Source organism: Diorhabda carinulata, chromosome X (genome assembly GCF_026250575.1).
Source record: "Diorhabda carinulata isolate Delta chromosome X, icDioCari1.1, whole genome shotgun sequence".
NCBI classification, from domain to species: Eukaryota; Metazoa; Arthropoda; class Insecta; order Coleoptera; family Chrysomelidae; genus Diorhabda; species Diorhabda carinulata.
The window spans coordinates 8,201,639-8,345,817 of NC_079472.1; the positions used below are offsets into that span (position 1 = coordinate 8,201,639).

The 144,179-nt window shown below is 31.9% G+C and overlaps 2 protein-coding genes across 3 annotated transcripts; both read left to right on the forward strand.

Moving 5' to 3' along the window:
• Positions 1-28,105: 28,105 nt before the first annotated feature.
• On the forward strand, positions 28,106-104,341 carry LOC130902774 (amphoterin-induced protein 2-like). Of its 2 annotated transcripts, XM_057815060.1 has the most exons (7): positions 28,106-28,269; positions 57,396-57,613; positions 74,950-76,320; positions 80,526-80,691; positions 82,731-82,857; positions 83,411-83,647; positions 97,484-104,341. In XM_057815060.1, exons 3-7 carry the CDS (start codon positions 75,007-75,009, stop codon positions 97,887-97,889), a joined length of 2,250 nt encoding a protein of 749 aa, XP_057671043.1. In that variant the 5' UTR covers positions 28,106-28,269; positions 57,396-57,613; positions 74,950-75,006; the 3' UTR covers positions 97,890-104,341. The 2 variants fall into 2 exon arrangements, with proteins under 2 accessions (XP_057671043.1, XP_057671042.1); XM_057815059.1 differs by lacking the exon at positions 57,396-57,613.
• A 31,218-nt stretch (positions 104,342-135,559) lies between these two features.
• On the forward strand, positions 135,560-136,522 carry LOC130902166 (uncharacterized). Its single transcript, XM_057814057.1, has 2 exons — positions 135,560-135,727; positions 136,235-136,522. The coding sequence occupies exons 1-2, from the start codon at positions 135,560-135,562 to the stop codon at positions 136,520-136,522; spliced, it is 456 nt and encodes a 151-aa protein (XP_057670040.1).
• Positions 136,523-144,179: the final 7,657 nt, after the last annotated feature.

Here is a 144,179-nt window from a genome sequence, read left to right on the forward strand (position 1 = left end):
TTGGTAACAATAACAATTCTATTTTATTTCTAAAAATATAACTCTTATTAACATTTCCACGATAAAGTTATTTTCTTGACGTAATTTGAATTACAAAACTGCTTTAAAGAATGAAATTGTCACTTTACTGCATTTATGAGCGGATCGACTCTCGTTTAGTCTCTTATACTTACGTTGCCAAATTCCCTGAAGCGAGTTTTCTAATTCGAATGCAATTTTTACAATAATGTTCATTCAGTGTATTGTGGCCTGGAACTAAGCTGGAAAGAAAATGTAATTTAGCTTTCACGTAGACATGCATGGTTGTGTACGCTCCTCGGGAGACTGGATATCCATTGGTCACGCCGATCCTTGGACATAGAGGGCGCACTTCATAGCGCCAGATTGGCCTTCGTTATACCTGAGGGAGAATTGTATATTCCCATTTTTCCTACTGCAACATTCAGCTGATCCTACTCTTTTTCCAAGGGACTGATAATACAATGAATTAAATATGTTTATAAGAGGTAGGTTTCGGAATTTTGGAATGAGTTTTTCTCACAGTTATATACTCGTAAATAGATTGATCTTCAACAGCAAATACAATACATATTTAGACAAATAAGTGTGAAATTTATATAATATGTGATGTACCGATTTTATTGAGCGTAAGTGTTATATAAAGAGAATTGGAGCTTGAAATATAAACATTTGAAGCAAAATCCTAAAATAAAATTAGTTTTAGGTGTATAAAATTATAATAATTTTGAAAATAGAATCAGTGAGATGCAACCATATATATAAAAATTGTTTTGACAAAGAAGTTGGCTTAGAAAAAGAATCCTTTCTCTGGAGGTTGAAATTTCAATACGACTGAATGAAATCCTCAATTGAGTGATCAAAGATTATTAATAATCACTTGTAAGAATGAATCAATCTTATGTTACATGTGGTTGAAGATCAACTTTTCGCTGACTATAAAAGAAGAAGACTTGATAGACTAATATTCCATACGAATGAGGCCACTTTTAATGGTAGAGGAGTAATCAAATGGAGGGATAGTGAAATACTGAGAATGTTCATTACCAATATTATTTTGGAAAACATATCTAGTGCCGAATTTTCATGAACATGTTGGTCCTCACAAAATTCGGATAGTCACTCTCATTTGAAGTTTTCTCCTAAGAAAAACTGTTAAAATTATTGATAAGTGAATTCATTTTTTCTTATGTACTTTACATTGGACCTCACAATGTATATTATGCTATCACTTCACTTTATCAGTTCACTTTAATTGATCAATCCCCTATTTTGCCCACTCATGTTTGTGCCTCTGTTTCTTTTATTTTCCCACGATAATTGCATTCTAACCATGGCTTGATTCAAGCTGCGAAGTCGTGTTGTATCATTTAAACTAAATAAATCTAAAAGCTCTTCACAAACGTTGAAATTCTTATCAATACTACGGACAAATATAAGACACTATGCGGTATTTGACAAATCATTACTCTTATCGAGGGCAAAGCGGAACAAAACAAATTTATACCCTAACCTCATGAAGAAAATAATCGTGAGCTGCAGGAAGCTATGGACATACACACGACTCTGTATTTGTCACTATTTGGAAGAGTTTAGTCTTATATATAAACTAAGAAATCAGTATCCATGACTATATCTTAATGAGAACTGTTATCTCTGATATTACAATATACATTCCTTAAAACTTTGCTCATATCGTTGTATGACTTGTTTACTAGCTACATACTATAACACAACAAGAACTCATTATACAGATATAAATTCAAGTTTCACCTTTAAAGCAAATACATTTCGCCAATCAATGGTAATTTTCAATGTACACTAAGAAATGAGTATCCATAACTATGCCTCAATGAAAACTGTTGTCTCGGATATAACAGTATACATTCCATGAAACATTGCTCATAACTTGGCATGCCTTATTGACTAGCTGAATGCCGTATGACCGAATGGCACAACAAGAAATTTCCTTTGTTTTATGAGTTATATATATAGAACATTGATATCCGTCCGAAAATTTTTTGTTGTTTGTAACTAAAGTTAAATCAAAGTAAAGCTCTACCAGCGAACTCATAGATAGTATTTTCCAACTTTTGAGGATATCATTTATTCACAGAAAATAGCAAATATATCTTAACACTGCACCCTGTGGTGTTTCAGATTCTATATGTTCCTTGAAATCCGGAACTAGTAACTCTACATTATATTACTATATTAAGTCAGTAAATTATATAGTACTTTTTTGAAAAAATCCAATAAAATTAAATCTGTTATTTTTTATTGAGTTTTCTCGATCAACAAGCTTTTTCAAAGTCAATCTGTATATTACAAGAATTAGACATTCAATTACCAAAATTCTCCTTAGTTTACATGTTAATTTGTCTCTTAACGTCAGAATATTTCACGAATCAGGGATAACAACAACACGAAGTTGAGAGCACGAGGCAGACGGAAAACTACGTCAAATCAAGGATAGTTCATGAATATTCAATACAAAGTTGTTTGTGACAAATACAAATCATTTCAAGGAGTAGGAAATCTTAAGTGATATGGTTATGTAGTTGTAACTTGTTTAGGTTCATTAAAATACAGTACGAAGATTTATAATTCATAATAAAGAAATAGTGAATAATACGTTATCAAACACATATCAAATACAAATTATATTCTCTGATTATATGAATAATTATTAATTGGAATTAGAGCTTCGTGGTCCCCTTTTTTCAGCACATGTTTAACATGTGTGTTAATTAGAGATTTATGTTCGTTGTACAGATTTGGCTTGATTGTATTAGTGAAATAAATTTGAGTTTGTCGTTTGCAATCCAAAAAAAGCACATGTGGTGTGTAAGAGATTGATCGAACAATATTGTATTATTTAAAGTGATTTATTCCCATTCTTAATATCTTTTTACACATTCACAAGTACTACCATAAACCTATCTTCACAAAATGATTGGTTGCAAATCTTATCATTCGTTGAATATACAATGTACAACAACAATAACTTGGACAGAGTAGGACAGTGTTTTTTCCAAAACATTTTTCAACATTAGATATGAATATTATCTATCGAACCTTTCAGAATATTTTGATCATATATTTAGGTATGAGCTTCATAATCTGTGATCAATGTCTTTAAAAAACACTGAAGATATTAGTGACCCTTGATTGCAGTTCACAATCACAGCATTTAGCGTTTATTCTGGAAGCCGTAATTTCCATTTGAAATCAGAAGAAGTTGGGATTTATTCTCATTATTCGGGTGTCCCAGGAATAATCGGGAAAAAATTCGGAAGTACATAGTTTTCATATTATAAGTCTCCAAAGTTCGAGGTCTAATTTTGTACTATCGATGATTTTCTCATACCTAAAGCTTGAGCATTTTGCTGATATTTACCTTTACTCAATTCCCTCCATACAAATTCTTGCAAAAATACAAGTTGAAATATTTAGTTGGCAATAATCTCTTACATAGAAAAAAAACTAACATTGTTCTAATAAATATTTACTATGAGATCCTCTCAGTTTCGCGCACTTTCTTAGTCTATGAAAGCTGTTTCTTCGCAGTTGTAAGAGCAATGCTCTGCTTAGGAAATATTCAGTATGACGTCTTTTGGTCTCTATACAGTTTTAAAATGCCAATCCATACATTTATTGTAGGCACGAGTACAATTTCTGTGGTGCCAGGTTTTCTATACTATTTTGGAAATCGACCCAAAATGAGTCGAAAATGAAAAATAAAATTTTTCTATACCTTGTTTCGTTTCCGAATCTTATATTCAGCATATCATCATCATAATCATCATATGCAACATATTCCTACGATTTTTCGTGGTTTTCTCCCTTACATGTTTATGTATTGGTTCTCCATTGAAGGCCATTGATGTCTGTCATTGGTTAGTCGGGCCCAAGTTGTTCCTACTAGCATTTTTGTATATTTGGTTAGGTCTTCTCCTGGGTCTCTTAAGGTCTCGTGGTTATTATGTTGTAATTTTTGTGGTTCCATTTATTATCAGTCCTTCTTACCAAGTGTCCTCAACTTTGCCATTTGAGGGATTTGATCCTGTGTATGACATCTATTACGTGGGTCTTTTGCCTTATCCATTATATTTTTTTATACTTAGCATGTATTCATCGTATGAAGTGTAAGATTTATCACGGAGTGATAAAAGTCGTTTATACATAACCAACCAATTTGCTCCAGCAATCTGTTCAGTATATAATTGAAATATTAGGGAAAATTATGTGAGACTTGAATAAAAAACGTTTTGTTCGTTAAATTATAAGATTCGTACTGAGCTTGAAGCTATGAAATATTTATTCTAGACGAAGTTTTAAATGCCATCTATTCTATAAAACCAGTCTCGAAGTGGTTGTGACTTTAAGTAACGATATTTCGAAAATGTAGGGAGGTATCGAAAAATTTTATTCGTGGTTTTCACTCCATTTTGGCCTGCTTAAGTTAAATACATTGTCAAATTACGGCGCCACGGTAATTTCCCCTTCAATATATAGCCGTACACACAACATTGTAACCTTCAACTAAGATGTTCACTGATTATTTATAAGTATAACAGTTATTCAACACAATGATTATTAACTAATCCTATGGTTACATGACTTACAAACAATTTTAAAAACCTGCAATAGATAAATTGTTGAAATTTTCCTTTGCGATTGCTGCTAAGTTATTGATTTTTATTACAGTATACTAATTTATGTAATCGTTTCATGTAGAATATCCTCATGAATATGTTAGCTTAAAGTGTGATTAAGTTATTTTCGATAATTTTATAAAGTGTGTATCAATCCTTCATGAACTAGAATCAATCACCATTACGAATAGTGTCCATCCTTCGCTTCAAGGCAATATGAATGGTTTAATCGTATCAAACTAGAAATACGCATATATACATTACGAACATTTTGAAAAGTTCATGCAGATCAAGTGCAATGAATGATAATATGAAATTTAAATCAATTCTTCGGAGACATATAATTCGAAAACGATATCCTGTATTGATGTATTGGAAAAATTTGTATGGACTTTTTTTATTCTTTTAAATGGAATTTAATTGAATATATCATATAAAGAGAAACTTAAATTTCATTTCAATCAAATTCTTCAAATACGATACTATATTATGCATCATAATTATACAGGCCTGCACGATATTTGTGATGAAGTGAGTTTAGATGGTTGAGTATAGTTTTTATATGGAAATAAATAATTAAATCACCATTTGTCTCTCTTAACCACATATATTGTTTTCAAGAAATAACGAAAATATACAAGATACAAGAATATTCCAAGAACAAATCCAAAAAAGATTTTCGCGCTCGAAGCAAATGTTCACCTGTTTTTTCGGAATAACATACATGTCACTACTGTTCCATTAGAGCAGCCTAAAACGATCAATTTTGAATTATACATCAGCAGAAAAACCAATTGAAGAAGAAAAATCATTATCCACTACAACAATGCGAGTTCTCATACAACAGTTTAAACAAAAACGTTTTTGAACAGTGAAAATATCGAATTGGTGAATCATTCATTTGGCACCCAATTATTTATTCTTATTACTGCATATCAAAATAAATTGCGATGTCAACGAATTTCTAAACGTGAAGGAGCAGTTGATGTGTTCAAATCACATGTTGACCATGAAGCCATATCTAATCAGAAATATCTGTTTTTTTTTCTTCATCTTGAAACTAAAGTAACCACCCTCGTACATAAATTGAACGTAACGTACTGACCAAGTGGTTACTGCATGGAGTATAAAATCGTAATTTTAGCAGCTGGTTCAGAAAGTTGTTTCCGTTAGCTACTGATAACAGTAGCAAATTTGAAATTTCTGAACATTATGGAAAGTTGCGGGAATTTCAGCTTCAGTAATACGGTTCGTCAACTCTGGCTTCTCTGAATTTTCGGTAAGCTGTACATTATTCTCAGCGGTTTTCTATTTTATCGACTACTCAGCACGAGGTATTAAAAAGAGGTTTGTGGCTTCATTAATTCGGTTTGTTGGAAGCATCATAGTGGAAATATTTGATACGAATCACGATATCCAACTAGAACATTGATTTCTAAAGTATTTTGGGACTCCTCTCATAAAATGAACTGATACCACAGATATCCGTTGGAAAAATTTCATCTCTCCAATCAAAATAAACAGAATAAATAGATCTTAAGTTTATTGAATATCAAGTTCATTTAACGATTATTAATAAAAATCTTGTACAAGCCCCGAAGGACTCAGAGATTAGGAACAAAAAGATGTACAATTTAGTGTGATCGCTGAGACTGATAACTTTGTATGATTCCAACTAAAGTTTATTTACTATTGTTAAGTTGTAGTTTGCAATTTATTAGTTAGACTAGATATGTTAATGAGGACTTGATAAAGGGGTTTTCTGCTATGTTCCACAATGCATAATACTGTGCTTCAATTCAGAACTTCTGATTACCTTAGTCGAAGTCGCCTATCTGCTTCAACTTTTCGTCTGGGCTGATGATGATCTATTGATGTTCCATTATTGTATTATCTCCTTCCATTGCTACGACATTGTAGAGATTCTATTTTGAAATGAAGAATTTATTGATTCTACAAATTCTCGAAATACTTTTGTGCAAATTTATTTGGTAATTTTAGCAAAAATGTGTAGCAAAACAATTTAGAAACTTACTAAGCAAAATAATTCAATTCGCTTTGAGAGAATCATAAACCATTTCATAAAATTTACTGTGATAATAAAAAATTTATTATATAGTTTTGTAATTCTATTCACAGATTCATCATCAAGATAATTTTTGTGAATACTTAAAAGTTGTTATTGAAAGATCGTAAAATTATACAAAATATGAGAAAATTACTTTAATTGTACAATACTTTGAATTCGTACACACTATTAATAATTCTAGCGATCATATGCTCAACAAAACTCTGGTAATACCATCGTTTCAATGCATAAATTTTGGCAAACGTCAAAGCTGCATTTTGCCTAAATTTGGTTTATAAAATGTGAATTTGCTTACAAATACAAATAATATTGACTTTCTTCAAGTTAACTATTTATATTGAACATATCAAAGTAATATCTAATAGGCTAGTATCTCTTATAATTGATCTTATTGATAACAACTGTCTCCGTGTTCAAACTTTCTAAGTAGCCAGGGAAATTGTTTTTAATAAATCGTCATACTTTTCATGTTTTTCCATTTCTTAAAAGCTCCTTAACAACCTTTTTAAATGACTTCCAAGCGACTTTTCCATGGACAGATAGTAGAATAGAGGAACTTCTAAGACTTCATGTCAAAAATATAGTTGGAACAAATACCGGTGTTATTACGTTTCTTGTTTAGCGCCTTGACAATTTTTTATAAAGTTCCAATTCAAGGTGTAACGGTGGTAGAATAATATTTTCCAATCTATCAACGACTTATATTGATATTCATTCTACTTTGAGTATACTCGTGCTGCTTTAGATGTTGTAAATTGTAAATCTCCACTGATTGATCAAGTTTGACCTATTTTCTTGGAGAGATAAATAGAAGCAATCACTAGAAACTTGTCCAGTGTCATCCTATTCGATATATATTTTATAAAATTACTGGAACAAACTGGATATGGAATAAATTTCGAATGTAAAATTAGCTTAGCAATAGACGTCGGAATATAAAATACACGTACTATTTTCTGTATTATATCCGACTGTTTTCATAGCATGAAAGTAAAACAGTCATTTTTATAATTCTCAGATTCTCTCCATGATATTGGTTAAGAAATTGGGAGAATTGCATCATCTTCTGCTGACTATTTTAATAAAACAATTCTGCAGCTTCCACAAAACATGTGGTACCCACTGATTCGCTTCGAAAATTCAAATTATACATATATACACTTTTTGAAAAATCTCTTTAAAAATATGAACGGTCCAAGAACTAACAAAGGTGATAGAACTTCATATGCACTTTCTACTCGCCATTTCAATTAAATTTGGAACAAAATATTAGAGATTCACATATTATTGATGACGATTGAATTTCAATCACCATGTAGGGTAGTTAAAAGAGGAGATTTGATTGAAGGAAAAAATATTGCATAGTGGAATATTTCTGTATTTTTTTATTTAAAAAGATATATCGAGATATTTATAAACGTTTGTACTAGAGTACATGAAAAACGTTGAAGCGTGAACTCGTATATTTTTTGTTTATGTTTACTCCTCAGAAAACCATTTCGACTTCAAGGATTTGATATATGTTAATAATTTGGAGATACCATTTGCATCCTATAATGTCTCGCATCTCATAATCTACAGTTCCTAATAACTTAGATTATGTGTTTAAAAGGAAGGGACCTAGTTTTAAACATTGGACCTTTATTGGAGTTTAAAACTTAGACGATCTTAATTTGGATTTAACGTCAAACTTTGCCTCGTGGAACTACCTAGTCCGGGACGATTGACTTCTTTGGTTAATGACCACATTCCACGGATTTGGTCCTGTTTGTATTCTCCTGATAAGTAGGGAGTCTAATGTGTTGTCAAAGGTCAGATCAACTCTTATTAGTTTTTTTGTAAAATTTAGTTCATTATTTGTAAACTGTAAACTAAAACTCATGAGTTTTGCGGGTAACTTTTTTCAACCTGTTTTTATTATAATTTCAAATATAAATCATTGTGTTTTATTTTCAACAAGTAGTTTTATTCCTAAAGATACCTCAACCTATTTCTATACTTTTCTTAGTTTAGGTTAAGAAACTGAGTGGGGTCCCATTTGGAACTTGAAAGCATATCAAATTTCTGTACATATTGAACACAGCAATATCTTGCAACGAACCCTGACAACACACATTAACATGATGAGCTTAGTCGGAGCCCAAAATGTGACTTTTTAGTTACAGTTGATTACATTAAATATACCATCCTGTATTTTATCACATTTTCCGATATATTTTTTTCAGCCCATTCGCATGGTATAGATATTCCTTATTCCTATATCCAACCATTTTGGAGATATTGTTTTATTTGATTTGAAACATAACAATACTCAATTATTTTAGCATTAGTATAGGGTAAGCCACGATTTCCATTATTTGAATATGATATGAATACTGAAAAACAATCAAATGCATAGAAGGATTATTAATTTTGGTTCTCATTGGAAACATTGATTGGGTACTTTGAATATATTAAACTTTGAAACAAAACCAGCTAAATGTATTATTAACAAACAAAATTTCATAATAACTGTTGAAAATTAGCACCATCAATTAACTTCTAAATATCAATGATTCTTTTTCACTGAGTAGCGATTTGTACTTCTGGATATATTAAAGAGATTAAAAGCGAGTGAGACTATCTGCATGATATTTTCATTTCATTTGTCGTAATAGATTCTGAGAATACTAGATTTTCAATGTAACAATCAAAACAAAATTCAAAATCTACAGGAGTTAGAGCTGGCCAACAAAACAGACCCAATCACGAAACATATCGTAAAGATACTTCAACTTGCTGATATCAAGCTAAAACGCCTCTACATTTCTTGAAATATCTAACACTATTCGCATGGTTTCTTTTAAAGGTAATATCTTTCCCCATCCAAATTTTCATAATAAAATTTTATCGCTGAAATTTTGTCGTCTTTTACGGCACAAAAAACATTGAAACTCGAATTATCCGTTATCTTCTAGCATATGGATTTTTAAAAGACCAAGCATAATATTTTGTTTATTATATATAATATACCTTATGCGCATAACACCTATTCCATTGAGTCTTCGTTTTCAAAAATCATCCACAGAATGCTACCTTATGAAAAACCATATAACCATATAACAAATCAACTATCAAGTCTTGGACAGTTATAGTGTACTTTATACAAATATTTAAATGATTGTTCTAACTAACATAATGAATTATTTCATGAGTGATTAGATTTAGATATGAAAATTGTCAAACGTATTGAAAAAAATACAGTGGAAAATTTGATAAAACACAGGATATTCTATTCAAAATAAGTAGGTAGAATAAATCACATGAATGATTCAAATTGTGCTTCGTTACTCATTGTAAAAAGAAATAAAATTACTTTAGTTTTGGTACATTATTTATTTTAGTTTTATGGAGAATTTGAAAGTGAATTAAAAAAATGTAGTTTTTGTTTAAAACCACAGAGTTGACGTCTACCTCCGGTATACCCAATGTTTCACATTCATGACATTATATTTGAACTCAACGTCATCCAGAACGTACGACGTCGTAACTCCAGATTATCAACATAAATATATCCTCTATTACTTCTAATAAAAATTTATCCCGCCACACTCTGTATAGAAGATGTTAATCCTATCCAATTTTCACGAATTATCCAACTTAATATATTATGTAAATACTTCAGTAATCTTATACAGTTTACCTTGCATCAAATGGGTTTTTATATTGTGTTTATATATCCTCAAAAAACGGATCACTGTTAACGAACGAAAAAATCACTTTATTCTATTTTGATGATGATTTTGATTTTGAAATTTTTAAAGACGTTAGCCTCACAAAGTAATACTAGGCCCATTGCCTCTTACATTTCGCAAATCAAGTTTTTGGCGATACAAAACACAAACAAAATATACAATAACATATAAGTGATGTATCATAATAAAATATTTCATAAAGAAATCAGAGAACTATGCTCAACATATTCCTAAGCACCCTAGTCCAGAGAATGCAGAATTTGCAGATTTTCTGATACCATCCGATGAAGTGTGAAATTTAAATTGAAAAAGCTTATATTTGCACATTAATTAGTTTGCATAATAACGAATAGTACCTCGTTAAATTGCTGTGATCAAAAATTAATTCACAAATGAAATCACAAGAGACAATAGTAATTTTACTGTTGTTCAAGATGTAGTAATCTCAGATGAATTACCTTCAAAAAATCAAGAATTAGCTAAATTGTTATATAGCTCTATATGTTATAAAATTGATATGTTATAAAATTATGATATATTATAAAATGTTATAAAATCAGTCTTGTGTGTTTTTTGCTTTAAAGGTGATCATACCTGCATTGATTGTGATTTGTTTGTTCATGCAATCATTGGTTCGCCAAAAAGCATTTATAGAAAATTTATAGAAACAAAAACACAACGTCAAAAAGCCAAGTAAGATTTAGAAAAATAAGTCAATGAAATATTATCCGTTACCATTCCTAATTATCCTATACCTGAAGAAGGAAATAAAGTCAGAATTTCGAAATATCCTTACGTCAAACTGCAAATCTAAATGTGCAATTGATAGGTGTTTGTGTCATTAATTAATTTTTTGTGTGATTTGATATGTCAGCAGCAATCACTAGATTGCACTTATAAGTAATTCTATGACGTGGAGTTTTGCAATTTCCTGCCAACTTCAGACTGAGAGAAACAGTCAAAAGAACGTTATATATTCGGTTGCACATTCCAGTAACCGCTGAATCAAGAGCTCTTTGACTCATTTATTGTGGTGAGTCAATCCACGTTCTACCCATTTTCTTTTTTTAAACTAAAGATCATTGTATGTTTTGGCTTTTTCAGCTATATTACCCCACTTTTTCATACACGGACTCTAATTTTGTTCAGATCACAGACTTTCCCATTGGGTTTTTGGTTTTCGTTTGGGCCGAATTAAAAATTAGGTGTATTATTTAACTTGACTAAGTTGTTTATTGTATCATTTTGGATCATTATTATGCATTGTCGTCCCTGACCCTCCGTTATGTTATTAATAAGTAACACAATATATGAATATAAAAAATATTTTCAACATCCTTTCCATGATTAATGAAATAACGTGGTTTTGTTATACTAAATTAATTTTTCGGGCTGCCTACGAATTATTTTTTTATTTCATAGTTTCAACGGCTTGTTTAATTCGACTCGCTTTATCGTGATAAAAATTCAAATTCGACAACTGCAATTAATAAAAGAGTGTTTGGAACACATGCAATGACATTACTTTTTATTAAAGCTTTTATTGGTGTACGATGGAACAAGTAATCCAAGGATACAAATTCTAGACCCTGGTCATTGAGGGGGAAAAATTATTCAAACGATAGAAGTAGCTTACACGCTTTCCATACAACTGAGCTTAACGTTAATTTTTTGTTCATTTAGGGTTGAACAAAATCAATAATAATAATAAGAATCTGTCATGTCTGATTCAAAAAAAATATTCAATCACATCACTGAATTAGGTGATTTTGATATTAACACGAATAACTAGAGAATAAATAAAATTTGAAATTGGACAGCAATGAAACAAAAGCACTAAACTAATAATTCAAGTAATAACTGATAACATTAGAAAGATAGCCGCTCTCTCCGTTAATACACATAAATACTTCCTCTCTACGATCTCCATAAAATTTCTTGAGGTATTTACTTCGAATCTTATATTGAACGAGGTTTACAGAGATGAAGTTCAAATATTAATTCATACTTTAAAATGGTAATTAACGCGACGCGACTCTACATGATCAAAAAACATTTCTCCAACGACATTAATAGATGCATTACTCGTGAAGACTATGGATCTTTTCTGTTGAAACTCTATTTCTGCAGTGTTGACACCAAGGGTTTCCAAGTTATAGCTGCAAAAATACGCGTAGAACATGAACACTTCTCAATAGTTCTGAGTAAATTTTGCTATAGTTCTTCTCAGAATGGGCGTTTACGTATGCAATAACATCTTCACCTGATAAAAATCTTTCTTCTTCAAACTAAATTTCGAGATGAGGAAACAAGAGAAAGTCGCTGAGGGTCAAATTTGGTAATCACAGTGGGTGATCAAAGAATTTTCCAGCCAATAAAACCGTCTTTGCCATTTTTAGTTAGCTTCTCACAATCGACAGCCTCAACTGTCTTCGTTTCAGGAACATAGTGGAGGATCCAGGTTTCATCTATATTTATTAGTGGATGTAAAAACCCAACTCATTCTGCTCTAGCCCCGTCCAGAGAGCTAGCAAATCATTCATTCGAAGAGGCTTTTACTCCAAAGTGAACAAACGTGGCCCCAACGCTCGAATAACCTATTCTTACATAATTTTCAAGTCATTATATAGCAAATGCGTATGCTGATAACCTCTTCCATCCCTTCAACATAAATCCGACTGCTATCCAGTAATATTCACCGAACTTTTTCGCTAGTTGTCGCAGTTTCCGAACACATGTCCTGGTGTAGAGTCTTCGTGCGCAAGATACACCTCATCTTCCATTAGCGTATGCTTATTAAGATTCAGAAACAAAAATTTCATAATAGCTCGAGGAAGGAAAATGGAGAAGGTGTCTATAAAATTGGAGATACGTCAATAGATTCTAAATGTAGAATCATTGTAACTATATTAACTATAGCTTTGAGAGTTAGATTCAGAGGTTTCAAAAATGAATGACACCAAACTAACACTTGATGAAACTAATTATTTATTGGTATCAAATCCAATAGATGTAATATAAGCAAGGCTTTCATGGTTCAATTCCACCATATTTTTATTATGTCTAATTTACTCAAATTACTTATTTACTTTTCTTATTCTCGTTAGAATCAAATCTCATAATTGTTATTGAATTGGACACAAAAAATAATGGGTGATGAACAGATACGGTCATATAGATTATAAATAATAATCAATAACATCAATAAAAAATGCTTAAATATGTTTCCCAGCTCATATTCAGTAGTTCTGACATCTTCAGATACAGATAGAAATGTAACGATTCACCAAACTCAAGTGTCAAACCCGATCTTTCACATCAAAATTTGTGAAATCAAATACCTAAGGTAAGTTTGAAATAGTACCAAATATCTTCTCCATTGTTGGCACTAACCGAAGATTTAGGACTGTGGATGGCTTTTGATGAAATTCTTGTGGGTTGATAATTTACCAAAAGCGGCTGCTTTTACACAGAATCAAGTGGAAGTGAGTTTCATCAACCATCACAAAAATAGAATTGTCGTAAGCAAAGGAATCAAGCACACTTTTAAATCGTTCTGAACCACCATAATCTTAAGGATAGAATGTATATTCATATACTCGTATGAAGATGTGTCAATGTCATGTATGATAAATTGCTAATTCCTCTTATGGGATCGAACAACTAGATAACCTAATTTACTAGAAGATTTGAAGGCATATTGCTTTGAAGGTTACAGCAATCCTGTATTTTATCAACCGCGAGTAGTGCCTCTCTAAAGACGATCTGTTACTTATTAATAATATAGTAAAGGAGAATTAATGTAGAATTATTTCAGTTGATTAGCAAAATCATAAGTCTGGGTTTGACGCTAATAGGCTTACTTCCAGGCTTAAGAGTTTCTATAAATACGCGGATGTTAAATCAATTAAATTTCTTAAACTTATTGTTCGTTTAAAAACTTATTGGAATTGAATTAGTTAGTAATTATTTCTATGCTATGATTCTTTCACATAATTTTTTCTTTCTGTTGAAAATATTTCAAGAAAGTAATGAATACGAGTACACTAATTACACTAGTACTACACCCAAATTCGCTTACGCCAGGCTAACGTGAATGATTGGTTGCCCAATAGGCTCGGATTCTAAAGATGATTGTAATCCAAAAATCCTGGAGGCGCGAGGAGATCTCTAGGAAAAGTTTTCTGTAGGAGTCTGACAGCTATTGCCTGAAGTACAAAAGGAAAGTCGATATATATGATAAAAGGAAGACGTGATATTCTATAAAAGAGCATAGCTATGTCAACTTTTCTCTTGGTCTGATATATTTTGAAAAATGAGCTTGGTTAGAACGGGAATGTTTGTCCTCGGAAACCATGCTAAACAATTCAATTTAACTGTTATTTCTTCCTTTGTACACGAGTAGGTTACATGGTGAAGTAAGCATAAGTATGTAGTGGATGATTATAATACTAGGAGAGAAAATGAATAATTGGCTATGTGTATTTCAAACTAGTTGAGTGAAAGGTTTTTTTTTGTATTCGAGTAGATGTTTCATGCATTTAAAGGATTAATTTCAACATTATAATAATTATTGGTGCTCGAAGAGGATTTAAACTGACCTGAATCTTTTTTGTCTTTGCGAGGAGTATTGTCTGTTATATAAGATGAGTGCCACCTCCAAGGAAAACAATCATGACCATTGTCCTGATTATAGGATCAGAAATGGTGAATTTTGGACCACCTTTACGGGAACTTCTGATGAGCTGAAATCTAAAACAATATCCTGACAAGGATTATTTACTTTGTACATATTGGTCACTTTTATTAGAGGTACTTTGGAGGATATCGAACGCAAGAACTGGTTGAAAAAGAAATTTTTTATACCAAGTGGTTATGTAATGGTAGATACCGTTTCCTCAAAGTAAAATAGATATCAGAGAGAAAATTCAACATTATTGGAGAAAATGCATTATCAGAGTTATCTTTAGGAAAATATAGTGCGCAACAACGCTTACATGATGTTCAAAGATCTTTGTTGAGTTATAGAAATTAACATTGATCACGTCAGATCACATAGTTCGTCAGACTAACCTAACCTAATCTATCGTGATTTTCCTAGAGCGCTACTTGTTCACAGTAAATCGAATAACTGTTAATAACAGTGGACGCGAAAATCCTATATAAATACCCGATATCACAAGCTATTTGTTTTCATTTAAAATTTTTATAGCGTTGGTCATCAACCTCTAGGGATTGAAGGGACAATGAATAAGTTTATTTAGGAAATCTGCATTCATTTATAAAAAATTTTATATTTCAGAATTTTTCATGCACGTTTTATAACGTCGAGAATGAATTTATCCATTACTCCGGTACATCAGTGTATGTTTCCTATTGCACTATAAAATTCACACATCACCGCTTTTAACAAATGCCTGAGGCGATTTTACCTGTAGTAACCGTTAGAGTTAAAATTAGTTCAGTAAAAAAATATTTTCCAGGTCTATAAAAAGCGAGAATCCGAGTGGCGGTATTGTTCTGTCGAAATATGCATAAAATTTATGATATAAAAAAATTGTTACCGATAAATATTTATATATATTATATTTATATGAAACACCAAGCTTCTTCAGTAAACTCGTAATATGATATATCCTTCGATATTTTCTCTACATATTCCCTCAGGTATTCCGCTTTTCTTTATATAGAGGTCGTCGTTTTGGATTTCTAGGTAATTACAGAAACTTAAGCCATAAAGTTTATATACAGTGTAATGCAGCTATATGAACAGTAAAAAGGATGATACGGGATCAGTAAACTTTGAGTAAAGACTTCGGCAATGATTTTATTTTGTGTAATGATACACATACTTTTAATTTCAGATTTTACTTGTCGTATTCATTCATTTGTGTCACATTGGTGAAACGTGAACTAACAATTATGCGTACAAGTTTATCATTTTCATCATAAATCGTACTCACCATTCATCTTTAGTAAATTGACGTATTATTCTTGTTGGTAGTGTTTCATCAAGTTGTCTATTGTTAAATTTTGATAGATATGCTGAATGTTATAACAGTTCAGTTGAATAATTTCAGTTTTTTGTTTTATTATCAAGATGATACAATATTATTTAGAAAAAAACCAATTCTTCCAACCAACGACGAATTCCGGACAAAAATCATTTTCACGTTAAGAGTATATGCACAAAACATATTGAACTGACCATTTGCAAAAAATAAGCTTTGAAGCAGTTACAATCATATAAGGTTATGAATTTTTGGACGTTGATTCAAACATATCAGTGTACTCGGCCGAGTAAAATGCACGCGCATCAGTAGCCAGAGTTGTGGTATTCACACTTGCTAGTACACTGGCATGCTTTTTCGCATTCAGGTTCAATTGGGGTGAGCTGTGGTTCTTTGAATAAAGTATATTTTTTCTTATCGGTAGGACCATCTGTACGTTTGCATGTAGTGTGTCGTACAACTTAATATTTAGTTTATAAACGTCGTCTGCTCCAAATCAAGTACATACCCTAATTTTTTTTCATATCCTGATCTAATATTCTTGATTTCATTCTTCTCTTGTTTGTGAAGTTTGGGTACTGAATTTTGGCCGAATCTCTCAATCTGCAATATGCAGCTTCTTGAATATGTTATTTTTTTTAATCATCACATTTTACATTTACAATCATTCTTCATTTATGTGATGTTCGTTAAAATGAATAGTTTCCTCATAATTTCACTTGTGTTGCTGTCGACAAATTTTTATTTCAACACAGCTCGCAAAACAAACGGAAGAAACATGCTAGTAGATGTTTAGATGTATTGGTGCTTTTGGACCCCCACTCTTTACTAGCACGAAGAAGAGCTGGGTCCGAGTATACTGGCATGTCCGAATGATCCTTTAATTATACGGCTATGACTTTTATAATTAAATAGGCTTCTCTTCAGGAGGTTTTTCCATACTTTCGACCGTTGAAATCTGTGAATATAAATTCATTGTTTTTTACGCTGTGCCAAAAACAAACTAAAGGAAATGTATTGTAAACGGTGAAAATATTCTCCACCATCACTATCCTCTTCAACATTTCCATCTAGCAAAATGTCTAATGGAAGCCACCATATTATTTTTTCACTCGAGAATGTTCTATCTACTACCTGATATCAACTAGCATAATTATCTGTTGGTATTGATTGACTGCTCACAATTCATATAATTCGACAAAGTTTCAATGAATAAATAATATTTTGTAAATGTTGTGAATCTCTAGCTTTTTTGATGTGACTTTTTTGAAAAGTAGAAAAATAGATCACATTTACCAAATTTTGGATAAGAATTGGTCAAATTACTTGTTCATAGAGTCTGTCTACTTCTATCTACTTTTTATTTCAACGAAAGTGATCTGCATTTCTGTCCTAAACTATAACCATATATAACTCTCAAACCTTTCATCTGTATGTGTACGTATAATTAACAAAAAACCGGCTTAAAATTTGTGCTACCTAATGAACTTCCACCTTGTTAGTGCTTCGAATTGGAAATAACATTTCGTTGGAAGTATCTTCAATGACTCGGAAAATGTCGGCACATATTATTGGCTCTCTCGCTTTACTTGACATTGTGTGAGAAGTCAACCAAACTTTGCGGTCACAGTTATTTTTTAGATGGAAAGGATCGAATTATCGATAGTTTCGATTGGACTTATTATGTTCTTCTCATTAAAAGATCTGATTATAAAGAATATGAAAAAGCTTTAAAAAAACATATAAAGAACCACCTGGTTCTGGAATAAAGACAATATTTTGAATACTATTATTTCCATGCTGAGATCACGATTATTAACATATAATGATGATATACAAGGTGTACGAATTAACAAACAAGAGTACATTGTCCATTTTGTTAAGTGACAACAATGTCTTTGTTATTTTAACGGCTATCAAGCGGAGAGAAGATGAAAATAACAGTTTTACATGTTTCAGAGAACACGATCTTAGGAAAACTGCTGTTTGTACGTAATAACGTTCAATAAAGATCTTCTCTCTGCTCCTTATATAGTCTTAGGCATATCGGGTACAAATGTTTCCATTATTTTCTGTATTCTGCTTAACTTCATGTACCATCTATTGTTTCCAATTCCAATTAAAATGATTGCTTCTTATTACTGGTTTTTGTTCTATTATTTGCTTGTCTCCTCTTCCCTACATTTGTTTTCCCAGCTATCCTTCTCATGTATTTAATATCAAATGTGTTAATCCTCTCGAACTACATCCAAATTTCCAGTCTTTCTACTCTGCTGTGTTGAATCCATAAATATTTTTATCTGATAGATTCTTAATGATTATTATAAATCTATTGTCATAACTTGTATATCTGGTTTGAATGCTACATGTTCTTTTTCTAATTTATATTCTCCGGACTCTCTTACTCTCTTTTACAAGATTCTGGTGTGAAGTTCATAGTCCTATGGTAATTAACTTTCAATTATCACATCACATCTTGTCTTCATCTTATAAGTCCTACGAAACAAAATATTTTCTAAGTCTTCAGTTGGCTCATCTTTGGTTTAGTACCAACAACGGATCTCTTGTGGATCCCCTACTTTGTACTTGCATATATTACCTACTCAATAAAACAATTTATTTAAGCTTTTGAGATTTCTGTGGTCCTGATTATCTCTGGCGCCATCAATGACACTCTAGGTTAGCTTAGGTTAAGATGGGTTAGGTAACGTTGGATTAGTTTATGGCGCTTCATAAAATAGAACAAACGAGAATTCTTATACTGAGGAAGACGGTAATGGCTAATATATTTTCAATGCAAAAAGTCGTAGTTTTCACACTAAATAAAAATCAGAGCAAGACAAATATAGAGATCGGTTACACGAGATGCTGCATCGATAAGGAAATAGACATAAACAGATGACTTCCGAACATTATCTGAAGCAGTCAAGTACTGCAATAGAAATGACAAACAGCTTCAACTGTGGTAAGGGAGGACAACTTACTTACTCATACTATGTAACAACAAGAAGCACACCACATGAAATGCAAAGAATTTTGGACCACTCTGACAAAGAGTCGAAGATTAATGAGGTCAATGAATCCAAACAAATGCAAAGAAGCTCACCACTAGCACAGGAAAGAATTTTGTCTATTATTATTATTATTTTTAGAATAGAAGTCGTTTACAGAGTAAAAGGCACTTTCCAGTAAATATGCTCTCAAATTAATGCGGAATGCGAGAAAAGATGATATCGATTTGATTTCAACTGGCAAGTAATTGTGCATTTTTCAACTTCAACCCAATGATCAACAATTCTCCATGGTCAGATAAACTGGATGGGAAGCAATGGAAGCAAACCATTGAAAACACCAACTAATTGAGATATGGCGCTCAAACATGAATATCAAAAAAGATTGTACCAATTTGGTGAAAAAAGGTTGATAATTCGATTTCACTCGCGAATTAAATGCACCATGCAATTCGAATTCGATCAGACCATGCATAGTACGTAGTCCTTCCTAAACCAAGCATTATGGGCCAACATTTTATTCAAATAATTCTATAAAAGTAGTTATAACCCTCGATTAAAGTTGAAATAGAAGTTTTAAGTGTTGATGATATTCATACTAAACAGATTGTACACACAACCACTATACGAACACTCATAATTACACTGTCTGACGCGCACTTCGAAAACACATGTTATCGTCTTCAGAGACTGAAAATGGACTTCTTCAGTGTTCAGAGTGTTCAATATCTCAACTGTAGTGTCACAAGTCGACGGCTGCATTGCATTTGATGGCGTCGGTCATAATTTAATGTAATAGAATTTCTAAAATATAGTGGGTGGCTCCATCTATTATTGGGTAAGCGACTGTTGAATTATTTATTCTCCAAATTTTTCACTGTAATCGATCAGAATATTCTAAAGAAAAGTTGTTACTTATTAAATAGTCAGTTCGACAATGCTCTAGAGCTATTGCAAGAACACATATAAGGCAGAAGCATCCAGCAAAAAAAATATAGATTACTAGATGGAATATATATTCTTGAAGTATGAACTCAATTCATTTCGCGTATTTTTATATATCTTTTGATTGAAAATAATTGTTGATACTCGTATATATGAATGCCGCTTATGTCAACCTCATGCAATACATATTTCACAATCCTCAACTGATATTTGGAATGAATTAATATTATAACCCATGCCCGATACGCCTATAAATAGTAAAACGTAAATTTTGAATATTGTAAATTGTAATAGGTCTATTGGTTTGAAATGCTACACTCAGAAAAAAACAATTCATCAAACTTCACTTTTCGTGATGTGAAAGAAATAGGCAATGATATCTAAAAATGTGCAAAGAATTTAATTAACATGTATTAAGAGACGACACTGTAGCTTAATATACTCCTATTTTATCATTTTACGCATTAGTACTGAGGGTTATTCAAATTTTATTTTGTTTGTGTTTGATTTTATCGATTCTTCACCCATTTGATGAGAAAATATAGTGATTTTTTGGAAAATAGTATTCTTGGCAAACTTCTCAAAAGTATTCATTCTTAATGCTTCTTATTTTGATTCCTGAATGTTAAATTTTCCTTTTTATTGTTGTTCAAGGTGTTTCAATGATAGAGGTCCTCAACTTTTAATATTCCTTGATATATTATTCTAGCCAAATAAATAATAAATATAATATGAATAATAAATAAAAAATAATAAATAGAATTTTATTGGACAGCAAATAATATTTTAAATATCATAAATGATTAAATATTAGAAAGAGGTTATAAAAACTCATTTCATTATAAGAAAACTATACCTAAAAAATCTTCATTAATCTGGGTAATCTATGGCAGCCTCAGAGGAATCTACGTTTTTATAAAAGTGGTGAAAACAAAGCCAGTATGTATTCATACTGGTAGTTCTGTAGGCCTCACTTGGTTGGACTCTTTCCTCCGCCGATTAGGTCCTAGGTCCACAATTCAATATTCTTCTTGGAAGTTGGTTTTATAGAAAAGCTTGTTTGGTTCAGGTGATCTAAGTTGCAGTTCTACTGCTTCACTTATTAAAAACTTCTCTTTGTTGGTGTTAGATTTGTTATTTTTAAGAGGTGCTTTGTTTTGTTCATAAAGTGACTTGAAGTTTTCAAAGTCTTTTAGGGTCATGTCATATACCTATATCAAATCTTTGAATCGGCACTGGCGAATAAACTGTTGCCAGTCCCATGGCACCATCATTTGTGTTAGACCAACCAGCTTTTTAGCCTCCTCAATCAAGGAATGAACTCCATCGACTTCCATAAGGGTATGCCCTTTTATTAAATATTTGTGAGTAATCAATTTTAACGTATGCATTGCTCTCAAAATACACATGTAAGCTGACACTACCATAAAATTTTGATTTTGACCTTTGCAATTATCTGACTAAACTGTCAGCTCCATAACTGTCGCAAATAAAATGTCAAGTATGGTGTTGGCGAACATTATTGCAGATAGATCATGATCGTAAACTCCTTCGGTCCAGTATGTTTTGATGTTCCTTTATCATGCTTTCTTAGCTCATATCTTGATTTAGCTTCATTAAGCTGATTCTCATACGCTTGCTGAATTTGCACCTTTTGCTCTTCATCATCTTCACTTCTAAGGTGCAGAAAAAATGCATTGCAAGTGTCAGAGATGTCATTGGAAGACTACTTGTGGAAAATAAGTTGAATTCATAATCAAAAATATGGAAATAAACCCACTCCTTTGCTATTAGTTTTGCATCAAGGGTTTGACTCTTGCAGTACTCAATTCACAATGACTACATTTTCGCCTTTTTTATATCAGAGTCTATCAATTAATTGAGTACATTGTGGCTTTTAATGCAAGGGTTAAAATCATTTAAGTCTTTTCACTCATTTTGAAAACAATAAATGTTAGCTGTTGAGTTATAAATATCAATAAAATCATAAATAAAGGATTAAGTAATGGAGTGTGATTATTAATATTTGAAACTATTTGTAAAACAAAACAGAAACACTATCAAACACGTAAACAAGAAAAGTAGTAGAAATACCTCCTATAACTGTTACCTTCTGGACACATGTCAGCTTTTGACAGAGTTACCTTTTTTCTCAGGGGGTAAACTGTCTCAACATACTTGAATCTCCTTCATAATTCCTACTTAATAGTGGTATAGAGTTGTGAACCAAGTTACTTGAGCTTACCTCTATCATATCATGACATATACATTAAATTTACATTGGCTATGGCGTCATTCATTAGCTGTGCAGATACGACAACTATTCACTTAACAATATACACCTTGATAAAGCAGTTACACAAAATCGAAAATTTTGTGGTTACGAAGTTTACCTTTCAGGTATAGAATTAAGCGAAATTCGTAGAAGGCAAAATACGTGACGATGGTGATAAATTCTATCCTCATTTTACACCTAAAAGATAGTCAGTACGATACGCAAACCGATGACATAAAATTTGAAGTTTTAAAGTTGGCAATAACAACCTATCACTGTTCAGTGTCAAAAAAAATTGAAACTTTCTTTTTGATTATCTCGTCAATTAGTTAAAGTCATCTCCAAACTTATCAAAAAAATTATAATTTTCACAGAAAAAGTACTAGATAGTAGAGACAACTGGCAACGGGTCATCGACCAACGAAAGCTTTGAATATAACCTCAAGACTTGTGATTTTGTATTTTTTCCTTGCGTGGTAGATTAATTATTGTGAATTTGGAACGAGTATCGTAAATAAATGTTGTTATATAGTGTCTATTCAAATGAGTAACTCGAAGAAACGAAGAACAAAAAACTACTACATCTAATATATTAATTGTGAATCGTACAGTGGATGCTTTGATGGGAACATTTGCTGTATCTTAAAATCACAGTTATATTTGATTGATTTTCAGTTGCCGCAAAGTTTTTTTCCAACGTATTTGGAAGCTTCAATTCTGTAGGATGATGATTTTTTTGTATCATGTACATCAGGTGAGATTCGGTATATTAATCAGCAGATAAAGTTAACCGAAATGGGTGTATATATAATAAATATGTATAATAATGATAATTACATTTGCCTCAATACCACAGGTACACACATACGATACAAACAGAAAACAGCTATAGGCTTACCAAAAACATCAGTATAAGAAATGGGAGAAGAATACGAAGAATTGAGAATGGAAAAAATACTAAAAATAATGGAGAACGATTATACGGAGTATACAAAACCGTGAATAAAATCTCAAGAGAAAACCCCACTAAACAAAGAAGGCGATTTACCATCCAGCTTCACCAAAGAAGGCGGAAAAACTTCTATCTGACCTATCGAAAGCATACTCATATTTTGACGATAAAATGAACAATCGTGAAGACAAAGAAGTTTCACCAGTTTAGGCGCCTTCATGCCGTCTCACAACACAGATAGAAATTACGACCACAGTTTTCCATTAATACTTAAGAGAGTGGAACTGTATATTGAGTGGATTGTTTTATTTATAAAATCTAGCAGTAGTTCTACTCAGACTTAGTTCAAATCAATACTTATATCCACTGCTCCAGAATTGCCTAGGGAATGAGCAAAACAAAAAATGTATCGTTCGAACAGTATTATGATGAATCATTTTGGAAAATATAAACTTTTGTTGTACTTTTCTATTTTCCAGCGGAATACTATGCAACTTTATGGAATAAAACTTATACAATATTTGTGTTTTCGATGTTGTTTTATACAATAGCTCATACAAGTATTATACTCGTGTATACAAAGTTGACTCCTCTGTTAATTAAATTACATTTTGTAGTAAAACATTGAAAATAATTGTGGAAACGAACTGACTGTTATAAACAGAACCCTCTCTTTCAGACACGTTAATTGGTGAACTTTCCATCAATGAGTGCTTTCCATCAATAAAAAACCTTTTAACTAGATTTATTTTTGAGAATATTTAAAGTAACAAATAAATTATTTAGCATGATCGAGTTTTGTGATTTGAAGATATTTCATAGCCCAAAAGTTTTACCTTAAAAAAAATTGTTTTCAATTGTTTTTTTAATGCTTTCAAAAGAAATGAATTTGAGTAATACTTGATAAGCAAATCTATTTAATATCTCAAAAATTTACTGAAGCATCTGTTGAGATGTCTTAACAAAGATTAATGCTAGAAGGGACGCAGTATGGAGTGTCGTGAAGATTGCGTGCAACTGGAATTTAGCGAAGAATCCGCCCGCTTGAACGAGAGTGGGACAAGACTTGATCCTTGAGGCAGCGGAGAGACGAAAAGGCTACACCACCAAGAACCACACCCAGTTGTTAATAAGGAGCAGTGGACTTAAGCAATGAAGAAGGTTTTTACTGATTATATAGAACTCGCTGAGTAAATTAAGTGAAGTAACTGTTTTTCAATAGTTTTTTTAATGCTGTCAAAAGAAAATGTTGTGTAATTAGTAATAACCAAATTAGTGAGTTATTTCAAAACCTATTTGATATTTCACAAATTCACAAGTGGCTTTAGAGGTAGAAATTCCTGTAGAGCCAACGTGTTCTCTTTAAAGCAGTTGATGAAGAACAGAACATTAAGGAATATACCAGTACACCTGATGTTTATATATTCACGAAATGCCTACAATAACATACCAATATCAAAATTATAGAAAGCTCTTGAGAATACCAACATTAATTATTTTCTAACAAAGGCCATAAAAAGCTGTAACAACTGTTTATACATCCTCAAATTTGCAAATGATCAGGTAGTATGTGCACTACACCAACATTCACAATTACACTGACTGACGTGCGTTTCGATAACCAAGTTATCGTCTTTGGAGACTGAAGGTGAACTAAAACCTAATAACTTGACTTCAATTTCATACTGAATTTTCACACAGTTGGAATGTGACTGTTGAATAATGAGGGTTGGAATTTAACTTGATAATATCATATTTCGTTATAGATTTTAGTCTGAGTTGTAGCTCAGTACTGGTATTAAGGTCAAATACTGATATTCATTTATTGACTGGAACAATTTCTATTATTTATAACGTATACGAGTTCGTTGATATACTGCTAAGGAAGACAACCCAGTTTTGAATCTGGACAACATAGTACCACCCGCAATCTATCGTACTGTCTAGTACTTATCCATATAAACGTTCAAAAAAAGTCCTTTATTGAGATTGAGTATTGAGACAAATTGAATGAAATATTTATAATTGGATATGGCTTCATTATTTTTCCGTTGAAGTACTTCCAATACATGTGATTTGAATATATCAAGCGCTTTTTCAGGTGTAGAAAAACGTTGTTACAGTTCATGATATGCGGTGATAAGAAGGAATAATCATTACATGCTAAAAAAGGATTGTGCATAGATCCATGATTCGTCGCCTATTACGATCTTATAGACGTCTATTGAAGCACCATGCAGTTTTTATAGAGAAAGATTATGTTTTCATATACCTAATAGAGACTTATGCAATACCCCCTCCTTTCCTCAATCAGAGTGGAGAAAATGCTTCGACAATTGGTTCAAACCCAAGCAGAAATCTGTTGATTTCAATGGAGAATATTTTGTAAAACAATAAAGCCATATCTAATAACAAAATATTTTTCTATTCCAAAACTTAAGTAGCACCCTCGTATTTATAAAGATTTGGGTATGAATATTTCATATCACCGATTCCTATCATTCAAATCTCTTCTCATTGATTTTCAAATGATCCTGTCCTGATGTCCAATGACCAACAAATCTCATAATAATGAGCATAATACTTAATGATCCATTATTATCCATTTACAAAAAACATCAGTATATTACAAAAATTTTTATATAAATTCTCTGGAATATAAAAGTCTCTCAATGTGTTTTTCAGGAATTTCAACAAAAAATATATTTTATTCAGTTCATAATTGAAGTTTTACAACTATAAAAATATATCTTTTAAAATAATTGCATGTGATTTTTATAAATCAAACTAATGAAATTGTGTTATAAATTGCCTAGACTGAATAGAAAATAAATTGTATTATTATAAACTGTTCAATTGAAAATTGTAAGAAAAATACGTCGCATATCTTGTTGCGATGTAAAATACCGCTAAAATTGTCTTAACACATTTAAATTGTAATTTTTATTGAAATAATTGAATCAATTTTCAATAGTTTATTGAAGAGTTTCGACCCTTTTCTGATTAAATAAAACAAATGATCCTAAGATAAAGGAAAAAATAGAATAAAATAGGAATTGTATGGAAAAAGTACCTGAATTGCAGTCGTTCAGTCAGTTAGTCACTATCGCTTGTTACTTCGCTCGATATTTTTCTTCGCCACTTCTCTGGGCCACTGGACACACTCGATTGTTGTTAAATTCCAGATAGTTTTTACACTGTTTAGATATTTTTTCTATCTTATATTTATCTGGATCGAAGACCAAAATGTTTATTATTCTTTGCTGGTTCAAATAAACTAATTGTTGATGTGTGGACTGTATTATTTATTAATAATATTGAAACATGTGTTAGTTGGGTTTTAAATGGCGATATAACAACAACACATTTCTAGTTAATACAAAAAAATAGAAAAAACTTTATGTTGGGCGGCGTTGCCACGTTTTCGACTTATTTTAACATAATAAAAAATTATTTTAAAGATTAATTTTAACAGAATATATCAAGCGCTTTTTCAGGTGTAGAAAAACGTTGTTAAAGTTCATGATATGCGGTGATAAGAAGGAATAATCATTACATGCTAAAAAAGGATTGTGCATAGATCCATGATTCGTCGCCTATTACGATCTTATAGACGTCTATTGAAGCACCATGCAGTTTTTATAGAGAAAGATTATGTTTTCATATACCTAATAGAGACTTATGCAATACCTCCTCCTTTCCTCAATCAGAGTGGAGAAAATGCTTCGACAATTGGTTCAAACCCAAGCAAAAGTCTGTTGATTTCAATGGAGAATATTTTGTAAAACAATAAAGCCATATCTAATAACAAAATATTTTTCTATTCCAAAACTTAAGTAGCACCCTCGTATTTATAAAGATTTGGGTATGAATATTTCATATCACCGATTCCTATCATTCAAATCTCTTCTCATTGATTTTCAAATGATCCTGTCCTGATGTCCAATGACCAACAAATCTCATAATAATGAGCATAATACTTAATGATTCATTATTATCCATTTACAAAAAACATCAGTATATTACAAAAATTTTTATATAAATTCTCTGGAATATAAAAGTCTCTCAATGTGTTTTTCAGGAATTTCAACAAAAAATATATTTTATTCAGTTCATAATTGAAGTTTTACAACTATAAAAATATAAGCGTGATGTCAGGCATACAACTTGATAATTATAGATTCAAACTAATCAAAATCAAAATGCGGAATAATGGAGACAAGCTAAGTGTTTTGTATTCTCAATTATGATATAGTTAGCCTACACCAAATCTTCAAATATTGTGGTAGGAGTTTGCCGAGATTATCCATGTGTCACCAAAAATTCAGAAATCTAGAGATGTTAAAAGAATTCCCTGCTCTAACTGGGCCGGCGCCGAGGCGCTCAGGGAGCGTCGTTTTGAAATCGAAGTTAGTCTGAACGAAGCGTCCGTCGGCGGCGTCGGGATAAATACATAAAAATATATTCGTAAATATTGGAATACATGTCCTTTTTTTGTATGTTGTGATTTGGTTTTCGTTGCCAAGAGATAAATGGGACTTAATTTGTGATTCTTGGATTTTATCATTTATTTTTGGTGAGTTTGTGGATAGTGAATAATTTTTTTAATACGATATGAAATATATATCCAATTCCACATTTTTTTTATCAATTTTGATCGGATGAAAAATATGGATGAAAAATACAATCACAATCTGAATTTTTAATATGGTGAAATATATTATTTAGCAATTAATAATCAGACTTGCGAATACTGAGTAGATTGTGGTTAATTGGTGAAAGTACTCATTCGAAATATTTGTCCCTTATCCTATATATTATAAAGATGGAATTTATTCATGTGCAAACTGGTCAAAGGATTCGGTTTCAATTAATTTAAATCTATCACTAACTTCAAACTTGGTGTGAGTAGATATATCATCTTCTTTCGCGTTAACTATGGTGGGACGTGTTTTGAAGCTCTCGCGGAAACATAACATTTTTCTGGAATGCACTTGATGATATATAAATGTGGAATTTATATATTTCTGACCCAGTCACATAAAAAATGTTTAACGATGATTTGGATGAAGTGTGCACGCCGATTATTTATTACTTGGTCGTTTTTATCCTGGGAAAAAATATGTTTTGGAATATAATATTAAACAATCTACAAAATTGGATCATCCGTTATATTCCGTCTAAAAAGTATGTGCTGTTAGTGGCAGATGTGGTAATAACCGTGGTTCGTGATAAATCTAATAGATGCCGTTATGGATGATGTTTCTATAACGCGTTGTTGAGTAAGTCACTAAATAAGTTGAATTGAGGAACTTGGGAGTTTATGGAGATATATTGAAGAATTACTTGTGTTGAACAAAGCAAAACAATCTTTTTTTGTTGCGCAATGACGTGTGAAGCTAATACCTATTACATATTGCTTGCTTTCTAGTGTTTAGAATTAAAGTAGTATTGAAAAATGTGTAGTTTAATAGTTATAAAATTGGTATAAATGTAAATTTTAATATATTTCAAATAAGGAACCACAATAAATAAATACTTTTCTTGATATATTTCTAATGCTACAGAATAGCTACTTCCTACACATTCGTGGGTCAACATGTAGTGTATGTTGGCATTTTGAAGACTAAAAATTAAACAACAACCATCAAAAATACACATTATTCTAGAATCATTTTTATTATGAGAACGATCGATTTTATGCATGGGAGTACATACATTCATAACATCTCCAATGAAACTCTAGCGACAATACTATGTGTCAAGTGAAATTATGGATGCAGACATAATAATTCTATGATGGGTGATCATTTCTCACCCGAAGTTCGAGCCCATGAAACTAAGGCTTAAGGAAGAGCTGAAGAAAACCAGGAAATTCCATTGGAAGTACTTGAAGCATTCACTGTTATATGTTCTAGAATGAAATAAATATCAAGAAATTGACTAAGAATGATCTCAACAGATTGAGAAATTGGTTCATTCACATCTACAACCATAGAATAGAGATGTCAGATGCGCTGCCAAGAATAAACAGAAAAAATATGTGAAGTTAATATGTGAAGCTAAATATAAAACTTCTCTGCAGCTCTAGAAACGTTCTCACGAAAGCATTAAGGAGAAATTACGAAGTAGACGTCTTAGGTTAGGTATTGGGATGGCTGAAAACGATGACTTGAGTTTTCTGAGAATAGAGTCAAGGAATTTAGATATCAGACGTTATCTGGGGCAGAAACAATTAGTGCAGTATACTCTGCAGATAACGCAGGTCTGCAAGTAGAAAACTGTATAGGTTTTCCATACATTTTCTCATGGATTTTGATGTCCTGAGGTCAAAATAAATATTCAAAAAATTTCATCTCATCAATTTTTTACAATAGTAAATTTTTTTTCTGTGTGAAAGTCTTAGTAAGTTCTAATTTTACATTCCATTTCTTAAGCGTCTAATTAGATTGAATTTATTTCTTTTTCTTACCCTAATTTTAATAATATACGTATCTGGTAATTAAGAAAAAGATAATGGACGTAAATAATTACATCCAGATAAATATAACGATAATTTATTGAGAGGGAGGGATGAAGAATTTCTAGTGTTAAGCAGACGGTTGCAATTATTGTCGTGTCTAAGCAGGTTAAGTAAGATTGAGCATATATCTAGCTGACTCAGTTTTGCTATACTCGGTTGACATCTAGCATTCAAACGCTACTGTGCTCTTAATCGTAAATAAGGTTTATTTTGCTTACTTCTAATTAATAGGTACTCAATGATCAAGACAAAGTATGCTACTCATAAAATGTGCAGAAGATATGAGGAAGATCTGCGATTGGTGTCTAAGCGTGAAAAAACTGCTTTTCGGCATTTTTATGATATAGCGTGAACAAGTGAATCAGAAACGATTGAATACGAAAAATAATGAGAAAAAATCTTACACTAACCTTGATTCAGCTAGTCATCTAGTGTCCTATAGCTCCTAGCCAGATCCGGACCCACCTCCTCATTTATATGAGTAATGCAGAGGACTTAGAAACGTTTGCTCCCTAGAACAAATTTAGCTCAGATGTTTTAGTTGACGAGGAACTTTTTTTTTCAAATTGAGCTCAATGATCTAGTCAAAAACTTGCTTACTCGCCATGCTTACTAATCAAACAGACTGGGAAAATGGTGCAAGAATTTTGCAGGAATTCGATTGGAATATGGCTAACTTTAAAGAGCTACTTGATTTTTTGGCGGCTGTAAATTTCTACTATGGTTCTTTTTGTAGAATCTGACTTTCCTGGTCAAACAGGTGGCCCCTGATTTATCAAGTATCAAATAATTTGTACAATACAAAAAAATCTGTCAGAAAAATAACAATCTGCATTTGTAACAAAAAAGCTTGGAAAAGAATCTTCACCCTTTCAATTCCACCAAAATAGTTCTGTTCGAAGAAGCAATAGAATTAAAAAAAATCGAAAATACTATACATTATTGTTCACTAAAGAGCTAAAAAGTACTCGATGGAGTGTCTGTACTTAAAATTAGACGAAATTTGGAATTGCAAGTTCAGTAGTGATTTTGATAAATATACATATTATTTTAGAACAAGTTTCTATTTTCACGAAGAAAACTGATAAATATCATAAACTAATAGGGGTCCAACTAGAAATTTCTTTATTCACTTCAAGATACAAATAAAGTACCTTTCATTATTTATATTGTTGGCTACTCTCTAATTTTTATTGTTATACAGAGCTCTATATCTTTAAATACTTGAAATTAAATTCTAAAAAGGCTTTTTAAAGATTTATTTATTCTATATAAAATATTGCGACGGAAAATACCCATTTCATGTTTATAACATCTACTAAGAATGATTAACATTAATTTCAAATGATTCGAGAATAAGAGCCAATAAGATGTTTACTAAGTAATCTACGAAACCGTTTCTAACATAAGAGCTTCAGTAGAATAGTGCAAGTAGAAATAGAGTAAGACTTTCATGTAATGACAGAAGGCTATTCATTGGTTATTGGGAAAATTCGGAACTGGGTTAATGTTTATTCATGAGACTATTGTTTCAAGAGAGAAGTCTTGTACTAATTTTGTAACTACTTGTAACAATTAGTTACAAAAGGTGCCCTTAATTTCGAAATACGAAACTGGACGTAATTTGAATACTGTGTCTTGGTCTTGGTGGACAAACTATTTGGATTGCTAATTTTGTGAGAGAAATAGCATCACCAGCAAGTTTCAATCTAGGGAAATTCACAAGTGCAGATTGAACTTTTCCTCACTGATGTTAATATGTTGTGGTTATTGGTGATTCTACTCAGAACTTGTTGCCATACGAGTTATATTTGAGTTGTCTATAAATACTTAAAACATTTATTTGGATCAAAAAATGACTTTTGGCGTGGATTGAGACAACAACAGTACGCAGATCAACTCGCTTAATGGTGTTGAAGCACCATCTCGAACTACTGTGTTTCTCTGGTTATTATATTTATCGGTGAGATAAGTCTTAACTACCAATTATTATTGAAAATTGGGTTTATCAATAACAAAATAATTTTTATCTGATGGTTGAATCGTGAGATTGTTATCTCTTACTTTCAACTATAAGATAAGACAGTTATCTGGAAGATATTTCATAGAACAGTAATTTGAGAGGTTTCTTGTGAGAGAAATTTATTTTCAAAAAATGCAAAATACTAATGCTAAGGTGCCAGTTAGCACTTTCACTCTCAAATAGAGAAATTTAATGTTAAGACTAGCTAAAAAACAGAATAATCTAATGGAAAGTAGGAGAACTTATCGAATCTAGTACGAGAATCATGCTAATCCAATTTCTTGAAATTATGCACTCTTTGCCCCACTATATAAGACCTTCTTCTGTGTTGAAGGAATTCCACAAGATCAATATCCTTATCACTATCCAATGAGTAATCAACATTTATAATATCAAAATTGAGTAATGATATCGCTCATTGATTAATAAACCAGAGTTTAAATGGAATTTGATAGAATACAATATGTTTATTGATCTATGGAGAAAATACACAGCCAATCAAGTCTGTTATATTTATTTATCACGATTGCCATCATTCCTTATCCTCCTTGTGGAGAAAATATAGGACAAGAACCTAAATGGAACTTTATCTACAGAATAAATGTTGCAATTGCTAAACCGGCCCTCAATTATGGTCGCACACTATAGGATGAATTTCGTAAAGGTCGTTTGTGTCAGAAAACATTGATGCTATGCGTAAATTGATATTTCAAGATCGTTATGTGATACATCGTGATGTTGAGGTATATTTTGGCATTAGTTCTATTGTTATAAAATTCATAAAGTTTGATCATTGGTAATAACTCTCGGTATACTGAACGCAGATGGTTACATTGTGTATAGGTTCATGGATCTCGTTATGCTTCAGCAAACAAAAGTTAAGCTGTCGTCCTGTCATGGCATATTCTGATGGCCAACAATTTATTGCCTATTGAATACGGAATGTTATCATGTTTTGCTTATCAATTTTTCCAAATTTTTCATCTTATGGGAATTTCTATAAGATTGTTCACAAAATTCTTCGCTAAAATTTTGTTTCCCATTACTAGAAACATTTTAATCTCGTCAAATATTTTGGAATTTTTTATTACGGAACATGCAATGAAAACAAAGTTCTCATATTTTTTCAAAATCAATAATCTCAGATGACTCGTACGTTTCAAGTGGATAATTTAAAGCGGAAAAGAAAATTTTGTATTTCTATTTGTGATAGAAACATCAAATATTTTCTCAAACCGTAGAAAAAATATGTAAATATACCATCATTTATTCGGAGTAGAGAGAATTTTTTTAGGAAAAATAAATAATACGAGGGGCGATAGTTGATGAGGTTTTTCTTGAGATTTGACTAAAAAATCGATTTGTGTCTTATTTGTATTTTTATTTGCAATGTCAATTCGTTTCTCGTTATTTGTGACATTATTTTATTAGGTATATAGTTTTACTGCTTTTATTCACAGAATGGGAAAACTCACTGCGAAAATAATGATTTCTTAGTAATAAGTAGAAAATGAGAGCCTAATGATTCCAAAATAATAAATATTCTGATTCACTCCAGAAATTGTCAGTCAGAAAAATTGTTTTGAGAATCAACTGTACTTTGTTTTTTTTTTCTATAACTCTTCATGTCCTTTATGAGAACATAATATTGAGGTTTCAGTTTTTACTCACCTTCAATCCGTTTTTCCTGGTCCTTCCCTTCTTTTTCGGTTTGTTCAATCCTTTCTTTGTCCACTATGTTATTAGTATAATATAATTTTTTTATGCCTTTTTGATTGTGCAACTGTTTTTTTATGCTCTGTGGTAATCTTCTCTAACATGTGTCTATAGCAGTTCAAATTTCTTTCTTCCCTACTGATTTTTGTGTTAGATTCAATAATATTACCTCAATTTTTATCCTTTCCATCATTGTTCTCCTAGATATTTTTCACAGTTGCTCCATCTCTGCCGCTGTTATTCTACTCTGTATCTTTCTTTTCTTCACCCAGGTATTACTTTTATATATTAAGGTGAGGCTAATGTTATCGAGTTGTATACCTTCATTTCCATGTCTTCACCTAATGCTTTTTTATTTAATAATGTCTCACTCAGATCATAGTATCTTTTATTGACTTTTTCCCCTCTTTTCGAATTTTCTACGTATAACTATTTCTCAATCGTCTCTCAAAATGTGATCAATTCATCTATATTTCATCCTTACATCATAAGATCTTTCTCATGTTCTCTTATTCAGTTCATTGCCAATCTTTCATATTTTCATAAATTAACCTCTATTCTGAGGCCTTTGATTGTCTTCATACATGTGTCGCATCTTCCTTAATCTATTAATTTATCGTCTGCATATACTAATCCTTTCACATGATTTAGATTTCTGTAGCCAATTATTATTTCAAATTAACGGTTCTTATCTTTTATTGTTTCTATTTTCAAATCCATGACTAGTTTAAACGAACGTGAAATAAAATCATTTTCTTGCTTTACTCTCATCTTTATCCTAATATTATATCCTATTCGAGATATGTTATTCTTTCTTCTGTTATATTTCTTTTCTATCATCAATAAGTTGTTTATATATTTAAAAATATGCACTTTTCTAATTTTTCTCCTCTTATCAAGCTTCCTTCTTTGTGACTGAACTTTCTTTCAAATAACTCCTTTCATGTCTTCAATCTGTCCTCCGTGTTTATTTCAGTATCGTTTCCTCAAACTTTTATTTTTCCCATTTCCTTCCGTTCGATTTCGATCCAAAAGCTTTCATTATCGATCTATTATAGTTATTATGTTTGCCAATTCTCCTGTTTCTTGACTTAGTTTCTCATTGTTTTGTATGCCTCTTTGTTGTCTCTACTTCCATTTTTGATATAATTTTATTATGATCCTTTATTCTGTTCAACTACTTTTCTTATTTGTTTTGTCCACTATCCAGTTGTGTATTCCTTCCTCATATTATCATAGGAAACTTAGACCACTTCTACGAAGGCGGTTTGTCAAAAGCTTCACAGTTCAGTTAAAAATTCACAGATTAACGTGAAAATTTCACAAATTATGCCAGAATTGTGGCGTTAACAAACAATATATTCACAATAACGAAAATGTTGTCATCTTCTGACTTACTATTCTGCCCTCGTAAGCAGTGTAAAACAAATTTTCAAATTTATTATCATATTTTGAACAAAACATCTCACTTAACATGTCGTAATATGTTTATTTCATGTTCACTTCATAGTTTCGAAAAAGCCGTGATAAAATTTCTTCTTTCCAAAGGTATCATTATCGAAATAAATCAAGATGTTTTTACGAGCCTAATCTTATATTGCCGGAGAGAAATGTAATAAATCATATCTCCTAAATTCAGGAGGATTTCTCATGAAGCATTAACTCACCTATGGAATAGAAATTTCTGGAGTCAACTTGATATCTCATCAGAAAAACTCTATCATTTATCTCGTGAATCTGATCGCAGCTATATCAGTTATATAAGTATTTTTATGAAAGTAGGGCAAACAATTCGAAGGAAAAAAGGCAACAACTTAATTCGATGTCGGAGCGCAGTTGGGAAAAATTATATATCTTGCGGCAATAAAATAGCAAAGTGAACATTTATTCAATACATATATGTCAACCTTCCCAATAACTATGTATTCGTCTTTGGGCATTTAATTAATTAATTGATGATTGTCGTATGCAATTTTGTGGGGGAATATTGAAATCTGTTTATTCAAAAAACAAAATGATACTAGATATAAATATTGAGATTGTTATGTATGATGTAACATTTTCATGGAGTTTGTTCTTTCAAAACCTTGCATGTCGTCACTAGTGAGTTAATAAATGAATCTGTCAGTGACATTGAACATTTCTGTTCACTAAAAACGTACACACTTACATTTTACGTGCATGAATCAGAGTTTCTACCTTATGTCACTGTCATTGTGAGTGACAGATCATTCAATCGTCAATGTGAGTTCAGATGAAGTAAAAAAGTGATTGATGCCTCGTAAGTGAACTGAAATTAAGAAAGCTGCCATTTTTGCGAAATTTGAGGTTGGTCGGTCTATCAGAAGCCTGGCAACTCATCTAGGTCTTAATGTTATTATCGTAGCCAGAGTGAAGAAGCCATCTGAACAAGACCTTGCGGCGAAAGGAACAAAAATTCTAAATGAAGTTACATTGATCAATTTTTTGAGAACACATCCCTTGAAATCGGCTGCTAGTGCTGCATATGCATCAAATTTGCAAGGATCCCATCCTATGGACTATAGACGAATTAAAGCTTCGGATTTCAAAAACTGCGAGTGCCAAAGAAGAATTGCTATCAATTGACTGCCAGTAATCCATAATTGTATTTGCATTTAATTATATGTATCGTGATCTGCACTTTTGGTAACGAATTTCTAGCGGATGTAAAAATATTCAAGTCGTCAAGGTCAATTATAACAATATTAAAATTGAGTGATTTGTATTTAGAAATCAACAAAATATAACAGGCTCAATATTGAATTAGATATCTTGATGAAGAGATCTTGCGCCGAAATGAACGAAAATTCCAAATGATGCACAAATGCACAAGATGTTGCATTGATCAATAAATTTTTTGAGAATAAATAAATATAATAAGCGGTTTCTTATTGGGAACGTGGCAAAGGAACACTAAAGTGAACTAACTTTAATATATTTTCCGAACTTTCGAATACTTATATATTCATCGTCTGGGAAATAATTAATTAGGATTGTAGGTGGTTTTGGATAGTATTAATGCTTGTAAAAATTTTCAAACTCATAGGATTCAAAATTCAAACGGAGTCTTTGCCAGCTATATTTCAATTAATCAATATTTCTATCAACGTCACTTTGAATAATGAATTTTGTGAAACCTTTGAATTTAAAATTTTCACAAGATATCAAAATATTTTGACAGAGGCTTGAAGAAAAGTCGAAACGTCAAATAATTATAAAAACTAATATTAAAATTTTAAAACAGAAGAGACCTAAAATCAAGAACATTTAGATGCATTAATATATCAAAGAAATTTATATATATATATATATACATATATATATATATATATATATATATATATATATATATATATATATATATATATATATATATATATATATATATAAGCGGTTTTTGATTGGGAACGTGGCAAGGAAACACCAAAGTGAGCTCTAATATATTCTCATTTTCCGAGCTTTCGAATAATTATATTTTCATCGTCTGAGACTGAAATTATGGTCAAATACAATATAAGAAATATGTATGAATGTATAACAATAATAAAATTTTACTTACAATAATTAATTGAGATTTTCGGTGATTTTTGATATTGTTAACGCTTGTAAAAATTTTAAACTCACAGTTCAAAATTCAATATTCAAATTGACGTTGATAGAAATTTTGATTAATTGAAATATTGATTCTGGTTACTCTAGGAATTTTCATTGATTTTTTAATGGTTTCACTAATTCATGTGGTTTGCATCTTCAGTTTCTTGCCACTTCATCTGATTGTCTGACTTGGCTTAATGAATTGTCGGAACTCAAGAAATGATCGGTATTTCTGACAACGGCCTAATAGCACAACAAACATTGAAACTATGAACGACGGACAAGAAAGCTTTTCAGTTATTTTCCAAATTTCTCATATTTGTATACATAGTTCTCATATCACATTTTCAATCATTATCCAACTTTCTTCGAATATCTTCATTGATCCATGATTGACGGTCATTGATCATAATTTTGGTTGAGATGTATGTGTCAATCGTACTATGGATTCATTCTATTGTTTTGTCACTGCTTTCTAGCCTTATCGATGCTAGAAACCTAAACCTAAATCTTGTTCAGATTATCCTGAGCCGCTGTGACCTAGGGTTGTTAATTTAGCGCTGTTAGGTCTAGTTGGAATTTTGTTCACCACAGCAGGGGTCATCTGGGTTTATTTGAGAATGCCGATTTTCACCTCTCGTTTTTTCTACGACCTATTTATGAATCGATGTGATGTTTTACCAAAAGCGCCTTCCATTCAATGGAAGCTGCTGAAGCAATTTCTATCTTCAACTAGCCAATGTAGCGTACTTGTTGTTGACTGTTTCGTGTGAGTAGCCTTCTTGCGAGAACCGTGCTTCTGGCGTACCGCTCTACGTCTTCCATCAAAGTTTATACAAAAGAAAATGGTTCGAAGCCTTTGCACTCCGATTCAATTGGAAGGTGTCCGAGTTTAAAATGAATTTTGTGGTACTACGAAATGTTTTTCATATGATAACAGAAACTTGTTCAACTAATATTGTAACTGAAAAAGCAACTCACCTTGTATAAAATAAAAATATATACTAGGGACTAGATGCAAAAAATCCGATAGTGGGTAGTTAACGTGGAAACAATGTTGCGACATGAGAAATATTTTCTCGTTTCTAGTCCGCCAAAGTTGCGAAATCAGAACTCATATTTAGATTTATTTTCTAAATTATTTGAATATAAGTTCTGATTTCGCAACTTTTAATGCCTATAACTCAGAAACAGAAGGTCGTATGAGAATTTTTTTAAATAACAACATTATTTCCACGTCATCTACTTACTCCTGAATTTTTTGCACCAATCAAAGAATCTGTGATTGACATAAAATTCCATATTCAATACAAAAATAGAAACCTACAATAAAGCAGAAGTCGATATTACAAGAAATAACAAACTTCTCTTTATAACACAACTATCTGGAATAGATTCAAGGTATTTGTATTCACTCGATTCTCTTAGCGATGTTCTAGTTTGATTTCCGTTCGTTCCTATTATTCTTTCTACATGACGAGATGTATATTCGAGGATCGTTTCAATAAGCAGAAATTATTGTTTCTTCTGTTCGAACTCTGTGGTAGTTGAATATCATTCCTTTTTTGTTTTAACAAAGACAACTGGAAAACAATATACAGGAATGAACATATCGAGAAGCGTGAAAGTTAAGTTGGGGGTTGAATGAGAAAAAAGTTTCGCATTCACCTTCACGAACCCGAACAATTGATAATTGAATTAAAATATTTGAACTTTGTGAAATATTTTTTTAGTTAGATTAATTTGTTCTATTTTAATCATAGGAAAACTAAGTAGTTTGAACTGGATTCCAAAAGTTTTATGCAGAAAAAAGGAATAACTACCTTGATTACGCTAAAAAAGTTGATAGTGGAAGAAACCCCATATGAAGATTTGTTTTGCAGTTATAAGCATATAAATCTGTGTGAATAAATACAGAAAGTTTATCATTGATAAGTATGAATGTTTGAAAAAAAATACCTCAAACCTAATATATTAAGTTCCGAACTAAACATTATCAGGATTTGTCGATTATTTTACGTGAATATCATCCGTGCCAATTTAGGCAAAATTTTGCGAGATATTTATATATCAGGTGTAATTAACTCTAGTACGAATGTTTCATTGCAGCATTTATCTCTCATCACTAGATTGTATTTGATAAATTATTAAAACAATTTGCTATTTAGACTTTGATATCGATAAATACACTTTATTCATGATTTTTGTATAATGTATACATTATACCTCTACTTCCTCGACCTCAATAATACCCATTAATCACGGTAGTGATTAATGAATCACTGTTACGGATAACTTTTACAAAATATGCAAGACATATATAAGTTTCTGACCAAGTCATGTAACCAGTAACACATTTTTTTGAACGACTAAAATGATGAATAAACGACTCGGAGAATAAAAAATGTGAGAGGATATCGTTGCTTTCCTGAAATGACCGAATCCAGAACAATATTACGGGCAAAGTTCCCGCAAAACTGCAACAATACTGGTTGATGCAGGCGGAGGTATTACTATCCTTAAAAGACCCGGTGGATGAGAGTCTACCGCCGTTGCAGAAGGCTACATAGATGACTTCATCAAAAATAAAACCAATACAGTTAACAAAATATTATCTTCTATTCAACTAAAAATAAACGAATGTACATATTATTCAAATATTTCGACAAGTCAAGATAACATTAGTTTTAATATAAATTCTATCGTTTCCATTAACTTGACCAATTGTTCCATAACTATGAATGAACATCACCACCTTTTAGGAATAGATACATAATATTTTTAAGTTGAATACATAGATTTTCGTATTGATTATTATGATCTATTGTATGAAATATTTATTAGAATAGGATAATAGTTATTCTAATAATGTAACAAAACTTTACAACAAAAAAACTTCAACAAAAGTATTTAGTAATCGTGGTTATAGTATAGTGCTCTATTTTTTAAATAATGAGTTATTCAATCGGTGATTTATTCCACTTTCTACCTCTCGTGGCAGTGATCTTCGTGATTAATAACCTTCATTAGACACTCGTGAATAATTACAATTTTAAGGATAAATCCAATGCAATGTAACTAATCATCAGCCTTATGTGAAATTTACATAAGCTCAAACCAGGGGGATTTACAGGAGGGGCAAAAGCTATCTCAGTGCATAATATATGGAAGAATGTTGAGGAAACTCCAATTATTATATTTCTTTTACTACTCTTCTATGCTCTTATCTGCTTTTCGTCTTGCTTTGGAATGCTCATATTTGATTGAACTTAAATTATGTTAAACTTGTACAAAATCCATACAAAAAACCTATAATATTAAGAAATTCACTAAAAGGTTCTCATTATATATGTTCCCCACTACTATGTTATAATATTCATTCCTATGCATTCCTATTAGATATTGAATTTAAGCATGATATCAATTCTCTATTCCGTAGCCTGCCGGCCAATCGGATAGCAACGGCTAAATAATTCACAATTAGAAACTTTGAATATTAATTGCTGATATCTCGCATTATACGTTTTTATAATTTCCTTTTAAAATGAATTCAGGTGGCAGTGAAAGTAATTATAATGGTGAAATATCTACCCGACATTGTGGGAATTACAGAAGAATCAATTTATCACCTAAAAAATCAAAGAAACACTATATCAAACGTAAACGGCTTTCACGGAATGTAGCAATATCAATGAAGTACCTTCTTTTTCTGAAAACGTTCAATTGGCGTCTTTTACTAAACTTTCCAAAAATATAAATCTCTGTCCTTGTGGGAGATACAATCAATGTTAAGGGATATAGAAGAATATTCGAAACTCTATGCGATTTTCAAAGGAGAATCAGAAGACTATCAACCAAATAAATCCAGAACATTCACTCCACAATAAAAGAATTTATCACATAAGTTGTATACTTCGCAACCAAGGCAATAAATACGTATTTTGTAAAAGTTATTCATTTTTGCGCTACATTGAACAATTTTTTTGAGTTGCATCGCTCATGGACTTTGGGTCCTTGCACTCTATTCAATGAGAAGACTTCCAAGACCTCAATCTATCCTGATAAACATATCCTACACTAAAACAAAAACTATTGGAAAATTTACTGTGACTGGTTTAAGAAATATATGAGACAACAACTGTTTGAATTATGAACACTGCGAGTGCACCATCTAGAAAATTGGTATTAATGAATTTGGATGTATGGGAAAACAAATAGCTACCTGTTGAATGCAATTATATACACCGGACATGGCTTCCGTAGGTTGGATACAAGTGAGATATTACTACTCCTAAGCGACACGAGGGCTAGAAGAGTACGTCGGTAAAGAATAATCCAAGAAGTCTTTCGAATATTTAACAAACATCATCAAATACTCATACTTCAAATGCAGTCTATTTTGATCAAGAGTCAGATCACTAACGCTCAGATTAATTTGATTAATAAGTGAATTTAGACAGAAGTATAAGGCAGAACATAATATCCATCGCTAAAAAGAAAGCTGTTCTCTTTAGAAATATATAACTGTAGAGAAGCAGTTGACTGTTAGTTCATACTTCCTTTCTTGTCCAAAGAAACAAAAATCTTTATTGTTATAAGTATGAATTAGTGTTATGAATAACAAATTTTGTTTTATAATGATACATTTGATTTTGAACACTAAAAAAAAAGGATTGAAAAATCAATACATTGTGAATAACCTATCTCTTGAACATTTATTATCTTCTTTCTTCTTGTGTTTTTCATCTTTTTTGACAGTGTGCTCATTTTAAATCCAAAAAACATCACACTCATCCTTTTTTTTGTTATCAATCTATATTTGTAATACACACTTTCTTTTTTATAATATCTATGTCTTTTAGCCTAGTGGTTTTCAGCTTGGGGTGTGCGTCCCTCTGAGTGGGGGTATTGAGAATTCCAGGAGAGGCGTCAACCAAGCGAAGCTTAGAGGCTTGACCTTCTCTATGTCATGGGTTGTGGCAACAGCCCGAAAGACTCTTCATTGATGACTGTATTAAATACGGCTTTACATTTATTGAGAAAAACGGTAGTCATTTAACTCATTGAGTAATTTGTCATGTAGTTAAAAATAATGATGCAATGTGATCAAGACAAAACTTCCAGTGAATGTAATCGAATGGAAAATGAAAAGACCGTTGAGGCCTCTTATTAAATTGCCATGTTGATAGCTAAAATAAGAAATCCCACACGGTGAATCAATCATAAAAATCTTCCATCTGCAAGTTGGCAGAAGACCTACGGAAGCTATATCTGGTGTATTGATTTGCGTTTTGTAATTTTAAGTTGGCTATTTGTTTTCTCATAAATCCAAATTGATGTGTAGTTGCCGTGTTGATAATTCATGGAAAGTAGAGTAGTTGTTACATTAGCTGGACGGAGGTCAGCATACTTCTAGCATATTTTGTGAAAATACCAGTCACAGTAGATTTTCTGACAATTTGTGGTTTAATGTTAGGTTTATTCATTAGAAAGGCTTATTCAGGGTCTTGAATGTATTTACATCTCATCTACATATATACGACATTACGCTCATTATGAATGCAACCTTAAAAACCTGTACAATGCAGTACGATATTCAATAATTCGTAACTTTTTTATAAGATTATAATAATAATAATAATTTGAAAACCTCTGCGATGAATTTATTTCTTTTAGAGTGAATATTTCGGATTTTTTCCGTTGATAGGTGCCTCATTTTTGTTTGAGAAAAACACGCATCTTCGAATATTCTTCTATATTTATATCATTATTTGATTTAAGCATGCTCCTTAACATGGAGTATATCTTCCACAAGAACTTATAGTTTCCAGTATAGTTTTATATTATAGAACAATGTTTTGAGGAACAAAAGTTTCTAGATGTTCTTGATTTAAGGTCTCTTCAATAATTTTGAAAATATAGATAAAAATTGACATTTCGACTTTTCTTCAAGTCTTTATCAAAATATGATATTGACACTGACAATTTGCGAATTTTGATAAAGACTTGAAAAAAGTCGAAACGTCAATTTTATCTATTTTCTTATTAAAAAAGCTAATTTAAAACAGAAGAGACCTAAAATCAAGAACATTTAGAAACATAAACATATAAAAAGGTCTAAGAAATAAAAGAAATTCAATTCCAATTCCTAGCTTCCAGTTTTTGTATTAAATTGTTGGCTCTCAATTTTGAATAACGAAAAATAGGTTAGTACGGATGTCAGTCTATATTTTGGATATAGAGATTTTCATGTTCAATATCGAGGGGTTATTTCAAATAAGATTCAGTTCTTAAGCAGAGAACATGAAAATCAGTTAGAATATTAAAACCGAAGGAAGTTAACCAAAAACTGAAAGTTGCAATGTAGCCGAAGAGGTTATTTGACAAATAGTGTATGACTTTTATGAAGTCATTTAAGTGCAACCGTTGAATTTAATTTAAAATAAAATACGTACATATTCTGCATGATTATACTATAAAGGTTTAGAGACACTTCGGTGTGTCTTAATAAAGTGTGGTGTTGAACGTGACAAACAGCATGGATTCTATTTAATCATGTTTTAACGTTGTAACGTTTTCCATAAGAATATTTAATAAAGTATTAAGACATACCGAGGCTCAAATAGAAATACGCAATATTTGGAAAAAACCTGATTTGATATACCCAACAAAATTGAGTATGGCAGCGTTGATAATTCCGATGACTGTCTCAAATACTACTTGTGATTGCTCTTCATATTGACAGTCAAAATAGTTTTGTAAACAATCATGCGCCGATTACCACGATGTTATGACTGCTTATTTGATCAAAGACTACTGGAAGTGGAGATGAGTTTTGATTTCTTCGCTATCGATTTGTAGGAACTCAAAATATTTGCCCTGTGCGTTTGAAGTTCAATAAAATGTTTTTGAAACATCAGTAGAAGTCGTAAAAATAGTAGGAATATTTCCAGCAATCAATTAAACTAATACATCAAGTCTATAAGAAAAACTGAAGGTCCACAAATGATTGTGAGAACCGTAGTTATATTTTAGTATTGAATATCAATTGGAACCATGAAATTATACATTGCCAGCAACCACACGAAACATAATTTCATGGAACAACTGAGATAAATAGATTCTCCAGTCCTATAGTAAAATATATTATTATCTATCATAAACAAAAGCAAAACTGGCAAGTTTTCAAAATTGGATATCAATGCCAAGTCAACAATTTTATCTAGTCTGCTAGAACGACCGGTTACCCGGTTAAAAAGAATTCAAGCTTGCAGTTTTGTTTTGCGTTATGAGCATAAAATTCAGCATTTTCATTTGATATTGAGGTGGGTGTTTTGGAATTAGATTATCGGAATTTATCGTGCGACTAATGTAACAGATTAGTAGGTTGCCAAAACAATGAGTTTAAAACGAATTAATTATTTTTTTTACAGACAAAACTTTCCACGTCTAAAAATTATGTTTTCTGTAAATCAATTCGTATAGAGATGGGCTTAGTTTCCATAAAGCAAATTAATAGCAATGTAACTTAAATGTACTGTGGTCGTTAGTTCAACATGTGTCAATTTATATTCCATATTTGACACACTCGAATCATATATTCAGCAAATGTGGAAACACAATAAAGATATCAAAGTGACGTTACTTTTTGTGCAGTTTGTGAAAGCTATTTGAATAAATTTATTATCATAGTTTCCGTACATATTTATGAAAAATCTGGAACATGTCAAATTTTATGCATTGATTGACATTATTCAACGTGAAAATGCCACCTGTACTTTTAGAATAACAGGTACAACTCCCAATTTTTTCATAGAGAAATACAGATGTTCAGTATGTAGTCATTAAAAATACTTTTAAGAGTTGAATAAGAGCAACGTTAATTAGTTTAAATTCCATTTGTTTTGTGAGTCGGATCATTATAATAATTTAATTTTTAACTTGATAAACTTCTGAAAATTGGTTAGCTTGAGCCGAGCACAATTGTGAAAAACTGATATACCACTTAAAGGAACAATTAGTGAAATAGAAAAGCAGTTTCACAAGTTTCGTCATGTGAAGTTCATTCACTACATTTAATATTAGCCATACAGCAATAATAAACATATCAAAAAATATTGAAATGCATCACTATAAAATGATATATACTGATAAGCTCATCGAAGACGATTTTGATAGGAGCATCTATTTTTATCATGAATGGTGGATGTTTTATAATAATATCATTCAATTAGGAGACGTTATCTTTTCCTATAAGTACACTTTTTCACTTTTGTTATGTTATTCGGAAAAATGTCCACCACTTCTCACCGAATAATCCTTACCTTGTTAAGATACATCAAAAGGTTAATATTTGGACAGAAATTGCTTAAAACCACATCATTAGTTTCTTTTTTATTGAGGGTAATTTGGAACTACTTCAAAATGATGTCATTCTGATTCTAACAAATTCATATTCTGATCCAGGAAATCTTCAAAATCAAACCCATTATCCAAGTATTATTTCCCAGACTGTCAATAGGAAGGCGAGGATAGATAGAATGGAAAGCATTATCACCTGATCTTACATTGTTAGATACGTTTCTATGGCAATATGTACAGAGCATTGCTTACAAAACTAAATCTCATTGAAATTTATAGTTTTTTCCAGTATTTCACTTACTATCCTATTTTGCGCCTCAAGTTTATTTTTCATTGTATGCAATCGGAGAGGTTTAATGATAGGGATCGCATTTTCACGTCAAAGTATATCAATTTATAATTTAAATTTGAAATATTTCGAAATTTCTCATAAATTTGATCATTTAATCAAAAACCCAAATAATCAATTTATTCCATTATTCTTTTTCACATTGTATGGAGCTGCACGTTAATGAGTGTGAATGTAGGATATTGAGGTTATATTGAAAGCCATGGAGATAGGATGATACTCTTGAGGAAAGGGGACTCGAAACCAAAGACAGGAATCAGGTTTTTATTGAATAGCGAAATCACTGGGTGATAAAACCAAATATCGATTGAAGGATCAATTCCCAAGAAGACTAAGATCCCTACAGTATCCTTTAGTGAATTGAATTATACATAGAAAAAGATTTTAAATACACTACTCAACAAATATAATAGATAGTGAGTACTAAGAATACTTTATATTTTCTTATGATACTCATTTTGTATGTCCAATGAAGTATATATTGGATAACTAATAACCTAAATAATCAAGAAACTGAAAAAAAATGATGTATCTATAAAATGGAGGGAGCCAAGAAATGATTGCTGTCATTGCTGCTTTTACAGTATAGTTTGATATTACTGGTCATTTTCGAATCCAATCTCACACCAAAGCCTTAATGTGGATCATAAGTCAATAATCTCAGGATTCCACGAAATTTACTTGTAGAAAACAAGTTCATTCTTTGTACTAAAACTACTAGATATGATGATAACTTCTAAACGAAGTAAAGTAGTGAGAAAAGATTTTGATACCATACAAAACAGTCAGAATAGTTAGGGTTACAATGAGTTTGCATCTCCTGAGAATATATAATGTTTTGATTTGATTTTAATCTGTTGCATATATATAAATTGCGTTCCAAAATTGATAAGAAGCTCCGAAAATTGTCTGAGGAGCAGACTATACAGTGTAAGCCAATTGCGTCTGGAAATACATGCTTAGCTTCGAAACTTATCAGAAAACAGACCCTATACGAACAGGCAGTTTCCAAATTATTGCTTCTATTCCCTCCCCATTCGAAAAAGCGTTTAATTGTTAAGTTCCTAGTTCAATGTGCTGATCCTGATACAATAATAATATCTGCTAATACATACAACACGGAAGCCACAATTCAATTTAACAAACTCTTCGTTACTATCCATAGTAATGCTTTGTTATAGAACACAAATGTGTTTTCTTCAGCATTAGTTTACTGGGTTTCTGAAATACAGTAATCCGACGTTTTACAAATCTAGAAAGTGGAGCTTCCACCAAATATAGAACAATGGGTAGAGTTTTGTTCTAAGCTATATAGACAAGCAAAGGTTGATCCCACCCTAGAAATCAAAGTAAATGAGTAGAGTAAAATAAATATCATGAAAGAATAAATTACAAAAAATAACTCTTGCGATAAGTTTCCTGAGAAAATGCAAAGCAAAAGGTAATGACGGTAATCGAGCAGAACTAATACAGGCGCATACACAAAAAATATAGAATTTGTTTCACATATACTGGGTAAGACCTGGCCACAACGGTACCGTGTTGATAGTTATTCCAGCTTGTCAAAATAAAATATTACGTAGTATAGTTAACTCTCACGGTGTTATGATTATTATCTTCACAACCTCAACTGCTAGTCAAACATCACGTTGAAAGGAAATTAAAATGAAATAAATCATCAGACATTGTGTTCATCAGATTTTTTCGTTCAATAATTTTAGTTTTACATGGTTCGAATAGAGCTGATGGACATATAAACATCCGACGTAAATTGTAATGAAATTACGTTTTAACACTATTCGATAAATCTGTACCTGAAAGTTGGAGAAACGTAAATTACAAATAACCAACTTAACAGGAAATTTCCAAACTTTTCACAACACAAAAATACAAGAATGGTCTATTGTAATAGCTTGATTCAAATTCTATTCATTTACCACAACTGGAAAAATTTTTAAGTTTGCATATTTTGTATTGAATATATCCAAATACCTGTACCATAACTTAGAAAATACTGATTTATTTGCTTTTCAAAATGACTCATGAACCGTTTTTAGCCATAAACGGTGATAGGCAGTAATCCATTACTGTTCCTTCGTCTTGCTTGTGGAATTCGTTGTTGTACTGGAAATTATTTTGTTCCATACATATTTATGTTAACTCTAAATATTCTTCTATTACATCAGCTCGCAAATTATTTTATCTCAGTAAGCTCTCAAGGTACTTCTAGGTCTGCGGGATCGACAAGTTGGAAAATAATGACCTTGCATCAAAGAAGATCAAAATTTTCCCATCTTCAATGTCTGTAGTAAAAACTTTGTTGATAAACACGGTTCTTACAATTTTTAAGTAATTCTTCCACATTTATGATCATTCGGATTCCTGGAGATGTTGGTGTATCGTCCAGTTCCGATTAAGCTGTCCATTCTCTCGAGATAGACCTTATTGTCCATTGTTGTCCTTGTTCCATTTATCTGCTTCTAAGTAAAAACAATCTTTCCTCCTCAAACTCCTGACATTATTCAAATCTTCCTTGTTGACTGATTGATTTCTATTCTTAGTAGACATATTTTACAATATCACATGTAGGAGCCCCCAGGCTTGAATAACGGGACTTAGCTTGGGCCAACGCTGGGAAACCAACTATTAATAGTCCAAGCCTGGCTGAACTCTATGTAACCTTACCCCGGCCATCCCATATTCGCCTGACTGAACTCTGGGTAGCCCGACCATCTTATAGTCAACCAGGCTTGGTAGAACTTGAATAACTTTATAAAGTTTTGTTCTAACATCCTATTCATAAAAGATATTTTAACATGAAAAGTAATATTTTTTATGAATAAAAGACAATGAAAGATAGAATGATAAAAAATTTCTAATATATATAATAATTTCTTCATATGTGTAATTATTGAACGAAATTTTTCATTAATTGGTACAGTGCATTAATTGAAATTTGCCATAAAACTATGATTCTATTAACAATATATTAAAAATTCATTTTTAGAAGCAACCAGCCTGGTTGCAGACCAGGGTTTATCCAGGCAACCAGGCCTGGTCCAGGCTTGCAAACCAAGCAAGGGAAATTCTTTTCATCCCAGAGTCACACCAAGTCTGGGCCAATAATGACTTCCAAGCTAGGGCCAGAGTTGTACATACTTGACCCAAGTGTGAGCATACACTGGGCCCATCGTAAAATCCTATATGGGATTTAACTTTTGCACGCCTCCTGGACGAAGCTCTTAGCTTCATGAAGAAAATACTGAATGGAACTTTCAAAATATCCATTCAATTCGTCAATATCGCCATTGCCTGTGATAGTAAACCCCAAATCCTCATTCAACAACTCCATCTCTTTTCTCTCTCTATTTGTATTAATTTTTCATGAGTTCTCCGAAATAGACAATGTGCTATTTACATTTTCGGTGATTGAGCCAAGTGGAGTTACATTTTTGGACTTGAGCTTTTATAATCACAGCTTCATTGTATTAATCAATCATAACATAATTATGGCTCGATAGATTTTGAATTAATGGAAACAAAGATTGGTCGCTCCTGTAGCCCTGAGGTAATAAGGGATAGCTCTATTAGATTCAGTGTATTGGTTTTCTCAAAGTGGTATTACGTCTTTAAGAAAACGTGTTGATGCAGATCAGTGAACTCATTTTTATATTCTCAATTAGAATGCGACACAGCAAGTTTTTAGGAAAAAGAAACTTGAATTATCAAAAGTGGATAAGAGCTTTTCACATCAAATAGGAAGATTCTAAAGATGGGCTGTTGCTTAGTTAAAAAATAGTGTCACAAATGTGGAAGAACGTGAAGAACGTCCAATAAGTGCATCAGCAACACGAAACATAGCAAATATATAAGATATAATAATAGAATATCCTATATTTCAAAAGAGATTTAGTAGAGGCACTGGTCGTCATATTTAAATATGACAGAAATATTTTGGCTTAAGTCATGAGTTATAAGAATATCCTTTTAAAATTGGTGTCGCATTCTTCACTAGAGGAACAGAACATACTCGTTTATTGAATTCAAAGCAATTGAAGAATCCGTATAAGTTTTATCAGCTTTTATATTATTCTTCTTATAATAATGCTTCCTGATGTTAGAAATCTCTTGATCAAACTTCAAGTGGTACTGTTATTTAAATAAAGTGATTATTTTAAAAAATAAGATGAAACGTGACATACATTGATACGATTGAAAATATATGTTTCCTTGAAATGAAATTTCATATTCTGTATCGTTTTTATACGTTATTTTTTTTCTTTCAAACATAAACAGTTTCAGGATTATGGAATAAACCAATTTTTTCTTTATTTTTCACAAGAATAAGTAAACAAGAAAAGAATAAAACAAACATTTGAGAGGAAACTTTTCCATACGAAATTTAGGTGAGTATATTCTCCGAGAATTTCCACAACTAGTGGTTTCCTTAAAATGAATACGTTGGATTTTCCATAGAATTCGCGAAATGTCAAAAATCAATAATGTGTCTGGTGATTTGGTACAACACTTTTCACGTCTAAAAATCGATAGGAACTAGAATTTTGCATATCTTGAAATTTCTACTTCGTCATGCCATTTTCGAACATGCATTGTCTTTCTGAGGAAGTTCTATCGATAAAATGCAGTAAAGTTGTTTGTAGTATATTATCAACAAAACGGTAAGCTATCATAGTACTTCAAATCAACACACAAGGTAATCTGCTACCATATTGAAAGCAATAGACTTTCAAACCATTACTAAAACAGACCTACGCACACGTATATCAACATCTCAATGTGCCCCACTCACTCAAAAATCAACAAAAACAGGTTAAGGAAGAACTAATGATAGATTATATGAGAGGTGACCAATAATTTGAATGCAGTGATACTGTTAGATAGTCTTATTTAATCTTTTTCTCTAAACTAGTGAAGAAACGACTTCGCAGAGTTAGTTGTCTAAAGCATGACGTTCGGTAGCACGATTTTATTTACCAATTGGAGTTATTCGTTTTTCTCTATCTTCTTTTGCTCACATACATATAACAGAAATTTAAAATAAGGATAAAACAATATGTCGATAATTCATAATACTGCCACTCTTAAAATTGCGGACATTGTGATAATTCTTAGCTTGAGGACTTTGTTATTCATGAAAAAATACTTTCAATATTTATTGTTGCCTCACTGATTCCCAAAAATGTTATTAAATTAATACGAACAGTTACTTAAAAAACTGACGTGTAATTATTTCAAATTTCAAACAATATCAACTGGACTATTCACATTTGTTCAACAAATTGAGATTGTTATCTATTTGAATAAATCTTCTGAAATATTTGTCAATAATTTCTAATCCAATTTTCTCAACAAGCAATCCAGTAATGATAAAAAGAAAATTGTGCGTCGCTTAATACCTGCAGATGCGACTTGAATGATACTGAATCGAAACAAGAAGCTAGGCAAGTTACTCAAGCCTATTTGCAGATGTGACATCCTTATCATCTGACTATTATGTCATCTTAAAAATGCATATATGACGAACCTCTTCCATCATACGAAGAGATAGCAATCCTCAAGGGATGGTGTTCATGAATTACAACATCACTGAAACAAGTGCATTGAAGATTAAAGAGAGTGTATTGAATAGTATAATCTATTGCCAATGAAGAATATAAAAACCCAGACTTCTATCGTCGTGCAGATTTTTCCAACTAATATTATCCGGTGAGCGATTTTTTGTAATTTCTAGAGAGTTAATAGAATTTCGTGGTAATTGCATAATAATATCAACGTAAGTTTGGAGAGCTGGCTTAATTTCGACGTTATTCGAAACATGAAGTTCAAAGTTACCAAACTCTTCATGCTGAAAACTTCATTAGCATTTTGATAAAATAGTTCAAGCGTGAGTATTAAAGAATATAACTTTATCCTTCTACTATCTATTAGTATTGAAAATTTATAATGTGAAGCGTTAGTAGTTATTGCATTTTGGCGCTGTACTTCAAAGTATCATATATTCGATAAGAGACCCTTCATTGTAAAAAGCATCATCAACCAGTATAAAACAATTGTGATGGAACGAGAGATATAATAGATTGTCGATCTAAATTATTTTATACCTTCGATACGATAGAAAAGCTACTGATTCTTTCGAATCGTTGAAATATATGGATTCCTAGCTATTTCTGATGAATACTAGATTTGCCTCACTTATAATATAATTAATTATCTATTAATATTTAACCAACTTATACGATTCATTTAAATTTATCGGTTGGTTTCGTATGTCGTTCCGTTAACTATGACTATTTATTGTAATTAACTAACTGCACTAAACCAACTAAAAAAACAATCCAGTACGAATTTCTCAAAAATTCTAGAAAATAAAAAGACCGTTCTAGATATAAGTTCAAAAAAATAATGTAAACAAATCGTCGCTAGGATAAAAACAGATATAAAAACAAGCCTCAAACGAAAGCCGCTTTCGCCAAATTTTAGAGTTCTAATATAACCGGACAGGACTGGCTTCACGGCGCATATCGTGAACTTGTTCGTAGCAATATAATAAATATGAATAAATATAAAATCATACTATGTCTCACTGCTCTATCCGGCATTGTTAATAGGAATACGGAATGTCAGGGCAAAACACATTGATAGAAAAAGTGGAATAATATACATTTATCAATATTTCTGGACAAAAATCTAGAAAAATCATAAACTCCCGCTCAAAATGCTCCACTTATATTTCTCAATTTTTGTTATTTGAAAAAATATGAATATAAGGTGACTTGTGTCAAGAAGTTAACGTACTACGTTGGTATTTCCGGAAATATCAATGAAATTCATATTGTTCACTATTCATACAACCACTACACTAACACTCACAATCACACTGTCTGACGCGGCGTTTCGATAATCAAGTAATCATCTTCAGATATTTAAGATGAAATCATTTTGAAAAGAAGATTAATCAATACTTTCTGTATTTTGACAGGGTATGTGGACGATACAAAAAAAGAAAATTAAGATTTCATATTAGAACTCAAATCATTATGTCCATTCATAGAATTTAAAAGTTATAGAGTTGAAATAGATGCTAATAACACACCGATCAAGAATCACTGTAGCGACAAATATGAAAAGATGAAAATGAAAAACGCTAGAACTGATAGTTCATAGTGGAATTGTGGGCAGTCAAGGACTTTCTGAGTTTTTGAACCTTGTATATGTGATTGCTGAGTACACGCAGATGACTTGGTCTGCAGTTCTTTTTTTAACATGCACCAGTGGTATTCTGGTGTTGTAATATCCATAGTGTGAAGATGGTATCTTGGAAAACCATATCCGGTTAAAAGGGAAGTCACGAGTCAAATTTTGCGCTTTTTTAAAAGATGTAGCTGTTTGTTAAGGGAGGTGGAAGGCCCATCTTTGTGTGCCTTGGTATGCCTCAAGCCATATATTCTATCTATCTCCGCTGGTCCAACCTCGCAAGTAGACTGTTGAGAGACGTAATAGAACTGATGCTGGTGGATTGAATGACCTTGGAAGTATTTCAAGAGATTATTTTGGTACATCATAACTTCAATGATACTTGAGCTGCATTTGGCAGGTTGTGGCATGTATTCAAGTCAGATATACTGACATCTCTTAAACGAAAGATGTTTGATCAATGCGCTCTTCCAGTATTGACTTATGACTCGGAAACACTAACATTGACACAAAAAGTGTAAATAAAATAAGAATAAATCAACGAGTCATGGAGAGGTCCATGTTAGGAGTTACATCACGAGATAAAATCCGAAACGAAGAACTGCATACAAAACAAAAGTTACAGAAGCAATTGAACGAACAACACATTTGAAATGGAACTGGACTGGCTATGTCGCAAGATTGTCAGATAGTAGATGGACTAAGAGAATACTAGAATGGCGTCTGAGGGATTGAGCTTACAGAAACAGGGCCTGACTGCAGACACGATGAATTAAGAATTAGTAAAGGATATTTTTCAATTAGATCCAAGATGCTCAAGACCTAGCAAAATTGTCTAGGTTAAGATAGGCTTATGTCCAGCAGTGGACGAGAAAGGCTGTTTAATGATGATAACGTGTTCATCTGATTAAGAAGATCAATTAATTGAATCGAATACATCTAGATTTGTCTTAGTAATGCGACAGTAAGTGATTGATTTTTAGAGTTTGGAATAACAAAAACAGATTCAAGAGCATGTGGGACAGATCCTAGTGAAAGAATAAGATATAAAAAATTCTGTCGGAGAATTGGTGATACGTCAATATTTGATTAGTCTGTTGTAGGGGATAAGCGAAACAAAGATTTGTTCTTCTTCAATAAATGAACCAGAAGAAATATTATGTCCTATCTGATCTCCATAACTTCGGTGGAATAATTATTTTTTTCTATCATTCACGCTTACCATCATCTTACTCATAAAGGTACAATGTGAATAGTTCTTATAGGGTTAATTAATAGTAGTGAAAAAAATCGCAGCACCAGATTGGAAAATGTGTTATATACAATCATTGATATATTAATGCAGTAATTGTTTAGTCAGCGGGCTAAATACGAACAAGATTAAAAGCCACTATTCCTTATAAGGGCAATTCGAATAGAAATAATTGAATTTCGGAGTTACATCTACCCTGGTGATATACAGAAAGGCAATTTTATCTCTCAATAGATAGAATTATCTCGAATGAGTGTCACGGCTGAAAAATAAATGGATAGAATGAAGAATATTAGGAATTTGTCGTAAATTTTACAAGGAAGCGCTCGGTGGATGCGAAAAAAATAATATCCTTCGAGACAAAATTGACAATACCATCTGAAAAGATGAATTAAATGCAATTGATCAATGTGTAACGTTTCTCAATACGGAAGCAAATGGAGCAGATGAAAGCACACAACACTAGAAGTTCACAAACCATTACGTTCTAAAAAGCTTATCAATATGTCACGTCATTGAATATCCAAGCGAATAAAGATGGAAACATATTGATTAACATGACATTGCTTATTTTTGGCTCTTCCAATCTGAATATTGAAATAAATGAAGGAGGATAAAAAATTTATACGGAAACAGTTTCATGTCTGATCTACATCGATGTCAATTTTACTTTGAATAAGAGGTTGGAACCAATCTTATTATAAGGTTTTGGATGATAGACATAAAGGGTGAAACCAAAATCTTAGAGCATGTAATTTTTCAAATTTCAGCCTGAGTTCAGGATTTAGTTGCTATTTGATACCGATTGGTCAATAGAAATCCGTGATCCAATAGTGATCCGTTTCATGTACGACAGCAATCAACTAGCTTCCTGCCGAAATCTTATCATGGAAAACCAATATTTCCGTTGACGTAGGAAACAAATTGTCATCTCGAAAATCGGATATAGAGAACAAGATGACAACGATGAATGAGAAGATACAATCAGATATAGAGAATGAGATGACAAATATACAGGATAAAATGAAGGAACTAGAAGAAATTCAAGACGTTTCAGCAGAAAAAAAGGAGATGCCTCAATTTACACCAGAAGATACCTTTTTAAGAAACTAACTTCGAACAGTAAACAGCGGACAGCGAAGAGGTTGGATAAGAGATATGGTCACGAACATCTTGAACATCTGTACAAATCGCAGCTGAAGAGCAGAAGGCAGAAAGGTAACGAAACTCTTCAATACTACGAGGTGACTTGTCCGATCCCCATATACAAAAGCGCCAAAGAACATGATGGAATGTTTGGGCATCTAGGCATTCATTGATCGCCTGCGTGACCATGATATGCATGATATGTTTCCTTTATCCCAATTCAGTAGATGCCCTGCCTGCTGCTCTTGAATATGATGCAGCCTCGAAGTCTTGAGAATTCTTTTGGGATATATTGAAGGAGTTTGTGTAGCACAGTTTAGTTAGTTTATTATAAGTAGTCCAAACAGACAAACAATTTCATTCGTGGAATGGATTACGTACACGTGAAGCATTGCTTACAAGTGATGGTTCAAAGATGAAGGGATATGAATCAAGACGTTTATATAGATGCTACCGATATTGAAAGAGACATGATAACATGCTATAAATTCTAGAAAAATCACCTATACATGATAAAGATCTACTCATTATTATTAATCTGTACTGGCATCATACCGCCATACTTTGTGTAGATCACCAAAATTTCCCTAAAATCGAAATAAGAAGAGTGGTGTGACAAGAGTGCATCTAGCTTAATGAAGTCTTAGAGACCTATGATGAAGGTATCAGAGTTTGAGTATGGTACAAAGTTACGTCTCTCCTGTGCTCTTATACAGCGCAGAGGTATGGACGCTCAAAGCAAATCTGCTAAAGCGTTTGAGATATGAGTTTATCAACTACAAATATAGATACTACAATTTTTCACTCCTTGTAGAGTACAATAAATAATGTTTGAATTATATTGTCTTCTGAGAAATAAAATAGCTTTAATAGAGTTAGATTCCGAAATAAACATCCCTGAATCACGTCCACATTTTAGTAAACGTAGGAAGGGATTGAATGAGTTGGTCTTGCCAAGACTCTTGTCGAGAGCTTCTGGGAGACATAGTCAATTTTTCATTAGAAGATGGGAGGAGAAGAGAAATGCAGTTATCGTTGCCAAACGTAAGGAATATGTTACATGATATGGAATCCAAAATAGAGTAATCTAATATAAAGTTTCCTCATTGTACATTTTCATATTCAGATTGAGTGATTGAAGAATGGAAGATACATGTTTGAACTCCAATTTTTACAAAGCGACTTTTAATTAACAATACATGTTGGACGGTCTATAGAACACTGTGACTTGTATATCTCTGAGGCAATATTACTAGTCTTTTAAATACATCAAAAACAAGAACATGATAGATAATTCTAAGAAAATGGAGGTTGTTTGACCTATCAATAACATAGTAACATCGAATGTATTCTTACCATATGTTTAAAAAGTTTAATGGAAATACATTTCATATAATTATATACCGTGTATAATTGTCGTTATTATAAAATTAAGACCAAGACTAATTTTTTTTGTGAATGATACGATGGGTCCAGATACATATCGTATATTTTTGTTTCAGAAGTGCTTATAAACTTTAAAATTTTCCAAATATTGTACACGAACCATCAAAAGTCATTGTCATATTAAACAAAGCGAATGCTGCTGCTTCAAGCTCCATTGTGTCCTGTATAGCGGTTTTTCCACTTCTGATATATCAGCACAAAATCAGACCTCATCTACAAGCACAATTTCTACAATCTCCATTGCAGTTGAACAAATGAGGTCCTCAGTAAGAATGTGAGTATTTTTTCCCAATTTGCTTGGTTGTATGATGTATGTATCAAGAGAAAAATAAGAAAATATTTCTTTTTACACACAGTTTAGATGAGTTAGGTTTGCTGTTCATATGATAAAATTAGATGATGTACTCACTATAAATTATTTTCTAATGGCGCATGGATTTATCGATTTTCCTGATATCGGGAACGAAAATTTTCCAATTAATAGTGAACATCTCTTAATTCTTCATCAATTTTAATAGTAGTGAATAAAAAAAATTCTGGCGTTTGCCTTTTCGGAGTAGGTTTGCCGTTCGCAATCCACTGTCTTGAGTGTTTTCTCGTTACAGCGGTCTAGTAGTGTATGCAGATTCCATCCAAATTTATATATCGATACAAAAATTCGACTCATTTTTTTTAAACTGCGTCAATAAGGTCTGTGAAATGTTCATTCGACTGCGCTTTTGATTCAAAATAAGCAAACGCGTCACCCAACGCGCGGATATTTTACACTTTATAATTTTACACTCAGCATATGATAAATAAAATATTTTGATATGTTGATAGCGAATCGGACACAGCCACTTCTGAAGCAAAAAAAATTACGATAGTAAATGATGTCTAATACCTTTTTTATTTGCTTCTATGTCAAAAACAAATATTTAATGACAACTTGATACTAAGTTGTTTCAATTTCAAAAAAAAACAACTCACTTATACGATTGTCAACCAGAAACTGGGCTTCCAAAAAATCAGACCCTCGTAAATTCACCTTTCCTGGATAATTTTGAAATCTATAATCAGGTTATTTATCAAGATTAGGGTCCTTAAAACACGTTAGATAATGACTAATAATTAAAAAGAAATTCGCCTTCGGAACTCTATAATACGCCACAACTTCTCACTGTCTCACTCCTCAAAACATAATTGAGGGGGAGAATAGAAGAAATTAGCGAGTGCAGATACTAAAGTTGAGGAATGCCTTGCAAGAAGCAAGAATGTGAGCTCTCGATTTCAGCTGGTGGTACCTTTTGCCAAGCAGTTTTAGCTTCGTTCAGACAGTCTCCTCCACGTCATATCCACGTATGTTCATAGAATTTAAATTAGTTACTTCAAAAATTTCAATAGCTGAAAGTGCGATATGTCGAAAACGTTTCTCCGCTAAAAAAAGATGTATGTCCTTATTATATTAATATGAACAGCACGCTTTAGAGATAATCAAACACGGTAACTTTTTTTAATTGGACATTGGTTAAGGTGAACTCACAATGCATAATTAAACTATAAACATTCGGTGAATTCTTATATTTTGAGTACTAAAGGATACCGAGATTTGACTATCGGTCGGAGATATTTGTTGTAGTATTCAAATGAAATTTAATTGATTTGCAGACGTGTAGTCTTCACAAACGTAGAATATTAGTATTTTATTTTCACATGAGTTCGAATAAGGAGGAGCAGAAACTTTAATAACCCCGATGATTGAAATAATTGAGTAATTGCCAAATTAAATTACATCTTGAAATGCTTAACTAGCGTGCAATGAGAGAATGAGGATCATCCTTGTGTAAGAGCAACGCTATAATTTCAACTTCTTGCTTTGAATGTTACTAACTTGATTGACCGAGACGCTCTACAACTTTGCGTTGGGGCTTCTAACGCCTATGGAATTACTTCGACAGAACAAGTACCAAAGTTATATTAGGATAAGTAACCGGAAAATTAGAATCAATTATTGTAACAGAATCAAAAAATAGTTTCCTAGAGTTTTTGGTTCGTGTATAATGGAATTGGAAATTAATGTCGACAACTGAAATTAAACATGTAGAAGCCTTAGATGTGTGAAGGCTACTGACCAGGTCTTTTAGAAACGTCAGAAAGAAGTGAATAGCTTATGTCACATCTTACTTTCCGTAATATTAAATACACATACTGTAAAAAACTTTATTCAGTCAAGAGAACCCAAGTACAATTGCCTTCGCATAAATCTCTAAGTACAACGGAAAGTGGTATATTTATATCAACATACATGCAATTTTTAATAAAGTTGTTGATATCATTACAGATTACAGACGTACCTGTTAATAAACTATTTTCGTACATTAATTCTAAATTAAACATTTTAAATGTGTCTTTTAGAACAATTACCAATTATTGCACCAATCGACACATGCTTTTTTGAGCGATTGTTAAATTATGTAGTATACAACGCGCATCAATCTTTTTGACAGCCATATGCTGCATTATCTGACACAACAGCCGATTTTGAACGACCTTTACAAAATGCGACCACAATTGAATTTGGTAAACCAGCGAAACACGTTGGATCGAGATAATGCCTCATCACCCAAAGTCGAAGCGAGTTGACTAGCGCACTGCTGTGGGTTTAATCTACGTCTAAAGTCAAAGAAAACCATAGCACGAACGTTCTTCATTAAAGATGCCAAACTTAATGATGGCAATGTCAGATTTGAGATATTCACATCAGTGTTGCGTTATCTCAAGACTTGAGTAGCAACCCTTGTATAAGAGGTATTGTTCATTTATTGAAAAAATTTAATATAATAATAATATGAAATCTTAAATATAATAGAGTAGTTTTTGTTGATAAAAATTTTTTATATTCAATATATTGAATAATTAAACTTAACTTAATTGTCCTTTGAAAATATACTTATCTTCAGTTGGCTTAAAAACTCACAGGAGGATCAGAAAGACAAAGATAAAGGAATACTTTCATGAGGTAATGGGGGGAGAGAAAAGTTCATATAGAAAAGAGAGCGAATGGTATATATAACATATACATATTAAGAAATTTTTGAATGAAGGTGACGAAACAATAGAGAGATACTTTTAGTTGACTAAAACCGGTAAAAATAGACAGATTAATGCTTTCTTACGATGTAGTAATAGTAGCAAATACATTAAAGAAAATGGAAAAGAAAATAGACATATGAATAATGAAAAACAACCTGAGAATGGAAGTTGAAGAGAAGAAAAGAGAAATTGAAAAGGAATGAGTCAAAAAAAAACTATAGGAAATATCTAACAATGAGAGGACGAAGAAAATATATATTGGTCTAATCTGAACACATGGAACGAAGTGAAAAAGCCAATCAAATATATAATGCTCTAAATAAGAAAATTTACGAGACAGAAGAAATAGGCGCGCAACTGGATAAAATATGGAAGGGTAATCAGTCATTGAACAAAAAGATACATAGTAGAATGGTAGCAACAGATATGGAACAACAAATGGCAGGAAGAACGAAAATGGATGGGATGACAAATAAGGTAATTATAGAAAAGCTAGAATAGGATCCATTAAGAAGTAAAGCACCACAAAGCCTAAGTGGCAGTATTAAAAAGTGATGGGGATAGAAGGAAATGAAGATCCAGGAAAAGTTGGCTACAACAAGTTATACAGAAAAGACAAAGAAGGGGAAAACAATAGAACAAATGAATGGAAAAGGCATAGGATCGGCATGAGTGGAAAAATTGATAAAAGGAGAATTGAAACTGAACTCCTGATACTCTGATGCTCGAAAGAACATAAAAAATTCTAGAGAAGAAGGAGAAGGGAAAGAATTGTTTAAACATTAATTTAGCTGAATATTACTCCTCCAGCCTATTCTTTGATAACAGCACTTTTTTGTCCACTCATACTTTTCACTCGCCACGTTACTGATAATAATAAATTGGTTTTAAAAATGTGAATAGGGGTGAAATATGACGAATTTCAGGATATGCCTAATACGGTTGTAGTAGGTCTGTAGGAGTCTGCTTAAATCTGACAACACATATGTTAGAGTTTCTGAAATTTCGTCTAGTGAGACTGCTATACCAAGTAAATATGGAATGAGTAATGGCTAGCCCCGACCGCGGTAGGTCTCTCAGGTATGAAATGAATCTTTATACTATCTCTTCGCGTCTACCGTTTTCATATGTTATACTCTACCTCTAGAAAAATTTGTACTAATTTGAAATAGAGATTTTAAAAATTTCATTGTTTCTACGTGTTTATTAATTGTTAATTTGGTGCGCCACGTCGCTTACCTTTAAGTCGTCGTCGTCTCTCTCTGACTCATTATTTATCATTTATCTTAAAAACTATCAACTTTATCAAAATTGTTATAAAGTGCAATGTTATTCATAATCAAGTTGTCTACAATGTGTCTAGAATTTTTTTTCTGGAATCAATTCTACAAAAGCTATTTAAGCATAAATCCAAACTTATAAATGAAATTCACTTTTTCATTAGTTCATATTACAAGGTTTTAACGAAATTAAATGAAATGAAAATTTTTAAATTTCTATTAGGAATATTATTAACTATTTTATGAAGAATTAAAGAAAGAAAATATATATTTTCACTAAATATAGTTTTCATGGGTCATAAGTACACAAATTCGAGATTTTTCATATCTTTAAAAATTCATATCTCTCTAAAAATATTAACTTTACTCTGAAAATCATAGGACTTTGCAATTGTTCAAACAATTTCGCTTTAAACAGTATGGCACGAGGTTGCACCATGGCAACATGCATATATATTATCAGTAAGGCAATTTGAAGAGGATCGCATGAAAAAATTGAGGTTGAACAGTTTTCAGTACTCATACGCCGATTCCTCCTGGACTAGGATAGTCAGAACCGGAAAAAATGACGGCAATTTCTAATATCAGGTTGAAATAGTTCAATAAAAGTATATCAAAATGGCAGACCTGAGGGACCCAAAACTTGACCCCTTAGCCGGGTTTAGTTATTACCCATTGCTTGTTTACTGGGTACAGCAGTCTCATTGGAGGAAATTTACAGTACCTACGGTGAAATATGTTTGCCAGATTTAAGTTGATTTACGCTATGTCCGTTAATGAACTGTAACGAACCTAGAAGAGAGAGTGGTACATGGCGAAGTCAATTGATTGCCCCGAAATATAAATTACGTGAAGTAAAGTCCATTCTAAAACACTGTACATAGTCCCAATAATATTTGGAGCAAACTACCGAGAAAATATTAGTGGTTGAGTGTTCCGGATATAGCGTGCCCTAGAAACTATATCAAGCACATTGAAATCGGTCACAGCTCAAAATTGGGATATAAACATAAAAGTTGTACATCTCACTGAAATTGACAAATGAAAATTTTGTTGCTAATAATCAATGTGATTGTTAGGGCAATAAAAATGGAATAAAAAAGCCGGTAAAGTATTTATCAATAATCTATACGATTATTCTCACTTGTACCTCCTATTTCAAAAATTTTCAACAGAAATAAACCTGGAAGCTATCCAAGTATTTATTTTTACACGTAGCTTTAATCATAACAAATGAGAGGGAAGTTTCTACAACTCTGCGGTGAATAGGTAACTTAAATGCGTGTTTGCAGGTCACGGTTAGAGGTTTTCCGGCTGTTTTGATAGGTAATTAGCCCAGTAAATCGTCTAATCTTCCTAGGTGGACCACTAGAGAAAATTTGGAATAATGAATGAAAACTTTATTTATTTTACTTGATGTGACTTTTTTTCATTTTTAGAAATAGATATAAAACTCTTGAAAACTGTCGGTAATTTGTTTTAGTTCTTTCAAATGTATGAATTTTATTCCTACATAATATCGAAGTGTTACTAATTTACAAAAAAAAAATTTACTGATAATTGAGGTCGAAAGTTAATCTGTTTTATATTCACAATACTTTGCATCCAACTTGAAATAACCCGAATAAAGTTGAAATTGATCAATTTCAATAAGTTTTCCCATATATTATCATCTGTTTTTCGAGCTCTATAGAAATTTAGACAAATATTCAACTTTTTCTTATTCTAAGAATAAAAGAGTGAAATTTACGAAATTAGCAGTGATGATTGTGACGGGAAACAATCTACGAGTTCTGTTAACGTCCTTGTTACTTGAAATATGAACGGACAGAAAAATCCGATATTGTGGAGCACGCTGTCAGTTATAATAACGGAACAGGTATAATTAGATTTCAAGATATTGTAAATTGAGAATAGTTCATAGGAACAAAGAGCCTATTCTTCTCCGTCCATTTGATAATTTATCAGTTAGTTGTCAAGTGTTTATAGGTAGGTGAAGTTCACGGTTGTCAGATAATATAATTGTAATTGTTCGTGTAGTGATAGTAGTAAGCGATATGTTCAGTATAAAACATTTTTTGAAAAAATTCTATTGATTATGAATCTAATCTTCTCTTATCATAATAAAAGATGTCTTATTTATGATTTCTTGACTTGCGTACCACTCCAAAGAATGATAATATATATGTTTCCAAAGTATTTCTTTAATTTCCATTTCCTGAATCGTTCGTTTCTATTAATTTTACAATGTATGGTAAAATTTATTTATTTTCTAAAGCTCTCTTTCGAAATTTATGGATTGTTTATCTTTATTTTCTTCAGATTCAACAAAATTTTTAAAATCATCTACCATTTCTCACATTCCCCATTTTAATCATCATAATCATTATTATACAATTCTTCTGATGTGAAGTTTGGTGTTTGATTTTGGTATTGGCAATATCTATTACTATTAATATCGCTAATTCAGTTATTTCTAGAAATTTCTTCACGTCGTAGACATCGATTCTGGCTTAAGGAGTGTGGTCGGAAAACATTTTTTATCGTACCAAACACCTGTGCAATGGTCGGATAATTGTGACGTTCTGTGGTGAAGGGTTTATATTAATTGCTTGACTTGCTGATCATAATTATTACTTAATTCTTGAATGAATAAATTTATTTCTGTTATTATAGTTATTATTATTATTGTTTTATCGATAATGATATGAAAAATTATTCGTTGATTCATTTTTATGATTATATTGACGTTTCTGCTCATTTTTCATTGAATTTGAATTTTATTTAGAATTATTATCATTGTTTCGAACTTTAGGCTTATAAAATTGACCATAAAATTTGTCGAAATTCTCAAAATCATAAACATAGGCCATTGCGTCTTCAAAAGAGTTAGGTTTCTCCAAATACAGATTATTCCCTATTATGCCTGAGCATCCTGCAATAAAGAAGCTTAATGTATTTTTCTCGCAGGGATTTATTTGGCATTTTTTATATATTTCATTGAAACTATGGCTTATTCGATACGTATCGTTCGACTTTTCAACAATTGTTGTCTATCCAGAAGTTATTAAGTTTCAATTTTTAAGTCTCGTCAGTCCTTGTAGAATACAGTCCAAAACACGTCTGTCAGCAAAACATTGTTTCGATGCTTCTTCTATTTTAGGCCATGTATTCAACTCTATTTTATTCCCTACCGTGACCTCAACTTTTCCAATTAACTTTCCTTAGATAAATTTCAAAAAATGATTGTTTATATTATGATCATTGTAAATTGCATATGTTTCGATTAGTTTCTCGCATCGGTTGATGAATTTGTTTAAGGTATTCTGTCAGGCTCAACAATTCCCATTTAAGGGTTTTTGGGTTTGCCGTAGTCATTCCAAATGAATCTGAATTATTCAATTTATTGAATACATATTTGAAATTTATAATATACCTCTTCCTCACTCCAGTAATAGATAAGGGTACAGTTGAGAAAAAAGAAAAATATTAGAAAATAAGGCACTTGTCACTTACAGGCGATCGGAAGACTGATTTTCATTTCTTGTCGCTCATAGATTGTAGGTTTTTGTACTCTGTATTGAAATACTAAGTCGGTATTTTTATTGCCACTTTTCGTAAAAATACACGACTGTACAAATTCTACTATGACTGCGCCAATTATAAATTTCACTCGCGAAATTCTATTTTTAAAAAAATTTACATTTACAAAATTACGTTACAATTTTGGAAATGTTGAATGAACGTAATTAATCTCAACAATTGAAACAAGATTTATTAAACCAATGAATTAACAAAATTCATTAATATGGTATTCACAATAATTATTTATATTGACATGAATGCTGAGTAAGTATTTATGAAATATTATCTTTTCACGTTTTAATTTAAAGTCGTTTGGATTTTTCTAGATATAACTCTCTAGATTGAGTCAGCTAGTATGCATGTACTCAGTTGGCTATTGACAAACCATTTGATCTTTTGGGTCGCACAAGGAATGATAGTTCTTTACTAGAGAAACGGAAATGCAAGTAGACTATCAAGCATTACATTCCGATTCATATATTAATGAAATAATTAAGCAAGTAATTAATTACAGCACAACTATTGACGTAGTAGTAGAAAGAAAGCAAATTTTCTCCAATTAAAATATTAGAGGAGTTGGATACTTTCGTAAACACTATTATGCCTCCTCCAATTTCAAAATATGTTTTAGCAACGGTAAGTTATTTTCTAGTTATGCTGTATGCTCCCGCAAAAAATTCAAAAGAAGTATATCCTTTGATTAATTCTCACAGGTACAACCTTGTTCTTTAAAAAATCATAGCCTCATTTAGGACAGCATATATTATCAGCAATGTAGCAAGCAAAAAACTCAAAAATTGTATCAAATCATTTGACAGACTAGGAATATTTCGTTAAAAATAGATCAATATTCATAACCTATTAGGAGGGAGCTGACACAGAGCTATTTTTGTATCTAATTTAGAATTATGCCCTTGCAAACAAGCTAATTTGGAAATGTTGCGATGTTCACTATAATAACAATAAAGATATTATTCAAAACTCGTATTTTATTTGTTAATATTTTTATTACAAACACATTTCCGGCGGATTTTACTCGAAACTAATTGAATAAAAATAATATTACCAACTTCCACTTCATTTTGTTCTATCGAATTCACTTGTCTGAAACTTTCTCAAATACATCTTCAAACTTTAAATCTTAATACTGTGTATGGAGAGCCGAACCAGTTGAAAATTCATCAGACAATTTTCCAATTAAATGTATAAAGTTGAGGAAATGAAAAAATCAAGAGTGCTTTCAGTACGTCGGAAACTTTTGATTGATTTAAATAATAGCTCAAAATCTAGTAGAGTATTACTCTCAATCTCAAAAAAAAAATCAGAACAACGCACCTTCTCACATGAATTACACACAAAAAACACCATATTTACCATTGAATTTTTCCTATTCCGTAATTTGAAAATATCTGATAATCAAAACTTCAATGAACAAATCAAAACTATTTTATGGTGAATCAACGAAAAAGCAAAAAAGAGGTGAGGACTCGCTCACTATGATGGATGTATACCATAATTTCAATGTAAATTATATCATTAGGAACAGTCGTTTTGCGAAAAATACTCAATTCGTCGATAAGATAATCCGCGACATAGCTGAAGAGTTAGAATGAGCATTATATTTATGATTGTTTACAAGAAGCAATAGATTTATTCTAGAAATACCTACCCTTCAAATTGTCGATAAAAGACGCTTCAATGATTAGAATTATTGAAGGCTAATTAGGCAAAATGATATTTTCATACGAATAGGAGTATAAGAATCAAGTCAAATACATCGAATCAATAAGAACCTTCATAACTCTAGACAGAGCTACAACATACATGCCTCTCTCTAGTGAAGTGGAAGAGAATAGATTTCGTTTGATCACCATTTATGTATGTATTCAAAATTTCAATAATTTTGTAGAATTATGAAAATATTTTGCTGAATACTCTACCGATATTACTCAATACTAGAAATTTCAAAATTATCAAATCATTACATTTTTCTTCTCCAGATTTTGCAGTTTTTGGAAACAATATATTATTATTTTTTATCAAAGGTATATTGAATAGTCTTATCGTTATATGTATTCGATTGTATAAAAGAATTTTTTCTGGTCGAAAGGTTCTACATCAACTATTCTTTTGTCATGTTTTAGCCGGAAATAAAATATTCGGGCACAAATTAAATTCACTTTCTGAACGTTCCGTCTATTCTTACGCCATTTCCAATTTATCTAAAAAAAGTTGAAAAGTTGTCTCGGTGGAAGTGGATGCCTCCAGACAGACACAATACCCGAGAAACGTCAGCAAATAAACCGCACTTCATACTGTGAGAAATTCCCGGTCCCAAATAAACAAGATTTAGGATGAAATCTGCCAATCGGTGGTTTATTGCTTATCCAATTCTGATATTTACACAACAGACATCTCCTCCGAGTCTGAAGCTTGAAGGGTCAGATATAGTATATATATATATATATATATATATATATATATATATATATATATATATATATGCTATATTATGGGCGGTTTCTTATTAGGGACCTCTTCACATTATCTCAGGCTCACAATTCTATTGAAAATGCCATGTTTACCAGCTTATATAATTCTGATTAATATTTAAGAGTAGAACATCCAAAATTGTGATTAACGACAAAAAAAAGATACTTGCATCAGATATTGATAAATTTTCGATACACTCTTCACAATATGTGACTTGATCGATTATTCACATTCACATTTACACATAAACCTACGAGTCTAAATGGAAATAAAGCCTAACAATAGTTATTCGATATACCCCGTATAATATGTTGGTTGACCAGTTATTGACAGACTTAAAAACAGGACTATTAACCGTCTATTGCCACTAATATTCCCAGACATAAAATCAAGTCTCAATTTGACCTTGACCTTCGACCTTCGGCTTTGTCATACTCGATATAAAAACAAATCATGGATATTAAGATATCATAAGATCATATTGTATTAAGATGTATTAAAAAGGGCAAACTATCTCAAAATTTTTTTGCTACAAGTGTTCAGTGTTCAGTTGAATGATGAGCTTAAGAAGTAAATAGGATTTCGACACCTTCTATTAAACATTCTTTAGCTTTAGCTAAGTAAATTGTAGAAAATTGTGTTCTAACAATTTACCTAAAAATAATAACATTTAAATCACGTATTCATGATATGTTCACTAAGTTAAAAAAACAAAATGGCCTTGAATTCCAACTATGATCAGAGTTATATCTTTCCTGGCAGCACCAATACTCTAGTTTGGAGCCCTTATAAATCGTAGAAGATCGATTAGACCATTCACTTCAACCGACTCTCACTTCACAGAAATCATTATTTTCTGGATGTTCGGGAGGAATTTGATGTTTTGCCTCTGACACTTCAGCTCTTTGAAGTAGAGGAGTAGTATCCACAGTATTGAACACATTGCACCTCTCATGTCATACGTTCAAAAGAGCCCAATACCGAAAGTGGTATTAAACATCTGTGGCAACTTTTTATTATTATATCCTTTGATGCTATCCATGAAGCTGCTTAGGAATTGGGTCGATTTATGGAGAGAAATATGATGTCGTTAGGAATCTTGCGATACCTGCTTAGACAAAAAATTATGACTTGTAAGCTTTCATAACAGCCTTTATGAACATAAGTTTGATAGTTATTCACATCGAATAATAGACTTCTTTATCCTTCGTCTATCTTATTTCACTAATTATAAAAAGGAAGTGAAAATAAAGATGGGGATGATAAAAAAGTGTATAATGTGGTTTAAATTGTATTGTGTTGTATTCATTAAAAGAATATGTTGGAAACAACAGCCAAAAAGGAAAATACTTCACCTTCTAATAGTTAAGTATGCATTTCATCGTCACATTTTTTGCATTAGACCAACTTTCAGTGACTATAGAAGAGTGTCGACTACAATTTGGAATGTTGACTAGCTCGAAGGAGGAATGGGAAAGGATCACAACTATTTGATTTATACTATAGATAAAATGAAGTTGCAGGTACTTTGTCTCGAACTGACCTAGTAAAATGAAATGGAACAACATAATTGATCGAGTACGTTTTACGTTTACGTCAGACAAAAATTTCTAGATATTACCCTTCCAGGCAATTATAATATTAGAACAAAAACATATTGTAAACAAACAAATATTTACTAAGGAAAAATCTCAATTTTGAAAAATTACACTTCACACTCGGGGGGCTGCTAATGATAGAATAAAAGTCATCTAAAGTCTGATTAGAACAATTGATGTTATGACTAGTTAAATTTGAGTATCTAATGAAGTGTTTCAGTCACTGGAATGTAACTATAGTTGAACCAATTTATCAACAATTCTATAGTAATTAAGATACAACTGAAAAAGTGATCAGAGATCAGGAAAAGACCACATAGTTTGAAAATTTCCCTCTCAAGTCTCTTGAGATGTTATATTATGTCTCGAGCCCTCGATTGTATTCGTCAATTAAGGGAAAAATCTTGATTAACACTAATTTTTCTACCTCTTCTTCTAAGAGTCAAGATATAATCGGAAACTCCAATCCTCGAATCGGAAAAGGTATAGCAATAATGGTCATCCAAATTGAAAAATAGATACGATATCATCGAAAAACCATTAAAAATGTATCTGCCATATCCCCATAGCTGAGTATTTGAATCCACGTCCACGTAGTTATATTAAAATCTAATCAAAACATTTACAACAAAAAATACTGAAGTAACTACACACCGCTTCAAATCAAGCCCAACGGAATGAATTAATTGCGAAGTGACAGACACACGTTTTTATGTATGAAATTAACAGAGAAAAATCTAGAATAGGATGAATGGATAGCAAAAACATTTTAGCGTAGAAGGATAATATAATAGGAAAGGGATTGGTAGGCCTGGAAACACATTGCCTCTCTAGCAGTAATACCAGATGATTGTTCAGACAACAACACGCACTAGTCTAGTTAGCGAATATATTTACTTATTCTTTGAGAGATTTTCAACAAAATTCCAGATGTTTTGGACCTTTAGACCTGTCTGATAATCGTATCAATGATTCGTTTTCACGATTTTTGTGAAATTATTAAAAATTGAGTTCCGAATTGTCATTTAATTTTTGTTTTTAAAAACCAATACCCTCTGCACCATAATTTACTACCATAAAATTTCGATTAACTGAAATCAAATAGCGATATGATCGAAAATTTCCATAAAATGGTACAGGACGATTGTCGGAGTAAGCTTTGAGTGATGGAAGAGGTTATCAGCACATAAAAAGAACACTGACCAAAGAATTATACATGCATAAATTAATCCTATGTTTTTTTACCTGAAAAAACTGATTATGTTATAGTAAATATAAAGAACTGATTTTATTCCATTCAAAAATTGATACACAATGTTTTAAAAAGCATTCAACATTTAAAAAGAATAATACTATTTTGAAAGAAAGATATCAAGCAAATATGAAAAGCTTTGGTTACAGTGTGTTTATGAAGTAACATAGCTTATTAATTCTTCGATCTTTATTGAGCTCAGAGAAAATGTTTGATAAAAGGTTTACCAAATGATTTATGGCGTCTGCACGAGTCGAATACAAGTATACAGGGTGCACTACTAGTCTAAAATGCAAAAGCAACATATTTTTCAAGTATACTCAACAGAATAAAACTATTGAATCACAAATTCAACTAACAAGACCTTATAATTCAAACTTTATTCCATAACGTGAAAAAGTTTAGTTAGATGCTCAAATTGTTTTTCCATGCATTCACAATATTCAAATCAGTTATCAGCTTCCTATTTTTCAGTTCATCCTGATTATCAGATTTTGTCTAGTTTACAATTTCACATAATTCTAGAAAAATTATTGCACAAGCGATACGTCAAGAGACTTAATTAGGCACTCTTCTGTACTCCCAGCCCCAGCCAGTAGCACAAGAATATGTGGAGTGCAAAAGGCTAGCCCTCTCCAAAAAGGGCAAAGATAATGTCAACGGCAGAAAAAGGAGGGACGACCATTTTTTTGGTATACCTATGGAATTGTATTTAACGATCTTTAAAATGGTGAAACAATAATAGGAGAGTATCACGCATCATGACTTGATAGTAGGAAGGAAGAAATTGCGAATGAGTGGATTTGAGGAAAAACAAAGGGCCATTCCATCAAAACAGAGCCTTTTAACACATTTACGAATTGCACTTCTTATTGGTAGAACATCCACCAAATTCTCTAGATCTGAACCCACCATATTTTCTAATCACCTAACGTTAAAATTTTACTCACAAAAGAGAGATTTTTATCAAACAAAGACGTTATTCATTGGCGAATATCTATTTTGAGGAAGGAGAAGACGAATGTTACTTGAAAGGGTTCAAAAAGTTAAAGCGATAGGCATCGGAATGCCAAGTCAAGTTTTTATAAGAATATCAATATTACTCGCATATGGAATTTGAACAAACAATAAAATTTATCTTTCGTATTTTTCTCAACTTTAAATGAAACTCTGTATAGATAGCAGTAATATTGCATCAGACAATGTTTCCGAACATTAAGTGTAATAATGTACTAGTTCGAATCTTGAAAGTTTTGAAAATACCGTCGCAAAAAGTCTTTGTCATTTTTACGTGCCCTTTGTAACAGCAAAAGCTTTGAATTTATTCCTTGATTCACATCACGAAAAGAGTAGTATCAAGTTTTTCTTGTGAGGAATTTATCGTTTTCTCCCTCGCATTTCCTACAAAACTTCCGACAAAGAATCGTTGAAAGCATTGTCGTAACTTTTCATTTAAAAATCTTAAGCAGCAGTTTGAAGATAATTTAGCACACTACCCCGATAAGCCTGACATCGATGCGGAGGATCCTTTCCCATTTTTTATATGAGCAAACTGGACTTTTCCTTCTTTTTATCTGGAAATAATTTAATAATTTAAGAATTTTCAAGACATTACAAGTTTCTTATCTGTAGACTAGCTAAGCTATAATTTTTCTCCCTAACTTTTGAAATGATTCATTCAAATTTAAATCAACTCACACAATCCAAAACATGTCAAATGAGATACTGTAATCAAACTTTTTTTAATGTGCAGGCACAGCCCTACATTTTGCAAAAAGACTTCGCCTAAGCAGTTGCCTAAGCATATTAATTATACCATTATTCCTAGGTATTTGAATGAGTGTACTTCTTATTTGAAAAATATATTCTCCTATTTCTGTTAAATAACTATCAGGTACATTAGAACTACGCTTTCCTCTAAAATTCGTCATTATTGTACGTGATTCAACAAATGCCTTGGCAGTAACTAATGATAAACGGAGGAGTAATCCCTTCATAAAAGAAACAATGTCTTGTAATTGTCATGATATAATGAAGCAGTTGCAGTTTGATTAGTTGGTGATGAAGATTGAAGGACAATAACTTCTCTACAATCTGCGCTAGTATCAAGTTATCAAAAAGAGATGGGATTGTTATATACCTTGTGATTGAAAAGTAGTACTATACCTATTTGCCCAATTTATGAATCCAAAGCGCAATAGAAAAGTATGTATCGACACTCCCTCGGATGGGTTAAACATGTGGATGAATATTTGAAAATATTTGTTGATGGCAATTGAATATTCATACCCTATACATCTTCCTACAATTCACAGAAGATTCACAGCTGTAAGTGTACAATGTGAGGATTATAAATTTTTGAGTTGTATACTACGGTGAAAATCTTCCATTACGTGAATAATACGTCAGCAACAATATTCAAATAAATCTAATGAAATTTTTGTGAAATCAGAAGAAATAATCGGTATGATTAATATTCCAAAGGTCAACCTTTCGCGAATTCGTGATTATGAAAACTTTTACAATTATTTGTATTTCATTTATATGACCAAAATCGACATATTTAGTAAAACTATCGATATACTGCGTGAATGAGTTTTAAAATCTAATAATATTGGCCATGTTAGCTTATTATTGGAGATTTTTTGAAGGATGATCTATCAACTGGGTATCCTCTTCACTAAATTGAAATAACACTTTATGAACTGATTTATATTAGATTCACATCAGAATATTTGACAAATCTCCCTCTATTAATGCGCTTCTGTTCTCTTCATTTCATGCGTTACATAAGCTAACACCGTTAATTAGTGCAATTTGTTCACAACTTCACGACATGATACACTTACGCGGCTTATTCATAATTGTAAAGCTCACGGTCAGTTTGTTGCACCGTGCTGTGAATATCACCCCATTAGATTTTTTCCTTTGGGGTCGAATGAAGATATCGTGTATTCTTCACCGCGAAGTATAGTAGAAGACTGTCAGGAAAGAGTTCGGAATGTATTTCGAACTATTTCACCGCAATAAATTCGAAACGCTACTCAGCACGGGTTTTTAAGAAGAATCCATAAATGTTTGAAAGTTGGGGGCAACCATTTCGAACATTCACTTCAGTTTAATTTTCAGTTTTGTTCTTCTCCACTTAGTGTAGTGTTTTTAAATATTTTTAAATTGAATAAAGTATCTTAATTTTTGATACGTTAGATTTTGTTATTTCCTGTTCGCCATCGGCAGATAAAGAGAAAAATGGAGGTTGCCATTCGAAAAAATTGAGCTTTCGAAGTTTTTAGATAGCGAAATGCAGCACCAGTTTCTGAGATTTTTACAGATTTTGGAACCTGTAAGTGTTATTTGTCCAAATCCCAAAAATGTTAGACCCGACTCACTTAAACTTAGAAATATAATTTTTTCAGTGGAGCGCTGCATGTTTCCAAAAAATTCGAAAATTTTAATTAATTAGATAAAGGTGGACTTTAGGGATACGATGCTTCATATATTGTTGTATTGAAATTTCGCGTAGATTCCAAAAATTTAATAAAAACCATAGCATTCCGTTTGATATAACGAATTTTATGTCCACATCCAGAATAATGAAATTATTTTAGCTGAAACGAGCATTTCGAAAAACCCATGCAAGCATATTTTCAGAACACTAGTCGCTGTACTTTTCCATATGCATATTGATTAAGCTGGTCGTGAAGGACCCTGTATATCATACACGGGAAAAATACTAGATTACAATAATAATTTGAGGGAGTATTATTAATTCATTCACACCAATTATATACAAAGAAACACAAAAAAATTAGAGAGAGGGAGTATGATATTAACTCATTAAAGCCCAGTTTAAACAAAGAAAAGTAACTTTAAATGTTATTTAAAGTTGGTCAGTGATAGGCTTAATCCGTTTACGCGTATAACAATCTATCCACTCCTCGGATGGAGTACTCAATGTTTTTCCTTGCCTTTCTTGGGTCCATAGTTGTAGATTATGAGTCATCTGAACGGCTCAATAATCGTAAATTATCTGATTGGAAAATGTGATTAACCTGATAATATGAAAGAGCACATAAACAATGTAACTAATTGAATTTTAATTACAGTCAGAATGAAGGCCAAGGGCTATTTTGTACTTTGACAAATTTCACTTCCAATCATCACTCCTTTCTGCCACAAATGTTACGGATTTTGAACAAAACGCAGCGATTAAATAAAACGTTTAACAAATTCTACGTGTGACGTACAATTTGAAATTATTTCTTTATTCGTAAACTCGATTTACCATAAATTGAATATATTGACTGTTATTTTTTTTTATTTGTTTCAGACTGGTAGAAATGATTCCATTGGAACGGAAGAGTATCAAAACTGTTTAGCCTACAAAATGCTAATACCGACACAAATGTACCTGATACTGCTGCTTCAGTTGATCAAGGAGACAACATGCTGTTCAATATTTTGTGCTTGTATGTGGAAAAGCGGAAAACAGACAGTCGAGTGCAAAAATAAAAATCTCTCAGATATTCCTAACGGCCTCGATATGACGACGCAAGTGCTGGACTTTTCCGGGAACAGACTCGGGCAGCTTTACGAAAATATGTTTTCTATAAAAAAACTAGAGAGTCTCCAAAGACTTTATTTATCAAACTCTTTGATAAAATCAATACATGAAAGCGCTTTCGCGGGTTTAACTAACCTAGTGGAATTGGATCTCTCGAATAATTTGTTAGATGCAGTTCCAAGTAGAGCTTTCGTGCAATGTCCTCTCATGAAACTAATAATGTCTTCAAACCCCATAACCGTATTGAAAAAAGCCAGTTTCGAGCACTTATCTCAATTGAATATGCTAGAGTTAAGTGACTGTTATATATCGGATATCGAAGAAGGAGCTTTCCAGGGTCTTCACAGTTTGGAATGGTTGCATATAGCCGGAAATCGTTTAAAGACAATACCAGGTCGAAGAACACTTCCTGAATACGTAAAAGGTATAACCTTGGAAAAAAATATGTGGGAATGCGACTGTCACATTATCGATTTAGCTAAGTGGCTGAGGGAATTTAAAAGTGTATTATCAATAGAACCAGTTTGTTACAAACCTCCAAAACTAGCTTCACGTTCTATAAGATCAGTGCCGATTCAGCAATTAGCATGTTTACCCAATATCACCCCAACTTCGTTTTATTTGGAATTGGGTGAAGGTAAAAATGTTTCATTAACATGTCACATACAAGCAGTTCCGGAAGCTTCTGTGTCGTGGTGGTTCCAAGGTGAAATGCTAGAAAATGATACAATAGTAGCACCGGGAATTCATTTAATTTATTACGTAGAAGAAGGAGCGGAGAATAAACGAAGTGAACTTTTTATTTATAATGCTAATGCTGATGACAATGGAACATTTATATGTAATGCAGAAAATAACGCAGGTACCACACAGGCGAACTTTACTATCAAGATTATTCTTAAGGAAGAGCCGCTTGTGATTGAAGTTGTCTTTCCATTCGAATATATTTTGATTGCTATCGTAGGGATATCTATACTCGGAATTTCAGTGTTAATAGCTCTTATTGTATTAATCATCAAATGTAAACAAGAAAAACAGAGAAAACATAAGCTTTGTCACACGGAAGATATGGTTATACAATATCATAATGGGAATAAGCTGAGTGATGGAGTCAAGAGCTTAACCAATTCTTTGATGGTAATAATTTCACATTTTCATTTTGATATCATTCGATTCTATATTTTACAATAACATTAAGAAATTATGACTTCTCTCACTCTCTAGAATTTGAGTGAAGATAGAAATAATGTAAGTTCATTGCTCTTTTGAAGATGTTCTATCAGGTTTTCTTCAACATTCCTTTCACCTCTTAGATTATTTGATGTCCAATCTATTTTAGAAATCATGAAATAATTGATGTGCTCCTCGACTACTATAATCCAAATAGCAATATTCAACATCAATACTATCATGTGGCTAAGAGGTGATGTCTCATTAGAATGTCCTCTGGAATAAAGTCTCAATATAATGTATTTCCGTATATTCTTTGAAGTAAAATGTTTTCCGCATTACATTTAAAACGCAGTTTTATAAAGGATTCATTCGTGTCTGGATCAACCGTAGATATATTTTGTTGTGTTGATAATTAGGGAGTCTGTCCCGATGAAAGTGAAATTATATTGAAGATAGCGGAATCTATCCGTTTTTATATTTGAATGTTCAGGGTACAGCTGTGAGTTTATGATGTCAGCATTAATATAAATGAATATGTTTTTTGAATTGATAGTATGAGGACACAAGTAGAACGAATACAAGAATACAAAAATGAATTGTTTTATTAACATTCGGAAAAACTCAAAATGTTAGTGAAAAAAGTAGTTGATCTATGATTTGCATAATAAGATATGAGTAGAAATAGTTTTCTGAGGGAAACGAATCTAAAGTTTGCAGTAAGCATTAATAAAGTAAGAAATTTATCTTTGTTATGTCCATAGATATAATTTTGACCAACTTGGAAAGTGGAAAATGATATAAACTTAAGTCATTAACACATAAACAAGCGGTTTTTTATAGATTTTCATTAGGTTATATATAGAGGTATTGATGTTGGTAACAGAGCCAGGAAAGAGATTGAAGGAAAAACTAAAAGGAAAATAATTGCAACCCTAGAAATATACTTTCATTTAATAATGGAGACAAACTGTAGGTTGAAATTTTTCATGAATATACTTGTAGGCAGAGAGCTTTTTAATCGAAGAGAAGAAAAAAAAGAAATCTATATAATAGATTGATGAGTTTAAATTTAGCAATAATATACTACCGGTTTTTGCCCACTTCATAATACAATCATTGAATTTCAAAATAATAAACTTTAACAAATACCTTTTCCGTAATGTAAAGCGAATGTTCACTTGTTTGTTGTTGATGTTTACTTTATATGAGCGCATGTTTATGTTTTGTAGGTGAGTGGAGACAAATTAGATGTTGCAATTACCGACTGATTTGTACATTATTCGTATACGAATTGATTGCGTTTTCGTAAATTCAGATATATGTAAGTTTTGAAATGGGTAATACCAAGGAATCATCGATTAAAACCATCGTTTAAAAAACCGTAACATTAATACCGAATTAAAAGTACCTCGATGTACCGTGGACAACAACGTGAAAAGATATGCATCCACCAGAAACTTTAGCAATAAAAAACGTTCAGGTTGACCTCAAAAAACCACAACTCCTGAAAATAAACGCATTGTAGTAATCAGTTAACGTGATCGATGACTCACGGGCCTAGAGATAGACAGATTTCAGTACTACAGTACTACAGTGGAGGAGATTTAGAGAAGGTGAGCTTTTAGGAAGAGTGGAGGTGAAGAAATCTCTTTTGAGATGTCAAAATAGAATTAAGAGGTTGCTGTGTGTTAAAGAACATAAGAATTGGAGATATATTGAGAAGGAAAAAATTTTATAGAGAGATGAGTGAAAGTTTGAGGTTTTTGGGTTTAATAGAGAAGTGTTTGTGCGCAAGGTCGAAGGAAGAACGGATGCTAGATTCATTTTTAATCCCCACTGTGAAATATAACGGAAGCTAGATGAAGGTTTAGGGATGTTTAGGAGGAAATGCGACTGGAGATATGTCAGAAATTGATGGAATTCCGAAAAAAGAAAGTTATAAAACATATGAAAAGAAAATGTAGTACGTTCTCGCCAGTACCTGATCAGCAAGCAAAATTATCTTCCAGTATAACAGCTCTCTCACGCAGTTGCCGTATCAGCTCAATTGACGACAAGTGTATGGACGGCCAAATGGTACTAGACGATCGATGGATTGAAATTAGAGAGATAGAAGAGGCCATTGGCATACCAAATGGATGTATTTATCATATATTTACAGAAGAATTATGCATGTATAAGATATCTACGCCTTGGGTTTCGTGTTTGCTCACTTTTGACCAAACGCGTATTCCAATGAACATTTCCCAGGCCTTACCGAGGCGGTTTAAGTAAAATGAGTTTCATGTTTTGCATCTATTCATAACTGTAGATGAAATGTGTGTCTATTATATTTCTGAAATGGAAAACCGTCAACAATAGATTGCAGAGGGCGAACCTGCTTCGCAAAAAGTGTATATGGTTTCAACTGCGGGACAAGTGATGTTTAGTATTGAGCATCATTGCTTAATAAAATGAAGAGGAAGTTTCAGGAAGCAATTGTATTTATAAATAATATAAATATATAAATATGAGGAAATAAAGTTCTTTTTCATCAAGGCAACGAACCTTATGATATATATTTCGGTGATCGCCACAGCTAACATTCATGAATTGACTTTCAGCGACTTTTTAATATTTTCTAGCATTAGAATATCACTTGCGGAGATTTTCATTAGAAGAGTATGTAATCTAATACGTAAATGCATATTTACTCAAAAAGACAGTTGAAAAATAGAATTGTTCATGTTAAAGAAAATATCTTATAGCTTTGTAAGGTCGAAAACTTTTAACTCTCAGAAATATCTCGAAACAAATTTATAAAAGCTATAGATCTCACACTTACAACAACGTACTTCAAATATGAAAATGAAATATACAGACAAATTGATGGTTGTGCTATGGCAGCTTTCAACTTGAAATAAATATTCCATTCTTTTTCCGATATGTAGATGATTGCTGTACCGAGGAATCGAATCAAAAATATTAATAAAAAACTTCAATTCACAATGTAAATCGAAGAAAATAATAAAATCAATTTTCTTGATGTCACATTATATAAAATTAACAATAACATAAGAACATGAGCAAAAACTACATTGAAAGAAAATAATTATCCGAAAAAAATGATAAACATCATATCCAAAAAAAGATAAACAGATACTAGAATCAATTAAAAAACAATCAGAACCAAAGCATCAAAACATGAAACATTTTTTATTGTCATATGAAGGACTCTCCCAACAACTTCCAAATTACTTTAATAAATATGATATTAGTATAAGTCATGAAGAAAATAATACGTTATCCAAATATTTCACTAAATTAAACTCTAAAACACCAAAAAATATTATATATCAAGTGCCGTATCAATTGTGATGCTGTCTACATAGAGCAGATCTCTCAGTATTTAGAAAATAGACTAAAAGGTCATAAATACGATAAAAAAATTAAACTGTTTTAACGAACCATGAAATATCATCAAAAACATAAATTCAATTATAAAGCTTAAAAAATTCTTGGAACCAAATCTAATAAACGAAATTCTTAAAAACGAAAAGGCTATAAATGATAAAAAAAGACCTAAATAATTCAAGTAAAATTTTTAGCTCTATTTTGTAAATTCTATTAAACTGCAAATAGTTTGATTAATTAAGTACTGCTACATATTGAAGAAAAACCAATTTTTCTCATTAGAACAAATTTCAATTTTGATTTTATTCTTATTTCGATGTTCATGATGTATTTAATCTATTGATTAATATAAATACGCAAATTATCAGTGTCAATATCATATTTTGATAAAGATTGAAGTCGAAACGTCAAATTATATCAATCTCTCAAGAAAATTTAGAATTATAGAAAATATGAATACTGTTTAAACAATCCTTTCAAAGAATATTCTGTAAGAGGTAATCAAACAAGTCATCATTTGTCCAAGTTTCTATATTGGATCAAATGAGTATGTATATCAAACACAATATTGGATGATATTATTATCGTTTCAGTTATTGGTATCGGTAAAACAACAATTCTATTGCATAAATCGAAGATGTGTAAAACTCAATAACTGGATTTATAAATTATTTTTAATTATATGAAATATAAAGGTCCAGAAAACTATTAGTTGTATTTTTTCGATTGAATATTTCCTTTCTTAGTTTGTTGAAGTGATATTTTTTTTCTTCTAGCAAATAAATACCCCGAATCCAAGCGAAGAATTGACTAGCTTCGAAACCCAATCGTGCGAATTGATGTCTAGCAGCACTCTCTCTCCTATCAGAGATACTCGTCAAATTAGAAGTCCTGATTCCCTCCGAGGCATACAACTCAAACAGAATCCTGACATCATTAATGGTAAGTAGAAGTTATGACGGGGAAAAGTAGGGGTTCAAGGAAAACATTAAGGTTTTCACTTCGTTCTGTCATTTTTTGAGAAATTTTAACAAATTAGTTGGAGTAATTGATTATAATTTATGAAACTAAATCATGCAATAGGTTACAAATAACAAAGTTTTCTCTATTTAAATTCATTTGATTCCATCAGATGAAAAAGTCGTGGCAAATATACGCAATAGAAAAAAAGATGAGACGCCCATGATACTTGGATCATTAGAAGGTTTTCAGTACATGTCTGTTAGTTTGTAAAAGTCTCACAAAATCTTACCTGAATCAACACAGTGAAAGTATTCGCATAAAAAGTATCGTTGAATCGGAAAACTCTACAACAATTATAATTGCGCCTCAGGCGTAGAAAGTAGAATAAGAAAAATTCTCTTCGCTTCTTTCGTTGTTCTTCAGTGAAGGCGAGTAAAACAGCTTAATAACTTTCAACGTATTGCCATATGCTTGAATCTGTCATAAGTATGATAGAGAATTGATATCCAATTATCCTTAATCCTTAAGAAACGAGCAATCAATATTTTCATTCAAAATATTGGTTTGCTTTTCATGAATGACCGAGCATATTTTGGTTTGACTTTTACCATACTTTTGAGTAGTTTCTCGCGGAAGATTCACATTTTGCCATTTTCCAATGAGCAAGTACGTGAGGAGAGATAGTAATGATGCAAATGTTGTGATGAAATTGGAAAATAAGTAAAGTCCTATCTTCAGTCATCACATGACTCTATTTTAGGTAGGATTATACAAGTTCCATTGCTCAATTTCTATCAAATTTCAAATCAATCAGTGAGTATTTTCAAGATTTTGTTTTTACTGACCAATGTATCTTTATTAACATATTTATTAGCATATTTATTAGGACTAGTATGTGAGTTATTAGGGAGGAATCGTTTAATTTTCACTTTATAAAATTCATGTTGGAAAAGCAGCTTCAGCTAGATAGTTAATGCTGTTCTAGTCCAAGATTCATGCAAATCAATAATAGTATTCGCCATAATATGACTCATTCATTCCATATTCTTCTCTAGAACACTTGGAACTTATTGGAGTTCTAGTTTTCTTCTAGTTCTTCTAGTTCTAGTTTTCATAATATTTTTATTTCCTTTTCCCTGTTTCATCCGCATTTAATTTGTTTTAGTTGTTATTTCCCAAAAATAAGTGAAAACTATCAATTCAATTTTTGCATTGGAATTAATAAAATAGAACTATAGATTTTTTACAAATTGTACAGCTCTTTTTTATTATTGGCATCTTTCTCGATCATATGTATGTGAATCATATTTAGAAAATAGATTGAAAGTCATCAATACGATGAAAAAAATATAACTGCACAACATTCAATTATGAAAATGGAATAATTCCTGAGATGCAATAAAATCCAAACAAGAAGAGAAGAAAAATCTTGAAAAATTTGAGTAAAATCTAGAGTTTTATTCTATAAATTCTAAACTACAAAAAGTCCATTTCCAGTTTTACTTATTTTTTAGAAATAACAATTAAATGAAAAGAAAATAGTTTCAAGACACTAAAGTCATACTTTTTGTCACGAGACTGGCGTCACTAATCAGATCAGTGACAAAAAGAGACTTTAGTGTCGCGTTACATATTATATTTCTTTCGAAATCCATCAGATTAAAAAATATTTAGATATCGGCATGTAAATCTTTTTTTGTTTGTTCTTATTAATGGTAATAAAACATTTGAATTTTTTGTAATTTTAAAAGACCGTCCCGTTACTTCAGTGCTTAGACACTAAAAAATGATTTTACTGCAGATATTATCAACCAATTGGTGATTGTTTCTAATTGTCAATCAGAAGAGACTCAAAATTCAGACGATTTTAAAACATAAATAGAAGTTAGTTTGATTAAGTGCTCTTTGATTTCCAGTTTCATTATGTTCACAATCATATTCCAAGAACTTCCAGCATTTCTGAGCTTTAGTGTGTTAAGTATTACTATGCTATGCTATGAAAAGTTTTGTTTTTACAGGTTGTAGACGAGAAGGGGATGGAGAAGATCATAATAATCATGAATTATGTCAAAATGAGTATGTTAATTCGATACAAATACCAATAGCAAGATTGCGGGAAAGTACCGAATTTCTTGATGGAGGCAGGTGAGCTGGTATTTAGAATATAAGATAGTGGTTTATATTGAAATATTGTAAGGTTCCGCGGATAATTTTTGCCTAAAAAATTGTTCTACTAATAATTTCCTAAGCACCACACATGATTAGATATATCACTTCATATCTCCCCGATTGTCATTTAATTTTGTGATATTCCAGAACATGCTGGAATTTCTTCCAGAGGGCTTAGACCAGCTTCTTACAGTCTTACATAGTTCCCTTGCCCTCCCTGCTCCAAATTACAAGCAGACTTATTCAGTATCACTTTCTGAATAGCTCTTGTATATAAACAATTTCATGCGACACATAACAACTTTTAACTTTTAACACAGTCACTCGATTTTAATGCCTATTAGTACTTTCATTCAATTTAATTGATAATCTAATCAATCTCCACATTATTATAGTTTAATGATGTAAAAATATTGTATCTCTCACCAAATATCAATATTTAACAATGTGAACATATTCTTCTCTTTTGTCTCTACAAAATATTTATTGATTATATTTTGAAGTGAGTGAAGGACGTTTCTTATTTCAGATGTGTGGTTGATCCCGATGGATACCCACTAGATTACGGCTTACCGAAGTTGCCCTGTCGAACGGTGCCGAATCAGTTTACCACCGAAGCGTATTATAGGACGTTACCGTCAAATCGGTTGAAGAGACATTCCGCTGCGAATCCTTTTCGAAGGATTTCTCGAGAGGCTGAATTTCTTTCAAGGAGTGTTGATTCTCCATACGATAATACGGTGGATGTTCGATATACAGCCGATGGGTGAGTATGTTTTCTAATGAATAATAGAAATTGGAAGAGAAAAGAATATATTCTCTCAAGAATAGGAGGGAAATATAATAACTGAACAACTTCAGAAACCAATCGAATGAGGGAAAAAGGTGATAAATTGATAAAACGGTCCAAATAACTTTTCTAGTATATATCTTAATCATAAAAAGTAATTGTTATGAAGATAATGCTATTTAGAATGATTTTTTTATTGGGTGTGAACTTTCCTTAACAAAGAACGTCACTGTGTGTAGGTATATCCAGATTTCAAGAGCGTGACTTTCAAATTTCACGTTGGAATATGTTCGAGAAATATGACGTCTATTCTATATATCACCTCTTGTATTTCTTACATCGTGAAAAGTATTTTGAAGGATGTAAGTAACAAATATCAAAAAGTTATCGATTGCCCTTGACGACGGGTTGCAAGTCTACTCACCACCCTTGGGTGATGAAATTTATGTAATAGTAGCTGACCCAGTAAACGTTGTTCTGCCTTATAAATTATAACTACGAAATATTTTTCTACTTTAATACAAATAACTAACTAAGTGTGTAGAGATGTACTCGTAATCGAAAGAGTTGTAGATAATGAAAGTATGCTTTATTTAGATTAATAAATTAATCTTTATTAAAGTAACAAATATATCTCAAATCACAATTCTAAACATCAAAACTGGATAGTTTTCCCACACGAGAGCATGCCACATTAGTTGTCCTTGGTGTTTCCAAACCTAAGCCACATACAGAAAATGTCTCATTTTGTACCTTATTGATCGTCAAAGTGAATGCCAATCTAATTGGGAATTGAGTGCGTTTGAATTCAATTGGCACATCTGTAGGAATCATAGGGATTCGTGGCAGTAACACATTTTCGCCTTGAAACTTTCCATTCAAAATAATGGATTTTATAACGTTTTCCATGAATTTTTTAATGAATAATCGTATGCCAATACACAGCAATGGTGGGTTCAAGTTACGAAGCAGAATAATGCGAGATCCAACCTTCAATTGTGAATGGTGGCATGCCTGGCGAATCCAATTAATTTGAAAGCTCAATTGGATAATGTGGGTATCGCAAACTCCATCAATAGATTTGTATGACATTAAGTCCCCAAACAACAACTGTTGTATCTTTGAATTTAACCCATTGAAGTCCACATTTTTTGCTGCCAAAATCGCTCTTTCTGTCAGCCACTTATGGTTTTCATATTATATGTGTACATTGGGAATTATGTTATCGATGATTGTACAGAAGTCTGTCTGTAATTTTATGCATCCAGTATTTTCATGTACAGCAACTTTCCCATCGCCAATATCTAACAATTGTTTAGGAAAAGCTTCGGCGGATGGATGAGGGGTAATATGAATAACTATTCAATGATTTACAATGAGTTACATTGAATAAAGTTACTAACACAAGCTTTATAGAAATATTCAATAGTCTTGATTGTCTGGAATGATTTGGAGTTCATTTCAAATATTAGATCAATATTCACATCATATACTGTAATTTGAATCCCATTTCGATTGATCCGAAATATAGCAAAACCGGGACAAATTTTTTTTCTTGACTGTCCGATATTGTGTTTGTGAATTGCTTTTTAATCAAAGACTTTTGAATAATAAGTCTTTGAATCAGCTAACAAAGATTTCTTTTAATGTTCTGTTTAATCTTAATATGGAGTCACTTTTGAATTTTCGTTTTTAAACTGGTTTTAGAGTTCACATATAATCATTTTCATACAAGAACATTCACTGGAACAATTTACTAATCCTAATAGGATCGTAGCAGTAAATCGTACATTGTTTTGCTTTTTATGTTGTGAGTCTATCTCTAAAGAGTATACTAAGGTCACTGAAAGGCTGGATATGATGGTTATGGTTTACAAAGAGAGGGTTGATAATCATCATCTATCCTTAAAAAAGAAAGAATAAATATTTCCTCAATTCACAAATCATTATGTTATAAAAAGTACTGATGTTGCAATAATATCTATTTCTCATTTTAAAACAAATCAAAAATTCTCTAAATACCATATTTTGAAGATATTGGCGAAGCAAGTTTTTGAAACTTTGGGAAAATTCGAAAATTTCAGAAGCGTCCTGTCGCTTTCTTCAGGAATATTTGAGAAAATTAAAGTAACAGCTGGCTTCCACAAATTAAAACTTAAATGCAAAGGATGTACTCAGCCTGGTCGATATTTTATTTCTATTCACTGAACTAATAAGAAGTATATTCGCAGACTCAAGTCAGAAAGATCTTCACAGCATCTTTGGAGGATAATTGTCATTTCACTTCGCAGCTTGAAACCACTTTTCTCTCAGTTTTGGGTCAGAAGGTCCGGACGAGAACAATTTATTTGGAAACTTTTTTTGAAGTAGATGGGCACATTGACACTAAACATAAATAAACACGGTTATTCTCCAGAATATTGGTGGTATTATTATGGAGACAGTTGGTCCAATTTGAATTTTTACGTATAAATATATCGAGAGTCAAAAATATGCAAAAGTACACTTCTCTTCATTAAAATGGCATACAAGTCTTGGCACAAATTTTTGCAGCTCTTGTATATGTATTTTACATCTGTTACCATACCAGGAAGTAATTTCAACAACATAATCAATATACTACAATTATTAATCCTTTCAGTCCAGCTGACACGGGTAAATTCTTACCATTCATCACAAAGTATGCTTGAGAATTACAACGGAGTATCTATTATTATCTGAAGCACAACAAGTCCATCACTCACTAATATCAAAAAATCCCTTCTTGAATTTGTATCTACAACAAATGACAACAAATACCCTCTACTTCATCTCCCTTGATCGGCTTAGAAGAGATTGAGTTGATATGGCCACTTGGTCAAAAACTGTGTTCCTTGAGGATTAGGAAAATTATTCATAGTGGCTACAATGAAACAAAGAAGGTAAAAGGGTAAAGTGTTACGATGTAATTACCAAACATCGTATTGGTTTATACTAGAATAGCGAATTCAGTGACTCCCCGATCTGAATTCTGTAAAGACCCCGGCTATGATTTGGCGTATAGATCCGTCTCCTGTACTGCACTCACTCTTGCATGGAGTGAATTAAATTATGACAAATATTCCATTCGAATTAAAATGTTCTCAAGCTGTTTTAATGGCTTGATTTACTGATGGCAACCTAATGTTGTCTACAATATTCAAGTAAACTTCCAATTTTAACCTTGAAATTATTCTCCAACAAACACCAGACCTTTTGATTCTCATCCAAGCCCAAATATTTACTGAAAATTTGCCGGATTCATCACTTTCGTCAACATATTGCTCTTTAAATCTTCAATTTGGTGGTAAGACAATTCGTTCCCAAAAGTCTTAATCACGATACACATTAAAAGGTACAAACACAACTCCGAAGCTTTAATTCGTTTGCATCCTGTTTGACGAGATCCTGGAAAGTTTTTTGCATATGGAGCACTAGCAGCTGATTCAAAGGAATATACTGTTGAAAAATTAATCAATCCAAATCGTGTGTGTCTTAAACAATTTTTCTTCCTCCAGGCACAACCTGTCGGCGCAAGGTCTCGTCTTCCTTCAATGGCTTCTTCACTAGCTACGGTACTCACATCAAGATCTAGAACTCCAATAATGGAGGCTTTCAGTTAACTGAGGAGGCATTAAGTACACATCTACTTCAACTGAATTCAAATCAATTAATCATTTATCTGTCGCTAACACTGTCAGTGACATTATGTGTGAAATCTGATTTAAGCGGGAAAAATATAAGTGTATGCTTTTTTAGTGAACAGAAGTTTACGAAAGCTGTACCACTTGTGCCAGACAGGAATGAAGTTATACAAAACATTTAAAAAAAGTTTTAAACTGTCAAAATAAAACTCACATTACTATGTTTAAATTTATTAATGAATGTTTGGTTCACTTTACATGAAATTCTTCAAAACTTAGATGATTCCTATCAAGTAACGTGAAAGAAGCAACAAAAGGTGAATGTTTTAGTCAAAATAATTGATGAAACATACCAAGAATTCCAGATAGAAAACTACGATACTTTCCATAAGGATATACATTCAAAAATAAGAAATCAGGAGGTTCTTAAACTTAATCAATTTTCGTGAACGTTATAAGGAAAATATTTTGATTGCCAGTATACGATTACTTGGAACTACCTATATTAGCGTCACTCTATATTATTTTAGACTCTCATTCTCTTGTTAAAATTATCAAGATAAATTGTGGATTATTTGGTTTTCGCGAGCCAGTTTAACGTAGATGTGGAAAGCAAACAAAGCAATTAAATAATAAAATCATTCTATTCTCGACATGCATATAAAACCAGGATGATTTATACGATAAAGAAGTTATGGGGATCTAAATCTGAGTTTAAGCTTAGCTCGATAATAGTGCGGTGAACAAAACATAGCAAAAACTGGCATTTTAGTATGAGCATGTTTGTGTCATAAATCCAAAAATAATCGCTCTTTAAAATTTGTGAAGCACAGTTTTTAAGTTCAATTAGGAGCGAGATGAACTAATCGCTGGCTTGCATTTTCAATTGAAAAAGCATTATGTAAATGGAAGCTATTTGGTGTGCTTTCTTACTCTCTAGTTTTACTCAAATTGTTAATAATTTGATTCATCGGGAAATCAAATAAAAAAATAATCATCTCACGTTATACATTTCTTAGATTTTTGTTCAGTAATTGGTAAATTTAGTATTGTAGAGGGTGTGAAAAACTTTGATACATAGGCAATTTTAAGAGATATTAGTTATTTAGAAAAATAGTGGATGTCTCCAGCATTGTAAAGAAAAAGCTCGTTTGCTTCCCTCTAACAATTTAAATATTTTCTAGTAGTATTTAAAGGCACATCCTTCTTTATAAAGAAATGAGTAACTATTTAGTTTCAAGGAAAACCTAAAACTCAACGAACTTATTGATAAGGATACGGAATAGCTGGAGTCTGATACAACAAGTCTCATGCTGAAATGCGAGTGTAAGCTTGTGTTATAAATAGTGAATATTTATAAGAATTTCAATTCGACAAAATTAATTTGAACAACATGTCTTAATATGCGTACCATAATGAAATATACAGAAAAGTGTAAATGCGTGGGATATGGTCTGCTTCTTATGGTTTTCTGTGACAAGCTTAGAAAACATCGAAACTCGAGACCGCTATTTTTTAAATGCTAACCGCTTCAGTGTTAACTAAAAATTTAAAACAATTTTTTTCCAATTATCTTCTCGATTGTTAATATCTGACCACTATTTCATTCCTACAAAAAATCAGGTTAAGTTTCTATTCAATTGTTTTCATCGTTAAGTTTTCTGTGTACTGTTAAATTTGGTTCTATAGAGTTACGAGGTTTGCGACTCAAGCCGACATACAAAAATATGGAATTTGCATGTAATCCTCAACCCTATTTATAAGTTTTTGTCGTAACTTTTTCTTTCCTCTGTTATAATATCATCACTTTTGGATACGTTTGATTTAATTTCTTTCAATCTCTATAAATATTTGCTACTTTATGTTTTATATTTTGAATTCCATGTTTTCTGCATATAGCTGATAATTGAGGGTATCTTATTTCAACTTAATTTATCACAAGTAGAAAGAAATTTTTGTCGGCCGCACTGCAAAGAATTTTTCCCTCTTTCTCGGTCAATTGACTAAATATAGATTAGAATATTCCAAAGTCTCTCAAATCTCGTTCGATAATTTATTTCTGTGACATTGACCTAAAATATGGAAATTTGCGGGAGAATTTTATACTGCCTATTATCTATTATTATATCAGAGCAATTCTACCATCAATTTTCTTATTTCTGATTTGCACAACAATGATTATCAAATCATTCCATCTTCAGAATTCATTCGTACACAATCGGCGTACTTAATCCCAAATTTTACAAAGATTTATCTAAAAACTTCCTTCAACTATTCTTCCTACACGACTACTGCCCTGTTCATTATACAGAAAGGGTTTCTGATTAGCTAAATGAGGATTTTAATGGGGAAGGGTGAAACAAGAACACATTTTGAATAGTTTGTGTTGTTCGATCAACCACAAGAGAACTATTACGAATAAATTTTAGAAAACTCTGTATTGAAAATTGCGCATATTTAAAATAAACGAAAAAAGGTTTTCTGGAAAATTCCTGAGGTGTACTTCATTTTTCAAAGCTCAGATTATGCTAGGAATGAGTCTATTGTCAAGCAAAAAAGTCGCAAACAAGAATTTTTACTCACAAAAGTCCTTTCATCTATTCTAAGATACATATAGGTCTATCAAGATTATTTTAACTTCACCATATTGTAACTCAGAGATACTAGGATTACTACTAAAGTTTTGAGATGTCAACACTGATGTGAATATGTCAAATCATTGTGTAGCTCAAAACTTAAGTAGTAACTCTCATACGTCATATCTCAACCTGTTTCAGTAGAATAATATAATGTTGCTCCAAAACATTCTTTCAATGGGATATATGAAATGTGTTCAGTGCAAAATCACTTAGTTAGGACCTGATTATAATAGTTATGCCGGTTTCAATTACTTTCGGCATTCATATTCTTTTGTTTTCTCAAAATACTCTTCCAATTATAACGAGAAATCTTATGATATCGCATAATTTTAGAACGCGCCCGCGTAGTGTCCAATCCAAGCAACTTTGAATTAAGGTAATTCAGCTTATTTCAATTTGTGATAAGCATCTGCAAAGATATTTTACATAGATCTGATTGTATTCAATTGTTAAATATTTGGAATCAGAAGCAGATATTTTTTTATTGTACAAGGATATACATGATTTAATAATTGAATGTTGCTAATTAATACGAAATATGGGAAAATATGAATACGAATGAAGAAACGCCGCGGTTTATAATCCGGGTTTGAGGATAAGTTAACGAAGCAGTCGGAATGTCATGAAAACAATAAGGCAGATAACGTTTTCTAAATAAAAATATAACATAGTAGTCACAGTTCGTTGTATCTAAACTAACTTGGACCAATTAATCATATTCTCGTTCCTATCCAAACAAGAGTAGCTTGACAAATGATTTATGGTAGTTATTACGCCCAAGGATGATTTCTGAAAATAAGGGTTGTCGACTACATACTCTGGTTTCAAATATTAACAAGTAGGTGGCAGTTAAATGTAGTTTCAGATAACTATAGTATAACAAAACAAAAAAAAATAGTCAACTATATAAAAATATGCGTATTCAAACAGCAGTAGTAGTGAAATTGAATTACTCATAATATTCTAAACTATTGATTGTATACTGTTTCTAAAATCACTTCTGTTATTTTATAATAGATAGCAAATTTAAATAGTGAAATTCAAACCTATTAGGCACTACTCAAAGTCATTAGAACCAAATCTGTTGCATTTTATTGGTAGCACCACGAAAGTTAACAGAAAAATATCAGTTTTTGTCATTCACGTATAGAATCGTTTCAATATTTTTATCAGCAAATAGTCACTTTTCTGTAAGGAATTTATTTGACAGCTAAATCGTGTAAAATGTCACGAAAATGTGTTCATTCTCCCGACTTTCTTTGTTATAACCTGGATATTCGCTACTAGGATAAATATTGGGTACCACACATTTGCTGTATCTCATGTCACAGAAATTTGACAGGTTGGTTCAATAGACCATATTCAGAAATGCCTTCTGGCAAAGAAGTGATATGGCGCGAATTTACTTAATACATAAACTACTGTTATTTTTGCTTGGCCAATATCGAAGGCTTTCCGGAGAAATGAAAGCATCGGATGAATGGAGACTGTTCATTGATTCCTCAAACAAGTTTGAAGGCTGTATTGCTTCTTAACGGTAATAAATTCTCATCACTACCTTCAGCTGACGGAGCTTTTTGAAAGAAATATAGGTACATTATGAAACTAATGTTAGAAAGAGTAGAATACAGCAAACAACCGTGATTAATCTGTAAGGATTAGAATTGTTGTTGCTCTGGTTTTTGGGACTACTGAATGGCTACATGAAATGCTGTTGCTTTTTATGCGAGTGGAACAGTCAAGAGAAAAATGACCATGATGTAAGCAAAATGGGCCTCAAAAAATCTTTACATTCCTGAGGGAAATGAACACATAACTAATCAAACATTTTGTAGAAGCCATGGACAAAGATGGAACTGGTTTCAAGAGTTACTCTAAACTTTTTCGGGAACTACAGATCTCCTCAATATTCCGACCTCAAAAAATCCTTAATTCATATCATAAATTGGGATATAATATGTCCTCATAAATACACTTTTCCCAGTATTGACGCTTTAAGTGACGGGCATGGAGAGCGCTTTCATTAAGATATCGCGACAATTTAAAAGAATTACGAATCACATAATCTCATATAAGAAGAAACAAATCAAAAATCTTTTTGTTACTTAGTGTCAATGGTCTCAACGTGGAAAACAATCTATTCAATAACCATATCCACTGAAATTCTAATTGACTGTTCAATTTTCCTCTTTTCCAACCTAATATGTAACGTTCTCCTTATTTTAAATCAGGAATATGTTTAAACCAAAAATTTAAAGCATGTTAATAGAGAATATGAACCTAGTGAAAGCAGGCTACCACCAAACCAAAACTCGAGCTGCGCCGCATGACATACGGTTAACCCACCTGGTTTATACCAACCTGTTATAATAGTGACCATACTGTTTACGCTACCACTACATTAACACATTCTTTGGAATGTACGATCAACTTTATCATGAAATTGATTCATTTCTAAAATGGCCCTGATATAGGAAACCTTGGTGGTTTTTGAGGTTTGTTTCGAGCTGGTATCGCTTCATTGTGCATGTGTGGGCCTACCATGGCCCGGTATATATATAAAAAACTGTAAACACAAAACATAAATACAATGGCAGTATCAATTACACAAAGTTTTATAGAGTGTAATAGATTTTGTTTCTCTGGGTGAATAGAATTTATTCACTTGACCTTCTTATCTATAATCCTTAACACCAATGGATCTCTTCCTGCGAAAAATAATTCCAGTGGAAAAAAATATTTTCACAGGAAAGTTCACATGCATCCGTTAAATGATGAACTATAAACTTCAAATGGTTACTCAGAAAAAATATCATATCCAAACCTAAACACAGGTCACTGTACCGTAAAATCCGTTGGAATCAAAGCATTTGGAAAAATGTCCTGTGCAAAATACTTGGAATAATCGACAAGTACAGTGGTGAACTTAGGTCCAATTTCTGCAACCCTTTTAGAAGAAGCCGGCGAAATTTGTATTGCATTGAAGCGTCACAGTAAATGAAAGAGTACCACAGCTGCTGAAGTATATTTAAAGGACAAAACATCCTCAGGTCAATGTGTGCTTCAGGAAATTCCGCTATCAGTTAACAGATAACATATGAATTTAAATTTGAATTTTACTAAATTGTTAATAATAATGATTTCATCGAAATTGCTTCTGCATCTTAATGCCCAAGAAAGTCATAATTGGAAGATATTACGAGCCGTTTGATTTAAATTATCCTAGTGTCTCGCACGAAAGATTACGAAGGTAGTATCACTACTTTTATGTCAATAACCACAAGTTCAGAGCTAAAAAATAAAACACAAGTGCCTCTACGTTCCTATGGCAATTTCTTATATTTGTTTACTTATTCGTAAAAAACTAATTCATTTTTTATTTTACTTGAAAAGGGGTCAATAAATTTCTGAGTATATGTGAGTGGGAACCTCTCGTGTGAGACTCTCGGATAATTTAGATCAAACTTCGCTGGTCTTCGGCCAGCCCGTACGATCTTCCCATTAACTTACGTGTCTCGCACTTCGAGATTACGAAGGTAGCAAGTTCAAAGCAATAATTCTCTGTATATAATAATACAGAGGAAATTGAAAAATGAATTCTTTGTAACCATTATCAAACAAATTTTTGCTGAAAATAATAACCATTTATTTCAAAATTATGAAATAGAAATATAACTCAATTTAACTAACTCAATATACTGCGTGATACAACTCTGTGAATGGATTATTTTCAATAATTATTAGCTGATGATAAAAATCAGCGAATACTCTTGAGTTAAGAGATCAACCAGCTACTGTTTTAATTTTCGCGACACACCTCCTGCACGTGCTTTCGATGTCGAGGCATACCGCGTAGAATGCGCAGTGAATTTCTTATCCACTCCCAAAGTAACATACGTCGATCTTATCCCACGACTGATTGTTTCACTTTTAACTGAATTATGTAGCTTATTTCTTCGTAGGTTTTCTGTCATTACTAGTTACTGTTCAGAGATCTTCACTACTGGTTGTGGAACCCCCGGCGGAGAAGTTTTAATTTCATCAGGAATATGTACTTCAATTTATCTTTTTGAGGCAATGATATTAGGAATTTTAACAAACGAAAACGTTTGAGAGCGGTGGCCCGTACCCAAGGCTAATAACAACACTAATTTTTTCGTTAATTTTTCTTAAAATGACTTCTCTTCTAATGGAAACCACGTTGTCTACTTATTTAAAACTGGATCCACATCGCACGTGGACTCGTATTTAGGTAAGCTAGGCTTTATCTTTCAAGATCCTTTCATGAATCGACTTATAAGTTGATTATTTGTGACATCCTCCGCTAATATTAATGACAGTGCCGCTCTCGCAGAGTTTAGCGTATTATATCCAGCACCATCACAAAATATTTCCGAAAGAAACTTTGCCACTAACACAACATACGAATCCTCTTCATTTTGTCCATTCCATCGCCAGCAGAGTTAAAGAGTCCCATTATAACTGTTCAACGTTGACTCTATTAAAGGAGCGATTGGAATATCAATTGTTTCTCTAGGTTTACCTTTTATGAGAATGTTTGGCTGATAACTTGGCGGCAACCAGGATAAGTTTCTTTGCTACGGGATGTTTGCGAGATCTTCAAGGAGAAACCAAGATATTAGAGTCTGCTTCAAACAAAACCCACCCTCCTACCGATAATTTCTGGAAGTTTGGGAACTAGACCTGAGTAGGCCAGTGAGGTATCACCAATACACCTTTTGCTTTGTCATCCTGAATTTTTTTTAATTACTCGGGTTAATACAGAGAAAGGAGGAAAGGCGTAAAACATCCAATCGGATCAACTTATTGTGAATGTATCGAATGCAAATGCCCATTGGCCTCTTCTCCATGAGCAATAGACTGCGCACTTGGTGTTGATTTGCGAAGCAAATAATTAAAATTCAAGTTTCCCGAAATTCACCGCAAATTATTTTAAAAGCGTGATCCGCTAATTCCCACTCACGAAGAACGATCAGCTTCGACATTTTCCTCTGAAGAAATATAAGTGCGTGGGCCCATAACCGACGAACCTCGCACCAATTCCACAGCTCACGTGCTCATGTAGACCAGCAAACCGAACGCCTTTATAGATGTAGGCCAACGTTGTAGTGTTGTCCACCATGAGTAAAATATCCAGATATCTTAGATCCGCTGCAAAACATTTTGAGGCTAGCAAAGGCGCCAAAAGCTTTAACTATTAGAAAGTGCCATTGTAACCTAGAGACACTTGTGTTTTATTTTTTAACTCTGAACTTGTTGTTATAGACATAAAAGTAGTCATACTACCCTGCCCGCACTAGCTGTGTAAAGTAAAACACCGTACCGTACCTACTGGTATAACAAAATAAATTATTGAAGTAAGAAACACGATTTTATATGGTCTTATCAAATTTGAACCGGACTGGCTGAGAGCGTGAATCGAATATTATCGAATCTTTTTCCCCGAATTGGTACACCCTTTTCTGATATTAAGTGTGAAGTTTGAGCACCATATCTCAACGAGTGTGTGTTGTCAGCTGATTGTTCACGATGAGAAGAGTTTTTCTGACGATATTGACTGTGACTGTGACTGAAAGTTAGGAATTATGGGTATGGATTTGTTGAATATTTTTTGGAAATTATAGTTTATCGCAAAAGGAAATATTTGGGGGGCACAAAACATTGAGTTAAGGTAGTAAAAACTTGCCTCATGCGAGTCCCACGTCTACCTCTGTTGGCGAAGATAACAACAAGATGTTCAAAAATCGTCATGTCACATCCAAGAAATAGCAGACATTCTTAACATTCTTTGTGTATAGACTTAACATATTGTGGTTGATGTTTTGGGTACTAGTCTCATACATAAAACCTGAATATTTTCCATAAACACAGTCATTAAATGTGTAATTACTAGGGACGGGATGTGGGCTTATAAATATGTCGTTTAAACTATCTAAATACAAGGTGTTTCAATAGAAAGGAGTGTATTGAATGAAATGCTTTTAATATATTAATTTACATTACTTGAGAATTTATTCTTAACAATAAAATCATTCAATTCAAATTGTGGCGTTCAAAGCATTCATTCAATCGAGCACTTAAATAGCCTGTGACGGTTCAGCAGGTATTATTCTCCGTGATGGCTGCCATTTCGTAGCGAAGACTGTGTTTTAATTGTGCCAGAGAAGTCGTTTTGCTAAAATGAAATCTAAATTTGACATAACCCCTCAGAAAAAAGTCCACAGGTGTTAAATTAGAACTGCTTGGAGGCCAAGTTATTTCACGTGTCCTGTAGTTCTATTTGCCATGTAAAAATTACATGAGCTCGTGACAAAGGTCTATTGGACGAGTTTAAATCTACTCAGTCCTATGTTTTTCTAATATAACTATCAAGATTTTGCACTATAGGTAAGAGAAATTCATCTAGTATTTGCTCGTAACACTCTGAATTCTTGTATTTGTGTGTTGGGTTGGTTGCACACCAGTATCGGCAATTTTGCTTGCTGACGTATCCATTAAGATAAAAATGAGCTTCATTCGGAAACAAGATATTGGTAAACGTTGGAAATTGCTCAGATATTTGGTTTATGCCAAGTCACTAACCGTCATAAGCGTCCTGATGCTTCAATTCTTGCACCAACTGAAATTTGTGAAGCGCAGCTCCAAATCTTCAGTAAAATGCGAAATAATGATATCTATACATGTTTGAAGCCAAAGCTACAATTTTTATGAATCTCATGCACGCGCACTGTCCTCTCTCGTGAAACGCTCCATAGAGACTAAATTCTCATAAGCCAGCCTACCGACTCACATACTTGGCGTTCCAAATGAGCCGAAGCCGACAGTCGGTTAATAATTAATCAAGGTAATGCTTATCGTTTTCGTCGCTTGTTTACCGTGGTTGAAAATCAAATCATTCCAGTGAATCAAATATTTAATCAAGAATGCTACTTGGCATTCTTAAAGTATCTACGTGGAGAAATTCTTAGTAAACCATCGGATTTTTGGGCAGCCACTCAGAAGTTTTCACGTCAAAAAATTCAACATGATTGAGATTCATTTTTTATCTAAACGCCAAACTACCTTTATCACTCTGTCACCATATTCACCAGATTTAACTTCCTGTGTCTTTGTTCTCCTCTCTCAATTTACCCATTCGTTCCAGGATATGCGTCATGAGTCCATTGAAGCGATGAAAAGGAGAACGAAAACTGAAATCCCAATACTCACAAAAAGAAATAAAAAAAATATAGAGAAGAAAAAGTCTTGATTCTTCTCATTATTTTATCCTTATTTAACTAATTATTTTTTAGCTAGATCAAATCTTAAAACGTGTGGAATTTTTTTCTTAAATCCATTCTATCCATCTGAACTTTGATTTCCTATTTAGAGAAACTAAATGAAAAATAGTTAACAATGGATGGACATTTTAAACAAAAACTTTAAGTTTGAATTATTGAATAAATAAAAAACTTTAGTGGAAATTAGAACAGCATTTTTCTTTGTTCCAGATATCCCGTGAGGACACAAAACCAAGATCCAAAGTATCCAGTAGACAATTTAGTGGACGCCATATCTCCATCGTCCCATCCCCATACTCCGTGGCCTGCTTGTGTTCCCGCCAACATTCACTTACTTAGCTCAAGCATAAACCCAAATTTGGTACACAGTGTAAATTCCAACGTGACCATGACTTATGGTCCGCAAGCTTTTTCTAGACGTAGTGCGAGTGCTCAAACCGATAACGAAAACGTAGACTATATAAATCAACAGATTTCGAATCAGTCCGGATCTAATGTTGGTAGTGGTAATAATAATATAAGTGAATCTGCACTAAATGTACAAAGTGATGCTTTGAGTGAAATGTTAACGGAAAGCCCCGATGAAGGATATGAGGGAGAACCTTCTGTTATTTAGTTTGTTTTTGGTTTTTATTAATTGGAAGTTGAGAACCTTAAAGGCAGAAATTTCGTAGAAGGAATAAATCTAATCATAATAAACAAGAAGCCGGTTGGTACTGTACTTTCAATTCTGTATTAAGAGAAGAGCTGTTCAGATAAACACGAACCGTGTGCGAAGAAGTGTAGGTTGGAAATGAATCGATATTGCTATACAACTAACTTATACATTTATTGATTGATTCAAAACCAGCGAGACTATGTATTATTATTTGACTCTGATGTTTTAATCAACAATTAATTTGAAATAATTAAGTTAAAATTCATACAGTGACAAATGAATTCCATTTTCAACGGTGCTTATAATTGAAAATAATATAACAGGGAATTATGATCAAAACAAATAAAATTTTTGGACACAATTATTTACCTTTTCATTTGATCATTGGTTCTAACTACTCGTATAAAAGATTTACAATAAAAGGGGTAGCACGTGATATCCAAAGTAAAAAGGCAATCTTATTCTCCCACAGCAACATACAGACGCAGCTGCTTGACATGATGCAAGACAACGTACAAGAAAATACATACAATCTCTTGCAAGATTGATTTATTGCTTAGATAATATATATAATAAGTAAAACGTAATATCAGTAAATTAGAAACTCATTCCTCTCTAGAATTGCAAGCTGCTCGCAATAAAAATTGCTCAAGACCGATAAAGTTGCAAGTGTAAGATCCTGCATAGAATAATCAGATGAACTTTATCTGTGTATGCTTTTGATCTTGAAATATTGCGTCTTCCATTGCATTGCGCGTTGTCTTGCAAGATGTTAACCTGCTCCAAACATCACTGTGATAAATAACTAGCAATCCATATGTATTTAGTGTACTGCATATTCTTTTTGCAAGTGTTGCAATTTCTAACCGCGAAGTGAATAACAGCAATTTCATTAGATAAAACTTTGATTATTCTGGCTCTTCACCACAACAACCAAAATGAATTTTATATTGGTAAATAATCATGTTCTTTTGCAGCTAGCATTTCAAAAAACATATCTGATATACTACACAAAAGCTTTCAGCGATTTAACGTCATGCGTTCATAATAATTGCGGTATAATTTTTCATACATCTCTGATCTAACAAAAAAAAAAGAAGTATGCCCGATAGAGGGTCTTGATTAAGAAGAACTCGGTACTAAATAAGAATTTGAACTTCAAACATAATACAATTAGAGATTACGAGATTGGACCGGAAGTAGATGATGATAATACCAATTTATTTTCAGAATGGATATGTAAATCCTTCATCTAAATCACGGGTGGTATATCAGTTTATTTGGATATAGTGATATGAATTTTCAAGATATTTGTTGTATAACGTAGTTAATACAAAAATACGCATCTTTCTCTTATCTCGCATAAGATATAGTTATTCTATTGGAGTTGAGGTTTTTGAAGAGTATGAAAACCGTAAATAAAAATTTGACGAGTATTCACTACATTTAACATAGGAAATCGATATAAATTTCAAATAAAACATAATATTTGCAACCATATTAATGAGTTTATTCGAAGCTATATTTTGATATTTGAATCATAACTGTACAGCTCTATCTTAATCTTTTTTGATAGTGGTCTATCAATTGTGGATGTGTCAAAAAAGCGAATAAAGCTAAACTCAATTGAGAAGATATCAACTAGTTGCCAGCTGTTTCCAATGAAATGAAATAATAGATCATTAGGGTCCGTTGTAACGGTGCTATTCAGATAATCATTTTAAATTTCACAGCTGCATTCATTAACATTACAAACAAATTGGTAAACGGATTAAATGCGACACGTAAATCGTTTGTGCGAAGGTATTAATAGAAATATATTGAACTTTTTATTTCAACATTCTTTATTTACTTGTTTTTTCAATAAATTTCAATAACCGTATTTACACTTGCAATCCAATTATTCAAAGTGAACTACTATTTTGGTTAGATGGTTACATGGAAAATTTAGACTATCGTATCGTTTGATTGTGAGAGTGTAGTAATCTTTCAAACTATATACCAGAGGTCGGCAACCTGTTCACAAATTAGTGCAATTTTAAATAAAGCCAAAGTGCCGTTCAACGGAGTACATGTTTTCATAAAATTCATTTTTTTTCAAAATTTGAAAAATTTTTAGAGAGATTCTTGTCCTTGTCTTTTCCAACGAGATCTTTTCTATTTGTCGTTTTTGTCCAGTTACTCTCAATATTACAAAAGCCTCTGATTGTTTTGTTGTGTGCTGACTTTGATATGATTCTAAATAATTTCCATATGAGGAAAAATTTTCTCACAAATATCACAATCTGAATGCTTCAAACATTGCAAATGGTATTTTTTATGCAAATATATTCATCTGGAAAACTGGATCAAATATTCAATATTTCGTTTGATATATACTGAGAATCACCTCCTAGAATTACTTTTCTTTTTATTTCCACATTTTTTCTCTTTCATAACTCGGAGTTCCTAAATACAATATGCTGAAGATCAAAATCCATTCGAAAATAGAATTTATTAAGTCTGTTGTATTATCGCGAAAACGTACTGATTTTCATTTAAAAAAAATTCTAGAAATCATACAAATATAGAACAGCTTGTGACCCGTTAATTGCAACATAAGATTCAGTTCTTCGAGATGATTAGTAGTATCAATTAGGAATAGCATCTCACAAATCCTTTCTTTATCTATTTAATAAATAAGGACTTGAGCTTGATTTTTACAGCGGCTAAACCAGCAAACAATTTTCACACTAGTATTCATAACGAATTTTACGCTTCCGCTGGAGATCCATGTGTATGAAATTTCTTTATGAATAATGCAATGAAAATTCAAAAGTAGTTGATCAATGTATGGAGTAATAAAATTTTAACAAATTCTGATTGCCAACTGGGAAATGTTATTAACATCGACACGCTCTCCCATAAAATACTGAATACGATGTTACGTTTAATGGCATCGATCTATTGTACATATTCTGCGATTCCGGTAACTTGCTTGCCAATAGTTCGCGCTTACTCTTTAGGAAAAGCATTGAACCAAACATTAGCATTGCTCAGAAAGGTCTTCCTTCTCTATCAAAATTGGTGCGATTCTAAAATTTCATTAGGTTGCTTGATACCTTGTGTAATTTTGTTATTTATACTGAGCAACTGCTTTTTGAATGATCTCCGGGTAACAGCATCATCTCCATCACTTGTCCGACTGAGTTTCGTTGCCAGTTCCGTGGAATATTTATAGTAAATTTACAATGAATGAAATAAAAATTTGATATTTCTTCTAATCCTTCATCTTATAATACTTTACACTTTACAAAGTGATGCATGTCATTTTAAACAGACGGTCGTCACAGGTCTATCACGCTTTTCTAGGTTTCCGATCTCTGCCATATAGATTGTATAAAGCTTTTAAGCAAAAAACAATGAGAATTCTCTTATTTCAATCTATTTTTTGAACTGAGTATAATACGAAGTATTTATTTAAAAACATATGTGGGTAATATTCACTATCAATCATTTTGAAATGATGTATGAATTTTAATGTTCTCAAAGGAAGTAATTTAATGTTAACATATATGCGTTTCATCCTAATTCACAGGAATTTTTGGAAAATGGTTCTCAATCGCCAGTAAACAATGATCTAATTCAATATTAAATTCGTCTTCAAGATTTTAATATAACTAGTTTTAAATTCTAAATCCTGTCGTAACGTTGACTTTAGGTTCCAAATAACTTCATGAATAAAAGTATAATTGGATAAGATCGAATGATTTATCGGGTCTTCACATCGTCTTCCATCTTCCGATCAATAGATAAGAGAAAGATTTATCTATAAACCGATGCACAGGTAGTTGAGTTTGGCAGGAAATTAATCTTATATATATATATATATATATATATATATATATATATGATGATGTTACATTCTATAAAATTAACAATAACATAATAACAGAATGGGATATTTAAACTTCAATTCCTGTCAATCTATGTCACAAAAAAGATCAGTGATGATAATTTTGGCTGATAGATCTATTCTACTATTCAGATCCTGAATTTAGATGCTATTCAAACAAAAAGCAAAAACTGCATTGGAAGAAAATAGTTATCCGGGAAAAATGATAAATAAAATATTCAAGAAAAGGATAAACAGTTGAAACATTTAGAAAAGCATTGACATGCATCCAATCATTAGAATGCAAAAATTTGCATTGAATAAGTCTTTTGGAACTTGAGTGGCTTTTAGAACTTTTTGTTAGTCACAATATTGGAGAAAGCATACGGATATATCACATTCTAAGAAGGAACACTTATGATTTAGTATGGTTTCATAAATCTGTATTTAATATATTGCTGCTTATAATAATGTGAATTGATAAGTTGATTCAAATTGACATTTGGTGTACTAATACGTTCTCCTCTTTATTGAGTTTGGTCTTTTTAAATATTATCAATTGTGATGTGATTGAATTAAAAATATATTCTATAAAAATATTTCACACGAGTTTGCAGAATTGAGCGAACACGAGTAAAATAGAATTTTCAACACATTCTGTACACTATATTTTTCCCACAACCGCAGAAAAATGCAGTTAATATTCATTTTTCAGCTCACAGAAAATTTCAATTCTCTAGGTGCCACACGCCAAGGTTTCAGAACTCAAATTTAAAATATTATTCGGTAAAGTAGTTCAACTGCGGACAAAATTATTATGCCATTGTAGGGAAATGTAGACATTAGTAATCACTGACCTGCGTGCAAAATAAAAACACAAGATGGTCAATCAGATTTCTCAAGTTTTCATTTCACATGGGTGTGTCATTCGTTCGTTTCCTTGTTGAAATTGTTGGCAATTTAAAATTTTCTATATGGGAAAACTGTATGGAATATGTAATATTTTATATTGGTTGTCGAGAAAGTTATTGTGTTCAAGAGAAGTATGAAATGGGAAATTATTCATCAAAATAACTGATGAGTGATAAATGTATTTGACATTTCCACAATACGTATGGGACATAAGTTAGGTTCTATTACGTTGTAACCATATGTAAATAATTTTGGTCATATTTGGTTAATAATTGCATTCAAATTGTCCAAATATTATAAGTAAATTCATGGAATCAAATAGCTCGGCCGCTATAAATATTTTAGATTAATTTTAATATTGTCAAGAAACGTACAATTCACGTTAGAAAATGAATTTGGTAATTAATGCTAATTGTGTATATTATTCTTTCCTCGAAGCTTATGTCTATTACGTTATCAAATTATTTTTGTGTTTGTTGGAAACAGGGTAATTTTAATCTCGAAAAGTGAATTGAATTGAAATTCTAATCACTGTACCGCTTTCTAAATGATTAAATTTGTTCAAGAAACTAATACACCAGCAATGTTAACATTGATTTAAAATGTTATATGATACTAAATACATTTGGGAAATAATAGAGGCTGCAAGGAAAAGTGTGCTGATCCCACATACATTACTGAAGAATTAATGATTCAGTACTTGATTTAGCGTTGTGAAAGCAGCAGTCGGGATTTCTTGGTTCCTGCTTGAAACAACTTGCCAAATGATTGAAAATCGGCATTTGAAAGCAGAAATGCCGCGTTTTCCACATTTTAATAGATGAATTCGATATCACGCATCCTTGCGAACGGCATTTGATCATACGCTCATTCAAATAAAGTTCAAAAGTAGTACTATTACGCAAAAAATTACAACTGCTACAATTTGTAGATATGTGGTTATTGAAAAGTAACTTTTATGGGGATTATATAATAAATGTTTCCTTTGTGTGTGAAGCAGGTCTGCAGTGGAGTAACAATATATGGGTCAAATTTAACTGGAAAGTTATCAACTTTATCCGTAATAAGATGTATTAAGTATATACATCTTGTGGACCCTAAAATGTTCTATAATCGGAGGGAATGGAGTATTTAAATAACTAGGAGAAGGTATATGCTTCTTATAGAGCCAAAGAATCACCTTTTGCCTCCGTTCTACATTCAATTCAATATAACTGGAAGGATAAAAAAACTATCAGAGTAGTGCCACCTGACATGCAAGTCCAATAGAAAAAAAGTTATTACGTTACTATTACGTTACCACACCATCACTGGTCACATTATCCTTACTAAATGTATATTTTTAAACCTTCTCCGTAAATTTCTCAAAATCCTTACATTCGGAAAAATATTTTTATTGCATAATTCAGTCGCTTTCCGTATCTGAAAAAGCGGAACACTGGTTAGAATCATAGAATTTTTTCACTTGAACAAAACGTGTATCTAATATGGATGTGAGTAGAAATGTATTATCTTGTTAAGAATTAGAATAGTTCAAATTAAAAGTTGTCATGAATATCCAATCAAACAGTGATACAGATGGATTTTGTAAATTTTGTCTGTAATATACAATTGTTAAAGGTAACTAAGTTACATATTCTAATATTTTCTCCCAAAAATGATTATTTGTCCTATTTTGTAGCAGAAAACATGTTTAACACAACAAAGCATTTTAAAGATAAGCTTTTCGATAACTTCCGCAAAATAGCGACGGAAATTCGAGCAAAATATCTTTGTGAAAAAAAATATCTCATTTAATGATACTTGAGATCAAGGAGACGATAGAAACATGGAAAAAATATTTAGAAAGAAATTCTTCTATGAAAATCGTTTCTTTTATTTCTTTGGAGATATTCAAGGAAATAGATATACAAAGATAACAAATGTTATAGAATACAAATAATTGAATTGAAAATGAATGTGCTCATGTTCATGCAATAAAAATACTTTATGGATATCTTCAATAACTAGTTTCGAAGACTCTGCTTGTCACGTACCCTGAGAAAAATTAATTGGAAAGATTGAGATCTTCGTATTTCAGTGATTATCCAATAGATGCCCTTCTAACTATCTCTCTGCCTGAAAATATATAATCGAGATTTACACGAACATCTAGTTAGAACCAGTTGTCGATATTTCCTTTTGATAGCGACACCTGTCTAGAAGGGTTAGAAAATAAATTAATATATCGCGACAGTAATTCTTCCACAATTTCAAATATGTAACTCTATTGACAGATGAAAAGACTCTATACGATAATTTTCCATAACATCAGTTGAACCACTCACTTTTTATATGCGTTGAGTGTGAACTTCCTACTACCAGTGTGAACTCATCAATTTCGAGTATTGTCGATTTACCTCACCTTGTAAGATGAACTAAATGCGTCAGAAAACAAAATAAGTTTCATGTTGTAGTTGAGTTAATTTAATACTAAACACTTAGGGCAATTTGTTATTCATTTATCTTACAATTTTGTTTCCTTAAATTGTATTTTCATATTACTAACAGTTTGGTTCAATCACCATATCCAACCATCTGCATAAATTCAATAAAATTCATTTCCACATGCAAATTGTTACGTTTCTTAAGTAACGCAGGTCGATAAAATTGAACAAGTTTACTTAACACGTAGAAATTCATTTAATCACAATTATTATACAAATAACCCGGTTAAATATTCTTAAGTACGTATCCAATAATAGCCAACTTATTCTTCTTGAACCAATTAGACATAGTTTAATGGCTATCCAATAAATAGCCACTCACCATTTCTTTCATAGTTTCCACTACATTTGATTATGAACTGCGTCGTCAGATGGCGTGTAGCTGCGCCCCGTCACACTATTACCCTCTTTAAATTGTAAACCTCGAACAAACTCACAAAAGGAAGCAAATTAACCACCTTAAATTTATTTGGGGATAAACTATATTCGTGGATACACCTGTGATCACCGTGAACGAACAACTCATTAAGTCTGACTCCAAGAACCAATTTTTTTCTCGTACTATTATGAATAAAGACCCTGTCCCCGGCTTGGGAAGACTAAACGTTAATACCTATATCACTCCGGCTTTTCATGTCTTAGTCCTTCCACGCCCACATTCTTCGACACAATTTTTTAGCGTTATTTTCGTTATCAAGTTCCAGCTCTAAAAACATGATACTCGCTAGAGCTCGTTCCGATTGGTAATCCATCAGTATCAAATGTACCTATGTGTTCGTCACAATCGTCTTAATGTTTGAACTATTCGGAGATTATGGCTGTAAAGTAATCACCCTAGCCTTCGTAATTCCCGAGATCTTTGGATGCGAAAATACTCCCTTCATTAGAATGTAGTTCCAACGGCACATCGTATCGACTAAACATTTTCTTGATCAATTCACAGGCGACTGTTTGATTGGGATGTGCGTCGAAGCTCTGAAGCAGTTCGCAGCCAGCTATATATAAAATTTACTTTTCTACGTTCCCAGAAAAAACGTCAATCACTATCCGTTCAAAAGATGTATCCATACACTCCTCTCCGTAATTTATTTCTGAGTCTTTTACTACGCAATTAGTACGTCTTCGATGCCAATTTGGTCGTTATATGCAACCCAATAGAATTTGCCTTTCAATTCTTCTAGGAACAATTGTTTTTCTCCTTTTCAATGTCTGTTCTGTTGGTGAGGAATATCTTCTTGCTTCCTAATAGAATATTTCAGAACTATCGTGAAAATTGGCTATTTACTTCTTTTAATGTATAATAGGTCGAATATTTTTTTTTTCGAATAGATTATTCTAGATTGTTCTAGAAAATTTAATCCGAGACTTGCGCGAAAAATGTTATTTATGTTCTTTTCTCTATATCACTTCTCATTTCAAATATTCTTCTCTCCTGAACATTCACGATTTTTTTAAATTCAGGTTACTGAAATCGAAAATTTTATCCCACTACTGACACCAAGTTCTTTTCAAATTCAAGTCCTACATCTTAATCGACCACTCAGCTTATTTACTCAATTTCCCTTTGCTGCTTTTCTGTTTTTTTTTTCGGTTTACTTTTATCGACGTGCCTATAATTTCTCTTGGTCTTTTTCAGTTCCTCTCGACTAAACTTCAATTTTTATTGTCCTATTTTTAATTTTGTGTTTCGGCTTTTTCTGATTCGCCTTCAATTATTCTTGGTCTTTCAATATTGTGCCGATCAACTCGCTCTGACTTTTGGTGATAATGCACCATCTCGAGCCTCCGTGTTTCGCTAGTGAAGGTCCGGTTTTTGCCAGGAAACATTGATGCTGTGCATAAACTGATATTGCAAGATCGTCATACAACATACCACAGAATGGAGGCATACTTTGGGATTAGTTTCAATTGTATATTGCATGAACATTAAGCTGTCATAAAAATATATTCGCGTTGGATATCGCGTAATTTGACAATCGCTCAAAAAAAGCTTGTAACGATTGGTGAAAAAAATGCTACCGACGAATCATGGAACTATGCATATAAACCCGTATGGGTATGAGTGTTTCAAAACAAGTCAAATCCAGCAAAGATTGTTCCATCCAAGCCATCCGAAGTAGATGGTCACCTGTTTTTTCGGAATTACTGAACGTGTCGTCATCGATTCATTAGAGCAAAATCAATTTTTACACCAATATTAGTTTACCAGAAGTGTGCGAGACAATCAGGAAAACCTATCGCAGGAGACCAATCATTCTCCACCACGACAATGCAAGTTCTCACACATCAGTTCCAACAAAAAAGTTTTTGAACAGTCAAAATATCGACTTGATGGGTTATCTGGCATGCAGTCCATGTTTGAGATCCATAAATTTCTGCTTATTACCGCAGATCAAAGATAAATTGCAAGGTCATCATCATTTTTCTACACCAAAAGAAGAGGTTGATGCGTTTAAATCACATGTTTTGGTATTATAGGGAAGGATGAAATGTATTGATCTCAATGGAGAGTATTTTGATTAACAATAAAGCCATATCCAATTTAAAATATTTCGTAGTCACCTATTATCATAAAATATATCTTGAAAGAAATCAATTCAAATTTTCGCTTTATGATCAAGTTAATGAATGTATAGGTGATATCATAAGAAAAAAACAATTTTCGCTTTAGCTTGAGCTGAAATACCAACTCACTTTTATCCTTTTTTATTTCTATCTTGAATTATGAAACTGGAACAGTCTATCACATCAAATAACTCTAGAAGTGAATATTGACGTTCAACTTATTCTCAGTTCTCAGTGTGTACAACTTCCATTAATAAACACTACCGCTTGTTCAAATTCATCTCACTGCCGTTTACAACTTATCTTTGAGTCAACATACTGGACTAACAAGTAGTTTTGCTTCAGTACTGTAAACACTGGTATTTCCCAAAGCGGTATTTAATGTTGAACAATTTATCCGCATTCTCTCTTAGGTATGTACTGAATATCTCATTAATGCTAATATATCAGATTGACTACAACAGTGCCAAAATTACCATAATCTATGAAAAAAATATAAAGCTATAATCTCTTTCATATTTCTTAGGTGCCTGGACATCTGAGACGGATTTTTTTATAACAGTCTCTAATACAGACAGCATTTATTAGCTCAAGCGATTCACTTTTGTTATTCTGTTGATAGACGAAAACTACGCTAGAGTAAAGACAACGCATGGTTTACGGTTTCTTAGCGTTTACCCTGAATATATTTGGCGTTAGGTGTCTGTGATGAATGCGTTCTCTAAGCGGTTAGACATTGCTCTCAGTGGCGCCCATCGAGCCATAATTTAAAACATTATATTATAGGTAGTTCTTTATTTCTTTCTCTTATTAAGCAGTTTTAGAAAATAAAAAATATGAAAATGTGTCTCTGGTCAAACTGAGTATTCTCAATCCAGAAGTTTGAACAGAAGTAACAATATAATATATTTTAATTTTAGAAAGTGTGGTAACATAAGTTCTTGCCCTCACATACAGGGTGTTTCTATATTCGACCGACAATGCTCTACCACAGAGAGATCTCAGTAAATGATTCATTTTGATATAGGAATAGGAACCCTAACGAGGCCTAGTTGCTGAGATAAAGGGAGTTCAAAAATTTAAATCAAAATTGAAAATGTGTCGTAAATCAATAACGCATTTAATTTTTTTTAAATTTGATTACCAGTATGCTCCTTAATAAAGTAATATGACATAAATAAACTTTGAAAAAAATCAACCAGTGACGCGCTGTCAGAGTTAGTTGCCACTTTTCTCCCCCTATTTTTCGCGCCACTGTAGAAAATCCTTTTTTCAATTTCAGTGGTAAGAAATTACTTAAGCAGTCCTTTTAGACAAAAATTTATTTTTTTTTTATGGGGCTATATGAAATCCTTAGTATACAAAACAATCATAGAATCTGAACAAAAAGCTAGAATTCAAGATACGGTAGAAATCATTCAATCCCATCCATGTTTTTCGATGACAAAACGGTGTAATAAATGTATCGAAGTAATCTGTTTTGAACTACTTACGGTTAAACATAAATCGAAATTAAATGGATAATTAATTAAATTGTAAATTACTTAGGTGCTTGCAGACTTTTGTTTAGAGGCAAATTACTACAACACCATTCATTTCAGGTCCATAAAAGGTTATTAGTTTTTTAACTTAAAATAATCAGGCAATTGAAAACAAAATTGGAAAGAGAATTTGCTCCCGTGGCGAAAAAAGTGGGGGGATAAAAGTGACAACGAACTTTGACAGCGCGCCACTGATTACAAATTTTGTCTATGTCATAATATTACCTCATTAAAGTGCATATTCGTCACCAAATTTTAAAAAAAAAGCTCAAAGACGTTATTGATTTATGACAAATTTTTTATTTCGTTTTAAAATTTTGAACACCCTATATCTCAGCAACCGTAATGGTTTGTATTCATATATCAAAATGAATTATTTATGTGGTAGAGCGTTGTCGATCGAATAAAGAAACACCCTGTAGTAAATAGAGTATACATATTATGCACGCGTTAGTAATATCTCAAGTTTTTCACAGTTTCAAGTTGCTGCTTCAATCCAGTTTATTAAAGTAAAGCTCGAACGACCACTGTTATAAAATTTTCGGCTAAAGAATTATTAACTCTAACAACACAAATCAAAAATATAATAGAGGCAATTTATAGTGAATTGTTCCCATCATTCTCATCAATTAAAAAGTCTGAGTAGTACTTCTACGGGAAAGAAGATAAGAGAAAGAGATGTATAATCTCCATTGTCATAAAAAAATTACAATTTTATGGACAAAGTGACACAATTTTGATTTGGAGAATTATAATACATATAATATTTTACTTCATATTAAATTGAATTATGCCAGTATATTGAGTCTATGGTAGATTGTGAAATTCTGCCACGGGATAATAACTTATAAAAATCTTTTCATTTTTAAATTTTGAATTTAAAAGTAACTGTTTAAATAATTTTTTGGTACTGAGATGATGAGATTTTTTACCAGATCTCAAGAGGGGTATTGTAAAGTAAATGTCCATTTTTTTTCTAGTAGGGTAGCTACGAATGGGGCTCTCAGATGGGTTGTAAAAGTGTTGCGATCCAAACGAACGGATTCCAAATTAAAAAACGGGGAGTTGAAATTTAGTATTTTTTGAAATGCGTTCTACTACTTTAACCATAAATGTAACGAATGGCTCTTTTTTGTAATTCGGAAGATAGATTTTAAGAGGTGCAAACTACAAGAACTCCAGAAAGACAAACCAAAGCGAAGATGCGATTCGAACAACGAGTAGTAAGATGTTAAAGCAGTACGAGAATCGAGCTGTTCAGACACCGTTTTAAAACCAAACGAAGCAGAAATAAATTTTTTTGCCAAGGTCTCTATATGTACAGACCATTGAAGATCACCGTCAATGTGTAGACCAAGAAACTTGATCATATTTAGTCATTTTTGAGTTTTAGAGGTTGTAAAACTCCTTTGTAGAATAAGGCTGAAATTTTCTCAGTGTCGGACCATAGTAATGAGATCTTTGCCCGTGGAAGAATGTTAAGCTTGTATATCTGGACCACTCCAAGTTACACTCTAGTGTCATCTGAAAATAAAGTGAATTAACCATTAATTCGTAAATCTGTGACATCATTAATGAATACCAAAAAAAGTAGTGGAGTTACACAATTGCCAACTGGCAAGTTACTCGAAACTTCACCATTATATCAGTTGTTTTCTACCTTCAAAGTAAAATTCAAACCATTTTAAAGGAACATAATACTCTAGTTTGCATAGTACTCGGATGCAATAATACTCTAGTTTGCTAATCAGAATTTCATGATGAACACTAACTAAAGCTTAGAGAAATCACAAAAAACCGAAGCCGTATAAAATTAATTATTAAGTGAGTTATATATTTTAGAAAATATAGCATCATCAGTGCATTTATTAGGTAGGAAAACAAATTGTTGAGCTTTCAAAATTTTATTTTTAAAAAAGAAAAGGCAATAGACGATGACGAGGGAAACAATTATAGCAATAACTCAGCTAATAACCAATCGATGCCGCAAGAAGTTTTGTTTTGAATGAATATTGAGTCCATTATTCGATAAATAAAACGCTCCGCCACTGGAGGCAGACAGTTGAACAGAGAAGATCAATCGTATTCATTTAAATTTAGCTACATTTGCTAAAGGCCAAGAAATATGGAACAGACTATAGTCCAGTAACATGCGTTTTGTATTATTGAGTTATTTTTCATATAAGACTGTCGATTTTTATATATATGCTAGATTTTTGGTTTTAGATGCTTAAGGGTACTATTAATACATATATAATTTTTGTGTCGTGATAATTTGTCTCTATTTTAAGTCCAATTTCCAGTTTAAACTGATTTTCATCGAAAAAGGAAATCAAGACAAAGCATCTCAAAAACGTATAAGAAGGTTTAAGAAGTAAAAAGTTGAACAAGTACATAGTATCATTCTTAAAATACCATTATGTAATGAAAAACTACTCTATGTTATATTAAAATAAATATAGACCTCAACATGAACTCATCAATATTCATCAAGGGGGGAAGTATATTCGCGTATAAATTTAGAGATTACTACTATGGAGTAAGACAACCGCATGAGAAGACAAAGAATGTGCTTTTTCATTTCCTGTTCCGTAGCCTTACAGTACTATTCATATAGGAGAGATTTCCATCAATAAAAGTGATTGCATATGTACGCATATTTTCAGGAGATGGACGGCAACTATTATTTGTAAGGACCTAAGGACTAAGTGTATAGACTCAAAAAAAGTCTAGTTGGAAAAATAAAAATTATTATGTAAAAAATATGCCTTTTTCCTTAGTTATGTCTAGAGCTTTTCAGACAGCCCTTGTATAATTTGATATAATTATGAACAGAACATGAACTTAAATGATATAAACTTTTGTAGAAGGAAAATAGAAGAATTTTCGATATTCCTTTCACATTAGAACATTAGAAATATGCCTTTTCAAAGTTGAAGTTGTTAACAATAGTGAAACATTTTCATGTGATTCAAATTTAGCTGAAATCAGATTTTACGTCAAATGCCTGTAGAAAATTAAGCTTTAAAACAGATCCATGACAGAAGTGGAATAAAAAGTTGTCGAAAATATTGAGTAAAAATAAATCTAAGTACAATACAACGTACCGTCACATATTGCTCGTCCAACTATAGAGGTTGATATTTAGCAGTGCCGGGTTTAAATTTCATCTAAAATCATCCTTCACGAAGTTAATATTGTAAAGTGTTCCACACTAAAGAATATTATCAAGATATACTAACAAATTTGATAAATTTTTATATTAAAAAATCTTATTATTGAAATATTTATTAATTGAATATAAGTTGCTGATTTACGCAAATTATGTAAATCGATGGGACGTAATGAACAATTACCTTTTATTTTCAATTCAATGACATAACACTAACAATCAATACGTTTTATTAATGTGAAAATCAACCCCTCTAAATTGCCATTCTGCAAGCCTACCTTTTTGCAACAACTACTTACTATACATAAAATAAAATTTCTAATACGCGTGAGTCACAAGCTACTAGTTAGTGTTTTCTATGAAAGATTCATTATCAAGCTAACCAGGATACGTTTGTATCTCGGAGAGTACGATTTTGTCATTGGATACGTAAAAAGTCTGTGCTAACGCACTGTCTAGAATCAATACTTATCAACAATTTGAAAGAAATTCAGCAGAATTTTTTTCAAAGTAAAGTGAAATGTCGTAGTGCTCACGAAATAAGAGGAAGCTGTTAGTTGAGAAGATAATTCATAAAATAATATTTCCAAGTGGTGCAATATAGTTGATATGAAAGGCAGCTTGACATAATGCAAGACATCGCGGAAGAAATTGCATGCAAGTCAAAATATTGCATAGATTGATATAGCACGACGTTTGACATTACACAAGTCTGACCACTTCTTCCTGGCTGCCCCTAACAACAATTCGATAAGTAAATTAAACAACTTCCTAACGTCAAATTTTATTTAGTGTTTTGTGATCGGCTTGAAAATGATAATAACAGAGCTGAATGAAATGAACAAAAAACAATTGGTTAATAACAGGCGATACTGATATCTGGTGCTGTCTTAAGTGTGCAAGTGTGCGACGACTTTTTTAATTGTTTTTTTTTGCCGATATTGGTTATATTAACCAGCCTCTAATAATATTGCTAATTTCAAACTTAAATATTTGATTATTCTTGAGTTTTCAATTTATCATTTTATCATATTCAACTTGCTTTCTACGTACGAAATATCAGTGAATAAAGATTGAAAATAACATTAACTTGGCCAACTGAAATCCATCCACAAGGTAATATTATATTTGTTTATTATATTATTTATTATATTTATTTATATCTGTCTATTATTTATATTTAGTTCATGAAAAAATAAACGAAATAAATTTATTGAACTTCATAAAATAGTGTCCAATATTATATTTGATTCTAGGTAAAATCAGAAACGCCATTATTTATAACTATTGATAAATCCGATTTATGGTTTTATCCGCTAGCACTCAGTTATATCTTGAGGCTTCCTTCTAATGTTTCCTGAGCGGAAACAAGTAGATAACAACAAAACTTTTGCCAAATTTATGCTATAAACTATTTGTCTCCACATTATGTTATGACTGCTTGAGGTTAAGAGGGAGAGAGAGAGAAAATAGGAAACAATGTTGACTACGCTGGGTTATTTGGAACGTAATTAATGATAATGTAACAAATTAGAGTCAAGAGTATAATTAATTAGGACTATAACATATTTAGATAAATTTGAATTGTCATGTACCACGGTGATTTTTATCACAGTATTAGAACTGCTTTTGAACTAGTCGATCATTTCAACAAACTAAAAAGGTCTATATTAAAGTCTTTTTCACCAAAAAAGTAGGTTAAATACCACACTTTTAAAATTAAGAGCACAGACAAGCGCCTTTACAATTAACAGATAAATAATTCAATGATTTTACTGTTGTGGATACATACAAAGCTACTACAGATGCAGTAATCTGGGAAAATCTCGTGTTAGGCAGATACGTGAACAATGAGTAATGTTAATGCAGAAAATAAACATTGATGAAAGTACACCTTGATATACGAGAATTGTCAGAGAAGTTTTCGACCTAAGCAACAATAATTTTTTTTCCATAACCATTCAAAATTTTTCTAAATGATAGTTCTTTCTCTTCGAAATAGGCGGTAATGTGCATGTCAAATCTGACGATTACGGTAAGTTGTCAATCAATTCAAGTACAATTGAATTTGAGTCATTGAGATCAATGTATATGTATACTAATTCCACTGTTTAAAAAAGGTGACAGAAAAGAACCGGAAAACTATAGAGGAATCAATATTTTAAACAGACGCTAAAAATTACAACAAAAATTTTAACCCAACTAATAAATCAATGAATATCTTTTGAGGACGAACAACAAGGTTTTAGAAGTGGGAGGTCATGTACAGACGCAGTATTTATAACTAGACAAATCTAGAAAGTTCTAGAATATAATCGATCGGCGTTCATTTGCTTAATTGACTTGACAAAAGCTTTTGACAGAGTTAGATTAAAAGAAGTGGTTCGCCTTTTATATAATAGACAAATATCGCTAGACATTATCAAAACAATCGAAGAGATATATAAGGACAACAAAATACATGCCAGAATAGACGGACAACTTACAGAGGAAATAAACATAGGCACGGGTATAAGACAGGAAGATTCCTTAAGCCCCCTACTTTTCAATCTCATCATGGATAAAATAATAAAGGCAGTGAAAAGGAGGAAAGTTATAAGATGAGAAATAGAGAAATAAGAATTCTCTGCTATGCAGATGATGCTATCCTCATAGCAGAAAATGAAGACGACCTACAAAGATTGATCCAATATCAGCATTAAACGGATTACGGAAACTAACCACTTAGGCATCACACTATCAAGCTATGGAGATGCAGAATCAGAAGTGAAAAATCAAATACCGAAAGCCAATAGAGCAGCAGAATGCCTCAATAATACAATATGGAGAAACAAACATATAAGAACGGAAACTAAGACTAGAATTTATAAGATATTATGAGACCAATAATGATATACACAGCAGAAACGTGGCCGGACACGTCCAAAACACAAAGAATGTTGGAACAGCTGAAATCAGAATATTGAGATCACGGGAAACACACTGAGAGATCGAGTAAGTATCAACTCCATTAGAACAACATGTAATGTGGAGAAGATTAACGAGTGGTTATGGAATAAAAAAAAGAATGGAACAACCATATAAGTAGAATGACAGATGGTAGGGTAGTAAATATCGCAAGGGACAAATCGCCAACCGGGACGAGAAGTGTCGGTTGACCCCGGAAAAGATGGAGCGATAATATAACTTAAACGCACAATAAAAGTAAGAAACAGGCAGAATTGCAATAGAAAAAATAGAGTAAGAAGAAGAGATCAATGAAGTTTGAGAAGGTAGTTTGACCTAACGGGAAAAAATATTTTACTCAACTTTTTAATTGTTGACATCCTCAAGTTAGACGAGCAACGTTTTCAGATAACCATCATACCATTTTCAACAACTATTGAATTATTTTGATAAATATGAAATTAAAATAACTCGTTGCAAGTGCAAGGTTAACAAACTGGAATGGAACAATTATCGTGGGATATCGGTAACAAGTACAATAAGCAGGTTATGTACAAAAATGATAAGGAATCTGATAGAGCAGATTACAGCACTAATAACGAAAACGATAAGACTGGGTGTAGAGCTGGCAGGTCCTATAAAGACAACGTGTTCTTTTTAAAGCTGTTTATAGAGAAGAAAACAAAAAGACAAATATCAGTACATCTAATTATGAGAAGCTCTTGAGAATACCAACATTAACCATACACTCAAAGGCCATCAAGAACTTATATAAAAATAGGAAGTCTACAGTAATAATTGAAAATAAAGCATAGAAAACTTTCACAGTCAACAAAGGCTTGAAACAAGGGTCTTGCATATCACAAACACTCTTCAAAATATATGTACCAAAAGCTCTAGCAAATTGGAAAAAGAAATGCAGAGGAATTGGGATCAAAATCGACGATACACCCACCAAAGAATCTAACTAAATCACCAATAGTGCAGGCATTTAAGCTCAAAGTGGTGTCAAACCTTCGAAATATTTAAAACAGATCCGATTTTCCTGAAAATTTAGAATTAAGCTCACCTCACCCTTCTTATCAAGATATACATGGTCGCAAGGTATGCAATTTGTTTTTAAGGGGTGAAAATTACCCCTAATCGAAAAATATCAATATTATGGTTTTTTACAATTCAAATGTTCTTCGTTTATGCAGCATAAATATCTTAACATATTGTATAATAGAAAATTTATATATTTTGATATATAATATAGGAGAAAATATTTTAACGATTTAAAACATTACAATTTCATTTCTACCGTGAAAAATATATAGCATTTTCATAAAATTTATTTGGTTATTAGTTATGATTATAACTACCCCTTTGCAGAGATTGAAATAAAAATAAATCTAATCACTGCCAACTTTCAGATTTTTCTTTATTTGGTATTAAAGTTTCTTGTCTCTACTTGAAGTATTTTTTAATTGTCTATACTCTGTCAACCCTGAAGAACCACGCCTTTAATGAAAAATAAAAAGAAAATTATTTAATGACTGTTAATGTTTTGATTTTAAATTCTTCCGCTATTCAAGTGATTTTTCATTCTTCACACCCTGACACCCATTAAGAACCAACCCTTCACCAAAAATACCATAAAAAAGTGGTGTTCGATGACAATCAATGTTTAGATTATACATCTTTAATGAATGGAATTTCATTTTCTGCCGTAAAAAAATGGGAGAAGCAAAATTAGCATAAAAAATGCTTCAATTTGATTGTTCATTTATTCCTGTATCTCTTATAGCTATGGAGAAAAAATGGCAGAAAAATTTGTTATGAAAAATTAAAAAAAAGTATTATTTAATGCTAATGCTAATGCAAAATTATGCACTTCTATCAGCTAAACTTTCAGATGTCGTAAATAACATCCAAATGAAGTATTTGTTACAAGGAATAAGTTCAATTTCGATTTTCAATGGAATGGCGTTAGTTTTAGTGCAATTTTTTAGCTTCAACTATTTTACATCATATCTCACTGAAATTTCAGTCGAAACGGTCCATGGTCTGATGAAAAATGTACCTTTTTTCCGTTATTTGAGGTTAAATGCTCAATTACGTAAAAAAAGCTATCCAATTATTTATGACTATTTTGTTCATCACACTTTTTTCGAGAAAATGCATCTTTACATAGTTATACGCTAAAACCATTGAAAAATGCGGTTTTTTATACAAAATCGTACTTTTCAATTGTGAATAACTTAAAACCTATTGATCTGGCGAGAAAACTTTATATGACATTTTGTACTTCACATTTCACATTTGCTGGTCTCTTTTGATTTATGGTGTTATTTGAGGTGAAAAACTTTCCGCTCCCGAAAAAGGTTGCAGGGGGGGAAGGTGCACACTTCGGCACAATATAGATCTTACTTTATGAATACACGCCTATCATTTGTCAAAATTTCAAATAAATCGGTGCTGTATCAAAGAATTCGGAGGGAAAATTCTTTAATACCTGGCCTATAAATGGAATAAGGTGGAATACTGAGATATGACAAAACGAAAACTGAGGATCTATAATGTAATGATTAGATACATTGGTATATGGACCGGAGACATGGAGAATAATAGAATAACTAAACAAAAAAATAGGAGCCACGCAAAAAAACGCCCTAAGAAAAGCAAATAGAACGTCAACAAAAAACCAAATGAGTCTGCCAGAAAGAAAGATTGAGCTGCTAAAAAAAGTGGACTAATATTTTTTCACATTATATTTCAGGTGCTTCATTATTCTGTGTTGAAATTTTTTCAGTGTCGTACTAGAATAAGGTTTTAATTCAATAATTTTATTGAATTAAAACTTATTTTATTTAATTATTGCTTCTCATTGGTGGAGCTCCCTATAGAAAACAAGTTGCAAACGATGATTATTTTGATGAGAATTAAACATTTTTAAATTCTAGAATTTCTCATTCAAAATCAGTTTTGTCTAGTGAAAATGTAAAGAAACTAGTTTGAAGAAAGAGGTTTATGATAACTAGTTTTCCAAAGTCAAAGCTATGAATAACTGTAAACAAGTTTTAATTGTAATATATTATTAGGGTGGTCCTTAAAATTGAATTTTTTTATGTTTTTAGGGACACCATATGATTTTGTTCTGTTCTGTTCTCTTACCATCATCTGGACATTATTATTTGAACAAAAGAAGATAGGAATGAATGATTCAAACTTGTTTGAGATAATATTATATTAGAGTTATCTATCTACATATAAATATAAGAAATTGAATCTATAATAATAGTGATAGATGCCACACTTGTCTTGATAGTACGAGGGTTGCTACTTAATTTAAGAGGTATGGCAACACTGATGTGAATATGTCAAATATGACATTGCCATCATCATCTTAAATATTTAAATAAACGTTATTCAGAAAGTGTTGGCATACGAGTGCTTTTTGAGTTTTGAAGAGATACTTGAAATATTCATCTCAGTCAAAAATGGAATTTAATTGCGAGAATTTTCGTGCAATCATTTTCTATGACTTGGATCAAACTAACAGCAGTGTGTCGATCAACTTTCTAGTAATGAAGCACTATCTCGGGCCTACGAGGTTGGTTTCGCTGATTTCTCGAATTTAATCATGGTCGCACTTTCTTATAGGATGAATTTCGTGAAAGTTTGACTATTGTACCACAAAACATCGATAATGTGCGTAAACTGATATAACAAGATCTTCATGTGTCATACCATGAGACTGAGGCATACTTGGGCATTAGTTCCACTGACATATATTTAATATTGCACGAACATTCAGATGTAAAGAGAGTTATTCGCATTGGATCGCGTATCTCTTACTTCTAACGGTATACTCATTCTTACTACTGTTTACTTCTAACGGTATACTGTTCCTTTTATTTCCGCCAAATAAGTTCATTGGGATTTAACTAACAATCATTTTAAGATAACCTCAGTATGTCATATATTTGTCACCTTTTTTCTGAACTATCTGATTTATCTAGTGAATACATTGTCTTATTGACCTTATACAGAGGCTAATATTGAAGTAATTTACTTTGCCAAAAATTAATTTGAATTTAGGTGTTGTCCCTAATTCTTATTTCAGTATAGAAAAATTGAGAAACCAATTATTTGAATCATTCAAATCGAATCATCAAGGAACAAAATAAAAGGGTGCTTGAGAAAAGTTTCAATGCTAGTTTTTAAAGATCTCTCCAATATATATACAACATCGCCATAGTCGATATTTGTTACATATTATTCTGAAAACAATTTAATACATGCACAGATTAACATGAACTGTGCGAAATTTTTTAGAGTAGAATCCAAAATTGCCATATAAAAAATGTCCTTCAATGACCGTATTCAAAAATGGATTTATCTCTGTATTCAAAAAAAAAGTGTAATTCATCCAATATTACATTAAATAAGACCTGAATAATTTTTTCTTGTGGTCCTTTACACCATAATTATGTAGAACATGTAGAACGCTATCTTGAAAACGATTGAGCCCCTCAAAATACGTGTACCCTCTTTGCAATCAACTAGTTGCAGCCTAACCCTCGTATCGTTAAGTTAAGCTACCTCTTTCAAACATTTTTGACCTTATTGTGGAAAGTTTCATATTATTTTTGTGATAAATGATTCTTTTTTTTTATAACAGTCTGTTTATAATCAATTATCTCCATGATCGTATTCACCCTCTATGGATTATCACTATATTCATCGAATAATCATCACTCTGTATATTATAAATGTAGCACTATCTTTCACACAATGGCGACAACACAACTAACTTCATGCTTTTGAGTATAAATTGATGCCAGAAAGTTATAAAAGTAAATGAAGATAACCCTTCTCTGGAGAGTTGACTGTTTCTTTACCAGAAAAAGCTTTAAACAAGGAGAGAATAAATTTAAGCGGGTGGTTGGGAAAACGACTAAACCCAAACGAATGTGAAATGTTATAAAGTTACCCGCCGCTATCTTTCTCGATGTTCGGACGATAGTTGTATAGCACCACTAAATAAATCGAAAATTTTTCTTTCCCGTCGCCAGACATTCATTTTTTCCAAATTATTTATTACAACTACAATTTATTATATCTATCGATTTGTCGAATTATGGGTTATGGATAAACAGATTTTTGATGTTTAATCATGACAAAATGTAAATTAAAATATTTCTCCAATAACCTCTTCAGTTACTGTGAATGTGGCATTAAATTTCGGGAATTTATAGTCGATATTATTTATTCGGTTGTGTATATCATTATGTTTTTCAATTATTTCTGCTTACTTGACGCCATATCCAGTTAAACTTATATAAAAGGAAACAATCTTGCCATGTTTCAATATAATAAACAAATTTCCGACAAAACAATAGGGCAATACTTTAGTGTTTATACAATATGGTATCAAAAAATTCACTGGTTGATCTTGTGAATATATCACTTAAGAACGGTTTAAATATCCCATTAGAGTGAAAACAAATCATCAAAGAAACAAAAACTTCTTCAGGGTGGACTTGAAGGTAGGTGACAGAGTGAAGTATAGATGTTAATTTCCAGGCTGTAATAGTAAATTTATGTAAGGAAATATAAATTAACATCTAGGTCGATTTCCCAAATTTCCTGATGTGTACTCGTATTCTAAATGGGAAAATTTTCGCTTGTATCAAAATGATATTCTGGAAAGTGATTTTAATTATTGCAATACAAATCATTTGAAATATGAAGCTATCCCATCTATTCCCACCTCTCATCTGCCTTTATTGTATACTTCCATCATTGAAGATCACAGTTATGCCAAAGTTCATGACTGTATACTAAACCAAGAACATTCATATGCCATAAATACAGATAGATAGATAGATAGATAGATAGACACCGATATGATTGTTTGAAAAATTGAAAAACAGTCTAAAGAATAACTAAGAGCAGTTGAAGACATTGCAGAAAATGTGTGAAATTGGAACGTTTGAGTGTATACAAGAAAGTTTTAACACTGTAGCGAATGTAATCACAGCTAGGAAATACTCATGGAACAAGGTACAGGAGAACGATAGACTATACAGGATAAAACTTTTGCCTTTTCTATGTTCAAAAGAAGTCCTAGGTTGAATGGGTATTTATCAAATCATTTTAACTTGCCTTCAGTTTCATATCGATTGAGAAATATAAGAAAAATACTTGGCTGCTGTATCTTTTATTTTTTGAAGTTTGTACGGGATAAAATATACTCCAGAAGCAGTTCATCCCCAACGAGGAAAGCATCATTTAATGGAAGTGGAGGACGAAGAAATGTTATCTGGTAAAATTAAGTGGGATAAAAATTTTATTTTGTTTATTATAGAAGGCTGATTCATTCCATAATTTCATTGTTTTCTGTTTACAGAGAGAATATTTATTGTTTTTAAAAATTTTTATATTCATTTTTTTAAAAGGCTCTATTATTTATTAATGTCTTGTTTTGAACTGTTTTGATTCTGAGATACGTTTCTGAATTATTGTTCATGAATAAAGACTTTGGTTTGTATGGAATATTTTTTTGTTGAATCCCAAATGTCTATGTCATTATGATGAAAATATTTTACTCTTCTATTTCTGGTTAGTATTCATTTAGAGATTACACTTACACACTCATTTTGTTGGTTAGATAAATCTGTATTTAGTCCGTTTTCATTTTAAAAGTAATATTGTAATCATATATTCTAATTTTCCTTGGTTTAGTTGAAAATTTATGTGAATATCTAGTTTTTTATCGTGAATAGAGGAAACTGCGAAATCGGAACTGGATGAAAACGAATAACATAGAATACAGGATATTCTTTGTTGTAAATTTAAATGAACCGCGAAAATAGATTAGTTCTGCCACCTACCAATGAGAGCACTGGCATTGAAAATCTGCTATGTTGTTTTCATTGAATAACAGCTAAGCTTGCATTTCTTCCTAGGGTATGTTCTGTGAGTTATATTATGACATTTCATTTGTATAATTCCATGATAACATATTATTATCATATATGTCATACTCCTATATAGACAGTTTCTATTAGTGGAAGCTGTTACGACTAAGTGAAACAAATAATTCTCTCTCTCTCCTTCGAACGTTTCAGTTTTCCCACTACTAATATTTTAGAGTATTTTCAAGCATGCGCAGTATAGATAAAGTGTCTCGAACGAGAGAGAAAATGGCACCGTATCGTAGAAATCTATTAGTTCATTACTATTTTTTTCATATTGATTTGTTGAATATAATTTCAGTTATTGTCTACCATCAAACGGATTCTCATTTTTTGATAAAATTTTTTCGATAATTTCACTTAGTTATATTTAGTTGAATTAAATTTATTATTTCGATTGGTGGATTTGAGTTCTCACTTCCAAAATATCAAACGTTCATTCACCATTCCAGTTTTTTCCACAACAACAATTTCAACAAAATGTTCTGAAGTGACCATTTCAGAAAATTTTTCTCCGTAAAACTTGTTGTAAAACATTCAGTAATCCTTTGCAATATACCAAGAGAAATTTCTTTTTGTATTCCGTTGTCGAAACGATTTTCCTTTGAGAAACTTCTTTGATGTTGGAAAACGTACAGCTGTGCAACGTATAGGAATTCTCATTCGACTAACCTGGTAGTTTTTTTCAATGACCCGTCCGCTGCTTTCAGAGCAAAACAAAAGGTATCGTCGAACCTGAACTCTGATAACAATTTTCGATCGCCTTTCAGTTTATTCCGACTGGAAACATTGACGTTGAGAATAAATTAACTTTTGTTTCCAGGAAAAGTTTCTACTTGGAATAACAGACACTGAAGGAGAATTCACTCTATTATATTATTTTGTTGAGATTGCCTTTTATTAACCAGCTTTAGATTTTTAATATATAACTGATCTGAATAAATTTCATTTCAAGATTTATTGCAATCGATTATGGGAGAGAAATATTTATTAAACTTCTGCCAAAATAGATCGTTTTTCTCAAAATGAGATTAGCTGGGTGAATATCTGAAAATTTCCATCAAATAATTTAGTTAGACAGGGTTAAATTGATCTATTTAGAATTTTAATATGGATTTATCAACTGTGAAGGGAGAACAACACTTGTAGAAGGTGAAAACTCAGGATCTTCGCTGTTTTCCACATTATATTTTACAATATGTGCCCAGTAATGTAACTGGAGCGATAATAGTTAATACGAAGCTGCTACAGTAAAGGGAATTGACGACTTGTTATGATTATTTAATGTGAAAATGAAAAGTCAATACCCTAATGTACGTTTAGTATACAATAATGGAAAGAGTAACACACATTAATTGTAAGGTATTCAAAAAATCTAGCTATAAAGACAAAATTGTTACTTGTATCAATAAAAATAGAACTATGTGAAATGTTATCTGAAGCCTTATCTACATGAAAGCGTTGTTATATCATAGATAGAAAGCAAGGCGAAGCGGACAGAGAAGATGGTAATGCATCGTTTAATAATTGATAAAATAACAATTCGTATTTACATTTCATGTTCATTATTAGAATTAGTCAAAGTTACATAGAATTTAGTTACAAATATCAGACAAAATTAACATTGCCTGTAAAATTTCGTCTTCGGTTGTCAAGAATACTGATCAAATAGGTATCTCGATTGCTACTTAAATACTCAAACCAAAATGCTGAGCGAGGCTGTATTCATTGACGTTAACTTTGAGACTGACTGGCCCCATAATCAAATGAAATGTAGAAATGGGACGGGTAAGAGGGAGATGATTAATAGGAGGGAGATGAAATTGTGATGTATTATTTATTTGAATTTTTGTACCAATTTGACTATATTCAGGTAGTTTTTGTATGTCCTTATACAACGACGAAACTATATTTTCTATTCAAAAGAACAGAAATTCAGAAGCAAAACCAGAATTGGTCGGAATTTCAACTGATACCAAATTATTAAGTAGAAATTCAGAAGCAAAACCAGAATTGGTCGGAATTTCAACTGATACTAAATTACAAGTGAATTGACTGAAGTTTTATTTTTAGGCTTAAATTTTGACAAAATATTTCTCGTGACAATTACCTGTAACAAATATATACCATAAATCTAAATAACGAAACTAGAAATGAAATAAAATCTAATACATGTACATATTATAACTCACTTGAAAAATAAATTGATACACAAAAAACGACAGAGCAATATCAAAGCTCAAAAAATAACTAAATACTAAGAATTTATCATACAAAGCAAACATTTTTGAATTTTGAAAGCAGATAAATCCAATGGAAATATTTCTATGAAATCAGAAGATAAGACAACTTACAAATAAATTGAAGAGGCTCTTTTGAATTCACATCGAAAAAAAAGTAATAATCCCATTCGATCATGGGAATAACAACTTTATTTCGCTATCAGATGAACAGGTGCGCGAACAATTCTTGTTGAACTTAGCCGTCTTGAAAGACCTATACAGTCGATTAATGTTTAGGTTGGGATCCATATGCTTAGATGCAAGGCAATTGTATTTCTTCAGCATTTCTTTGCACCAATCATCATCAGTTTTTTTAAGGTTTGGCAAATTATGACGCCGCGAACAAATCTTTTAGACAGCCAAATGTTTATGCAATATTCAATGTATCTGAGTGGAACTAATGACCAAGTATGGATATCAACAACATGGGATTTTAAAGAAGAAATTGTCAGAAATCAGACGAAATGTATTTATTTCGTTACATGTAGTTTTTTCACAAGGATTCCTGTTACAATTGTTAATATACTGGCATACTCAAAACGAATTATTTAAACAAATCAATGGTTGTGTCATGGAAGTATCCATGTCAAGTATTATAACACAGTTAGTAATGAAAGATCTTGAGGAAACTGTCTTAAGCAAACCTAATGTATAAATATCTCGCGATTCTGCTTCTGTTTGTTCCTTAAGAAAAACAATTTCATTTGAAATATCCGTAAAGGTCAATTATCTTACCGTTTGTAGCTATCAGTTTCCCTGGTTCTAGCTGGACCTGACTATAAATCCTCGACTCCCGTTTCTTCTTCTACCGGATTGTTGCTTTCTAGACTACTGTAAGTAGGTTTGTTCGGAGTGCGTTGTCTATTTCCTTATTCTGGAAACCAGATTTTACCATTTCTTTTTATTTTTCAACTCACTTGCAACATGTTTTCACTTTTTCCACGTTTTTTTTTAAATAAATATAAATGTTCTAAAACAAGTTGGTTATTATTTTTAAATTAGTTCAGAATTCACTGCAGTTTGATCTGTACAGATTAATTGATAAGATCAAGAAATACCCGTTGGTAATACTTTTTAGGTTTTTGGCAATGATGACATCATTTTCTGACATCCATTACAACGGTAAAATGAGAAAATCAATTGAAAGGATGTACAGCTAGATAATAATTTCATTTATGTCATTGGTACTCATGGGTAGATTGTCGAATTGTGTCATTTGAAGCAAGGAAACATAAAGATAGTGGATTGTTGATAGTGAATTTGAATAATCATTCAGTAACTTAAACTATCCTAGAGTGACGTGAGGAAAAATGATAAATTCAATTGCTGCTGGCTAGTATCATATTGGATGAGGATTTGTACATTAAGGTATATCTCCTTCCGTATTTTGTCTCAAGCTGCATGAGAATATGTCGATCCTGGAAAACAGGCATTCCATTGATCAATAGAGAATGTTGTTCAATTTTTCTTACAACTTCCATTCACAAAAACAAGCAAATGTGAATAACACGAACCCTGTGAATTTTTGGAAATTGAGCAGATGCTAGCACGGTACAATAGATGAATGGTTAAAAGTGTTACTTAGTCTAATCTATTGTGATAGGCGCCTATGTTTTTATTAAATCGTAAATTCACGAACATTATTAAAACCACTGTCGTACGGTGCCGTATCAATAAGTGAATAGACGATCATTTTTTAAAGGTTGGCGAAAAACTCAGTTTTCTAACAATCCAATGCTACAAATTTAGATTAAAATCAATAATCTCAACAGACAAAAAAGTACAGAGAGAAAAAACCTACAATTATCGTGCTGATGAGTTTTCATACATTTTGTTTTTTCTATACTTACCAATTTCACGTTCGAATTAGTGAAAAATGAAAGTTTTCTGCATCTATATATACCTATATATACCTATCCATTGCGTCGTTTTTCTCTCAATGCTTTGAGCTGCTATTCAATAAAAGTTCAGATAACCGGAATGTAGAAGAATCTCTGAATAATATATAACGAGAATCCTGGACGGATAACGTAACACATAAGAAAGGATATAAATTTTCAGATTGTCAAGAAAAATTCTGAGCTTAGAGGTAAAATGTTTCTCTTCATATCTCGAGGTAAAATAAATCTTCATTAGAAAAACAATCATTTGTTTTTTTTTTTGTTTGGAAGGGCACTTATTGGAATTGAAATGGAATCATTAATTACTTGTTCTAACTGATTTTAAGAATATCGAGTCGAAAAAGAGTAGAGAATAATTTAGTTTCCACGAGACACTCTTCCAAACAATAAGTCTCCTTCCATATAATTTCCGTTGACAAAAATTATGATTTATTCACAGAAAATTCGCAATTCTTTGTATTATTTCAACTTAGAGATATAATACGCAAGAAAGATGGTAGTAGATATACGAAAAATGCTATGTTAATTCATTAGATTTGGTAAAACTGAGAGAGATAGCGGCAAACAAGAAAGTTAAAATCCCAACCACAATATGAATGAAATAAGAAATAGTTTTCCTAATATGAAGGAGATTTGTGACTCGAGCAAAAAAAAATAAGCGTTAACGATGTTACAAGACGAAGAAGAACTTTTAAAAGGAAAAAATAAACTGATTCTACTATTCTATTGATTATTGTTATGATAGATCTGCTTCTGAGATACTAGCTTCAAATCAATAACAAAACTTGCTATCACAAAATATCAACAAAAGCTTACCTGGAACGAAAAGACGACATTTCATTCTACGAGGGTTACTACTTAAGTTTTGAAATATGGCAACACTCATGTGAATATGTCAAATCTGACATTGTGATAATAAAGTTTGATATTTTTAATGTTGAACGTACATATAACGTATTGTCATACGACTGCTATTTGAATTGTTTACAGATACTTGAAACATTCCTCTTGATCAAAAATGGAATCAATTAGTGAACAGTTTCGTGCGATAATTTTCTATGAGTTTCGACGTGAATTAAACCAACTCTTTGCCGATCAACTCGCTTCGACTTATGATGATAAAGTACCATCTCGAGCTACCGTGCTTCGCTGGTTTTCCGAATTCAATCGTAATCGCACATCGCTATAGGGTGAATTGCGTGAAGGTCGTCCAAAATCGGACCTTGTGGTAGATACCGCAATTTGACAATCGTTAAAAAAAAGTTCGCGACGATTGATGAAAAAATTCACACGCGGTGCTTCCAAAGACGTTATAAAATCATGACAGGTGAAAAATCATGGATCTATGCATATGAACCCGAACCTAAACATCAAGACCAGCCAAATCTAACAAAAGTTAAACGTATATGAAGCAATGCGAAGCAAAAGGTTGCCTGTTTTTTCAAATAACTGGACATGTCGCATCCATACCATCAGAGCAACAAAGAACAGTCAATTTTAAATGGTACACCACCATCTTTTCGCCAGAATTTAGCGAAAAAACCAGGTAAACCAATCGCATATAACGAATCATTCCTCACCAAGACAATGGGAGCTATCACACATCAGTTTAGGCAACACCGCTTTTGAACAGTAAAAACATTGAATGAATGCGTTCAAATCACATGTTTTATAGGTACCTTAAACGGAATGGAACAAATGCTGCGATAATTAGTTTAGAAGCATGCAGAATTGTAGTATCTTGAAGGATAATATCTTGAATAACAATGAAGCCATATTCAGTTATAAATATTCGTTTCCAGTGGTCTATCTCAAAGCTTAACGAGCAAACATCTTATATGCACGAGTATTCCAAAGTAACTCTTCATCAGTATCTGTGAATTATACAACAAATAATTGATTTATCAACTAACGAAAAAGGAATTTCCTTTACCCAATAATATGAGAAATGTCCTATACTTGATTACATGAAAAATGAAAAACTTAATTGGATGGAATTATTAGAGCAGATTGTTTATTTCTTATTCAACACGAAGATACTTTTTGTCCCAGAGGAATATGAAAAAATCAACAAGAACGTAATAGGATTCAACTCATATTTTGTGTAAACGAATGTCATTATTTGGTTTTATTCCTCTGAGAAATTTGATTATTTTTAATACTCCGAAGAAATCGTCATAATTGTTATAAACTAAAAGTATTCTATTGTTGTTTTGTACCAAAGGATGTCACATTCGGACGCTAAATAACTGGTTATGAGAGCTCGCGCCAGACAGTGAGTTCCTGAATAAGTTCCTAAGATAATTGTGGACTTGATTCAAATTATCCAATGGTATATGAATCATCCACTATTTTTTTTGTTGATTTCAATTGTTTATTTGATAAACTGGAACTAGTCGAGCCCGAAACGAGAAAATTCTAAAGCTCGGCAGTAATAAGAATAAGAATCAAAAAACAGAATCCAAACACAAACTACAGAAAATATTGATAAACAAAAGAAACTATCAAAGATACCCCAAAAAGTATAGCATCATTTCTTATCATTGCAATGAGATAGAATAACTAGTATTATTAATATGAATATTACCAGATAGACGTAACTGTTTTCTTTATTCAAATAAATAACAAACAGAAAGATGTATCAAGTAATTTATTGTATACATCTTAATTGAAGAAGCTCAAAAATCGAAAAATAATATCAGTACAAAATAATTCTTTTGAAATTGCCTTGTATTTAAATTCGGATCGGTTATTAGCTATTGCTGTATTTATTATAACTAGCGGACCAGACAGTCCCACGTCTTAAATGTAAACTTTTGAAAATTAGCTGTAACAATTAGACCGTTTTGATGTAAATTTTTATCAGAAACTTATTACAATATCTAACGTCATTCATATATATTTATCACAATTTAACCAATCGATACCGTGGGAGTAAGTGTATTAGTATGCCGTCATAGATGTTGAATGTAGAAGCTGCGTTGAATAAAAACTTGTTAATTGAAGGTGAAAAGGTTGAATCTTAAACTATTCCATAACGGGGATTTATTCTTAGAGTTAATTATCTACAAATACTGAAATTATCCTAATGCCATCGGATGTACAATATTTTTGTATAATCCTTGAGAGTTATAAACAAATAAATTCGATGGTTTTCCCACTCTTGGGCACGCAACGTAGAACAAGAATTAAATTTACGGATTTTACGCAAAAACAACGTTAATGGAGATGTGTTTCCAGCTAATAGCGATTTCAAAGGTTCTGGTGGCAGGTGGATTTAGTGATGGCAGTGAAATTTTTCCAGATGCGCAACATAAACCGGCCGATTCACCTTTATATTTGAAAGCATGACATTCTTTGTCCATACTACCAATTTCAGGGCGATTAAACGATGCTCGTGCCAGTGCTCGTTGATGTTACATCCGCTGTCGCTCATTTACTCTGTGAGCGCCTTTCGTTGACGCGCCTCTCGTTGTCTTAATGTATTAGCACGAAGACGTTGATTATGTTACTCTACTGTTGTGTTCAGTCGGTTGTTATGGACCATTTGCGTATTATGAGAACGTCGACCAATATTTTTTGCTCTTCCCCGAAGACGTGGCATTATTTTGTAGAAATCAAATACTATGGAAAAGACACAACAAACAATGTAGGTAACTTCTAAAAGTGAAAGTTTATAGGGCTCAACAGCTATTTTAATTATAATTTCATTTCTTAATTTTGTATATTCACTATTTCCCCTACAGTATAATTCAAAATGAGAGAAAATTTTAAAATTGTATCTGTAATCTCTATTGTTATCTGTAATTTACAATAAAAAATTGTAGTTTCGGAAAATTTTATGAAGAATTATGTAAATTATGTACTTCTAAAGAGTAACAAATTTCCAAATAAATATTTTTAAGTGATATCCGTAAAAAGAAAGTAATGGATATACAAAAAGTAACAAATATGTCCACGCCAAACTGTCCTTTATGAATCTTTATTCAGACACTATACACCATGCACATGAAGTCTATAGTCTCCATAGTTTAGACTATACTTATGCTTATACTTAGAATCTGATCTAAACGCAACTGAAATTCAAATATACTTTTGAATATCTCCACGACTGTAGTACAGTCTGCCGGAATTCTATAGAAACCGTTCTAACATTAACAAAAATTTAAAAATAATTGATTTTGAAGTTCGAGTTTATACGAAAGAATCATTGGCACAACTTTATCAAATTGAATTGTTCTCTTACGACATATTTCAGGTATGATTTTTCTTAGGAATGAAAACAGTATCCGCTTAATATACTTGACTGTTATACATTACAAGTAACTTGAAGGAAACAGAAGATCTCTGAATACATATAAATTTTCAAAGCTCAATGAATAGTTTAAAATGTATTCCAGAAGAGTGGTTGCATAGCGGCCACCAACTATGAGTTCAAACTTTCTCATTACTAGTTGTTTTTGTTTTCTGATATTCAAAACGTTAATTATCATGAAAATATACATTGAGGTCATTAATATTTTCCCAGTTTTCATATTATATACTTCATATTTCTGAATTTAGTAACATTCTGTCTAAATATGTTCCTTTTAATCATTCTATTTTGATTATATCTTAACTCACTTTAAATTAATTTTATTCCGAAGAATTTTATACCTTGTTCCATTTTTCTGTCGGTAGATAAATTTAAACGAAAACACGTTCTAAGAGCTCCAAATGTATTTAAGAATTGTTTGTATTCCCAGAGTGTTTAACAACCAACATTTTCATTAGGACCGGTCTTTCGTAGAATATCAGGCAGACCTATTTGTACGAGGACGCGCTCGGGATTTTATATTTTTAGGATCACAATATACAAGTTGAATAATTGAATAAATTACAGACATTTATAATTTGATTGTGCCAGATTGGATTTCGGAAATTTATTAGGGAAGAAGAGGAAGAAGTGTGAATGATTGAGGTAAGCTATTTTAAAGTATTTCTGCAAATTACGAACAAATTAGACGGTTAAGTTAATGATTCAAATGAATGTATGGATTCAGCTAATAAAAATTTTTTAAAAATTATCTCGATATAATGTTTTGAATTTGTTTCAAATTTATGCAAAAGATGCCAAATACGGTAAGAGCTTCATCTCATAAGAAAATTGTAAGAGAAAAAATTTGAATCATTCTAATGAGTTCATCTTCCATATTTTACGGTTTCAAGACTCTTCGTACTAGGTATGGTAAAAATCATTTTTTTTATAACGTCGTTCAAGTTTATCAGTACCAATATCTTTCACAACAACTTTCATATTCTGGATAACAGTCGGCTTGAAATGATTTTACAATGTTCGGTTGAGTTTCCTATAACTCGACCATTGTAGCTTGGTAACAACCTCAACCTAAAGATATCTTGTAAGAAGAGCCAAATCCAACAAGAGTTGTTCGCGCACGAAGCACTTCGAAGCTAATGGTCGCCTTTTTCTAAATAACTAGATACGTCAGTCGCCAACGTTCCATTAGAGCAGCGTACAACAGTGAATTCTGAATGGTACTTTTGTTTTCCAGAGGTGTTCGAAAAAATCAGATGAATCATTGACCAGCACCACAATTCCAGCTCTCACACATCAGTACGAACAAAAACGTTTTCGAACAGTCGAAACATCGAATTGATGAGTCATCCGCCGTTCAGTCTTGGTTTAGTACCCAATGATTCCTTCTTATTCCAGTAGATCAAGAATGAATTGCGAGTTCAACGTTTTCCTACACCTGAAGAAGCGGTAAATAAGTTCAATTTACATGTTTTCGAGGTACTTTAATTGGAATGGAAGGAATGAAAAACATGCTTTAACAATTGGTTCAAACGGATGCAAAAATGTATTGATCTTATTGGAGAATACTTTGAAAAACAATAAGACCACATCCAATTTTGAATATTGAATAGTCCATGCGCGAGTTGGGTGCTACATTCACTCATGCTGAACCAAAAGTGCATTCAAGTGCATTCAAATGATTCCTAATTCCTAAGTCTTCTTGACGCCGTTCAAGCTAAATGAGTCAATTTTTTTGCGTCATTTTATGACTGTCGATAAAACGTAAATGCGCCACTACATTTCTAAAAGAAAAAAGCAGACAAGCACATCTATGTGTGTTTTAAATTACCTCATGTGAAATGTAACTATCCATAGCAGTGGAGATTGTTCTGTGAGCATAGCTATTAATGATATGATAGCACTTTCGTTACAGCACGAATGTTTCCACTGGTGGTTTTGTCTGGTGAGCAAATAGTCACCGTTGTCACCCGTGTGACTAGGCACTCAAACAACTCAAGCCTAGAGGACACAAATTCTGCTGTAATTTTCAAAATAGCTCTGCTTTCTGAGCTAAGCAAATCCGTTTTTAGTTAATCTTAAGCTCTTCAGAATGACACCAGTGATCTAGATGACACAAACTCCTTATCATGGAATTTCGCAGAGCGGTAACGTTCTTTCCTGAGCTACGAATAACGAAGTCGTCAGTATAAACCTTAATATACTACTTTGTTTAAATTAGGAATTAAGTTGTCAGACCAGACAGCATAGGGTTTAGCTTGAAACTCCACCCTGTACGCAGCATCTCGCCATCACTTTCTCAACAACCTTACTAGACACATATTTATTTTATGTGGCTTTCCAGTTGTTGAATGATATTGCTTTCACGGTATCAGGGATTTAGCACTACCTCAATCCCTTCAAGCATTATTGGGATCAACTAATATTGACTTTCTAAAATTATTTTAAAAAGACTCTCAGACAGAACTTTTTCAAACTCTGGAGACAGATCAATCAAGGTTACTTCAACATCATTGACTACCGTGATGTTTGATTGTGATTGATGCTGGGGGAAAGCAGGATTGTCATATATTTTTCTTCTAATTTATTTAGACAGTTTTTAGCTATGAAGTGAATTTATCACAATGTTCCTTGCTTCCTCAATTTATTTATACAATCATATTAAGTACACTTATGTAATTGAAATGTTTTTCTTTGAATTTATTCAAACGGTTTTTTAACTGTGGATTGAATTTATACACAATGTTTCATGCTTACTCACTTAATTTACTTAGACTCACTTTAAGTATACTAATATAATTCTTAATAAATTATATTATTACATCACACCGTTTACTTGTCTATTGGGAATGGTTCGGAATGACATCAGATTATTTACTGACTCTCGCTAATAAACAAGCGCCTATTTACGCAAAACAGATTTCTCTATAATTCGGTTCCAGAATGTAAACAAACAAAAATGCCTTTCTAGATAAATTGAGTCTATAAAAACGGCCATAACATACTGTAAATAAGTTATAAAAAACAATATCAATAGATTGCTGCCATAGGGTGAATGATTAGTGTGATAAAGTTCAGTGACTCCTTTATTCTTTGAGATATCAATTTGTAAATTTCGGAGATTATAGCCATTATTATTTATTTAAAAAATATTCCCAATCTTATAAACTGTACCATATCATTTCCTCCCCAATTACAATAATATATTCACTAATGAAGATTAGTTGTAGCCAAAGAATTCGAATAGTAGTGAAAATTCTGGAAAATTATTTATCAAGCTAATATTCATTGAATCTGATATAGGAAAAATCAGAATACTAATACTAATAATTATAATCTGTATTTTATGTGAGTATCAAAAATACTACTATAAATATTTTTTTCATGAAGTATTTCCTATATCTAAAATTATTAGTTCTTAAGATATGCACCTTTATCTAATCCTTTGACAATTAATCATGAATTAGCAGTGATTTATCTGTCAGGAACTGATATTTGACAATGACATGACATGAAAATAGGTACATTATTGTTTTCTTGATTTAGCGGCTTAATACATTTTTTAGCGTGAAGAATTTGACTTGGGCAAAAATGAATTTTACTAGTGATAGAAGGATTGATATGATCTGGATAGTGGGAAGATGCAATAAAAACGCCTTACTATCAGCAAAAGTATACCATGAACTTTTTCTTGAGAGGTGGCAACCTACAAGAGAAAAGAATCTTAGCCAGAACAAAATGCATCTTCAACACATTGACTTGCAGCAGGAATCAACTAAAGTTGATTTTGGAAAAAGACTAGTATTATGTTTGTTGGAATTGCAAGAAATTAATCAACCCACAACATTTTCGAGTATGTTAGAGCTTTCACTATTTTTCATCAGCTAATTCATATCACGTAGTAACACAATCAAACGAGATGGTCGTTGTACTTGCGATGAGGTATTGTTGGTGAATATGTAGTAGGACCATTTTTTTAAGACAATTTGAATGCTAAGATTCATTTAAATTTTCCTGTAAATCAATCACCTCTTTTATTGGAAGAAGTCCCACTTCGTACACGTCAAAGTATGTGATTTCTGCAAGCTGGTAACCAGATTACGCCAATCAATTAAGTAATGGTAAACTGAAACTACTTCTAAAAAAATGAATCGCAAGAAATGGTCAAGTTCATTAGTCACCAAGGTCACCAGATTTAAATAAAACGGACTTATTTTCTAAGGTCACATTAAGAATGAAGACAAAATACCTCCAGCAAAAAGGGATGATGTGATGGAGGGAATACGAAATGAGTTTCTTAATATTTCCATAAAAATGCTTCATAATGTAAGTAACTTTGAATTGTGTGAATTGTGTGAAATCATATCAGATATAATGATAAACACACGTTTTCAGAACAACATGACAAGAGTGGCCTGGTGTAGATATCGGTTCTGACCATAATCCACTAATCGCTGACGTTAGGTTCAAAGGAAAAACAATAAGAAGAACTCAACAACCAACTACAAGAAAAATTACCACCAGTCATGAACGCGGAAGAATGTTGGATCATAATCAAAACAGAAATACAGCAACCAACTGTGAAAGTATTAGGGTTCCCGAAAACGGAAGCTAAAAAGCCATGGATAACAGAAGAAAACTACAACATGACCAATAAAAATATAACAATATGCATAGGACCATACGTAGTAAAATGAAGGAGACGAAAAACAAGTGGATAGCTGACAAGTGTGAGGAAGTGGAGGAACTACATAGGAAACATGATTCTGTCAATTTTCATAGAAAACTAAAGGAGGTAACAGGAACTTTCAGTAAAAACACCATCGACTCGATTAGGGTAAATAACAGAATTATAACTGAGCCATAGGAGCTGTGCAGTGTCTGAAAGGAATACATTCAGAATCTATTTTACGATAACAGAAGGATAGATGTAAATAGTTACGAAAGTCCAACGGACAAACGAATATTTGAAGAGTGCGAAGAGGTTAATGGTGAAACTCTGTTTGGGTTTAAAAACGGGCTAGGTACTAGGGAGGCACTATTCTGTATGCAGTTACCAATCTAAAAATGCTATGATCAGAGATAAGATGTCTTCGTTTGCTTCATAGACTACCAAAAAGCGTTTGACTCCATTCGGCATGACTTATTGTTTGACATCCTAAAGGATGTTGATATTGATAGTAAAGACATCAGGATCATAAAAAAGCTGTATGCAGATCAAACAGCGGAACTTCGAACTAGCGGCTCTCTAACTACGGAACACCTTCAGATACTTAGGGCAGTCCGTCAGGGATGCATACTCTCACCCATGCTATTTAACATATACGTAGAACGAATTTTTCAGTTGGCATTAAAAGACCATCAAAAAGGCATTAAAGTAAATGGAACTCTCATAAATAATATTAGGTATGCCGACGATACTGCAATACTGGGCGACAACGTAGAAGACCTACAAGAGCTAGTAAATTCTGTCAACGAAATTGGAACCAAATACGGACTCACAATAAACGCGCATAAAACCAAACTAATGTTCATAGGCAGACAACAACACGGCGAAGCTCAATTACTTGTCAATGGAAATAACATAGAAAGAGTTAATAAATTTAAATACCTTAAATGTATGTTAAATTAAAAATGGGATTGCGACGAGGAAGTTGAAACTCAGATAGCTATTGTAAAAACAGCTTTACAAAGTTTGATAAGTTTCTAAGGGTGATGAAATGATATATTTTGTATAGTGTGGAGACGTGGCTGTTGCGCAGACTTCTACGGATTCCATGGACCGAGTACATGACGAATGAAGAAGTACTGAAGATAGCGGGTGTGAAAAGAGAACTGATCGCGGTTATTAAGCAACGATAAGTATCTTATCCTGCTGAGATATTCAACTCTCAAGCTCATGCTGACGGGAAAGATCGACAGAAGGAGAGGACCAGGACGTAAGCAATATTCCTGGCTACGGAATATTGCTTACGTCCTGGTGGCATTCAGGGTGCAGCAGCAATTATTCGTCGTGCAGAAAAGGAGTACCTTCAGATAATAGATTAGAAGTTTTGGACAAGAGAAAACCTACACGCTGCAAAGTGTATGGTACTTGAAGAAGAAGAATTGAAAAAATAAATAATTTCCGATACTTTTCACTACTATTCGAATGCTTTGGCCACAACAAATCCTCATTGTTTCATTTTATAGGGTATTGAACTTTTCACTATTTTTTAAAAAATTGATGATAATTTCAATTACCTCGTTTAACACATCTCAATCCAATCCTATATTATGTAATGGGTTCAAGCTGATTACAAATATGCAATAAAATATATTTCATTTAAAAAGAATGGCACAGCATTCTGGAACACCTTGTAAGATTGTGAATAATTTTGAAAGATGAAGACTTGAGATGGCTATAATTGCTCGAATTTTCAAATTGATTCCTCAAAGAACAAAGGAGGAACTGACTGTTATCGCTCTAATCAATCACCCTGTATATACAAAATGGAAGCCGCATCTGACAAACTTTATATTCTATTACCATAATAGAACAGGACAGGCATCATGATCTACGCCAGTAAACCAGTTCGTCAGATATAAATGAAATTAAAATCTATCAAATTGTTGTTTCTTTCATTACAAACTAAAAAACTTTCAAAAGGCAAATGAAAGCATACATAGAGAAAGTATGAAATTTGTTCACTAGTAACCAGAAACAGTATTCTATTTCTAAGATTTTTATCCATAGCTTTTGTACCATCAGGATTTGAAACTGTGCGTGATTATTGTTATATTAAAAATAATTCAATCCAGCCAAGACAATTGCACTTAGATATCAAATTCTAATCAATAACCTTTTGTTAGGTTCCTTATAAATGTTAACAAAAACCCAAAATAATAAAATCGTAACAAAAAGATTAATCATTTGTTTTTATTAACATGAATGACCCAATTGTTTCCCTTTGCAAGAAAAGCTTATAACTCCACGTAGCTCTTGCTTGGTAAACAATTTTCACAGATTTTCTAGCTAAATAACGTTAATCACGAAAAATTATATCATCTTTCATATGCACGCTAATTTTTACTCACTATATTGATTGTAAAGTACAAACTTAGTCAAAATTCTCAAATTTATAAAAGATATATTCACACCATTCGTTGGCATTTTCGACAAAAATATCTTTTCAATGAATTGATGAATTCAATTTCATCTAAACAAAAATGAACTGTTTCAATAGAGAACAATAATCAAAATACAAATAAATCATTACAGAGCTTTTCAAATTCTATACAGATATTTGTTTTAATTCAAATTTCCACTTCTGAGAATTGAGAATCAACAATGATTTCTGATGATTCAACGAATTATGACAATAAAATATGAGACAGAGAAGCACTTCTTGTTTTGTAATGGAAAGCCGGAACAAATAACTGGACTCAGCATTACTTGAGAAATCGTTTCCTCCTTTTATTCGGGTTTCGATCACGTCTTGTCAACAACCAAATCTTTGGAGGCTGTACTATGCAAATTCGGACAATTTTTATTGTTTGAGTTTAGAAGAAGGTTTCTTTGTTTCTAAGAAACTTTTGAGAGAAATAAAGACAACTTAAGACGGATGTTAAAGGGTTTCACGTTTAAATTGATTTCATGTTATAGATTGTCTTTTCCATTTATCGCGAAGTTTCAAAACTATATTATTAAAAAACTGATTGAATATTTCCAATTTATTAGATTGTGATTAATGAATCAGTTGATATTAAATATTGGATTGCGAAAAAGAATATAGAATACCCAACTCTTCTTGAGTTCATTATTTTACATAAAATTCAAAATATCATAATTATCTAATAATGAATTATTTTTATGATAAATACATAGGTATTTGGAAGCTCGGAATATACGAGGTGTCGCTTTTAAATAACCACCCTGGTTAGGTTAGGTTATTCTGTTTTTATATTTTGTATACATATTCATTATCGCCATCAATAAAAACCCTTACTTCATCCCTACATTGTTTCATGTGGTTTTTTGCTAATTCAAAACAGTTCTTTCATGATGCGCGCCGGTTTTTCTTTCACAGCTTCCACAAACTCAAATTTTGTTCCTTTGATTTGATTCGTCATACGTTATAACCTGTTCTAATGAGTGTAAGTAATTTTTAATTGCATTCATACAATCAATTTTGTGAGATTCTTGTTATTCGTATGTGAGTATTCTAGACACCAATTTTGCATACACATTTTGCATGTTGAAATTCTCATATAATATCACCGCACATATTATTTGCAAATCCCTCTAGATTTAGCAATCCGTTAACATCGCACAATATAGCTTACCGAATCTTCTTAGCCATCTTGAAAAACTCGTGAACGCGACAAATATCTATTCCAATTCACTTTTTTCCATAAATTATAAGTTTTAGTTGCCCTTTTTTAAAATTTAATGTGGAATTTCACTATTCGTCTCTCCAATTTTACGTCGATCTTTACGAGAAAATGAAAAAACAGCCCCTATACAAATAAAGGCAACGGCTATACTGGTTTGTCTACAGACACGATATTCAGGCTAAACAGCTGACAGTCGATAACATTTGACCCTAGTCTCGTTCTTAATAGCCACATCTCGTATATTCAAATGTATATACTTTGGTATTTCATTGATAGAATATGGCAAATTTGTATAGTGACTCATATTTCAAAAATAAACCTTTTCGGGTTCAAGGGAAGAACAAATAGACCAATCATAGGTGTACAGAAATCGTGATTATAGGATAACTTTGATAAGAAAAAATTACATATTTTAGGCCAAGAGCCGGGTTTTTTTTCTAAAAAACGTACAGGAACAGGTAATTTTTTATGAATATGTTCAGGGGTGTCCAAAATTGTTGAAATCTCTATTGTAGATAATAATATTCTCCATCTTTTTTATTTGAAACTTTTTTTTTGTATAACGCATAGGTTTCCAATGAAATTCATAGAAAATTTTATGCTTTTCAATTTATCATTAACTAAATATTTAGCAAAAACCATATTGGAAAACGTTTGGAGCGTTATAATTAGAAACCTTTGCGTTAAACAAAAAAAAGTTTCGAATAAAAAAGATGGCAGATATTATTATCTACAATAATGATCCTTACAAGTTTTGTCGTATGATGCGATACTTGGATTTACATCCAGGGGACACCCCTGAACATATTTAAAAAAAAATGTTTCTGTTTTTTTTTTTCAGAACCTACTTTTATGGTTGGGGTTCTTGGACTTGAATTTACGTTGATCTTACTAAAAATTATGATGAATTTTAACATTTTAACTCACTCTCTAGCATGTTTTGAAATGAAATAATTTGGATAAACAAATCGATATTACACGTTGATTGTTTAAGTTAGGTACATCTAGATTTATCAAGTATATTTTTTGTATATCGCTATTATAAACTGTGATACTCTGTAGAAATGATAGTCAAGTAATTAAATTATTTAATGAAAAAATGTTACCTTATATAAGTTTCCATTTTTCTGATCTTTTCGTTTTATCCTTATTCCTATATTAAAAAAAGGATTATTGTAAGATTTGTGAATTTAGCAGTAATCTAGTAATACTCCGTGCAGTATGAGCAGGGCAGCCGATATGTTGAAAGAATTGAACCTGTCGAATATTCAAATGAAGATATATATTTGCAGAGTTTTTAACTGAATATGCCGATTTAACGTCTTATCAAGGAAATATGACACGGCACGCACATAAGCATTCAAGTGGTATGTTCATTTACACGTAATATTTACTCTTATTAAGTCTAATGTTTCAGTTTTTCATCATAGTATTAACTCAATTCAATGTATCTTGAAGTTATTTTCTTGTTCTGTTCCACCAACTGCCAGTACACATGTGTTATCTTAAAATATGGCTACTGTAGTTTGTTTCCTCAGTAGTATAACAAAAGTATGTGAGAGACAGTCCAGAATACTGCTTTGTGATATACTTTATCGATCTTCTGAATATTTATATTCGAATCTAATATAAAACATTTTTACACTCAAATGAAATTCAACAGCTCGTTGTACTTTTATTTAGACTCAAGTCTGCGTCCGTCATATGAAACGTCATCAAGAACACATCCAGGAATACCGCCGGCTCTCTTCTACCAGAGCTTTTGTATTTAATGCACTTGGTTTATTATTGCCTGCTTTTTCATAGGATTATATTGATGTTAACATATCATGCATTTTTACAAAAATTACGTCAAATCTTATGAGCATCATTTTCTCTAAAACTAATAAGCTGTAGAGATAATAGTCTTTGTTTTAGTCACATCTGATAGTTTACTTACTAAATTTCTAGCAGATTTGTGATTTTTCCTGTTATTATAACATAACCATGTCCAATTGTAATTGACAAATATTACGTAATCTGTAATATATTTTCCACAAAAAATGTTGTTCACTTGGAGATATATTTTTAGTTATAATACGAGTATATAGAGTAAACTGATATGTTGAAGATTCATGTTAAATCCCATTTGATAACATAATCGATGCACACACATCCTTGACATCTCTTAATTGAATTATTGCTGTCTCTTGATCATTCACTTGTTATGTAGGAAGGGAAATAAGATGAATGAGTTTTTTTCAATCAATTGATGAATGAGCTTTTAAAAAAGTTTTTGTGATTATACTGACATCTGAGTCTCAATATACAATCTTTTTCTTTTACAATGATACACATGTCTGTTGAAAAGTGCTGTAAAAACGATTTTAAAAACAACTATATTATTTTCTCTTCTATTGCCCGATTCACTTCATTTTTCCATTTCTAAAATATTTTGTCGACTTTTTCTTGTGCAACTATATTAGTTCAAAAAAACATAATTTTATCTACACAGTATGTGTAGAGCGATTTTATTGGCCTATCCAATTAGATGTTTATCCTGTACCAGGAAGTTATGTTGTTGAATTTTTGAGTACCGATAAAAAATGTAAGATTCAATATAAATTGAGAAAAAAAAATAATTGGGTTCTAGCAAAAACTGTTCAATCTTTTGGAAACTTACGAAAACCTTTTTCCTTTATTTACTCTCCAAATATTATACAGTGGGGTAGCTTCGTAATCATTGAGAAAATATATATTTTTCTGTAAAACTACTTTATTTGTTCATCATTCACTTGCTAAACAAGTTAATTTGACTGGTTTATCTATTAAAATTGTTTTAGGCGAAATTAGATTTTGTCTGCGAGTATGATGCAACTTGAAAGTATTGGCATAAGTGTAGTTTATATCTTTCTCTAAAGCCGTGTTTACACCAAGCTAACAGGACAAAAACAGAACTCGAACTTGGTCTGTTTGTGACAGTCCGCAAACTGTTTCCGAACAGCCTAGAACTTTTGAAGCATCTTCTTAACTTGTTAGTCCGCGAATAGAGTCTGATCAGAAATGTGTTTGAAGGACGTGTGGTGAGTGTGAGGTAGTGTGTAATAAATCAGATCATTTACATCTCTCCTAATTGTTGACAGAACGATATGAATAGTTATAAAAAAATCCATGTCATTTCGTCAGCCTTCAAATTTCAACAGAATGAATAAAATAAATAAACATTTGATAATATACAGTGCCAGAATAAATATTCATCACAAACATTCTGCCAGAGGGAAAAACGTGTCCGTGCGAGTGCAAGTAAGACAGTGGAAACCTGCGGGTTAGAGTGAGAGCTCTTATTGGACAACTGTGGATTTCATTACATTTAAAATGATACATAATGCGATAGATTTTTCTCAATCTTTTCAAACATCACTTTTAAAAGATCTTTATGTGGGTGATTCCGTTCTAACTGTGATTTTTTGTATTCAAAATTTCAAGATTTTAAAATTTAACTTTTCTAACTTTTTTATGCATATTATTCATCTATTTTACTGTAAAAATAAAACTCTAAGAGGAATTTACTACAACTTCAAAGTATCACGAGCAAGACACAAATGTCGGATTTTGAGTTCCACGGTACTGACTCATTTATCCACGGTACTGACATGGTAACTTAAGATATTAAACAACAAGTGCATCAATTTTCCTCAGTTTGATCATAAACATTAGAATTTATAAGGTAATTAGTTTAAATCATTTGTTACGACAAAAAAAATTAATAATTTATCGGTAAATTCTAGGAATGGACATGACACGGTACTGACATGGTAACTTAAGATATTAAACAACAAGTGCATCAATTTTCCTCAGTTTGATCATAAACATTAGAATTTATAAGGTAATTAGTTTAAATCATTTGTTACGACAAAAAAAATTAATAATTTATCGGTAAATTCTAGGAATGGACATGACACGGTACTGACATTCAAGTGATGTAGTATAAGTTTTCTTTAAGTGGCAAGTTATATTGTATAAAAATAATGTTTAAATATCTTAAGAATTATTCAATTAACACAAAATTTTTATTAATTGATTATTAATTAATGACTAGTACAAAAAAACAATACAGGACATTGAATATCACAGTTAGAACGGAATCACCCATGTACCTTTGACGCAGATTTTGTCTAAGTCATTGCCAAGGATACTGTGGAAAAATATCAGAACGTGTAATGGGTACTCTACTAGGTACTCTTTTCTTTTAGGAGTGACAATTCGTAGAAGTTCTATTGCTGTTACCAGTACCTGTAATGTACTTTAATATTCCTTATTTTACGTTTCATAGGTCCTAACACAGGTATGAATAAAAAGTAAGGATCCTCTAACGGTTTGAGGTGTTGCATACGATTCAACAACAGTAGTCTCTTAAGAACATTTTTGGAGTGCGGTTAAGTTTTACTCGTGGGTCGAATTTGCTCAGTATAAATATTTTATACTGAAGTATTGCAAAAAAAACTTTTTTTTTGTTGAAGTTTCACAATTTATTCGTGTAAATAGAATTTTAAAGTATCGTGAGGTATATTTCTACGTGTGTTGATTTGCCTACTTCATTATATAATACTCCAGACTCGTATGCTATAGACTTTTTTCATACTCATTTGTAAAGGTGTAAATTAATGGACACTGCCTCTTACCCTGCCAATCCTAAAATAATTCACCTATCACTATCACTTAACTAACTAAAATAATTTATTTAAATTCTTCGATTACTCTGCTAATTCGTTCTGTTTACTCAGCAATTTATTATAAACCGATATAGATTTTGATAATCTTACAGATATAGCCGTCACTAAAATAATGTTATTATGCAGTTTCCCCATTTTCTTCATAACTTTCAAGTTCAAGCTTCCTCATTAGGTACGGTTAATATTCGGCCAGTTCTGGTA

Excerpts from the sequence above, each read along its gene's own strand:
- LOC130902774 (XM_057815060.1), top strand. The coding sequence starts at position 75,007 with ATGCTAATACCGACACAAATGTACCTGATACTGCTGCTTCAGTTGATC. Across the intron at positions 80,692-82,730 it reads GAATCCTGACATCATTAATG|GTTGTAGACGAGAAGGGGAT; the intron begins GTAAGTAGAAGT and ends TTGTTTTTACAG. Across the intron at positions 83,648-97,483 it reads GTTCGATATACAGCCGATGG|ATATCCCGTGAGGACACAAA; the intron begins GTGAGTATGTTT and ends TCTTTGTTCCAG.
- LOC130902166 (XM_057814057.1), top strand. The coding sequence starts at position 135,560 with ATGCATAGGACCATACGTAGTAAAATGAAGGAGACGAAAAACAAGTGG. Across the intron at positions 135,728-136,234 it reads ACACCATCGACTCGATTAGG|TTGGCATTAAAAGACCATCA; the intron begins GTAAATAACAGA and ends CGAATTTTTCAG.